Source organism: Marmota flaviventris, chromosome 17, assembly GCF_047511675.1.
Source record: "Marmota flaviventris isolate mMarFla1 chromosome 17, mMarFla1.hap1, whole genome shotgun sequence".
NCBI lineage: Eukaryota > Metazoa > Chordata > Mammalia > Rodentia > Sciuridae > Marmota > Marmota flaviventris.
In genome coordinates, this window is record NC_092514.1 from 13,806,943 (window position 1) to 13,951,121 (window position 144,179).

General features: G+C 41.0%; 2 protein-coding genes and 1 non-coding gene across 5 annotated transcripts; all 3 read right to left on the reverse strand.

The window, feature by feature from the left end:
• Positions 1-5,288: 5,288 nt before the first annotated feature.
• On the reverse strand, positions 5,289-58,176 carry LOC114080719 (multidrug and toxin extrusion protein 2-like). The gene is made up of 17 exons (XM_027922321.2): positions 58,018-58,176; positions 57,733-57,834; positions 51,606-51,674; positions 50,970-51,118; positions 50,088-50,130; positions 49,401-49,445; positions 48,097-48,194; positions 46,355-46,452; positions 33,087-33,200; positions 32,009-32,076; positions 23,408-23,516; positions 22,385-22,460; positions 16,269-16,338; positions 14,028-14,160; positions 7,878-7,972; positions 6,232-6,286; positions 5,289-5,761 (listed from the first exon to the last, which is right to left on the reverse strand). The coding sequence occupies exons 1-17, from the start codon at positions 58,174-58,176 to the stop codon at positions 5,523-5,525; spliced, it is 1,722 nt and encodes a 573-aa protein (XP_027778122.1). The 3' UTR covers positions 5,289-5,522.
• Positions 58,177-59,261: 1,085 nt separating this feature from the next.
• Positions 59,262-99,107, reverse strand: LOC114080716 (multidrug and toxin extrusion protein 1-like). 3 transcript variants are annotated; one of them, XM_071603295.1, is made up of 18 exons: positions 98,948-99,107; positions 90,995-91,096; positions 90,408-90,476; positions 88,322-88,470; positions 87,178-87,220; positions 85,445-85,489; positions 83,255-83,332; positions 81,721-81,818; positions 81,376-81,473; positions 81,153-81,266; positions 80,990-81,057; positions 78,150-78,258; positions 77,946-78,021; positions 72,971-73,040; positions 71,313-71,445; positions 65,334-65,428; positions 64,430-64,508; positions 59,262-60,457 (listed from the first exon to the last, which is right to left on the reverse strand). In XM_071603295.1, the coding sequence occupies exons 1-18, from the start codon at positions 99,080-99,082 to the stop codon at positions 60,231-60,233; spliced, it is 1,788 nt and encodes a 595-aa protein (XP_071459396.1). In that variant the 5' UTR covers positions 99,083-99,107; the 3' UTR covers positions 59,262-60,230. The 3 variants fall into 3 exon arrangements, with proteins under 3 accessions (XP_071459396.1, XP_027778116.2, XP_071459397.1); XM_027922315.2 differs by lacking the exon at positions 83,255-83,332 and having other exon boundaries at positions 59,263-60,457; XM_071603296.1 differs by lacking the exon at positions 81,153-81,266 and having other exon boundaries at positions 59,263-60,457.
• A 27,107-nt stretch (positions 99,108-126,214) lies between these two features.
• Positions 126,215-126,286, reverse strand: Trnaw-cca (transfer RNA tryptophan (anticodon CCA)). Its single transcript has one exon. It is a non-coding gene; the product is annotated as a tRNA-Trp (tRNA).
• Between the last annotated feature and the right edge of the window lie 17,893 nt (positions 126,287-144,179).

Below are 144,179 nucleotides of genomic sequence, written 5' to 3' on the forward strand. Positions count from 1 at the left end.
TTTCCAAAGGGGTTGTATAAGTTAACATTTGCCCTAGCAGTGCATAAGAGTTCCTGTATTTCTACATCTATGACAATACTTGGTATTGCCAGACTTTTTAATTTTTGGCAGGCTGGTGGTTGCCTAATGATTTGTTTTTCTTGATTGTAAAAGTAATGCATATTCACTATTAAATTTTCAGTAAAGTATACAGAAGAAAGTAAAAATGCTCTATAAAACCATCACCTAGAAGTACCCATTGTTAATGCTGTTGTATATTTTGATACTGTTTTCTTTGCATGTATTCCTGGTTCCTATGCACTATGGTTCTCAAAATGTGGGTCAAAGTGCCAAGAGGAACAGCAGTGAATTCACAGGAATATTTTAAATTTTCAGGGGAAAGAGTGGTGTTCTAAGTCTGTCAGACACAACACCAGCTATCAGCTAAACACACTTCACAGTTCCAATGTTTCGTGATTATATATTCCTTGTGAAGATACCATATCTCGGCAAAACTGGGGGTTTAGCAGTTGCTGTGATAAAAAGTGTGAAAATCAATGTAAAACGGGTAGTGAGGGTGGCATTGTCCAGTGTGATTCCAGTGTTTTGCAGTGCCCGGCACATATTCTTTAATTAACATCATTACAGTGGTTAGGAGACAATAAAATTTTTTTCTTTCAATTTATATGTACCACTTTTTAAAAAAACCAGCTACTAAGCTGTTAGGATGCAACTAATTACTAAGTTACTTAGGCTTAACTCACTGATAAACAAAACTATAATGTATTTCTTTGGACCTAGAGGAGCCATGAAAACATGGCTGAAACTCTAGTAGTCCCTTGAATCTAGAGGGCTTGAGAACCCCTGTCATATTCATACTAAAAAAAAAAAAAAAAAGAAACAAAGGGAAAAAAAAGAAAGAAAAGAAATTTGTGATTAGACTGTGATACTCTATCTTTTAAAGTATGAAGGAATCTTCATTGTTACGAATGAAAGCTTTTTAAGGGGTCAAGAGAAGATGGAGGTATTTCTTACAATTTTTCCTATTGCCAAACTCCATATTTCTATTATAACTGCTTCCTTGAAAAGGTCTTGAATACTTCATGACCTTATGCCAGATCTTTTTAGTGCATGCCAGGAGCCAATTCTTTATTTAAAAAAGTAACTTTACTGTTGTCTTTTAAAAATGATAACAGCAGTCATTATTTTTAAAATTTTTTATAATATACAACTGTACAAGTCAAAGAGAAAAGAAAATCACTCTAGACTCTCCAACTGTGAAGTAATTAACATTGCTGACATTTGGTGGTTAGTCTAGACATCTCTCATACATTCAAACTATAAGGATAGAAAGTTGGTAAGTTTTTAAAAATTGAAGTGATCTATTGTAGTTTTCTAAAAGCAATTAAGTTTAATTTTACTTAAATTCAATAAAAATGTACCAAAATGAAAATGAATTGATTTATTTCAAGTGAGGTTTCTTCATGAGAGATTATATTTTATTAAAATATCCCTCAAAATTAAAAAAAAATGAAGTCATTTTAAAAAGAAGTTTGCTGCGCCCCTCCCCTGACTCAGGCAATGGCAAGGCCCTACTGAGGTGGATGGCGCAAGGCGTCCATCCTCTGGAGGAGCGCAGTATGTTTCTGGGAATGGGCTGATTTGTTTTTGTATTCCTTTAATAAGTATAGTTGCAACTTCTCATATGACCATTAAGTATGAAGGAAAAAACATGACTTTCCAATTAATGCAACTACTTCTAAAGAATAGATCTGTTTGCTCTAAATGCAATGATTCAGCTGTGGAGTGTAAATTGTTAATGTCTAATGAAAAACTCCCTGTATTCCTGTCAAGGAAGTTTTTGAGAAATTAGATTAAAATCTAGAGAAGAAAAATTAATGTTAAGAAGACAGATTAGTGCTTAGTACTGGGCAACTTGTTCTTGTTCCTGTGCACAATGGTTTGTGCTCTTACTCTTGTTTGATTACACTTGCCATAACCATGCCACCGGTTCCAGTCAGTAAGTCAAGAAAGAATAGTCAAGGTATAGGCCAATAGTTTGGGACATTTGTAACTATTATTAAAAGTTAACTAAGCAGAAACGGCCCAAAGCAAAATGCGAACTGAAAGTACAAATGCTTGCTTATGCATAAGCCAAGATACATTCTTCTATTCTAATTGTAGCTACGTAATATTTTGTTTCTTTGAATAATGATTCCTGTTTTGTAACCACAAAGTACTGTGAGCCTGCCAAAATGAAAAGTATATATGATCAGCTTCACAAGTAAAGATTGGGATCAACACCTTCACTTTGGTGTCTGTGTTGTTTCTCCACCCCTCTTTCGCCGACTCCTCACCATCCGTTCGTCTCCTGAGACCCCCTGTTGGAGCTTGTCTCCGACAGAAGTTAGAGTCCTGCTTACACTCCAAGTTTCTGTTTCTTAAGATGCTGGGGATCAAACTCAAGGCACACATATAAAACAAGTGATTTGCCACTGAGTTACACCTGTAGCCCCATACACTACAAATTGTAACCTTAAATGGCTTCTATAGATAGGAAAACAGGAAATTAGAGCACTTAAACTTTATCCCAAGGGGGAGCCCTTGCCCACTTAAAAAATAATTATTTTTATATTGTCAAAGTTCACTGACATTTATATTCTATTCTGTAATCACAATTGATTTTTCTACTGTTACATATAATTAGAACAAATAAAACAATTGATTTTGTTTCTTACTTATATGTTGCAATATCTTCACAATCCTGAATTAGTTTAATTCAGAAATCTTGATTCATGTTCTAGAACATCTTGTGTTCTTTTTTTTTTTTTGCTTGTTTGTTTTTCAAAAAATAATCAGGGTTGTTACATCTGCCGGGTTATTGCATGCTTAAGGATATCTATCCATTGCCTTTATTTGTTATCTGAAGGAAAAAATAGTTTGGGGCTTTTGGATTCCTTCAGAAGTCTGTATACATTGCTATATTCCCTTCTAGAAAGAAATATCACAGTGTAGAAGAAACCCTGTAACCAACCTTTTTTCTCCTTCGGAGATGATTTGCTATTTCTGCCTGAAATTCAAGAAAATGCCTTATTATTGGGGAAAAGAAATGTAACCAGGTTTTATCTTAGTATTGATTTTCCCCCCTAATACAGAGTACCCATTCAGTTGTCAGACCTCATGCCATTATTTGTTCAAATTCATTTTCATCCATTCATTCTCTTCCTTTTTCCTGAAGGACAACATTATATTCATTTGAATTACTTTTTCTGCCTTCCATCTTTTTATTATCATGAAATATATACGTATAACATAAATTGACCATTTTAACCATTTTGAAGCATTAGTTCAATGGCACTAAGTATATTCACAATATTGTACAATCGTTCACCATGCAATACAGTTCCAGAACTTCATCATCCCAAAGAGAAACTGTGTCCATTAACAATAACTCCCTGCTTTTCCTCTCCCTGATAACACCTATTCTACTTTCCCTATGAACTTGACTATCCTAGGTACCTTATGTAAACGAAATCACACTGTATTTGCCCTTTTGTACAAATATCCTTGTATAAACCTGCATCTGATTTATTTTCCTTAACATAATGTTTCAAGCTTCATTCATGTTGTAACATATATCAGAATTTCATCTTTTTTTTTAAGACTGAATAATACTCATTTGTAAGTATATAACAAATTTTGTTCATCCACTTAGCTGTTGATGACCATTTGGATTATTTCAATCTTTTGGCTATTGTTGCCGCAGTGAACTTTGGTGTATAGGTTATCTGTGTACCTGGTCCCTGCTTTCAGTTCTTCTCAGCGTATACCTAAAGTGGAATTGCTGCAGCATATGATAATTCCATATTTATTAAAGATTCCACATACTATTTTCTACAGTGAGTGCACCAATTTAACCAGAATGGTTACCTTTATGTTATGTAAATTTTGCCTCAAATTTTTTTTTCGAATGTTTTGTTCTATAGCACCCTATTCTGCCTCGTGGTTGTTATATTTTATATGAACTCTTTGAAGAAGATGTTTTTGTCCCTGTAAACTCACAGTTTCTGTCTAGTTGCTTTCTCACATAATTGGCATTTCCGGGATATCCAATAATCCTAAATAGCTTGCTCACCTCCAAGAGAGGGAGACAATAAGCTAAGGCAAGTGCTGGTCACTGGGTGGCGCTCTGGTTTGGTTCTAGAATAGTCCCCAAAGGCCCAAGTATTAAAGGCTTGGTTCCTGGCTTGGCAGTTTTGGGAAGTGGTGGAACTTTTAAGAGGAGGACCTTGTGGGGTCTTTAGTTCATTGGGGTTGTGCCCTTTAGGGGAATAGTGGGGCCCAAGCTCCTTCTTCTTCCTCTTTCATATCTGGGCTATGCGGCGAGCAGCTTGATGTGCTGCCACAAGCCCAAAAGCAACGGGGTCAACCAGTCATGGACTGAAACCTCCAAAACCCTGAGCAAAAAAAGCCTTTCCTCTTTATGAGTTGATTATCCCAGCATTTGTTATTGTTTTGTACTGAGGATTGAACCCAGGGTGCTCTACCACCGAGCTACACCCCCCAGACCTTTTTATTTTTTTGAGACAGGGTTTCACTAAGTTGCCAAGGCTGACCTTGAACTTGTGATCCTCCTGCTTCAGTCTTCCCAGTGGCTGGAATTGCGGGCATGTGCCAACATGCCCAGTATTTTTTATAGTAACAGAAAGTTGACTAACCAGCAGGGCTTTGAATGAGGAGCTCTGTTGCGAGTACTTGGTGGACTTTGTGTTAGGAAATAACCAATACTGGAATTTTAAATAATTTTCTTTTTGAATTGGTCAAATTCTTTCTTTTTGGTTTGTTCAGATTCTAAAAATCTCTGGCCTAGAAGTTGAAACCGTAGCTGTCAGTACTGTGGAAGCTGAGTCATAAAAAGAACAGAGATTTAGTTGTTAATATGAAAGCTGACACAAATATCTGTTAAAAGACAAAAACTAAAAGTTACCTTTTTTATATTGACATTATTGCCCCAAATACTGTCAGCATACATTTTAAATTTTGAGGTATTTATTTTGTAAAATAAATACCTGAGATAGATACTCACTATAAATACAAAGTGTATTAACCTAAATATACAAAAAAGATCAATAATAATATTTTATATGACAATGAATCACTTTCCCGAAAGAAGGAGGATATTCAATATAAGAAAGAGTAAAGAACATTCACAGTAGGAAAAATCATTTACATATTTAGAAACCATGATAAAGTTAATAGAGAAAACTATAAACTATATAGCTCCTTGGGGCAAAGGGTATATCTCAGTGGTAGAATGCATGTGGAAGCAGGCACAAGGCCCGGTTTCAATCCCCAACACCAAAAGAAACCAACCAACAAACAAAAATTGTAGCCCCTTTCTTGATCTCCAATACGATGGTGGGATTTCTTGGAATAACCAAGATATCCTTTCTACACACCATGAAGAATGAAACCACTGTCTATATAACAAATGACATGTGATTATCATTTCAAGTTTGTAGACAGGTGATAATTCTTCTATTTTATCCACGGTCATTGAAAATTCTTACTAAAATTCCTGCTAAAAGGACAGCAATAGCCACAGCTAAAGCCATTCCACGATAGAGTATCAACTGTTTCACTGTCAAGACATCCCCAATGGTTGGCACTGCATACTGGTTGTTTTCTTCCAGTGACATGAGTTGGCTGATCTGGCTCTCTGGTCTGATGATATCAGGCAAAATCACTCCATCAGTTGTTTCTCTTTCAAGGTTTGGGAGATCTATTTGAAGAGAACAGTTGGGCATTTACTTAACTACTGAGTTAAGGAAAAGGTCATTAGTGGAGTTACATAGCACAGGTTGAGAACAGAGTGTTTAAAAAAAAAATGACCATTGAGCCTGGCATGGTGGTGTACACCTATAATCCCAGCAGCTCAGGAGGCAGAGACATAAGGATCTCAAGTTCAAAGTGAGCCTCAGCAACTTTGAGATGAGATCCTAAGTAACTTAGCAAGACCCAGTCTCAAAATAAAATATAAAAAAATGGCTGGGGATGTGGGTTAGTATATGTGAAATTACTTTACAAAGCATTTCAAAGGAAAGTCCAGAGTTGATCAGGCCAATTGTTATGGCTGAGACAAATTATATTTAGTAAGAGAGTAGAATCTCATAAACTAAACAACTCTGGCCACATTAAGTTTCAGTCTCTGTAAGGCAGAAATAGAGTATAATAGAAAATGGCCTCTACTACCTGTTGTGGTCGGTAGAGTCTCTTTAGTACCTTTTAGCCCAGCACGAATCTGTGCCTAAAAACAAAAATCACATGAGTACATGAAGTACAAATCAATTCAAGCTGGTAGTCTGATTAAAATTTCAATTTAAAGATACTGCTGAGCCTCATCAATGTTTATAGCAGCTCAGTTCACAATAGCTAAGCTATGGAACCAACCTAAGTGCCCTTCAACAGATAAATGGATAAAGAAAATGTAGTATATATACACTATGAACTCTTACTCGGCCATAAAAAGAATGACCTTCTGATTTTTGCCAGTAAATGGATGGATCTGGAGACTATCATGCTAAGGTAAAATAAGCCAATCCCAAATACCAAAGGTCAAATATTCTCTTTGATATGTGGGTGCTAACACAACAAGGGGTAAAGGGAAGAATAAAAGTTCACTGGATTAGGCAAAGGGGAATGAAGGGAAGAGAGGGGGATAGGAATAGGAAAAACAATAGAATCAATCAGACATAACTTTCCTATCTTCATATATGAATACCCCACAGTGATTCTCACCATCAAGTACATCCACAAGACTGGGATCCTAATTAGAATAAGTTATACTCCATGTATGCATAAAGTATCAAAATACACTCTATTGTCATGTACATCTGAAAAAAACAAATTAAAAAAAGAAACAAAAACAGATACTACTGAAACTACTGCTAAAGTATTACAATATCTAGTATAGTCTTTCTTGGTCCAAAAAATGCCATTTTCCCAAAGAACATAACATCAGGAAACCACAGGTTTTCTCCACATTGTTCAGCTCACCATCATAAAATAAAAAGCTGATTGTGACTACAGTTGCAAACATAATAGACTATTTACACATTGTGCCTCTTGTGTTCCTACACAAAGATAAAATGAATAAAAGATAAAGGTAAATGTGTACATCACTGTCTAAAAGTTAGTGTATGGTCCAATTTCATGTCTATATGCTCTATTCATTCAATATAATCAAACTGAGCATAGGAAAGATATACTACATCATTATTAGGCGAATCCAAAGGGATCTGAAACCCTTTGTGCAACAGCTGGTACATCTAGGCTTATCCTTGTGTCTCCTTTCTAAAAGTCCCTCCCCTAAGCCAGCCACCACCTCATCTCAAGCCTTGACACAATAAAAAGACCTCCCTGTTCAATCTACAGATACTCACGTGGGTCAACATTACAACCCTCTGCCCCCAATTACTTCCCACAGATCACTATACTCAACATCCTGCTTTGGGGTAAAAAATGGACAAAAAGTATTTTAAGAGAAGGCTAAAAAAGAGCTCATTGGTATAAATAGGAAACCATATTACTAAGTCTATTATACCAAAATAAGAATATGTCCAAGCAAATTCCCTTTGTTTTTTAAAGGTTAATCCCCTGGTTGGTAGAGTGGATCCCAATTCCGCTCTGAATTAAGAGAGAACTGTGCTGAAGTAGACCTTTCTTCTGTCCTCTCCATCCCCCCCGCCACCCCCGCCTCCCCGGCATGCCACATGCATTTCCTGACTCTGTGAGTCCTGGTACCAGTGCCATTTTTTTCATTTTCAACCTTATAGATTCCTTACCACAGCATGGGATCAACTAGATCTACATATCTAAAACCACACACAGACTCTTACCTGTTCTGCAACTCTATTCCAGTTTGTCCTCAGGATGTATATCAAGTAGAAAAGGGCTTGAAAGAAGACACAAACTATCAGTCCAGACCAGAGACCTGTGGGTATAAAATGAGTATAAGAATTGAGGTTTTCTTCAAGGCTGTTCCTGTGATCATTAAAATTCTTCCAATAATAGTCCATAATCCATAGGCCAAAATTTCAACTTAAATTAACTTCCCTAAAATTTTACATGAGCACAGGCCCTGGATTAGAAGCAAATCAACCACTGAGCTATTAATGGCAGTCAACCAATTAACAATGCAAAACGCCTCCAAAACTGTTTGCAGTTTTATGTGCTGAGCTAACAAATACTAACTGATACTAACTGGCTTTTTTTTTTTTTTTTTTTTTTTGGTACCACGTATTGTTTTAAGGGCTAGAGACACAGAATCCAACAGGCAGACAAGGTCAAGGCCCTCAAGGAGCTTACACTGTAGTGGTGGAAATAAGATAATAAACAAGGAGTAAAATGTGGTGATTTTAAGAATGGCAAGTACCGTGACAGACATTGGGCAAAGCCATGTAATAATGTCCTGCAGACAGAGCCTGAATGAGTGTCCCAGGGCTCTCTGAGATGGGGACCTGAAGAGTGAGGAGCAGGAAGAGAGATGGTTCAGGATGGGCACTGCAGGGTTCAGGGCCAAAGGAGAAGGTCAGCTTGAAAGTCAGTTAGGAAGGAGGCTGGTGGCAAGGATGTAAGTGTACAGGAGAGGAGGTCAGAGAAGCAAGCTACCATGGGAAGATCCAGGGTTTATTCTCAATCTAATGGGGACCCAAGAAACTGCACCCATATTTGTTAAAACTGTGTGTGTTGGCACAAGGAGAAACTGTTAATTGCAGAATAATGGATTTTTGTAAAGTAACAAATTGATCACATTTAGAAATTTTTTCTTTATTTTTAAATCTCTTATCTATAGAAATGTTTGAGTAGAAGTTTAACACAATGCTACATTTGAAATTGTTCAAATTATTAATTGAAGCATGGACTAGACTCCATTTCAAATTTCCTTTCAAAGGAATAGTATGTTTCAAAAATTTTTCTGGATACATATTTAAAGACATGCATAGCTCCTCAAAAGTGACTGGCATAAAATGTATTGTATTCTGAGATGTTATAAGTTCTTTATGCCTGTTGACAGATTTTCATTATGGGTTGTCATTATGTATTTGTCAAGTTCAATATCACAAGCTTTCTGACCTCCACTCTCTCCCACACTTTCCCATTCTTTCCTTATGTGTAAATTTTCAACACTATATCTGCCCTTTATCATTTTTTGGAATAAGTGTATTAATCCCTGCTCTGTGAAAAGTCTTGGGTTTGATGAGACCATATGGCTGGGTATATGGCTACCGTTCCTTGTCGCTTCATACTCCAGGGCTTTTTCCTCTACTCTAGAGAGGTGGCCAGGAATGGCTCAGAGACATCAGTACCCAGGAAGCTAGGGTTTCTATAGGTTTCTCACATCACATCTCTATATAAATTCTGCTGAGCCAGGTCTAGGCATTCCCATTCTTTTTGAGAGAAATCAATAGCCATATCCTTGAATGTCAATGGTTCCTTTACTGGTACCCTGTATTTTCTTGCTCTGTACTCCTGCAGCCAATGACTGTTAAGTTGGGTTTTTGTTGTAGTTGTTTCATTTTATTCACGATTTTCATTAGTTTTGCTGGGGAGTGCATTCATGGAGCTCTTCACACTGCCATGCATTTATTTCCTGGCTTTCAGGGTGCCCAGCTTTCTCCCTACAAATTTCTTAAATATTAACAGAAAGGAATTTATCAGCTCAATAAAAGACAACTTAGGGCTAGGGATGTGGCTCAGGGGCAGAGCTTCTTGCCTAGCATTTGCGAGACACTGGGGGTTTGATTCTCAGCACTGCATATAAATAAATGAATAAAATGAAGTCCAGCAACATCAAAAAAAAATTTAGGGGCTGGGATTGTGGCTCAGCGGTAGAGTGCTCACCTAGCACATGCAAGGCCCTGGGTTTGATCCTCAGCACCACATAGAAGTAAATAAACAAAATAAATGTATTGATACAAATAAAAAATAAATAGTAAAAAAAAATTTAAAAAGACAACTTATAGTCATGAGAGTTCAATATGAAGAACCTAATATTATTTACCTTCATAATAGATCTAAGGATAAATATTACAGTATCATTTCTAATGGCAATAAAAAAGTATTTGACAAAATTATTGAATATTTGTTGAAAACATTCAATAAAATAGACTCCATAGGTACTTCCTGAACATAATAAAACACACACACAAACATACACAAAACATGTGTACTTCAGCCCCAAATACAGAATGCTATTAGTACAGAAACATTGAAGCATGATCGCTAAAGTCACAAATAAAACAAGACGTTCCACTGTTAGCATAAAAATTGATTATACTACTAGAGGAATTACACAGGAAAAAGGAATCAGTGGAATGAAAGTTGGAGAGGAGACTATAAAATTGAAATCATTTGCTGATGATGTGATTCTATGCCTGGAAAGCCCTTGAGGATAAACTGAAAAATACTGTACACAACAAGAGGAATTCAGAAGAGTAACAAGGTCCAACATCTACATGCAGTTATTAACAGACTTCACATACACAACAACTAACAGATTTTATAATGAAGGAGGTTTATAATGAAGGAGAAGTCTGTTTTCTCTTGGTATAATAAAATTCCTGGAACTGGGTAATTTATAAAAGAAAGAGGTTTATTTTGGCTCGTGGTTCTCAAGCAAGATCCAAGCATATGCTCAGCTTCTGCTTAAATGTTAAAATCCTGAAATCTGAAACCCCCCCAAACTACAATTGCCAAGATTAAAAAAAAAAAAAAAAAGGCTGTTGGAAAGGGGTAGAAAATTAAATTTTGAGGAAGGGGTTGGCCACATTTGGAATGACAAATGTGTCATCTGTCTGTATGACATAAGCATTCCTTATCAGATTTTCCTGACTTCTGGCCATGCTTCTGTGTTGTGTGGAGGACCCAGGAGTCCTCTACATGCACTCTTGTACAGACAGACCACAAATTTGGTAGGAAAGAAGTGGTGACAGAACAGCAACAACTGTTGGGTAATTGTCTTCTATTCCAATGGTGCACATAATTATTTTTTAACAAGTCACTAATTTTGCTGGCTTCTTCAGGCAAATGTGGCAAGTCATTAAAAGCTCCTGGAATTCCATCAGCTAGAGGGAATGCCAATAATGACAAATGGCTTTTTTTTTTTTGAGATGGGGGGAGGTCTCATTATGTCATACATGTGACCTCAAACTTGTGGCCCTCCTGCCCCTTCTTTAATCCTAAGAAGCTGGAATTACAGACACATGCCACCACACGTGGTTACATGCTGTATTACATGACCAAACCCTAACCAGAATTTGGCTTTCTCACAGTATCACATAGCTCTCTCTTTTTCATGGAATGATAACCCAAACTTGATGAAAAATGCACCTGAGCAGAAGCAAACATTTCTAAAATGTTCATCAGATAATGGAACACCGAAGCTATGAGTATCAGAGAAGCACCTATTTCATGAAAACACAGGTGACTTCCAAGTATTGGATGAACTGGCAGGTGGATTTCAAAGTTAGTTTCTAAATCTTTGGTGAGACTGTATTTATTCTGTACAGACAGAGATCTATTGGTACCATCTTGAGATGAATCTCAAGAGAGAAGAATTTCCTCAAGGAAGAAATGAGGTGTCTGGGGGCTGGGGATGTGGCTCAAGTGGTAGCGCGCTCGCCTGGCATGCATGAGGCACTGGGTTCGATCCTCAGCACCACATAAAAATAAAATAAAGATTTTGTATCCACCTAAAACTAAAAAAATAAATATTAAAAAAAAAAAAAGAAATGAGGTGTCTGTAAAAAAAACAGAAGTTTTCTTGAGCTGTATACCACCCTTCCCTTCCTTTGCAAGAAGACAGGTGCTGAGAGGTAACATCTAAAGAGGGTAATAACAGGGTGTGGGAAATAATAGACGCTAAGATGAATGCTATTGCCACAGCCATGGTAAACTCCCAACTCTTTCTTTCTTGCAAGTGGGATGAACCCTTTGCAGATATGAAGGATATAGTGGCACGACTCTTCAGGTTTGGGAGCATGGGTGGTGCAGAGTCCTTGAATCTGAATGACTTACATATCAGCAGCTGGGAATAAAGCCAAGACTTCTAAGGGGGAGAGAACAGAAGCAAGCCATCTATCTCCTGGCTCCTAATGAAGACCAACATCCAAGAGCAGAAAGTGGAAAAACTGCCAAAACACAAGAGAGGAGTGAAAGCGAAGAGCAGAGAGTATGAAATTACAAGAGATAGGGACCTCGCTCGTTTCTTTTTATATCCCTAGATACTAACAGAGCTCAGGGCCTGACATACAGGTACTCAAGGAATGCTTATTGAATGAATGATGGAATAGTGAAATGCAAATGAGGGAAATACATGGGAGCAAGGAGGGCAGATCTGAAGCCCTATGACCTGAATTCAAATCCAGCCTCACCCCTTACTGTCTGTGGAACTTTTGAAAAAATTACTTAACTTCTTCAGGCTTTAGGTTTTTCATGCATAAAGTGAACTAATGGGATATCGTATATTTAAGTAACATAAAATACACAAAGAGCGTACTCATAATTTTGATGTTTTTTATGATTATTATCTCATGTTCTATAAATTTTAGCTATTACATCGTCTTATACTGAAAACAAATATACTTAAAAATATAGAAAAGTTGTTAAATTCTACTGTAGAAGTTCTTTTTTTTTTTTAGAGAGAGAGAGAGAGAGAGAAAGAGAGAGAGAATTTTTAATATTTATTTTTTAGTTCTCGGCGGTCACAACATCTTTGTTTGTATGTGGTGCTGAGGATCGAACCCGGGCCGCACGCATGCCAGGCGAGTGCGCTACCACTTGAGCCACATCCCCAGCCCCCTGTAGAAGTTCTTGCCAGAATAATAATGCAAAAGAAGAAACAAAAAGGTATGAAGATTAGAAAAGGAGTAAAATTATCTCTTTGCAGATGACACAATCATATATATATTGGACCTTCTCCTAAAAAAACTTAGATGTAATAAATGAATCCAATAGAATTGTAAAATACAAGATCAAGATACAAGAAGATACAAAAATCATCCATGCTTTGATATACTGTCAATGGGCAATCTGCAGAGAAAGTTGAGAAAATAAGTCTAATTATAGCAGCATCCAAAAGAATACAATACCTAGGAATAAATTTAGCCAAAAAAGTAAAAGAATTGTACCTTTAAAACTGCTATCATTACTATAAAAAACTGAAGACCTAAATAAATAGAAAGGTATTCATTTTCATAAATGGGAAGACTTAATATTGTTAAGGTGGCCATACTCTTCAAAGCAGTCTTACAGATTCAATTGCAATTCTGGTTCAAATGCTAATGATCTTTCATGCAGAAATGGAAAACGTAATGATCAAATTCATATGAAATAAAGCTTCAAACAGCCAAAATAATATTTAAAAAGAACAAAGTCAGAGAATTCACACTTCCTAATTTCAATCCTTACTACAAAGTTACAGCAATCGAGGCAGTGTGGTATAGTCCTAAAGACAGACATACAGGCCAAAAAACAGATATGACAGTCCAGGAAAAAAGCCCATATATGTATAGCTAAGTGATTTTCAACAAGATTGACAACCAAGGTCATTCAGTGGAGAAAGAACAGTCCTTTCAACAAAAGCTGCTCATTTTTTCTAGGTGATTCTACCTGAGTTTCAGGCCTGATCTAACTAGCTCATCATCTAGGGGGCTGTTCTGTCAAGCCAGAAGTGCACAGATGTTCCCTGTAGCTTCTCACAGGTCCTCTGTCCTTCTCTTCTGACGTACTTAGCCCAACAGAAATTGACTAGTTGTATAATTAATCATTTAATCTTGGGCTCATTTTGAGGTCAGAAGCATGTTTATTTTGTCCAATACTGCATTTCCAGTGTATTTGTACAAAGGAGGCACTGAATATAAACGGGGGGATATTTTTTCCTATTCCACAGGACATCTTTCTAATCAATTGCTTTATATTTCAAGCAGTTTATCTTAATATGACAAAGTGAGATTCAAAGTTAAGTCCCTGAGGACTGAATCACATACCTATTATCCCAAGTTTAGCAGCAAACATCAGAGACACTCCAATTGGAAAACCAAAAATGTAGTAACCAATGGCATTCAAGATAGCACCAATCTTCTGTTTTCCTATACCTCTCAGCACTCCTCCGCAGGTGCCCTAAGGGGAGGAGAACCAACACCAACTTTGCAGTCACGCAGCCGTCATCAAGTACAGAGTAGTGCATTAGTATCTCACAAGTCTGTCGTGCTCAAATAGTCTGTCTCAAAGCAGACCTCGCAGACCTTTATGTAAGAGATAAAGGAAAACACTTCGCTTCTAAAATTATGAGAACAGACTGGGGATGTAGCTCAGTGACAGAGCACTTGCCTAGCTTGCAAGGGGCCCTGGATTCCATCCTCAGCACCACAAAAATAAAGAATAAATAAAAGAAATAAATAAATTTAAGTTATGTTAACAGCAGCAGCAACAACAACAACAACAACAAAAATAAAACCACAAAAACTTTACTCAGAAAAATCATCAGGTAACATAATTTAAATTTCTTTTTATCTTGACTACTTGACTATCTTGCGAATCTGGCTACTCACAATAGCCAAATTATATAATTGCCCAGATGCCATCAATCGATGAATGGATCAAGAAAGTGTGGTATATATACCCAATGGAGTTTTACTCAGCCACAAAGAATGAAATTATGATATTTGCTGGTAAATGGGTGGAAATGGACAATATCATGCTAATTGAAATAAGCCAGACTCAGAAAAATGTTTTCTCATATGTGTCAGCTAGAGCAAAATAAGGGAAGAAAGGTGAGGAGGGGGTATGAGGAGGTGGGGGTGAGAGACATCATAAAGATACAGGGAAGATGATGGAGTGGAAGAAGATCGAGAGGGAGGGTTCAGGAATAGGAAAGGGGGACAGGAATATGGAATGAATTTAACAAAATTATGTTATATGCATATATAAATATAACACTGGGAATTTCACCTTTTTGTGTATGTAGAAAGTACCAGTCAAAAATAAATAAATAAACAAGTGAAGAAGATCAGTAGAAAAAGAATAGAGGAAGGGAGAAGGGGAGGAAAAGGCAGGGGAACAGGAGCTGAAATCAAATTCCATGCATGTATGATTTTGTCCAAATGAACCCAACTATAATGCTCTAATTTAAAAACTGAAAAACATCTGTTCTGTAAAGGAAAAAAATAAATAAAAATAAAAATATTTTGTAGTCAGGCATAGTGATGCACATCTGTAATCCCAGTGACTCAGAAGGCTGATAGAAGAATCACAAGTTTGAGGCCAGCCTCAGTAACTTAGCAAGGCCTAACCAACTTAACAAGATCCTATCTCAAAATAAAAAATTAAAAGGACTGGGGCTGTGGCTCAGCACCTGAATTTAATTCTCAGTACCCAAAATTTTTTTAAAATAATATTTTGTAAAATCATATACAAAAAAAAGGATTTATGGACTTCATTGATGGTATCTCAGCAGAAATTGGTCTAAAATTATAGCCAAAAAATATTAATGCAATTGTGAGCTTCTTTTCCATACTCTTCTTTTTTTTATTGGTTGTTCAAAACATTACAAAGCTCTTGACATATCATATTTCATATATTAGATTCAAGTGGGTTATGAACTCCCATTTTTACCCCAAATTCAGATTGCAGAATCACATCGGTTACACATCCACGTTTTTACATAATGCCATATTAGTAACTGTTGTTCCATACTCTTCTTACCACTTGCTGTGTTCAGTCACAGGCATCACATCTTCAGAGTAATATGGGAAAAATTCAAGAAATTCCATGGGGGGAAAAAGCAAGATGAAAAAAGGGCCTAGGAACCATGAAGAATAATTGTTCAAACTGAGAAGAAGCCTTCAGGGGTGATTCTGCAGTACAGCCATAGGGTCTTCAGATAACCATAGATCCAAAAAAGACCAAACTAGAGAAAGACTTTCTAGTGGTCAGAATTAATTTAAAGGCATCATGGCAGGCCTGAGAGGACTCAAGCAGGGGTCACCCCACCCCTTGGCTGGATGTCACTTAGGGCAGAGGAGGAGACGGAGAACTCAATCTCCTCCACCTTGTGAGGCTACACACTCAAGTAACTCATCTTTCCCTCAAGTGGCCCAGACTGCTTGAAGCAAGAGCTCACTCTTTTTAAAAATGAAATAGCAGACATTTATTTTTAATTTAAAAACTTAGAAACACAAAACAAATTTTGTTATGTATATTAGAGTAAAATCACTCCAAATACTCACTGCAAGTGCATCAAATAAATGAAAGGGAGCAAAAATCGGCATCACTTGGCTCACAAGGGAACTAATATCCCTGTTGGAGGAAAAGAAAGTAGTCAGTGACCTAAAAATCACAAACCTGACAATTCAATTAAAAAAAATTCTTTTTGACAAATTAAGTACATAATAAAACCTCATTAATTCAAATTTTTACTACATGGAATTTAGGTTAAAAGGGACATGGACTAAGCTGCCATTAGAGCATAATTCTTTTTTTTTTTTTTTTTGCAATTCAATTCTTATTACACATATACAGCATAATTTTTTATGTCTCTGGTTGTATACATAGTATATTCACACCAATTCGTGTCTTCATACATGTACTTTGGATAGTAATGATCATCAGGTTCCACCATCATTAATAACTCCATGCCCCCCTCCCTTCCCCTCCAACCCCTCTGCCCTATCTAGAGTTGGTCTATTCCCCCCATGCTGCCTCTCCCTATCTCACTATGAATCAGCCTCCTTATATCAGAGAAAACATTTGGCATTTGGTTTTAGAGCATAATTCTAAAAGCTCCATTTATGAGGAAGTAAATATGGGGGTTGGGAAGAAAAAGCAGGTTCCAGTCTGTGTATAGAAAGCCTCCTCTGTATAAAGGAGTCTTCCTCAAAAATGGAGTTGAAAGCAGTATTCACATAGGTAACATTTCTCTCTTCAGGGGTACCCTGGATTCTTCATTTATGAAAGATCTGCCTACAGCTTCTGCAGAGGACATCTTGGAGCTCTGGAGAAGGCACAGCAAGGACAGGGTCATTATGAATGAAATTCATGGAACAGGCCACAGTATCCTCTCCCAGAGAAAAGATTTCCTACTCTCTCCCATGAACCTTCACAGGAAGCCTAATGGTCATCCAGAGCCACCAAGTTAGGCAAAGCCTGCAGTCACTTCTCTCACTCAGAGGAGTGACCTCTTTGGAACAGACTGGTAGGACTGCAGCCACCTAAATGTGCACTCCCTCCACTGATCACAATGATATGGTTTTTCATTTAAAAAATACAAACATGGAATTAATGCCCACCAGGAACTAAGGAAAATCAATAGCATATTTTTTTAAAAAAGGAAAAATCAAAATAAGTATGATGACACAAAAGGAAGCAGGAAAAATGTAAGGAACTTGAGAAAAAATTTTAAATTGTCATTACTATTCTTAGTGACATTCAGGAGCTAACAGCAGGGAGTTAAGGAAAAGGGAGCCATTGGGCAAAAGTTAATTGGAGATGAAAAATGTGAACAATAAAATTTTACTTACAGACCAAATAATGAATGGTCATGGCTAAAGACTCAATTCCAACTTGGAAGATAAAGTTGGGGAATGTCCCAAAACACAAAGAGAGATAAGGGAAAAGAGATGTTTTGGATTAATGAGTAAGTTCTATCATTTGTCTGAAAAGAATTCCAAAAGAAGAACAGAAAAATGCACAGGAGGGAGTAAATTTAAAAAAAAAAAAGTGCACAGCCAAGGACAAAAATATCTGAAAGACTTAAAAAAAAAAAAAAAAAAGACTTCTCCTACAAGAGAATGAGAGCCATATCAGCAATGGAAAGTCTACGCTATCCCAGTGACATCATGGAAGATGGCAGAGAAGGAAGCTTAAGAATCAGCCTCTTCCCAAGCTACCACTGAACTGGTAAGAAATGTCAGAATCAGCCACTTCTGAACTCTGGAGTCCAGTCAAACACTTGCAATATAAGGAGAGTGCTTGGTGAAGAGGCTGGTGAGAGCTGGTTAAGTCTGGCATTCAACAGAGCAGCTGTGTTTTCCCATTCTCCCAGTAGAATCTGGCAAATATTATCAGACCCCATTTTTTTAGAACTCATAGCACTTTAGGTGTCCTATGGGTGCACTTATTCAAGACAAGTGGCTGAGGGTCTGGGGTTATAACTCAGCATTCTTGGGTAGCTTTCTGCTGCCAGGTTGGATAATAAGGGCCTTGTCCTCCAAAAGTCAGAGTTGAATGTTTTGATCTATCAGGTTAACTGAGGGACTAGCGTAGAGGCCCTTTGGACTGCTGTGCCTTCCCAGGCAATGCTTGTCAAAGAATTTAAAGAGGCTGGGTGCAGTGGCACATGCCTGTAATTTCAGAGACTCAGGAGGCTGAGGAAGGAGGGTCACAAATTCAAAACTAGTCTCAGCAACTTAGCTGAAACTCTTGTCTCAAGAAAAGTAAAAAGGGTTGGGGATGTAGCTCGGTGGCAAAAAAAGCATCCCTTGGTTCAATTCCCAGTATTGGGGATAAAAAAATCTTTTTAAAGAGAGCTTTCAAAAAAAATCCTCATCAGATCAAAGAATTTATAGAAATCTCTTATGAGGTCATAGAGACTGTATAAAAGCTAGTTTGGAAGGTTACCAAACAAAAGGACTGTAGCCCTCTACAAGCAAGAACAGCAATGCCTGGGGAAAAAAGACAATCTGATTGCCACAGTCACTTATTATAATATTCAAAATGTCTAGTTATCAACAACAAAACAATTGTGAAGCATACAAAGAGAAAGGAAAGAAAGGAAGAAAGAAAAGTAGAATCTGGCAAATATTATCAGACCCCATTTTTTTTTCCAAACTGTAGAAATGAACCAAAGGCGCTTTAGGTGTCTGGGGCACTTATTCAAGACAAGCAGCTGAGGGGCTGGGGTCATGGCTCAGTGGTAGAGCATTTGCCTAGTACTTGTGAGGCACTAGGCTCAATCCTCGGCATCACATAAAAAATAAAATAAAGGTATTGTGTCTATCTACGACTAAAACAAATGTTTAACAAAAGTGGCTGAATATTGGTGAGAACAGCAAGCTTTGTGATGTTGTAACTTATCCTAATGTTTCCTGCCAACAAGGACACCTTGAACATTAACTGGTAACCTTGAACATTAACAGTTTATGTTCCATGACCTGAGGAAGAACAGGCTGGCTCTTTTGAAGCCTTGTTCACAAAGCACAATTATTATATTCCAGACAGACCACATGTCTGGTGGTTTCCTAGAAAACCCTACTTGGAAGGCCGTCTTTATTTCACCTGATTCAAACCTGCCCAGGGCTAAATTCAATCTTTGAGGGATTTTACATGTTGGAAACCTGTGCAGGCAAATGTTTTAGCTGACTCTGCCTCAGGTAGAGGATAACAGTTTGGATTACAGGTGAGAAAGGAAGATTTTAACTCAAAATAAGGATGATACCCTGACAATCATTGCTAGCAAGTTCTTCATCACTGAAGTTATATAAGTATAAGCTGCAGGGTCTACAAATATATTTTGGAGGAATCCCAGCATCGGATGGGTATTTACATTAAATAGCTCTTTGGATCTCTTTAATTCTAAGATTTTTTTCAAATCTGTCTAGGTTTTTTGACATTATGTTTTAAAATTTTCTTCTGTCAATAGAGGAGAGCCTCTGTTTGGGGAATTCTAATACTTGGTTTTAAGGCCATTCACAGCCTGCAGATACTATCTATTCATTTTTCTTTCCAGTCTTTTCTATCTACATTTTATTTAGGATATTTACTATTGCTGTATATTTAAATTCCTTATTTTTTTCTTCTATGGTATCTAATGTGCTGTTGATGTCATCTAATATTCTGTTCAATTTGGTTTTATTTTGTTTTTTATATCTTTGATGTCTCACTTCAACATGCTCATATATTTCTCCCCTATCTTCTTTGTTTCATTTTGTTGTTCCTCTTCTACCTTCTTTTTAAAAAAAATTTTTTTAGTTATAGATGGACACAATACCTCTATTTTATTTATTTTTATGTGATGCTGAGGATCGAACCCAGTATGTCATATGTGTGAGGCAAGCGCTCTGCCACTGAGCCACAACCCCAGCCCTACCTTCTTGAAGATATGAATCATAGTTTTAAAAGCTGTTCTAATATCCTTGTATAGGAGTAATTCAGTTCTCTGTTTCATTTCTGGGTCATTTTCCATTGACTGATACCTCCCTTCATTACAGATTTTAGTTTCTTGCTTCTATGTTTGCCTGGTCTGGTCATTTTTTTAGATTTTTTTTTTTTTTTTTTTTAGTTGTAGATGCACACAATGCTTTTATTTTTATTTATTTATTTTTATGTGGTGCTGAGGATTAAACCCAGTACCTCAGCCACGCTGGGCCAGCGCTCTACCGCTGAGCCCCAGCCCCAGCCCTGCCTGGTCATTTTTAATTGTCTGCTAGGTGTTGTGAATTTTACTTTGTTGGGTCCATCACATCTATTCAAAGCTACCATTTTATATACCCTTGAGCTTTAACGTGGTTAAGTTTCCTAGAAACAGTCTGATACTTTCAAGGTTTGTACTTAGGCTTGGGTAGGCAAGATCGGAGCACCCTTGACACCTAGGACTAAATTTCTTTTCTAGGCAACACCTTTCTGAAAACTCTACCAGATAGATGTCCTATGTACTGGGATTGTTTCATTCAGCTGGCGGTAACACAAACTCTTCCTAATCCTTTATAAACTCCAGGGATTATTCTGCCTGCTCCTTTTGGCCCCATTTTCCCTAAGTTACCTACATACACAATTCAGCTCAAGATCTAGAAAGACCTCTGAGGATCTTGAAAGTGCTCTCTGAGGAGCTCTCTTCTCTCTGATGCTTTGTGAACTCCAATCACACTGCCCCCTTGAACTCCCAACTGTGTTTCTTCAACCCGAGGGGGACAGAGGAGCTTTGCCAGGACATGAAATGTCCGACAAAAACTCATGTGTTGGAGACTTGGTCCCCAGTGCAGAGGTGGAGCTTTTGGAAAGTAAATGGGTCACAAAGACTATGGATGCATCTGTGTATTAATCCTTTGGTAGCTGAATGAATTACTGCAAGGCAATGGAAACTAGGAAGTGGAACCAGATGAAGGAAAGCAGTTACTGGAGACTTGCCCTGAAAGGTATTTCTTATCCTCAGCCCCATTCTCTGAATGTGTGTGTGTGTGTGTGTGTGTGTGTGTCTGTCTGTCTGTAGTTCGGTTGGTTTTTCTGCTTGTCTCCCTCTCTCCCTCTTTCTTTTCCTGGCTACCATGACCTGAGCAGCATCCTTCTGCCACGATGTCCCACCCCACTCAGGCCCAAAGCAATAGAGCCAAATGACCATAGACTGAGAACTCTGAAACTGTGAGCCAAAATGAACCTTTCCTACCCTAAGTTGCTTTTCTCAGGTATTTGTCACAGCAAAGAAAAGCTGTCTGATACACCAGGGCTTCCCCTTCCTGGCTTGAAAACCCTCTTCCAGTGAGCTGAGCTGATCGCGGCTTCTCTTCATTACATTTCCCTCTCAGGAATAACTCTTCTGTGCTGTCTAATGCATAAAACACATTTTTAAAATACCTACTTTTTTGTTGTTTAAGGCATGAAGATAAAACCAGTCCCTGTTTCTCCACCTGACCACCTCCTTAGGCCTAAGATTTTATGAGAATACATTTATGCTTTTGTTTAAAACCAGTGAAGTTGGATGAAACTGGGAGAGCACAACTTGTAAAAAATAAGACTGAATTTCTTCCCAACCGGAACTTGAGGCAACTGGTACAAATTATTCAAAGTCTTCATGAAAAAAGAATTTTTTTTTCAGATGGGGATGAAACTCAGGACTACAAGAATGTACTCTACCACTGAGCCACACCTGCTGCCCATGAAGATTTTTTTTTTTTTTTTTTTTTTTTACTGAAAAGACACACCAGCATACCTAAAAAAAAAAAAAAATATTCAAGCACATTGTTACAGAAAATGCAATACAATTGAGCCTAAGACAAAGTCAGTCATTTTTGCAAATACTGCCCAGAAAGAATCAGGCATGGGTACTGTCAGCATGCCCTGGACTGTAAGGTGCCTCTCTCTGGGGATGAGGATGTTACATGTACTCTTCCTGTGTACATCTGAGCAAAACTCCACTCAGGTCTGATGAGTAAATGAACTGGGTATGGGAGGATTGGGAATGGTTTTCTTGGGCTTTCTTCATTCAAACTCATTCACATAATTCTGTTTCTCATTCCTGGCTGCATGAAGAGCTTTCCTATGAAGTAAACTGCTATTCATCTCTCATAATCAGAAAAATATAGTGAAGAAAGAAAACCTAAAAGCAATGACATTTTTATCCATGAGTACATACTTGTCACTGGTGAAAATGTAGGCAACCACATCCTTCAAAGCTGCTAGCAGAACTCCCAGTGCAAGTGCACAAACACCTGGAAAGCATGGAAGAAGCCAACAGGAAGTGACAATTCTCCAAAGTGTGATAAATCCTAGGGCTGACATCTCATGGAAGACTCTCATCAATGATTTGCAAGGCTGAAGCAGGAGGATTGCCTGAGCCCACAAGTTTGAGGTAACATAGCAAGACCCCAACTCAAAATAAATTTTTATAAGGTAAATAATGTGTCATTTTGCTGTCTATGAAAAGGATAACTAAGCTCTGGCAATTCTGACTCCTTTTTCTAAGGGAGACTGATCCTCGATAAGATTTCAACTGTGATAGTTTGAATGGCTTTGTCCTCTTCAAAATTCATGTTGAAATTTAATCTCCAATGAAAGTGTATTGGGAGTTGTGCTCTCTGGGAGGTGACTGGATCATGAGAGCTGTGACCTGATGAATGGATTAGGTCTCTTTGGACCCCTTTTCACCCTTCCGTCCCTTCTGCCATCGGAGAATGAAAATCAAGTCTCCACCTTGGAAGCAAAAAGCATCCTTCACTAGACAGCCAAACCTGCTGGAACCTTGACCTTGGACTTCCCAGTCTGCACTCTCTTACAGCAGCACAAACAGGCCAGGCCATCAGTGCATCAGAATCTTTTCCAACTGCTGAGATTTTAGGACACTGGAATAGCCAGAAGAGGTGATGGTCCAGGAACATGGAGAGTTAGTCACTTGGACTATACTATCCTCATAAAGTCTGACTGCATATGATAATTGCCTTGGAAATTATTTCAGTAGAATCAAGCAGAACATTATGTACTTGGCATGTAGTAACAGAAAATTATAATTAGAAGATTGACTTAACTCAGTAAATCGGAAAGAGCATAGTTGAGTGTATATATATATGACTCAATTCGTTAAGATATTCTGATACATTGATTTTCACTTATCACACTAAATTCCTTAAAGACACCAGGAGGTTAGAAGTGCTTTACTCACTCGCACACAACAGAACAGAGGTACAGGAGCACCGAGCCTGCTCAGCATTCCCTGCTCCCAATGCATTGCCCACTCGGACACTGGCGGCCACACCAAAGCCAAAAGGCACCTAGGAATTAACAAACATAAATCATAATTTAAAAAACCCCGAAAGTTCACACATTAGCACACTAGGGTCCATCTGGACTCAGCATTCTGGGCTCTAGAAATAACTCTATTTCATCCTGTCTGTGTGGTGAGTGATAAAGGCTCAGCCTCCTTGACACTTGATTTCCTCACTGCATCTTCACAAGTACCAGACGAGGACCTCTTGAGGAAGCCGGATATGGGTGCAAAGCCCCTCCTTTACTGGCACAACACCTTCATCATCATGACTTAATTTAAGCTAGCTATGCTCTTAAAAGTAAGATTTAACTTAATATAAATCATAAGTTATTTATAGAATGGAAAGAACCATGTGAAAAACACTTAGGACAGAGCCTGGCACACTGCAGGAACTCAACAAATGTTGATGAAATCTGACTCCATAGCCCCCCATTGATGGTGGGACAGATGAAACACTCCATGTCTGACCATCCAGACAGCTAGAATATGCCCCTTCAAAGGCCAGAACTTTATTGTAATTATCAATTATGGAAATCTAAAGCTATAAGTTTCTTTGCTTCTCACACAGACCATTCAATCTTCAGTCATTATCTTGCAACATAGTGCAGCTTTAGGCTGAATGTGTAACATGAGTTGTATAGACAGCTTTGATTTTGGCTCTCATGTCTACTTTAAGAATTTATATATCAGCTTTAACTTCTTGTTTCTGCCACAAGCAGCATCCTCCCAACAACCTTCTAATTTGTTAATGTTTTGAAAACTAGCCTAAATTAATTATATATACAATTAATTTACATATTAACTATATATAAAAATATATATATTAATTATATAGTTATATATATATATATCAGTTATGTGTATATATTATTGTTAAGATTAAGAACTTGAGAAACAATAGATTTTGCTACATAAAACCATGTAAGACCTGTGCCCAAAGTATGCACCATTGACTTTTCAGTTCAAGATGAATGTCAGGCTTACATGCTTGACTCCCTTCCCTCCCCAGACATTATTCATAGAAAATTAATTTCCGTGCTTTGTAGAGAGAAATTTATTGACAACACTGTGAATAGCAAAACAGCTTTTGGAAACTGGTACTAGTGCCATGATCCTGGGGTAGAACCGTGGGGATCCACAGCCCAGAATACAACAGAAGGCTGGATCATGCTCCTCCTTCCCAGTGGATCCCTCAGGTTTTGAAGTCCCAGGTTCATCATCAAGGCAAGGAAAGCAGTATCCAGGGAGATGCCAACGAGGCCTATCTGAGCTCCCTCATACTCTCCACACAGAAGGACTGGGATAACACAGAGAGGAACTGTGTGTGAGCTCCCTGTGGGCTCTGTGTACCCAAAATCAAGCCTTTCTCTTTTGTTTTAGGGAGTGGGTGGATATGGGGCCAGGGTAGGACAGGAAGGTGAAGGTCAGACTACTTCTGCCTCATATCCACGCATTCATAACCCCTAGCCAGACACAGCAGCATATGCCTGAAATCCCAGCAACATGGGAGGCTAAGGGAGGAGGATCACAAGGTCAAGGCCCACCTGGAAAACTTAGTGAGACCATGTCTCAAAATAAAAAATAAAAAGGCTTTAGGGACACTGCTCAGTACCACAATCAATCAATCAATTAAAAATGAAGATGTCACTTGAGAGAGATCACCTTTGCACCTAGCTTCCCACTGGTCCATCCCATTCAGGACAAAGACCTGTTGGAGAAAAATCTCCAGGTCACAGAATGGGAATTCAATGCCAGCCATTTATTTTATGAATCCATTGTATTCGCTCATTCATAAGTATAAATGGGTCATTAAGATCACCAGAGCTTTGAGGGAAATTGAAACACACATTCCTCCAAAAAGATCAGGATAAATAAAAGGCTACTTGACCTCAGAGGAAACAAAATTGATAACTTAAGGAGCAGAAAAGAATATTTAAAAGTTCAATTTAATATCCTCAGATATTTAAAGGTAGACTGTAGATTTAAGTCATGAAGAAAAAGAAATAAATTCTGGAATGACAGCTGTGTAGCGTGATAGAAAAAAGTCTAGAAATCAGTGTATACAAATGAAAACAAGGAACCAAAGGGTCCTGAGGTGTTTAAGGAAGAAAAATGGATTCACAGGTAACGGTTTGTTTAAACCCCATATGATATTAGTAAGATGATGAAGGCATGTGCTGCTCCTATCAGTAAGAGAAAAAGGCTATTAGAAATGCCAGAGAAATAAATAAAAAGCTGTACAAGAAAAGTCCTGTCCTTCAGGCTGGGGTTGTGGCTCAGTGGTAGTGCGCTTGCCTGGCATGTGTGAGGCCCTGGGTTGGATTCTCAGCACTGCATACAAGTCAATCAATCAATTAATTAATTAAAGGTCCCTCAACAACTAATAAGAACATTTTTAAAACTTCAAAATAAAGTCCTATCTTAAATAGTAAACAAACTAAAATATGACATGATTTTAACCAACTGATAAAAACAAGAAAAAAATCATCAATTTAATTTTTTGCTCATAAAGTTCTCTTTACACAGTTTTGGTAACTATTTGGACAGCATTTCCTTCTCATGTGTTGCAAGAACCATCACTTGGACATGCGAATTATCATATTTATAAGAATCATATTGTTATTAATGTTGGTTTTTTCAGATGACCCCTAAAATATTAAAACATACAAGTATAATATAAGACATAATTCAAAGATTATAACCATCACAAAATAAAAACAAGAATATAGTAGCACAACATTGTGATTGAGACCATGAACTCTGGAGCCAGGTCCCTGGGTTCAAATCCCAGCCAATTACTTCCTTGAACTAGGGTCCCTCTTCCTCATCTATAAATATAAGGATTCCATGAGTTACTATCTGTAATTTAGATTAGTACCCATCTCATAACTTGTGGCTGGTTGTTAAGTAGCTTGTGAAATTTGGAAGGCAAATGAGAAGAGATATAGAAAGAAACACAATTACAAAATATTCCTCATCTTACAATTCAGGGAGTCAAGATGCAGCATCTATAAAGTTGATAGATCAAGAAAAAGAAGCCTATGTTTATTATTAAAGTCATAAAAGTAACCACTAAGAGAACTAGAAGAAAAACCATAATGTAGAGGGAGATGCTGTGGAAAATGAGCTATATTCCTCATCTTTCTCAACAGAGTCTATAGTTATTGGATAAAGTGCAAATTGGTGCAGCCAATTTGGAAAGCAGTATGGAGATTTCTTGGAAAGCTGGGAATGGAGCCACCATTTGACCCAGCTATTCCCCTTCTCGGTCTATTCCCTAAAGACCTAAAAAGAGCATGCTACAGGGACACTGCTACATCGATGTTCATAGCAGCACAATTCACAATAGCAAGACTGTGGAACCAACCTAGATGCCCTTCAATAGACGAATGGATAAAAAAAAAAATGTGGCATTTATACACAATGGAGTATTACTCTGCATTAAAAAATGACAAAATCATAGAATTTGCAGGGAAATGGATGACATTAGAGCAGATTATGCTAAGTGAAGCTAGCCAATCCCTAAAAAACAAATGCCAAATGTCTTCTTTGATATAAGGAGAGTAACTAAGAACAGAGTAGGGACGAAGAGCAGGAGAAGAAGATTAACATTAAACAGGGATGAGAGGTGGGAGGGAAAGGGAGAGAGAAGGGAAATTGCATGGAAATGGAAGGAGACCCTCAGGGTTATACAAAAGTACATACAAGAGGAAGTGAGGGGAAAGGGAAAAATAATACAAGGGGGAGAAATGAATGACAGTAGAGGGGGTAGAGAAAGAAGAGGGGAGGGGAGGGGAGGGGAGGGGAGGGGAGGGGGGATAGTAGAGGATAGGAAAGGCAGCAGAACACAACAGACACTAGTATGGCAATATGTAAATCAATGGATGTGTAACTGATGTGATTCTGCAATCTGTATATGGGGTAAAAATGGGAGTTCATAACCCACTTGAATCAAAATGTGAAATATGATATATCAAGAAATTTGTAATGTTTTGAACAACCAACAATAAAAAATTAAAAAAAGAAAAACCTTATTTTTAATTATTTGAAAACTTAGGTGTAAAATTAATTAATAATTTTACTTAAAACACTTCATTTGCATATGTCTATAAACTTACAATTAATTTTAGAGTCTCTAAACATAATATTTTAATAACAGTAGAAATATTTCATAGCTTCTAAACATAATATTTCTAATGACATTATAAAATGTTATTAGAGAACAAAGTTCTCTTTATAACAATAAAAGATGATCAAAAGTTAAAAAAAAAAAAAAAAAAAGAAATGTAGGTCCAAAGGTCTGGTAACAATGATCAGAAAATGGTTAAGTGGGATGGCTCAGGGGAACAGACTAAAAAGAGAGGACGTAAGTTTACTCTCACTTTTGTAAATTTCTGAACTAGGTGAATATATTATGTGTTCCTTAGTATGAATTGCTTTTATATTAATATGGTTCCAAGAAAGGGGCTGGGGATATAGCTCAGTTGGTAGAGTGCTTTCCTTGTATGCACAAGGCCCCAGGTTCAATCCCCAGCACCACAGGGGGGAAAAAAGATGGTTTTAAGAATATATATACCATGGAGTATTACGCAGCACTAAAAAATGACAAAATCATAGAATTTGCAGGGAAATGGATGGCACTAGAGCAGATTATGCTTAGTGAAGCTAGCCAATCCCTAAAAAACAAATACCAAATGTCTTCTTTGATATAATGAGAGCAACTAAGAACAGAGCAGGGAGGAAGAGCAGGAAGAAAAGATTAACATTAAACAGATACATGAGGTGGGATGGAAAGGGAGAGAAAAGGGAAATTGCATGGTAATGGAGGGAGACCCTCATTGTTATACAAAATTACATATAAGAGGTTGTGAGGGGAATGGGAAAATAAACAAGGAGAGATATGAATTACAGTGGATGGGGTAGAGAGAGAAGATGGGAGGGGAGGGGAGGGGAGGGGGGATAGTAGAGGATAGTAAAGGTAGCAGAATACAACAGTTACTAATAGGGCATTATGTAAAAATGTGGATGTGTAACCGATGTGATTCTGCAATCTGTATTTGGGGTAAAATTGGGAGTTCATAACCAACTTGAATCTAATGTATGAAATATGATATGTCAAGAGCTTTATAATGTTTTGAACAACCAATTAAAAAAAAGAATATATATAAATTAAAATCTACGGGGGAAGAAAACTACCGAGTCCTGGCTTTCATTTCCACAAAAATAATTAATCAGTTAATTAAAATAATGTGAATAATTTGTTACAGATGCAATTGACAGAAAACTGATAATCTTCTGGTTATACAGACTTCATACCTAGTTAAACATAAATATAGGCTACCTTACTGACAAAAATTAAGACAAAATTCCCATTTTCGTATATCAAGTTACTAAATATTTTTAAATAAATTGAATTGTTTTCTTCATTTTCAGATTATTCACTGCTAATATGTAGAAATGCAACAGAAGAGTGTGTATTGATCTTATATCTTACAACTTTGCTGAAATCATTTATTAACTCTAGTAGTTTAAGGTGTGTGTGTTTGTATGCAGATTCCTTGTAGTTTTCTATATAAAAGATCATGTCATTTGCAAATGGGAATAATTTTACTTTTTTTTCCTAATCTTTTTTTTTCCTTTCCAATCTGGATGTTTTTTTTTTTTTCTTGCCTCATTTTCTAAGCTAAAATCTCCAGCATAATGATCATTAGATTTTTAAAATATTTAGAATCATATCTTTAATCATCTTGCTCTGTCTCTTGTCTTATGTCCCTGAATACTGTGTCTATACCAGCCTCCTACTCTCTCCCCCTGGAATTCCTACACATATATATTGACCTACACCTTTTATACATTCTCTCTCTCTACACGCCTTTGTTTTATTCTGAGGAATGTCTCTACATCTATCAAGTTCATTATTGATTCTTTTTAGCTGTGACTAACCAGCTATTTTTCATATCCAATATTAGATTTCAATGACTTTATTTTCTAATTCTCAAAGTTCTACTTGGTTCTTTTGCAAATATTGTTTTTTTGTTTCAATTCTTTCTTTTATGTCTAATTATTTGTAACATAATAATTTTCTAGTCTTTTTCTTACTACTACATCATTATCTCAAAATCTGAACTCTAGTTTTCCTGTTTTATCTGTTAACTCTTGCTTTTGTCTTTTTTTTTATATAATTTTATTGTGAACTCACCACTAAGAAAGCTTGCTTTCCCCTGGGAATAATGAAGAATTATTACCTTCCTGTCTCTCACAAAAGGAAGTCTGTGACAAACAGAAAGTAGGTGGTGGGTGCCAGGAACTGGGGCTGGGGACAAGAGGTGGGGAGCTTGATGGTGGATGCATAGTTTCCACGCTGCGATATGAAAAGTCTGTAAATGGTCACATAATAGTGTGAGTGTAATTAACATTCTGAGATGTAACACTTAACAATTAAGATAGTATTTTATGTTAGATATATTTTACCACAATTAAAAATAAAAATGTAAAGAAACGGGAAGTGTGTGACAGATCAGATAGAAAAACAGATCTGAAGACAGAATTAGTAGATGTCTCCTGTTTATCAAACAGCTCTACTATCACCATTTAAAATCAGAAATAGCAGGGCATAGGGGCGCATGCCTGTAATCCTAGCAACTGGGGAGATAAGAGGATCATGATGTTCAAAGCCAGCCTCAGAAACTTAGCAAGGCCCTACATGACCTAGTGAGTCTCTGTCTCAAAATAAAAAATAAAAAGGGACAGGTATGTGACCTCAGTGGTTAAGTGCCCCTGGGTTCAATCCCCAGTACCAAAATACATACACACATACATATGTACAGAAGCAAAATCAAAGCCCTCCCCTGATAACCACACGTCCCAACTCTGACAACCAAGGTTAACATTTATGCAGAACTGTCTACCCAAGGAGCCTCTCTCTATTCCTTTACCTGCCTTGAAAGTCATTCATTCAAATCTGGCTGTACCTCTTCATTGCTCCATGAGGTCCCTAATGGCCTTACCCCTAAACCCAGTGGATGTTTTCCAACCTCCCACCACACTACATCCCTGTCTCCCTCAGCCGGCTCCTCCGTCTCTTTGCCGAGTTTCCTTCTGTTCCTGCCCTCTCCATGTTGGGCTGGCTCCTGACACTCTTTATTTTTATTCCCAGCTGATCACTTGAATAACCATTAAAATTTGTTTCACTTTTAAGATTAAAGAAAAACACAAGGAAACAAAAACGATCTGTAGTCCAACTGCCCAGTAGAGCCTCTTAATCTTTTAAAAACAAGAAGCAGCTGCTCACACCTGTAATCCCAGTGACTGGGCCAGTCAGCATGGGACAGGTTGCTGAAACAGAGGTTCACAAGTTCAAGCCAAGACTCAGCAACTTAACAAGACCCTGTCTCACAATAAAAAATAAAAAAGATTGGGTATTTGGCTCCTCTGGGTTCAAGCACCAGCACACACACACACACACACACAAAAAGAAACAGACAAAACAATGGGAGTTTCCCAGTTTCCCATGTCTGTATGGGGTGGGAATTTCAAAAAAGCATCAGAAGATAAGAGGCATTACCCTGCACAGCTGTGTGATTCTTCTCACTCCCTGCCTTGCATGCCACAACCAAACTCTGACCCTGGCTTTGACATTCTGCCTCCCCACAGACCTAATTCTTCCACTTCTCTTCTCCTTTACCTGGGCCATTCTAGCAGCCTCTTCTGTCCTTTCCACTCCCACCTACAATTCTTACCCTGAAGCCCGCGAAGAATGGCTTACACAGGCGAAGAATGATTGTTCCTTGACCTGGGACCACAGGCCCTGTGTGCTCCCTCCAACTTTCTCTCAATAACCCTCAATAAGCCCTCAGCAGTGCCAGGTACAGTTCCATCATGGGGCTTTGGCTCAGGCTGCACAGTTGACTCCCACCTGTGGGTTCCCCAGGCCAGCTTCTGTTATCCTTCATGTCCCAGCTTAAACAGTGACACACAGAGACCCTCCCTCACTACCTGACCTAAAAGGCATCTGCCTCTGTTTTCATGCATCTCAGACCATTTTTTGCTTTTTTATGGTGCTTATCATACATATATGATATTTGCAATGCTCATATTTGTCTGTCTTTATTTATTTATTTTCTTCTTTATCTCTGTCTCCTCTCTGAGCCACAGCTACAAGAAAACAGAAGCTGTCTCCATCTCACTCACCATCCTATTCCAGCACTAACTCCATATTGGTTGAATGTATATGCCAGGTATCATGTTAAGTATCATATGCAGTATCTCATTCAATCTTCACCTGAAAACTAGGTATTTCCCCCCATTTTGTATAGGAGGAGACTAAATGTCAGTAAGGTTCAGTAAGGAGCCCATACCACATAGTCAGGGAATGCTATGGCTAGGACTCAACTCCATGTGTCTGGTCCCCAATCCATCCATGCTGTCTCCATAATGCAATTCTCTCTCTCTCTCTCTCTCAAAGCAATGATGATGTCTCACCCCGTAAGGTCTTACCATATAGGCTGCAGAGGCCAGTTCATAAATGACAGCCTGGGCTCCAAGCTCAGTCACATTAATCAGCCCTGAAAGGTTGACACATGCAGAAGACATTCAAAACTTCAATTAAAACAAGCATTTTCCTTAGAAAACTAGGACACATTTTAATTTGAGAGAAGCCAACCATGCCCCAGAAGCATCATTTGAAGGTAGAATTCACTGTCCGATTGTTCCGAGAAGAACCCCAGACATCTTTTCCTCGAGAAGTTGCCAAGATTTCTGGCAGCTAAGATTGCCACATTCATTTTACAAGCCCCTGCTCCACCAGGGAATAAAACATCGGGTTCAAAGTAGAAAAGGCTCCTAGGGTTGCAGGTCATTCCCAGGAGATGTGGGGTCACAGTGTGGGAGGGGAAGGCAGAAGGGCAAACTCTATGCATAGCTGATAGGATCACTACCGTGTATCACTGGGCACAACCTGCTCTGTTACCTTGTCCTCTATTTGATCTATCATGTTACTAGTGATCAGATGGCTAAAATGAATACCAACGGCTCAAATCATCACAATTCAGTAAACATGCAGGTCATAGCTAAAACAGAGCCAAATCAATGACTCTGCATTTATTAAGTCTTAAAATTTTGACTGGAAGTCAGGTGAGCTAGTGCACATCAGTACTCAGGAGGCCAAGGCAGGAGGATGGCTTGAGCCCAGGATTTCAAGGTCAGCCTAGGCAACAAAGAGAGACTTCAACAACAACAAAATAGCCAGATGCTTAGGAAAAGTCGAATGAAACACAAGGCAGGCCGAGTCAGGAGACCTGGGTTTGAGGTTTTGTTTTCCCACTCCATGACTCTTGGCAAACCCCTTGCCAGCCGCCTCCTTTTCCTTATTTACAAAATATAGGGTGGGTCAGTAGTGCTACAGTCCCATCCATTCCAAATCTGGTTGGTGAAAAGTTTATGCCTGTATTAAAAACCTCCACGAGAGCCTGATAAGATGGTGCAGGATGGAGAAGCAACACTTTAATTTCTAGAAAAGCTTTGGAGAGGTCACTCGCCAGGCTGGGCATAGGTGTCCACTGGACTGCTGACAGACCTGCGAGGAAGGTTCCGATCTCGAAGGTCCACCACTCGATGCACAGCATGAACATACTGGGAATAGCCAAGTGGATGTAGGCGCCCCACTCTTGGAAGCACTCCCTCGTCCAACCTGCAGATCAGGGAACAAAACAGATATTTATTGTATTCTCTGATAATAACCATTCTATTCAGATACCGGCCTTTTCCACATGGTCAGAGGCTGTAAGTAGCTTCTGAGTAGTCTCCAGCAAAACATAAAGATGTCAAAGAGGACCAGGGTTTAAGATAGCAGGCACTAAACTGTCAATGTTTAGTGAGACTAAAGTATGTTTATGCCCTATCATGTCATGAGCCATCCACGGGCTGTGTGTGTGAGCTATGTGCATTTGAGTTATATGAGGGGCGTTGCATGATGATTGGGGTGTGCAACACAGTGTGCACACCCTGTGCACTCTGCTTGTGATCCCACGCAGCACCTGAGATGGGTGTGACTTGCCAAGATGTCAATCAATCTGCTGACCACAAGACATCACCAAGCAAGACTCCAACTTTCAAAATCCTATCTCCTGCCTTAATTTGGTGAAGAACATTCCATTGAAGTTCCTTTGTGTGTCCCCCCTATAAAATAACAAGATCCCGAGTGCACGCTCTCTTTCTAGCACTGTCTTGCATGGAAGCTGACCCCTTAAAGTCGCAGAGCTGTCCTGCCCTATAGCTGAGAAACTCATGTCTGTGTTTTGTGTGATTTCTTTGCTGTTTTCTTAGGTCAAAACAGCCAGATCCTTTGAACCCAGTTCATCTCATCAGCCCAGCCAGCTGGTGGGACTATCACCCATACGTGCCATTCCTGGATATAAATGGCAAAGAAAGTTTTGTGGTACTCCATAAAAAATGTAGGCTACACATTGTGAAGACTGTGGCCATGGAGTGTGAGAGACAACAAGGAGACCATCAAGAGAGAACTAGAGAGGTAAAATTCAATAGATGCACACTGTGGTTGAGAGCAAAACACTGCATACAAATATGCACACATATATGTACATATTTATATATTTGTGTATGTGTGCGTGTGTGTGTGTGTGTGTGTGAGAGAGAGAGAGAGAGAGAGAGAATATGGATAGATCCCTCTTTTTCTGAGAGGAGGTCCTGAGCACAAGGAGCCCTCCTGTTTCAGCCTCCCAACTAACTGGGACTGGGTGCAACAAAAGTGCACCCAGTTTTTAGTAGATCTTAAGCAATAAAAGTGAAAATAGACAAAATAGAATGCCCAAATTAAAACTTTCTGTGCATGAAGGGACACAATCAGCAGGATGAAAAGGTAACCCCCAGAATGGGAGAAAATATTTTCAAATCATATACCTCATAAAGATGTCATAAAATCCATAACTCAAAAATAACTTCTGCAACCCAGCAATGAAAAAAAAAAAACCCCAATTTAAAAATGGGCAAAGGATTAGAATAGACATTTCTCCAAAGAAAATATACAAATGAGGGCTGGGGCTGTGGCTCAGAGGTAGAGTGCTTGCCTAGCATGTGTGAGGCCCTGGGTTCGATTCTCAGCACCACATACAAATAAATAAAGGTCCATCAATAACTAATAAAAATATTTTTAAAAAGAAAATATACAAATGGACAAGTACATGAAAAGATGTTCAACATCACTAGTAATTAGAGAAGTGCAAATCAAAATGAGTTATTACCTAATACTCATTAGGATGTCTATTATCAAAAAGAAAGGAAGAAAGGGAGGGAGAGTGAGAGGGAAGGAGAAAGGAAGGAATAAGGAAAGAAAGAAGGAAGGAAGGAAGGAACCAAAAACAAAGATTAGCAAAAATATACAGAAATTGGAACCCTTGTGTACTGTTGGTGGGCATGTTAAAAAGTGTAATAAACCATGGAAGAACAATATGCAGGATTCTCAAAAAATTAAGTGAATTAAATACTATAAAGTTAATTAATTGAAAAAATTAATGACCGTATGATTCAGTAATTTCACTTTGGGGTAATTTTGGTAATTTCACCCCAACGAATTGAAATTAATGTCATGAAGGGATATCTGTATACCCATGTTCCTAGCAGCATTTTCCACAATAGCCAAAAGGTGGAAGCAACCCAGATGTCCACTGACTGACTGATGAATGGATAAGGAAATGTAGTTTACACATATAATGGAATAGTATTCATCCTTTAATAGGAAGGAAATTCTGACATGTACTACAACATGATGAACCCTGTGGACATTATGCTAAATGAAATAAGCCAGTCACAAAAAAAGATCAATATCATATGATTTCATTTATATAAGGTATCGAGCGAGAGTAATCAAATTCATAGAGACAAAAAGCAGAATGGTGGTTTCCAGGACCTGGGGCACAGGAAGGGAGGAATGGGGAGTTGTTCAATGGGTACAGAGTTTCAGTTTTTCAAGATGAAAACTTTCTAGAGACGGATGGTTCTATTGTTTACCTTAGTGGTAATCTGAGGTGGGTCCTTTGGAAGGTGATTGGGTCCTCAGGGCAGAGCTCTAGTGGATTAATGGACTAATGGGTTAGTGGACACATGGTTTATCTTGGGAGAGGCTTTGTCATAAAAGCAAGCTCTCTCTGGCATTCTTGCTCTGTGCTATCCTGTGATGCCCTCCACCATATTATAATGCAGGAAGAAGGCCCGCACCAGATGCTGAGCACATGCCAGCACCATGCTCTTGAACTTGCAAGCCTCTGGAACTATTCATTATGAATCATCCAGTCTATAGTATGCAATTAGAGCAAAAGGAAATGGACCAAAACATATGGTGTTGATGGTTTCACAACAGTGTGAATGGACTTAATTCCACTGATCTGCACACTTAAAAATGGCTAAGTGGTCAATTTTGTTATATATATTTTACCATAACTAAAAATATAAGCAAAAAGAAAACTGCTAAATCAGAAGCCAACAAACTTACAAAATTTTCTGTTAAGGGTCATGTGGCAAAGACACGTCACATCACGGGCCAGATGGTCCCTGTCACAACTATTCAACTCTGCTCTAGAAGCACAAGAGCAGCCACAGGCAATGCATAAAAGATCAGCTGTGGCTATGTTCCAATAAAACTGCATTTATGAAAATAGGTTACAGGCTAGATTTGGTTCATGGGTTTGCCAACCTCTGTACTAAGTAAAAAAAAGTTTAGGTTAAGAAAGAAATCTGAACTATAATATTATCAGGTAAATACAAATGTGTATGCAGGTCAAAAGAATGTGGCACAGTTTTCAAAAATATACATTGAAACAAATATCAAACACAGAGAGAGTGCCTTAGGAGAAGAAAGTGGGAACTGAGACATGAAGGGAGAAATGTCCTAATGTGGGAGGGACAGAGGAATATGACATTGGTGTCCCATAAATTTGAACATGAGAAACTTAGCACTTTGCAACTGAGGTTCAGAGCAGGAGAGGGAGAGAAGGGGGAGAGGATAAGGCAGCATTAAACACACCAAGGACTTTCTGAAACATAAGATCAAAAAAAGGAAAAGCGTGAGCCTGGAACCCTACCCCATGCCCCAGATTTGAATATGGTAGTTTGATGGAAGAACAATACAATGAACTGATAGAAAAGGAGCCGCATAGATTGCTGGTGGCTATGGATGGTGAGAAGGGTAGGGGGGTCAAGGCATTGGCCCTAGTGATCAAAGAGAGTCAGGAGCCAGGAAAACACAGTTCCCTATCTGCAAATAAAGACAAGGCAGCTCGCCAGCGCTGGTGTCATGGGCACAAACAAGCTGACTGACTGTCCTAAGCTATGAACAGTGTGAAGAGACTTAATTCCACTTAATTCCACAGAAAGGGTCACCACATATAGAAGAACCTGAAGTACAGTCATAGTGAGGACACCCTGAGCCAAGAGACTGCTCAGGCATAGCCCATTAGACCTGGGCAGGCACAGCCCTTCCACCAATGATCAGGACATTGCGTATGACTCACAAGGAAGACAGCCCCTTGGAAGATAAGTTCACAAAAAACATCATGAGGAAATCGGACAAAATCACAGTTTGAGATGGCAGGCCTCAACCAGACACTGGGCAGTAAGATCAAGTACTGTATCTCAACACATATAAGGAGTCATTATGTGTCGGAAAGGATCTGCCAATTGAATTATAACATTTTAACACATCCATTGAAAAATAAAGTCCATTTTAGAGATATTAAGATATAAAATATATGAGTCTGAGAGTCAGTAAGTTACAAGTATAAGAAGTATGTTCCATGGCCCAAGATATAAACAAATAAGAAATCTCATGCCAGGAAAAAGTGACACAAAACCAACAAAGAAGAGATTTCATACCTAATGAAGTAGAAATACAACCGGAAATCAATTTTAAAATAAGCATTCTTCACATGTTCAGAGGCAAAAGATTTTTAAAATAAGGGACAGGTAGATATGAAAACGAACCAAGTAAAAATAAATATGAGAATTAAAAACATAATTTGTCCAAATTAAAAACAATAAATGAATCTAAATTAGGTAAGACACAGGACATAAGCATTAGTTAACTATAACATTGAATATAAGGCTGGGGAGAAGGGGAAAAAAAGGTTTGACATCTAGGAAGAGAACAGAGATGAAAAATGCATATTTTAATATGTTATAGTGAGCATTGTGGTTGTCTGCCCAACCACCACGCCTCCTTTTCTTGGAAACTCCTGATTTTCTTTCGGGGCATGAACTTCCTTGGACACCAATACTGAGACACCTACCTTTGGATTTCCAGTTATATGAGCCAGTTAAGTAAACCTTTAATGGTTAAGCTCAGTTGAACTTTTTTTTCCTTTTATTACCTATTATTGAATGCATCCTGATATAATATGCATATGAGAAGTTTAAGAACAATCACAACCCCCAATGTAATCATTGATTGAATTAAGAACCATCAGTGGATACTAAGACCATTGGATGAAAAGTTATTGGAGAACCAATTAGTCAAATGATCTCCACCACCCTACAGATTATATTCTAGTTACAAAGGACAAAATGCATATTTCCAGTGGAGAACTCTGGCTGTTACTGCCTCAGCCAAATGATCAAACCCAGGATTACTTGAAATTATATGCCTCCAGGGTGCTGTAACAAGAACTCATCATTCCCTATGTGGTGTACTTGCCATAAAACTTCAACCTGAATCTACTCATGAGGACTTAAAGTACTTGCCTAGCAAGGTCCTGGGTCCCATCCCCAGGTTGAGTGGAAGGGGGGAAGAAAGAGAAAAGACAGTAAAGAAACAAACTTATAGTTTGTTATATTCACACTTATGTATTTATTTGTAGTGTGAAAATATTTGATTCATTTTATAATCATTATACATTTTGTATGTGTTGTATTTTAAAACTATTTTTAATTATGTACTGCATTTTAAAAACTGTTTTTAAGGTAGCTTAAAGCATTTTTAAGACTGATATAGTAGACTTAAGATTTTAATTGAATGTTTAAAAGTGATACATTTGAAGTCAATGTTTAAATATTTAGGGAAATCTAAATTGTTAATTCTCGAGTTTTTATTTTTAGCTGTGCAAGTGCTGTGTGAATTTTACAAGAATGCTAATTATTTAAAGAATGTTAAATGGTTAGTAACAAGTCAAATACACCAACCACTCCAAAAGCTCACTAAAACCAAAGGATCTATTAATCTGGCATAATTAACTGGATTTGCAGAGCATCCTTAAAATATGTATTTGTTTTTCAAAAACTATTTCCATATGACTTTTCTTCCTGTGCCACTGAAACCAAGAACTGGGAGAGGGTAAAAAAAGACATAAATTGATCAAGAAGATGAAAACCACCTTTGAACAGTAATTTAATTCATCCCTTCTTATTTAATTATTGGTAATTGGCCATCTCTGAAGAAGCCATTAATCTGTCTCACAGCTGGATGGTTTACTTACAACATAAAATAATTGAAATGGTGCCCAAAAAAAGCTGATTTGTAGAGATTCAGAGTAGGTTAGTGGTTATCCTGGGCTGAGGTGGGGAAATGGTTTGGCTGCATAATTTTAAGAAGTAGTTGTTTTGTGTGATAGATGTCCTGAAACTGGATTCTGACAATGGCTGTACAACCCTGCAAATTTGCAAAAATTTCACTTTACATGAGTGAAGTTTATATATGTAAATTTTGCTTCAGTGTAGCTGTTAAAAAATAAACAGATAATTTTCCTAATTTTGATTGTGAAACATAAATAATCTGAAACAACAACAGAATATGGATGAAGGCTCCTCATGTTCAAATGTGGAGGCTGAGCACAGTGAAGCTGAGAAATTTCCTAAGCTTTCACTTATCCACATCTGCTTTTTTTATTAATTAATTAATTAGTTTTAATTATGTATATATGACAGCAGAATGCATTTTGATTCATTGAACCCCACTGCAGCACAACTTTTAATTTCTCTGGTTGTACACAATGTAGTGTCACACCATATGTACAGTCATACATGTACCTAGGGTAATGATGTCCATCTCATTCCACCATCTTTCCTGCCCCCATGCTCCCTCCCCACCCCTTTCTCCCAAATCTGCTTTTAAAAGAGATAAGAAGGCTGTGATACAGCTCAGTGGTGGGGGTGCTCACTTGGTATGCATGAGACCCTGGGCTCGATCTCTAGCACTGAAAAACCTGAGGTTTAAGGACCCAAGCTTGTTCTTATTTTATAACAGATTAGCTTTGTTTTAAATGAGGGTGTACAAAACTATTCTTGCTGCAAGAACACTCGGATTAGTACCCCTCGGCTGGGTGCAATAGCACTTAACTATCATTCTAGCTACTTAGGAGAATGAAGTAGTAGGACCACAAGTTCAAGAATAATCAAAGCAATCCCATCTTAAAATAAAATAAAAAGGGCTAGGGGTGTTGTTTATTGGTAGAGTGCTTGCCTAGCATGCATGAGACCCTGAGTTCAATCCACAGCACCACAAAAGAGAAATTAGCATATTTCAGAGTATAGTAGACCACCCTTATGCACAGGGAATACATTCCAAGGTCCCAAGGAGGTACCTGAAACTGCAGATAGTACCAATCAATATACCATGCTTTCTCCTATACATACCTAGGATAAAATTTAATTTATAAATTAGGTGCAGTGAGATTAATAATAATAACTAATAATTATGACAATGTATTGTAATAAAAGTTGTGTGAGTGTTGTCTCTTTCTCCCTTGAATATCTTATTATACTGTACTCACCCCTCTTGTTGAGGATACCTGAAACCACAAAGCAAAGCTGTATAATCCTTAATTGAGAAGTATTACTTTCATTGGTAACATGATAAAAAGAACATCCTTCTCATAGATGCTTAAAATCTGGCAAGATAAATTAGTATCTGAGGTGAATGTGTACAAATTAAGGAGTCAAAACCGTTAGCATTTCCTCAATGCTCCTTAGTTTTCAAATGTGACACAAGGCCACTATTTTTCTACGAAAATCCATTTCCTCATCTTTTACAGAAACAAAGACATCAAGTTTTAGAGACCACTTATACATTTCTTGCAATTTGGGATGCCCTTAAGGTTAAGCATGGGCCAAAGGGATAAAATCAAAATTGGCTTAGGCAAAGTTCAGGGAATGTACTTAGAGTATGTGGGTGTCCTATTTCTTCTTCCTTCCCACCAAATGAAATGTGATAGTAATGCTGGTGCCATCTTAGTCCATGACCTTGGGAATGGAAAGTGTGGGTGAAACAACATATAATGATAATATACTATATTTCAAAATAACTATAAAACAAAATAAAATGAACCTCAAATCAAGATTTCCACTAATCTATACAGTGCCCCTCACAGGTGCACAAACCCCTGGTGTGCAATGTGGCCAGAATGTGCACCTTTGTGATTGGTAAAGGAAGCAGCCCTGTGCTGGGTGCAGGGTGTGGCCATGGAATAAGGCTGGCTCCCTACTCCCACTCCAACTAGGAACCTCTGTGTGCTCAGCCGAGGACCTTGAAATTGTGGAGACACATAACAACCCTAGACAAATACCTCTGGATTTCTTGGAGGTACGAGAAAAATTAACACAAATCTTCTTTAAGAAATTGTTTGGGTTTTTTTTTCTGATATTTTAGGCAGAATTTAGTTCTAACACAAACTCTATGTGTAATGTTTAATATCTTTCAAAAAATGGCAGATAAAAAACAGAATTTTAACATCTGTTAAAACTGGTGGTGCAAATTATGGATGTTTGTTATATTATTCTTTATACTTCTCTATGGGGTGTGTGTGGGGGTGTGTGTGTGGGGAGTGTGCATGTCTGTGCCCGTGCGTGCACATGTGAATGTGCATGCACTGGCATAGAATACAGGACCTTGCACATGCAAGGCAAAGAGTCTACTGCTGAGCTACACTCCCAGCCCTACATGGCTTTTAAATATCAGTAATTTATGACTTTAATGATGCATCCTTGGGACCAAAGACGCAAGACATAGAATAAAATCAGATGCCATTTAAATTTGTGTCCCATCTGAACACTTTTCATAAGAAGACGTACAAATGGCCAACAGGTTCATGAGAAAATGCTCAGCATCACTCATTATTAGGAAAATGTAAATTAAAACCATGAGAATACCTTTTATTTAAAAAAATGAAAGACAACAAGCATTGGCAAGAGTGCAGAGAAAAGGGGACAAATATTTGTATGCTGTTGGCGGAAATGTTAATGCAGTCATTATGGAAAACAAGAGGGAGGTTCCTAAAAAAACTAAAATTAAACTAGCATATGATCCAGCAATTTTACTACTGAGAATATATCCAATGAAATTTAAATCAATATGTCAAAAGAATATCTGTACCCCGTGTTCACTGTAATTTATTGACAATAGCCAAGATATGGAATCATATCTTCATGTCTTCATGTCTTCAACCTACACATCCATCAATGGACCAATGAATAAAGCAATGTGTGTGTGTGTGTGTGTGTGTGTGTGTACTCAGAATAGCACACTATTCTTCCTTAAAAAGGAATAAAAGTCTGTCATTTGGAACAACATGAATAAAGGACATTATGCTAAGTAAAAAAGCCAGACAGAAAAACAAACACCACATGATCTCATTTATATGTGGAATCTCAAAAAACTAAATTCAGAGAAGTAGATTGCAAAATGATGGCTACCAAGGTTGGGAAGCGGGAGGGAGAGAGGAGGAAGTTATTGGTTTGGAGACCACAAAGTTTCAGATTTCAGGAGGAATAAGCTTTGGGATCTACTGCAGAGCAGGGTGACTAGTCAATAACAATGCATTGTATCTTTCAAAATAACTAAGAAGTAGTTAATGATAATCTACTATGTTTCAAAATAACTAAAAGTAAATTTTAAATGTCTTACCACAAAAATGTAAGGTGATAAGATTTGTTAATCAGCTTGATTTAATCACTTCACATTGCATACATACACCATAGTCTCAAAGTGTACTCCATAAATGTAATGTAAGTATTATTTGTCAATTAAAAATAATGTAACAAATTTTTTAAAAAATAATTAATTGGTATCCAGATGGACAGGAAGGATGTTTAAAGACCACACATGCCAATTGAGCAACAAGGATAAAGGGGGGAAAATAAGAACTGCATAAGGGTGCAGGGCACCCAATGGAATGGCATGAAGGAAGGTGTCCTTAGAGCCAAACAGGGAGCTGGAGCAGTGATAAGAAAGGGAACTCCCTAGAACAGGTAAGACTGTGGTCAGATTCAGAATGGTCTAGTATTGTAAAGGTGATGCTCAAATCACTTGAAACTCTAGAATAAGGGTTAAAAGACAAATAGCTACAGTCATTTGTTAATGAATAATACAATATGAAAAGATACAATAGTAACTTGGAAACATGAGTGGGAGTGGTAAAATGGAAGAGAGGTGTGATTGAAGTTGTTATCAGTTCAAAACAGGCTGTTATAACTAAAATGTTTCATGTTAATCTCATGGTAACAACCAAGCAAAAACCTATAGTAGATAAACAAAACAAAAAAAAAAAAAAATGAGAGAAAGGAATCATCGAAGCACAAAAGAAGACAGCCAGAGAGCAAAAAAGGAACAATGGTCTACAAAAAGCCAAAAAATAATTAACAGAATGGCAACCATAGGTTCTCAACCTACCAAGAATTACTTTAAATGTAAATGGATTAAAATCTCCAATAAAAAGACACAGAGTGACTATGCTCTATGATCCAACTATATGTTGATAACAAGAAACTCATTTCACCTTTAGAAACACCAAGAGATTGAAACTGACAGGAAGAAAAAGTTGTGCCACCTGTGTGAAAAAAAAAAAAGATGAGGTAGTAATACTTATATCAAACAAAGTAGTTTTAAGTAATAAACTATATAAAGAGACTAGGTCACTACATAAAGGTATCAATTCATCAAGAGGATATAACAATTATAAGTATATATGAACTCAACACTGGAGTACCTAAATATAAAAAGCAAATATTAACATACAAAAAGGGAGAAATTGATGGCAATACAAGAATAAATAGAAGGGCACTTCAGGACCGTACTCCCAACAATGGGTAGATCATTCACCCAGAAAATCAATAATGAAGCCACTGGACTTGAACTACACTTTAGATCAAACAGACCTAATACATAAAGAACATTCCATCCCACAACCAAAGAATATAAATTTTGCTTAAGCACACATGGAATATTATCCAGGATAGACCACATGTTAAACTACAAAACAAATTTAAGAAGCTTGAAATCATATCAGTGTCTTTTCTGACCACAATGGTAGCAAACTAGAAATCAATAATAGGAGAAACTAGAAAAATTAAAAAATTGTAGAAATTAAATGACACACTCCTGAACAACCAAAGAAACCCAAAAGGGAATCAAAATTATCTTGAAACAAATGAAAATGAAAATACAATGTACAAAAACATGATGCTGCAAAAGCAATTCTAAGAGGAAAGTTTATTGATGTGAAGTCCTACACAAAGACCTCAAATAAACACCCTAAGCTTTACATCTCAAGGAACTAGAAAAAAAGAACAAACTATACCCAAAGTTAGTAAAAGGAATAACAAAGATGAGAACAGAAATGAACGAAACACAACACACACACACACACACACACACACAAACACAATAGAAAAGATCAATGAAACTAAGACTTTGTTTTTTGAAAAGAAACAGAACCGACAAGCTTTAGCTAGACTAAGAAAACACAAGACTCAAATAAATAAAATCAGAAATGAAAGAGGAGACACATACCACTGAAATATAAAGAGATCTCTAAGAACAATTATTTGAAAGTTGAATAACTGAAAAGAAATGGACAAATTCCTAAAAACATAAAACCCACTAAGATGGAATCATGAAAACTCAGAATATCTGAACAGACCAATAACCTGTAAGAAGACTGAATCAGTAATTCAAAATGTACCATCAAAGCAAAGCCCAGGATCTGATGGCTTTATTGATGAATTCTATCAAACATTTAGGAGGAATTCTTCTTAAATTCTTCCAAAAACTGAAGAGGAGGGAATAGTTCCATACTTCATTTTATGAGGTTAGAATAATCCTGATACCAAATTCAAATAAATACATTACTATAAAAATACAGGTGAATATCCCTGGTGAATATAGATAAAAAAATTCTTAACAAAATACTAGCAAACCAAATTCAACAGCACATTAACAGGTGCTCACCCATAATGAAGTGGGGTTTATCCCTGGATATGATAAATACAAGTGACACCACATTATTACCCCAATAGATCCAGAAAAGATTTGATAAAACTCAATATCCTTTCATTATAAAAACTCAATAGATTAAGTGTAGAAGGAATATGTATTAACACAATAAAGCCTACACATGAAAAGCAAAATCATATTCAGATGTGAAAAGTTGAGAGCTTTTCCTCTAAAGTCGAGCACAAGACAGGTGCTCACCCTTGCCACTTTTATTCAATATAGTACTAAAAATAACAACCAAAGCAATGAGGCAAGAAGAATAAAAGGCAATGAATGAAAACTAAAAGGAAATGAAATCAGGATCTCAAAGAGCTATCTGACCTCCCATGTCCACTGCAGTATTTTTCACAATAACCAAGACATGGAAACCACCTAAGTGTCCATCAAGAGATGAAGAGATAAAGAAAATGTAGTGCACACACACAGGAATATTATTTAAAAATTTAGCATCTGTGACTATACAGATGAATCCAGGGGACATTATTTTAAGTGAAATAAGCCAGACACAGAAAAATAAATATTGCATGATCTCATTTATGTGTGGAACCTGAAAAAGTTGAACTAACAGAAACAGCAGGAGGGGAGTTACCAAGGGTTAGGTGGTAGGGGAAAGGGAATCATGTTGTTCAAAAGGTTGAAACATTCAGTTATAAAATGAATAAGTTCTGGAGACTACAGGTACAACATGGTGAGTACAGTTAATAATGATCTACTGTGCAGTTGAAGTTTTCCCAGAGAATAGATCTTGCATATTCTTGTCACACACAGAAGGGTAGCTGTATGAGGTGATGAAGATACACCAGCAATCATCTCACAAAATACATGTATATCAAAACATTATGTTGTACACCTTAAATGTGTACACTTTGTTAATTGCAGCTTAATAAAGATGAGAAAATAGAAAAACAGAAATAAAAACAAATCTAACATTATGCTTACCGATGCATTGCTAAATGCCCAAGGGAATTTAGCTAAGTCACAAATGGTTCTGATTATTTCATAGAGATTAGTCTACTCACTTGAGTTAATAAGACAAAAATCAAATTTCACTTTCATACAACAGGATAATTTGCAAGAAAAAACTAGGATTTTGTATTAGTAATTTTAATCCATTCTATATTAATTCTTTTGGGGGGGCATACCAGGGATTAAACCCAGGAACACTCGACCACTGAGCCACATCCCCAGCCCTATTTTGTATTTTATTTAGAGACAGGGTCTCACTGAGTTACTTAGCACCTTGCTTTCACTAAGGCTACCTTTAAACTCTCGATCCTCCTGCCTCAGCCTCCCAAGCCACTGGGATGATAGGCGTGCACCACCATGCCCGACTTAAATATTAGTTCTCAAAACTCAATAGCTATAAATAGTCTTCTATGAACAAAGCCACCTAAAAAAAATCACACATCACCCTGAAACTTTTATATTTTCAATAACTTAAAACATTTATGTAATATTTTAGATTTCCCAAAAGATAAAAACCGGAACTCCTTGTGGGAAAAAAAAATTGGAAACCAGAATTACATCTACCTGAATATCAAGCGACATAAGGTAAGAAAGCAATGTCACCATACCTCCCCAGGTGTCGATGTAGATTTTTTTCCACCACACATAGAGGAAAAGAAGAGCAGACAGGAAGAACTGGGAGGTGGTGTTGGCCCAAGCAGATCCTCTGAAGGAGAAAAAGCCATCATTACCACTGAGTGTATCTTTCCAAGTATACACCACCAGGTGGCCCCTGACCAGTTTTGTTCTCTGGTGACAGTTACTAGATAAGCCTGGAGTTCTTGGGCTATCTTCTTTGGATGTTTTAAACACTAAATTCATTTATGATAGACTCGTTTTCTTTGCAGCAAGATTTGAGTTTTGTGGAATGACCCAATGTTACTAGCCATCAATTGGAAAATAAAAGGAGATAAAGACTTACCGCCATTCCTTGTGGTAACAGCCTTGATTTAAAAAACTGTCATATAATTTCTAAGATATAAGTAATCAGAAAGGATATATCAACCAGCGACTGTGTTCAAAACACTGATCCAGGTCATAGAATTTTATTTCCCAGGATAATAAGCTTGTTTTCCCATTAGAAGCCAACCTTGGGGCATCTTCAATAGGTGACATTTTATCACCGACTGTGATAAATAAAAATGCCCTGTGCTAGCACAGGAACTCTGCCGCCTTGTCTATTTTTGAATTTCATTCAAAGTGTCACCTTTAATCATTGTTAACCTATTCCTATATTTCTTCTTCCCTTTCCCAATCCTCAAACTGCATTGACTATGTCTCTTTCGGAACTCCTAGGAGACAGTCTCTGAGGTTCACCTCATAGGAGAAGCTGTCTGGGTGGCCAATCCACTGTCCTCACGCTTGCCTGCTGGACTCCGACTCCCCCACAGTCAATGCCTCATTCAGCTTTTGAGCATAAGGAAGTTATCACATATGGGTTTTCACTACTGTGTTCTTGTGTTCCAGTCCTCTGCTATTCTTTAACTGATAGCTTTTAGCAGTAATAAGTAGTTCCCATCGCTGTTCAGTACCCACATTATTAGCATCTGTGCACTCACCTACCCATACAGAACTGAAAAGAGTCTCATAAAAAACACCCCCATAGTAGTTGATGCACTTCATACTTTCTAGTCTATTGCACTTTATTCTGTTTAATTCTTAATATTTCCCTTTTTAAAAAGTACTGGCCATGATCCACTAAAATCATTTTTCTTTATAAAGGAACACACTACCCTGAAGTACCTCAAAAATATTGGGGCTTGGTCTGCACATGGTGGCATGACCACTCAATAGACACAAGTGCCAAGGCTGATTCTGGGCTAGAGGTGGGCCACCAGGATGCCTACCAAGGGAAGCTCAAACTGACCACCTTTTTCTTTGTGGAGCCCTCATTTCCTCAAGCTTGGTAAGATGGAATTCGGCTCAATCTCTTAACACTCAGAAATACTGAGAGAATCCCTGTAGGCACCTGTCTCCCTCTGCCTCAGCCTTTAAAGTAGCAACTCCCTCCAAGCTAACACGATTTCCACACACAGGTATCAGTTTACACATCTATTCCTCCAAGACCCCTCCCTATCTCTCCACCTAAATAATCTCTACCACTCCCCCTTCCAACTTCCAGAGCTGACTGCTCCTCCTTGGGGATCTCACATAGCAAGCTCTTACCTGTCATACAGGTATGAACAATGACCACTAGGTGCTTGCTTACCTGACCATATTCCCACTAATGACTGCTTCACTCCCTGTATCTCCAGCCCCTAGGAGGGGAGCCAGCACACAGTCTTTGCTGAATGAATAAGTTGCAACTTACACCACTCCAAGGTCCAGGGCATACATCAGGAGGGCATTCATGCCCACGTTGACAATATTCGCTGCAATCCCAGTAATAACTTGGGGCATGATGATGCCCTGAAATCCCCAAACAGAAAATCATTTTTTTCAAAAGCTAGTTAGCGAGGCTGTTAAGTAAACAATCAGAGTTAAACAGGTGCCAATTTTAAATGATGGTAAAGTCACACAAGACTGGAATGGCCAGAGGCAGAAACAAGCAGAAGTGTCTCCTCTATTAGTGCAGCTTCTGGCCAAGCCAATGGAAGTTTTTAAATGCTTCTAAAAGCCCTGGTAGGTCAGTTTTCATATCAGAGGCAGAGAGAGAAAAGAGGGAATATTCACACGAAGAGCAAACAGGCCCCCGCAAGACATGTAAAAGAGAGAGCATCTGGGAGACGCTGGGGCCAAGCTGCTGGACTGCTCCCCAGGCGAGTATTAAGTTCTCAGGTGCAAAGCACCCAGCAATGCCTGCTGCATAGCAGGTGTGCAGAAAATGTTCATCCCTTTGTTTTATGGTGCCAGTTGCTCATTTCTTTGTTTACTCCATGCTAGTACTCAGATAAGCATTTTCTTTAGGTAAAACTTCCTTAAATCCCTACTACCTCTGTATTTAAACAGAGTAGACTGCTATCAAAGCAGCAAGGATTCTGGCTTCAGACAATTTTGCCTCTATGTTTATTTATTTATTTATTTTTGTGTGGTGCTGGGGATTGAAAGTACGGTCATATACATGCTAGGCAACAGCTCTACCACTGAGCCACCTCCCACTCCTGCCAGACCTTGACTTTATGATTAATGGCAAGCAGGTTGCTTGCCTATGGATAGACTTGGAGGAGACAATGAGGGGGAACTCAGCCTCTGTCCCTACCCACCCACCTCCCACCCTTGGCCTTCTGTTTTGCTCCCCTCTTCTGTCTCTGGTGTACCCAAAGCATGGTGGACTCCATGTACTCTCAGGAAGGCAGCCATAATAAATCCAGGTCCTCACCCTCTAACTCAGAAGCTTAGGGCCAGATCCCACATCAGATGCAAAGCCAGCACCAGCCCCTAGAAGAGTGGGTGGCTGTGGGAGCTACAGAAAGAAATAAGAAATGACCCAGAGGAACTAGACAGATTGACATAGGTATCTCTCTTGGGCTAGATGATACAAGGACCCACATCTCTCTGATAGAAAACTCCAGGAGATATGGAAAACAATATAGGAAAAATATGAATTACTTTTATTGAAGATATTTAATATACATTTCCAGTACTATAGAGTGAAAATATGAGAAGAATCAATACCTGACTTTGTAAATATCTTGTCTGCAGTTGGAACAGGAATGCTGCCTACAAGATTAAATAAAAAAACAAATACAATCACTATTCAGTACCCACATTATTTACTTCATTTATTGTTTTTGCAGTGCTAGGGATTAAAGCCAGGGCCTCATGTATGCTTGGCTCTACCACTGAGCCATATCCCCAGTTCCAGATTTGGTTTCTAATAAGATATTTCCTCCTGATTATGTGATCTCAAACTCAGAAAATTAGAACTACTCTAATTAAATGCTAGGACACCCAATGCTATTTAGAATTTTCCAGAGTAGATGAAAGTTTACTTCCTAAAGAGCAGGAACGTAAATTGTAACTGGCTGAAGAAGAAGCTACAACCTTGACATTCTGCGTGGCTCCCCAGGGAGCTCAGGAAACATTCTTGAATAATATGAGATCAAAAGTAACCATGGAATAAGGAATCAAGGAGGAATTTTTTTTTCCTTCAGTTCTTGATTTAAACCTAAACTGTTGGACATTAGAGTGGCACAAGTTCTGAGAATCAGCAAGGTAGGGAAGGCAGGCCCAAGAAATAAATGTTGAACTTCTGTGTTAACAGTTCTTTGATAAATAAACAAGAGGTGGAGGAGGAAGAGGCACGTGCAGGGTGACACCCATGAGTTGCTTCAAATCAAACACAACAGCATTGAAACTTACAGGAAGAGCAGGAATGAAAATCATCACATAAATTTGGGCTATCCTGGAATAAACAACCAAAGAGTCTTCTGTTAATATTAATAATATTAATAATTAATATTAATTAATAATGATTTCTGGTCATACTGTCTTCAAATTGAATCCACAGAGTATTTTCTAAAATTTAAAACTAAAAATAATTTATATGGGAGAAATTTAATCACAACTTGGATTAGTTTTCTGCAACCTACACCAATAATAGTGCTTGAGGCCTGTTAGAAGTCTACTTTCTCAGGGGAAGCCTGAAAACTTGACAGTTTCCAGCTCCTTCTCAGCCATAAGGGAGTACTGAACAGATCAAAATGAACTCAAACTTGAGCACAATTCAGAAGCCTTCTGAAAGCATCAAGACCACCTCACAATGAGCGAGAATCCTCTAGAAAGGATGACACAATCCAGGACAACACCAGAGGCCATGCTGGAATTTATGTTAAATTGTATGTTTAAAAAAACCCAACTCCAAATATGAAAATGAAGACAACCATGTGGTATTCTACTTTTGTCAGGGGAAACATATTCTGTGCATTTGCAGGACACCAAAATAGAGGGACAACATAAAGGGAAATGGAGCCAGGGGCATGGCACCCTTATGCTGCTTCTTATCTCTGGGTCAGGCAGTCCCTGCACCCTGGGACTCTAGGGTCCACAGTCACAGCTTCCAATCCCAAAGGGTTCAAGTCCATCTAATGGACTAAAAATACCAACACAGGTACAATGGCCAATGGACACTTTTTTCTTGTTTTGCCTTGCACATGATGAGTGGGCATTCTACCTGAGTTACACCCCCAGCCTAGACAGCCACTAACTCTTAACCTAGGATTCTGAAATGGAGATACTGCTGACCTGGCCACTTCAGGGTCTTGTTTCAGGAGCAGGAGGAGGTTCTCGGTATTGATGAAGATGGCCCAGCAAGGGAAGCAACACAGCAGCAAGATGAGGATTCCTCTTTGAAGTATGATCCCAACACGTTTTAGGTTCTTGCCTCCAAAGGACTTGGAGAAAACAGAAAGAGTGCCACCGAATGCCACCGGCCAAGGCCATACTTCCAGTGGCCCCCTCAGCCCAGCAGTGTAGGCAAAGCTTCCGAGCACAGCCAGTCAGTGAGCTAGATGGCCTCTGTGGCCTTCTATACCTCATGGGACAACTGGTCCCTGCTCCCAGGTACTGAGACTATTACCCGCCTTATAAAATCCACTATTCTGATATGGCCTGGTGAGAGCTCTTACTCTCTATTTTGCAGGAGATTGTGGTCCCCACTCACAAACAGCAAATAAAGGCCACTTAGGTCACAAACTAAATTTGTTGTAATTTTGTCTTTTGACATATTGAAGCCAAGTGTGCCATATTTACCATCATTAGCAGCATTGCATTTGACACATAAAGGGCCACAAACCATAGATGGATAGTTCTCCCCAGGCAGTCTCTATTAGAAAAGGTAATTAATTGCCCAAAAAATTCTGTGGGCAAGGGGGTCCTCACCTGAGACATCAATGTGTCACAAGCAGAGGCCAAGCCAGTTCCAACCGAAATCCCTGTAACATTCACAACCTGCAAGACACAACAGGACAGTTGCAGCAGTGTCACCACCAAACAGCTCCCTTTACACCAAGGAACCACAGTGGGCTCAATTTTAGACAACAATTCATAGTTGTATACTTAAGGTTCTGCATTTCAGATCAAATGGATGTACACATGGGTCCCTGTCAACTAAACAAAAATGGAACTTCTAACCAAAGGACTATGATCACCCTGCATTGATCTGGAAAATCTAAAACCTAGAAAATGGGCTGGGACTGTGGCTCAGTGGTAGAGCACTTGCCTAGCATGTGTGAGGCACTGGGTATAATTCTCAGCACTGCATATAAACAAATAAATAAATAAAGGGTTTTTTAAAAAAATAAATAAATAAAACCTAGAAAATAAGTTTTTTTTATGCAGCACATTACCATTTCCATATTGAAAAGTTGTTAGTGCAGTAATTAAAATAAAAATCATAGAAGGGAGATCAGTAGAATAGAGCAAGTGGATGGGGAAGGGAAAAAAGAGAGGGAAAGGGAAGGTACTAGGAAGCAGATTGAGCAAATTATATTATGCTCGTGAGCAAATATGGCATAGTGAATTCCACTCTTACATATAATCATAATGCACAAATAAAAGTTTATGAAGTAAAAATAAAATAAAAGTTGTGGTTAGTGTCTAAAAGCCATGCCCATGATCTGCCAGTAAGATGTACATTTCAATATAAAAAAACAGGCCTGCCTGAGGGTGTGGCTCAGTGGCAGAGTGCTGGCCTTATATGTATGTGCAAGGCCCTAGGTTCCATTCCCAGCACCACATGCACACACAAAAATAATAAAATAATAAAAATAACAATAGCAAACATTTCAGAACATGGGCCATGTGCCAAGCAGTCCTAAACCCTTCGCATATATGATGCTATGATCACTTTTCCTAATTTTTGGATAAGCTGAGTTACAAAGTTTCTGATACTTGCTTACTCAGATGGTGTGACCTGGAGCTGGGAAGTCTGACTCAAACTCCAGGCTTTAGTCCTCCAGTGAGAAACAGGACTTTACCCAGTCCCCCCACAACCCAGTGCACAGAGAGTAACCCACAGATGAGGGGAGGAGCTTAGGTGTGTGGTACTTTAGATAGGGCAAAGAGGAGGGAGGGGAAAAGAAGGGGACGGGAGTAGGAAAGATGGTGGAATGAGATGGACATCATTACCCCAAGTACATGTATGGAGACACAAATGGTGTGACTCTACTTTGTGTACAACCAGAGACAAGAAAAATTGTGCTCTATGTGTGTAGTAAGAATTGAAATGCACTCTGCTGTTATGTATAACAAATTAGAATAAATAAATAATTTTTTTAAAAGAAGTAAACAAAGAAATGTGTGTGTGTGTGGGGGGGGTCATGCAGTGAAAGCTTGGCCCTGTTCTTTTTTTTTTTTTTTTTGGTACCAGGGATTGAGCCCAGAGGTGGCGAATAATCACTGAGCCACATCCCCAACCCTTTTTTAAATCTTTTTATTTTGAAACAGGGCCTCACTAAGTTGCTTAGGGCCTCACCAAGTTGCTGAGGCTGGCTGTGAACTTGCAATCCACCTGCCTCAGTCTCCCAAGTCGCTGGGATTACAGGTGTGTGTCACTATGCCCAGCTTTGGCTTCCTGACATACCACGTGAACTCTCCTTCTCACAGTGCTCTGACCATGAAGTCATAGACTTTATTGGGTTGTAGCCAGAAGGGCCTCACTGGAGCCAAGCAGAAGTCAGTGAATGTTCTTGAATTTCCAGCATGGTGATCTAAATAAACCTCTTTTCTTTCTAAAATTCCCAGCCTTCGGTATTTTGTTATAGCAAAAGAAAACAGACTGAAACACTAACCCCAGGAGGCCAGTAACAGGCCATACACATGGAATACCCAGTGCTTACCCGACAAGGCAAGAGCCAGGATCCAAATGAGATCCAGAGGGCTTATGACACAATGAAGACTTGGATGTGAGGCATCGATGCCACAATGCTGAATTCCTCTAAAGCCACTTCAGCCTTCCGTAAAAGGAAAAGGTGAAGTGTGCAAATTTCTGAAAAGGTTGTGGAGTTTTTTCCTTCGGTTTAGTTTTAGTTTTTGGTAAGCAGGCAAACTTTGTTGGCTTAGGATAATATTCTTCTTTCACGGCTCATGGCTCATCCCTGGTCAAGTCAGCTGGCCATAGAACTACAGTCAGAACCCCTTTGCTTCATTTGTTACCAGCTTTTACTATTTTAAACTATTATTATGCCTCTTCCCTATCATGCACAACTTTATAACAAAAGATGGGACAAAAAATTGCTACAGTGTCTCTCATGGCAAGTTGTCTAGGACACAAATGTAGTGGCAATGTATTAGAATCTATAAGAGAAATAAATGCCTCTATGCCTCAGTCTCCAGAGAAACCCTCCTTCCCTTGAATAAATGGTCCAGGTCATACCATCTGAGTAAGCAAGTATCAGAAACTTTGTAACTCAGCTTATCCAAAAGTGATCATAGCAAATAAAATATTTGCTTCACTGAGAATCACATAAGCAAGGAGCTGAGAGTAGACCTGCAGCCGGTCTGGGGCTGCCCTTGCCCCCGGCTCCAGTCTCCCTCCATCCATGTTCCTTCACTCCACTGCTTCCAGCTATTTATTTATCTTTCCATAGTGAATGTATTTATGTCAATCAGCTCAAAGTCTTTGTGGAACACGTTGGAACATAAACAAATGTTCTTTCACTTAAAAGAATTTACTGATGTAAATACTTTTGTACTACAAAAGTTTGACCTTATTTTTGACCTTATTGTTCATAAGGTCATTTTTTTTTCCTTTTGTGGTGCTGATAATTGAACCCAGGGCCTTATACATACTAGGCAAACCCTCTACCACTGAGCCACACTCCCAGCCCCAGCCAATTTTTAAAAAAATGTATCTGGTTTTCATAAATAAAGTCATTGTATACTGTCTTCCCAGAAGTTAGTTACAATTTAATAACTGATTAAAAGCAAAGAATCCCCACCCAGTTGTCAAGAGCTGACAGCAGAGCTCCCAATCTACCACCTTATCTGCAAAAATTCCTGTCTGTGGAACATACCAACCTTCCCACGGGTTGTCAGCCATCTTCAGACCTTTCTCTAAAATTGTAGATCTGTATTTAGTCTATTTTTTATATTTTTACATCAAAAACTAGGAAATCTTTTCTATCTCCTTTATCATTGGGTAGGATTTGGGGTTACACAGAAAGAGAGAAGAAAAATTTCACCAAATACATACAACATTTTAGTTTAGTGTTTTCCCCCATGTACATTTTAAAATCATTTTAATAAGACAAATGAAAGAACAGGAATCATAGAATTCTATATAAATATACAATAATGCTTTAAATCCTCACCTTTTATGGAAATCATAAAAGGATGGGATTGAAGGTGAGAAGAAAAGACAAAGCAGGAGATGCCCAGATAAGAGTAATTCTCAGGGCAGGACACCTGAGCTATGTGTTTCTCTGAAATATTTGGTTGAACCAAATCTGTATGAGGAACCAAGCTGAGCAAAAATGAATGTAAGTTCTCAGATGGATCAGCAAGAGAGAGACTTAGAGACAGAGACAGTCAGCACAGTGCATCCAGGGCCAAGACCCAGAAACCACAGAATATGGGAACATGAGAGAGGGTCTCTAGTCTTGGGAGGTCAGCCCAGAGTCTGGCAGATGGAGGGGAGTAGGAAGGACAGAGAAGGGTCCAGAAGAGGGGAATGTAAAACAGAAGGAAGACAGGAATTCTAAGGAGTGATGGAAATAAAGTTAGGAGGGCTCTCTTCTAATGCAAGTTGTGGGTATTAAAAAAATAAAAGAGGGGTGATGGCGGTGTAGGGGGTGCAGTTCAGTGGTGGAGCATTTGCATAGCATGTGTGAGGTCCTGAGTTCCATCCCAGGACCACAAAAAAAATTTTTTTTAAATAAGAAAGGCAGTACTTAGCAACTCCAGGGAGTAGATTCAAACTCTCTGTGTTCCAAAAGTCCCTGTGTCTTCCAGTTGATCCATCCTGCAAGCAGTGCTGTGCTGGAAGCCCAAGTCAAGGGTGGAGGTACCAATTTGGGAGACACCAATAAACAGGGGGCATTGAAAAAGGAAGGGAGAGGGGAGAGGAGAGGAAGTATAGTGCAACTATCAGAGAGGCCACAGGTGAGCCAAGGTGGACCAGGATGAAATACAGATGGCAGGTTCCTGGGGGGCTAGGGGAGAAGAGTACAAGGTGAGTCCTCTGTCCTGACAAAGGGGTGGGAAGGAGTCCCTGACAACTGTCAGAGCAAGTTAAATGGAGAAGTGGGAGAACAGAGGCTGGACTGTAATGGGAAAGAAGGAAATGAAGACAGAGTGTCAGCTTTCTGGCAAAGAACATAGGTAATAAAGGTCAGAGAGCAGGCTGGGCCAGAGGAAGATGGATGGACAGGGATGTATTTATTGAAAAAAAGAGGATCTTGATAGGTTTATCCTAATGGGGTGGTAATATATAAAGCTTAAGAGGTTGGAGGAGAAAGGAAGGTTCCAGAACACAATGAAAGGTGGGTCTTGAAGGGGAGGGGGTGACAAAAAGGTGTGGGGGGTTGTGAAATGGGAGGTTGAGAGGTCAAGTGCTGCCTGTTTGGCAAAGTGTGCAGGGCAGGGGGCCAGGTGAAACCAGAGGAATGAGAGAAGATGAAGGGACCCTGGCAAGGACAACTTCATGAGGTCAAGGGTAAGTAGGATGGGCATGGAGACTTGGTGGCTACACAGTCCAAGGGCTAAAAAAGAGACTGAAAAAGTAAAGTTGAAAGTTCCTACTGTGGTCCACACTGAGGGATGAAAATGTGCAGAAAGGGGCACCCCAAGATGACTCGGAGGTCCTGGAGACAGTGAAATCGATGCAGGGAGGTCAAGGCACACTTCCAGCAGAGAGAAGAGAGAGCATTCAGGGGCTGAGATCACTGATGGCCATGAGATATCATGAACAGGGAAAAGTGTAGGATGCACTGCCCAGAAATGAGCTCTGGAGGAGGTACAGGTTGGGAAGCATAGACAGGAAAAAAGCAGACCTCAATCCTGGCCTCCGATCATCACCCCATTAATACACATTCACATCCCATGGGTGACCAGGAGCACAGAGCGGGCCAGGGCTCTGATGCCCTGTGCCATTCAGGGGCCAAGCTCATCTTTCCTGAAGAGGACACAGGGACATATATAAAAACCCATCTTCCTTCTTGACTTTCTGAAGGGCCAATCTAAACATTCAAAGAAATCAGAAATGTTCGCACAACAGATCAGTTCACCAAATACAGTAAAAAATCCCGTAAATAAAATGTGATTCCACGTAGCCAGGGTTCCTCCAGTGAGACTGAATGAGAAACGTCTATCACCCTCCACAATCTCACTGTGCATTCATTCCCATCTCCTAGGGAGGACCGAAGGGGGGAAAAAAAGGAAGGATGGGTATTCACCTTCTTTGAAAACCTGGATTAAATACAAGAGAAGCTGTTTTCCACTCTCACTAACAGACCCAGGAAGACATCTAAAGAGGTGTAATTTCAAGCCAGGGAGGAAGGGACACATTTCCCAGGGGTGAGACGGTGTGATCCAATGAACTGTGAAAATAGCTTTGGTTTGATTTCATAAATTAAAAAAAAAAAAAAAAAGAATTCGGTTCTTTTCATTTTAGTAGATATGCCCAATTTATCTACTTGTTACATTCCTCACAAGACCTGGTGCCTCTATAATTAGAGATCTGCTCAGAAAGCTTTGTCTAGGTAGCTGACACGATCTACTTCCAATCTATAGATCAGGTAACAGTATCTGTAAGCAAGACCCAGATCCTCTAAAAAAGACACGGAGGACATGACACAATTTAAATTCTGAAGCTTGGTGCTGGGGCTGGGGCTGGGGTGGGGGGGCAGCGGGGAGGGTAGAAGCTCCGCGGGAGAGCATCGGCCCAGTATGCACAACCCCCGCACCACCAAAAAAATTTAAAAAAATAAATAAAACAAAACAAATAAATAAAAATGCTGAGACTTTGCTGCTATCAGCTAAAAAAAAAAAAAAAGATGTAAACACCCACCGAGACAGCAAGTGTAACAGCATCCAGCTCGACTTTGCCCAGATGTCCGCAGAATATGGAACTGACGATGCTAATGAGAAAGATCATCAACTGTGCAAGGAACTGCCCGGGGAACAGAAAGGAAAGTGGAGTTTTACACCCACCCTCCCTCCCCGGGCTTCGCGCAGCCAGGTGGGAACGCTCTGGACGGCGCTAAAGTAGCCCCAAGGAGCGCCCAAGCCTCGCGACTGCGACTGCGGCTGCGGCGGCCGTCGGGCGGGCGCAGCGGGGGGCCGCCGCACTCACCACGGGGCCCGCGAGCGCCGCCAGCTCCGCCGCCTCCCGCCGCAGGTCCGAGGGCAACGCGCCCCGCAAGCCCCGTAGGCAGCCGCGCCGCCAGAGGACGCCGGGCGGTTGGAGGGCTTGGTCCGCGGGGGACTCGGTGGCGGCAGCGGGGACCTCCATGCCGGCTCTGGATGGGGCTCCAAGCCGGCTCACGGAATGCGAGCGCGCGAGGCCGAGGCTGCCCGGCCCTACACCTACACCGCCCGGCACGGCCCTTCCCTTCCCTGCTCCGCCCCGCCCCGCCCAGCCCAGCCGGCCGATGGTCCACTGCCGCGGAGACCAGCAACCAACCCCCCACCACGCCCAGTGCGCCCAGTCCAACCGTCATCACCCAGAACCCCGGGGTGGAGGGAGGGGGTGCTTGCCCAGGAGGGCAGCTCTAGGATGATGAGTTTCTATAAGGCGTCAAGACAGATTGCAAAAGGTGTGTGGAGGGAGAGTGGACTTTGTAATTCCCTCATCCTCCACACCCACAGAACACTTTCGGGGGACACCTTTCTCCAGGCCGCAGCTGAAGGGATGTTCAGGCATTCCCCCATCCTCATCCACCTCCACCCTACTGTTCCCCAGTGTCTTGGCTCTGCAGGGGCAAGGTACTGAACCTGCGGCCAGTGTGGCTTCTAGTCAGTGTAGCCATGGCACCTGCAGCTAGAGGAACCTGTTATGGGGCCAAGGAAAAGGGCAGGGGTGTGAGACACCTCTAGAGCTCCAGGGGTATCAGGTTGGGGAGCACAAGGAGAGAGTTGAGGGCTTTCTAATAAAGAGCTGGGGGAGGGTCGGCCCTGTGGATGCCTCAGGCCCCCCAGGCTCCACCTGGAAGGCCACATACACTGCACATCTTCTTCACCTTGGTGGCTGGAGAACGAGGATCAATTTAGGGACCCAGGAAGAATGAAGTCCTGAAGGCAGAGATCCCTTTTGATAATTCCAACCAAAGCAGGCAAGTTGGAGGGCTGGGGGTGTAGCCATGTGGTAGAGCACATGCAAGTGCAAGATCCTGGGTTCATCCCCAGCAATGCAAAGTGGGGGAAAAAAAAATCAGCAGCTGGGTGGTTTTTATTAACAGTAGCGAACTTTTCTGATTTTGTTCATTATCTGTTCTTTCAGGGCACAGGCCAAGCCTAGTCATGTATCCATTCAAGCACTGTCCTTACTTAGTATGTAGAGGTTTGCTGAATTAGCAGTGTGTACTTAACACTGTGAAGGCTGTAAGAAGTAGGGTTACTACTTAATCTAAGGCCTTTATTAAAACTTTGTCCTCTGACACCACCACCACTAGGAATTATAATTAACAGCTCTAAAGACTTGCCTCAATTATGCACCCAACAGTGCCTGAGATCTGGGCCCCCAACTGAAGATTAACAATTTGCCATCTGCCATTGAATAATAATCTAAGACACAAAGAAAGATGTACTGTAATTTTTAAATAATTCACACAGTAAGAATCCTAAAGCACTTTTTATATGGAGTTGTATCTTAGAAAACAGTGGGCAGAAGAAACATGGAAGCCTCAGGTGAATATGGTACACCGTGGTCCTTAGTTAAGACCGTGAATTTTTCTCAAGCATCATCTTTCAGACATCGTCTTGAACCAAAATAAACCGTTTATCTTCTTAGTCTCTCTGCTTCATTAGAAAAATATATCTTTGAATTCTCCATTCTTAAAATCCACAAACACAATTAAATTACATGATTTGAAAATGAACTGCCGCTGCTAAGCCTATGAATTATTTGTATGTAAGCTCAAAAGTACAGGTAGTCCCTGACTTAACACTGGTTCCATTTATGATGCTTCAAAAATGATACACATTCAGTAGAAACTGTACTTTGGAGTTTTTCCCAGGTTAGCGATAAAGCAGTATGATCCTCTCTGAGATGCTGGGCTGTAGCAGCAAGTTGCAGCTCCCACAGCCCCACAATCACGTGCCACCGTGTGCTGTGATACTCACACTGAATGGTAGGATAGGTGGATTCAATGCACTGTCAACTTACATACACGTGGGGTTGGGGATTGAACCTAGACCCTCAAGCTAAGCGTGAGTTCTATTACTGAGCTGCAACCCCAGCCCCAGCTTGTGACAGTTTCAATTTACAATGGGTTTGTCAGGAGGCAGCCCCGTTGTAAGTTGAGGAACATCTGTATCCCTTGACCTGACCATCTCTCTCTTGGCACATCACTGAATTCTGACATATACTCTCACTAAAATCCCCAATAGCAAGATTAAAATGACGCCCACGAGCAGGAGTCCTCGCCGTAGAACCAACTGTTGCACAGACAATTTATCATTGTTCTTTGGATGGACAGGTGAAGGTTGTTCTTGGGGCATCTGCTGGTCCAATTGAGTCTCATCTTTTTTTCCAACATCTCTCATTAAAATTTCTCCATGGTTTTCAGGACCCACTGTGGGAGAAAAAGGAACTTAGCTTCAAAGGGATTTTTTTTTCTTTTTTGTTTGTATAAAAGGTGATGTGTACCTGGGTAATAGCTGGGAGAAAGTTAATTCAGGAAGCAGTTACTACCCAGAATAAATAAAAGAAATCATATTTTAGCTGCTGGGCAAGAATGTTTAGAGGCAAGTTCCTGTGTGTGTGGGCAAGATGGAGGGTATGGAAGCTGCTGCCCCTTTAAATGACTATTAATAGTTCTTCAAGTTGGTGTCTTTTTGTTTGTTTGGGGGAATTTTCAAGGTTCCAACACCCATCTAATAAGCATTTCAAAAAGAGAGCAAAGCAAATGAGGGGGAAATAAACTAAGAGAAAAAATTGAGGCTGTTCACAGAACTAAAGATGGGAATCTTCATATCTAAGGACCTATGAGGTACCAGGGTAAGGACTCACACTTTGACTTACTCTCATGATGCTGCAGAATAAGAATATCCTAAAAACTTCCCAAGAGAAAAGTAAAATCTAATGGCACAAGAGTAAGACTGGTATGCAACTTATCTTTTACTCATTTCTTTATTTTTGCAGTACTGAGGGTTGCATAAAATGTGCTAGGAAGTTGAACCCAAGGCTTTGCACATGTGAAGAAAGTCCTGAGCTGCACCTCCCAGCCCTTTTGTTTTTTTATTTTGAAACAGGGTCTTTCTAACTTGTCTAGGTAGGTCTTGAACTTGTTATCCTCCTGTCTCAGCCCTCTGAATAGCTGGGATTATAGGCCTGTGCCTACATGCCTGGCTGGCATCCAACTTCTTAATAAACGTAAGTAGATAAAGGTTAAATATTCCTTTTCTGAGATGATTAGAACCAGAAGTGTTTCAGATTTCAGATTAGGGATGCTCACCCTGTATTGGAATGTTACATCCCCTCAGAGTTCTGAAAGAAAATAATTTTGAATACAATAATACCAGCTCACATCTACAAAATGCTTACTCTGTGTCGGGTAGTTCTCAGCATTCACTTGACCCTCACAATAATAGTGTAAGTTAAGTACAATTATGATCCCAACTTTATAATTTGAGGAAGATTTCATTGATGGTAGAAAACTCAGACCAACTCTCAAGATAATTATAAAGTCTGGATAAAACAAGAAGATCATCTTGAAGGCATCAGAGAGCTAACAGTGTAATAAAGAGATACCGGGGCAAGATCATGAGGAGGCTGTAAACCCAGAGGCACAAGCCTGGCCTTTGGGGCTGCTTTTGCACTGTGAGTTTTCCATCTGGAACATGTGGCTCAGAGGCTGAGGCAATACAGAGCAACAGTGGGCTGTGGTAAGCCTCTCTATGCTTGGACTTGAACTCCTCACCAAAGCGCTGCAATTAAGGACAAAACAGAAGTAAGCCAGCCTCACACTGGCTGCCTCTCATGTTCAGGTCAGCTGGGTAGTCCAGAAACCTCAATCTGTCAAAGTGCCCTGGATTGCTTATGAAATCCAGCATCTGACAAAAGCAAAATAAAATCCTATCTGGAACCAGAAAACTTTAACAGTGGCTGCTCCTTTTCAAGTTGCCCTTTGCCCTCTATTTGCCCTTTGCAGGGTCACTTTACTTCCCTATGCCAAGGTACCTAGTATTCTGAATTCTGAAGAGAGACTGTACCTAAATAAGTAAGATGTTACCTGCTCAATAATGTTTATTTAGATTTCCGGAACCCTGAACATCTGGTGACTTTCAAATAACATCAGATTGTATAACACCACTCCTCAGTCTTTAGTTCTGTCCATCAACTAACACAAATATGTACTCTGTCATGAGGTTTAACTTGAAGAAAAGTAATATGTTTGGATAAAGAACTATAGGAACTAACCTCAGTATGTTGAGGTACATTGTGATGTTCCTGCCAGAGACGAAGGAAAAAGAAGACACAGGCCTGGGTGAGAAAGACCCCACTCAGCACAGAACCTTCTTGCCCTGCTCCTCCTTTGCACTCAAGTTCCCCAAGATGAAGCTTTGAAGACAATCACTCTCTCCATCTTCCAGGATGCCAGCCCTTGAATAAAACTGATTTCCTTCCAGTAAACTCTTATCTCCTGAGTATTGGCTTTTGAGTGGTGAGCATCCAGACCTGAGCCCCGGTAACAGTTTTAGACCTCAAATGACTTCCAAAACGATGTCCAAATATAAAGTCTGTGACATAATCAAAGATAAGCAGACACACAGACTAGACAATATGCATGAGAACTGAGGAAAAAGAAGCCAAAAACCAGAACTGATCCCTGGCAGACATTTAGCCATCAGAAAGTCCAAAGGGTTAAATTATAAAGGAGTGTTGGAGCTCAGGACATACCACCCCCAAAACGTGACTGTAGAAGATCAGAATATGCCACCCCACGTTTCAAGCTATTTTAAACTGCAGAAGGGGAATACCTCTGAAAGGCTATCCTTTAATAAAAGAAGGGAGGATTAGACGAACTCTAGATAGGGCAAAGGGGAGGGAGGGAAGGGAGGAGGTATAGGGGTAGGAAAGACGGTGGAATGAGATGGACACCATTACCCTAAGTAGCTGCATGAGGACACGAATGGTGTGAATATACTTTGTATACAACCAGCGATATGAAAAAAATGTGCTCTATATGTATAATATGAACTGTAATGCATTCTTCTGTCATATATAACAAATTAGAATAAAAAAGAAAAGAAACTAGAAAAAAAAAAAGAAAACTTACATTAGTAAAAGTGTCTATGTCAGGAAGAGGGCTGCTCCTGAACAACTTTATCATCTGAGAAACTGTCTATATAAGAAGACCATCTTTATTTACCATGCATTTATTCCTCTCACCTTCTCTTGTGTAGCCAACCCACCCCAGAAGCCTCACACCCCTACCCCTTTCTGTTGTTCAGGAAGCAATATTAACTATACCCATCGGACCCTTCTTTGAGTCTCATTTTGTGGGATTCCCAAGCCTGTGCATGTAATTAAATATATTTTTTTTCTCCTGTTAATCTGCCCTGTGTCAATTCCATTCTTGGCCTAGCTGTAGAACCTAGGTGTGCAGAGGGAAACCACAGTTACCTCCTTTACAGTAACAAAGGACTAAAATGACTACCTGCCTAAGAAACTGGGAATGTAGAAGAATTACAAAGATGGACAGCAGGGTAAAATAGACATTATTATTGCTGTGGGTATATACGTGATTGCATGACCAATGTAATTCTGCAAATACACTCAGAAAAATGAGAAATTGTATCCCATCTGATTCAAATGTATGCTATGTCAAGATCATGTACTGTCATGTGTAACTAATTAAAACAAATTTTAAAAAATAATTTAAAAAATGGTTAACAGAATATAATAAACCAAAAAAGAGAGAGGGAAAAAAAAAGAATTACAAAAATGACAGGGAAAAAAATACATTTGTAGAATGTTCATCAGAAGCAATTGTCCAAACAATAACTTACTTAAAGCAGGTGTCTCTAATAGACACTAGAAACCTCACTAAAATAAACACAAATGTCAGTTTCTAAGATATGACCCATGCATAGGATCTCCAAGTATTAGAAATATCTGTAGCTCAAACACAAAGAAATGTTAAATGTTTGAAGTGATGGATAAGCCAATTACCCCCAAACTGATCATTACACATTTGTACACATGTATTGAGATGTCACGCTGTGACCCACAAATATGTACAATTATTATGTCAATTAAAAATATATTTTAAAAGAGAAAAAACTGCGTATAGAATAGTTACAGAAATACCACAGATTAGCAAAGGAACTGAGGGCCCTTTAATCACTATAGCCGTATGTTAATGTATGGAATTGAAGCCAACAAACTTTAATTTACCCCAAAGTGGGTGTTAACTGACTCTATCATTTATTTCTGAAACATTAGTACCCTATATCAATGAGAGTACACAGCAGTAAATTGAGCAAATGACCCCTCCAGTCCTACCTAGACAGGCCTAAGAGCTGACAGCATTATATCATACCTGGGTAAACTGGATCTTGAGGGACAGCAGAATTCTCATCTGGGGCCACATTGACCTTCAAATTGGCATGTACTTGAGCCTAGAAAAATGAAATTCAGAGTTCACTAGTTGTTAGATCGTGTAGGTTTGATACCCAGTTTAGGAAAAGCCAAGCCCTGTTCCTCAATGGACATGTAAAGTTGAATCTTCTCTAGGTCATGGCTATAGAATCCGCTTTCATAAGAACTGAAATGGAGTCAGTGAGAGGGGGAAGGTTGAATGGACACGGTGCAGGGTGAGATGAAGGACCAAGATCATTTAGAACCTGCCCTTTTTCTTCACCTTCTTACTTCATCTCCTTTTTTTAACCTCCTATTTCCAGATCTCACATTGACCCTGGAAAGGTGAAGAGAAGGAGGCCCACAGGATCTTAGCAAAATATTTTGAGAAAACAGTACATAGTGTTAGGATGAACTTGGACGCTTTCTCTCAGTTTCCAATTCTATCCTGAAATTGGCCAAAGGTGAGATTCTAGCAGGAGGTACAAAAATAAATAAATAAGTAAAAGGAGGCTTGTATGTTTCTATTCATTGACTCCACAACGAGAAAACAGATAAAGCCAGGGTCATGGAGTCCTTCGCATCTGAAAATCCAGTTATAACCTAAAAATAGCATCAAAGAGAAAAGAACCTCCCAAAGCAAAAGAGAGCACCCCACCAGATCCTGCTTGTTTTCTAGAGAAGGAACTTTTTAAAAAATTTTTTTAGTTTTTTAGATGGACACAATATCTTTATTTTGTTTTTTTTTATTTGCTGAGAATCGAACCCAGTGCCTCACTGCATGCTAGGCAAGCGCGCTACCACTTGAGCCACATCCCCAGCCCCTAGGGAAGAACTTTTGCTGGGACATCCATGAGCATAGTTACCTGTTGACAGGCTTGTTTCCAGTTGAGCCGAGCAATAAAGACTATAAAGCACACAGCTTGAGCGACAGTACAGATGATGATCCCTGCCCATAGACCTGGATGTGGAAATATTTAACAGAGGTGGTTAGCTCAGTGGAAAATGGCCACCCCTGAGAGGATGTATGCATCTCCTGTTACTTCTGCAGACCATGCTGGGAATCTGCTTCCATGGCTGAGATGGGGTCTACAGTGGACCGTAGGGCTCTACTTGCTCTATTCTTGGGTTTCCAGAAGGCCAGCACCCCCTGAGACCACATTCTGTGATTGTCACAGCAAAGTTTCAGAGGTTATCACTGGCCATTTTTATTATAATGATTGGATATTAATAGTAGTGCCAGTGACAAGAAAATTAAATTTCCCAGGACAAAACTCCTTCTGCTCTATGTTCCTCAAAAAGAGATGAACATTTAAAAAAAAAAAAAAAAAAAGCAGAAATCATCATGGTCAATAAATGAATTAAAATATTTCATTTTTAATTTGGCTGCTTCTAGTAGAAGCCTTTGATTTGGGATATTAGTTAGTTTGCATGTCGGTCACCTGGAGAGATGTATTAAAAAGGAAAAAAATGTAAGAAAAACCTAAGAATTATTTGTTCATAGTATTAGTCCTGGTAATTCTTGTGCTCCATCAAATGAATCCGAGGAAGGATCAACGGCAACAGGAACAAGACTATTGGGATTTCTTGCTCCAGCAGAAGGGAGACACAGCATTAGAGACTGTCGAGCTAGCTCTTCAAACAAAGGGAGCTAAGTGTTCATTCCTGTGCAAGGATGGCAAGGGTGGGCTAGAGTCTAGGAATTTTAATTGGCTTTGGGCATATTTTCTAAGGTCTTTGTGTGTGTGTGTATGTGTGTGTGGGGGTCCTTCAACCTTGAGTGAGGGGCCTTCAGTCTGGAGCAAATGTTACATCTTTCCCTAAATAATCACTTCTGCCTTGTGATAAGGATGAATTGCTGGAACTGTGGAGAAAACACATGCAGATGGAGAAAAACATAAATCATGCAAGTAACAAGTTCAGGGTCCTTGAAATTTGCTATTTCAATGATGCCTCAACAGTTTTATTATTTGTTCTTGGAGAGTCATGGCAAAGGTATCCTGACTTTAGTGACGCATCTGGTTTTTGGAGACCTATAAGACGGTTTGAGAGTGAGTGGGGAGGGAAAGAGACATACTGGGCTCCCTGGAATTCATTTGTTCCTGTGGGGTTCTGATTATCTCATCCCCTCCCCTCTCAAAGTTTTTACCACTTAACCTTAGGGATGCTACTTTCCATGGGGGATCCCTGACTGTACCTCAGTATTTAGGCTTCTGAAAGGGAAAGAAAGCTTTTTATTGGGGGGGGGGGGGCATGCTGGGGATTGAGTCCAGAGCCCTGTGCATGCTAAACATATGTTCTACCATTGAGTTACACCCCCAGCTGAGAAACCATTTTAGAAATCAATGTTTGTATTCAAAAAGGTGCTTGTAACACCTGGATCCCATTTTACATTGGTGTTAAAACATTTTAACAGTTAAAAAATAAAATGATTTTCATAGCAAAATTCACCACACATTAAGAAGTAATGATATTCTCTACCCCAGAGTTTCCTACTTGACCTCTACAGATTTTTCTGGAAGCTTGCAGGGGAGGGTTATGCACCCAGAGATGATTAGAAACAAAGAGGAGATGTTGAGTGGAAATGAATGATAGAGAAAGCCTGTTAGGTCTCAAAGTATTATACAGATTCTACCTAATGAACCTACACAGGGCCAGGCACAGTAGCACACATCTGTAATTCTAGCTGCTCAGGAGGCTGAGGCAGGAGGATGGCCAGTCTGAGACCAGACTGAGCAACTTAGCAATATGCAGTCTCAAAATAAACATTTTTGTAAAAAGGGAATGGGTTGTAGCTCAGAGGTAGAACACTCCTGGGTTCAATCTCTGGTAACAAATAAATAAATGAATGAATAAATAAATTTAAAACCCTATATAGGGCATTGAGGAGATGCAAATAATGAGAGGCTTTGTCAATAATGAACTAATGATAGAATCAAAAGCTCTAAGGTAGTCCATGGGAGGACGAATGTATAGACAGACAATTGCCAGACTGGACATAAAAATAGAACTCTGACCCACATGCAGCAATCAGCCCAGGAAACCAACCTTTTATCCACAATAAGCAACCCAGGAAGGCAGCGTGCTAGAAACCAGACTTGCTGGAAGCCACATTGGCATCTCTAGTGATAAATCAGAAAGCCAAACCATAACTTCCACAACAATCAATGCCAAATGGCCAGGCTTGGCTCATAACTGACAGCTTCCCTAATTTGGGTCCCCACTTCCACCTTCAGACAAATATATACCCTGAGCCAATCATGTAGTGGCCCCACGTCTAGTCAGCCACCTCTAGCTCCCCCAGGCCAAGAGCCTCCAATCAGGGCCACCTGAGCCATCTTCTTACTCACTATAAATAAAGCTCTCCCACTACCAGTGGCTGACTTCCCTGAGTGGCAGGTTCAGAACACAAAGCCTTTACTTTTCTCCTTTGCTTGTTCTCGGTTTATTTCCACAGCTGTTCATATCCATGTAAGGATTAAGGGGGCTAGACTGGGTTCCCAGGTTCGGGTGGGGAGACTCCATGCAAGGTTTACAGCTCCTCTACTCCTCTTCACCAATCACATTCCCATCACATTTGTCAGGAGTGGCCAGTCGCTCTTCATTCACAATAGTGAAGTTAGTGACCACCTACTATTCCTGTAATGGAATAGTAAAAGCAAGTCCCTCCTTCCTGTTCCAAATCCAGAGTTCCTAGTACACAGAAATTACAAGTTCACCTTATCTTTAACAGAGAATAACTAGCTAGCTCCAGTCATAATTTGAAAATTATGAACTTGATTTCTAGTAATTTCACAATACATATTAAAAGATTTCTGTTTGACTCAACTAGGAACCCCACACAGGATTTTGGTTTTGTTTTGGTTTGGGGGAGGGGAGGGTACCAGGGATTGAACCCACTTAACCACTGAGCCACATCCCCAGCCTTTTTTTTTTTTTTTAATGAGATAGGGTTTGCTAAATTGCTGAGGCTGGCTTTGAACTCACAATCCTCCTGCCTCAGCCTCCCTCACCACTGAGATGACAGGTGTGCACCACTGCACCCAGCCAAACAGGATAATTATTAGAATATCCTGGGAAGGACGTAGGAATTTTCATATTAGAAAGACCTCCAAGGGAATTCTGAGGCTGTTACAATGTGTTAGGTTGCTCAGAAGAATCTGTAGCATTTTGATATTCATCTGGGCATTTTGTACAGTTATACTGCGCACCCTACTGGGAGCAATATGACATTCTGAACCAATACATGCTATACTTCCATCTAAATGGTAGGTGGGAAGAATTGACTACAGTCCTTTCACAATGTCCCCTTTATAAATTCTCAAATCCCTCTACTTTGCACACAGTAGGTATGTTTTTACTAAATGAATGAAGTGGGACAAGTACAGCCCTTAGGATATAGAGGGATCTATATTTTAAAGTAAATTCCTCCTCTTCCAGAAAAGTTGAACTGAAAAAAGTAGAGAGTAGAATGACGGTTACCAGAGGCTGGGGTGGCCCCGGGGGGGATGGGGTGGGAGAGTATGGGGAATTGTTGGTCAAAGGGTACAAGGTTTCTTGGGCCAAAGTGTGTGGCTCTGTGGTAAAGTGTTTGCCTAGTATGCTTGAAGCCCTGGATTTGATTCCAAGAAACACAAAAGGACACAATATTGTAGACTGACAAGAAGAATGAGTTTTGAGATCTACTGCACAGCAGGGTGACTATAGTCAATCATACCATACTGCATATGAGTGAATTTCAGATGTCTCACCATGAAAAATAAGCAAGATGACAGGTATGTTAATTACTTTGATCTAATCATTCCACATTGTATGCACATGAAAATACCACATTGTGCCCCACATATGTATACAATTGTGATTCCTTTTTAAAATTATAATTAGTGCATATTAATTGTACAAAATAATGGGTTTATTTGTAGCATTTTCATACATATATGTATGCTTTTTCAATTAAAATAATTTTTATAAAATGATACAATATAAAAAGAATATAAGTTATCTTTAGTATTTTATACTTATTGAATGTTTCAATGATAATATTTTAGATAGTGTTAAATAAAATATCAGTAAAAAAAAAATAGGTTCTTCTGTTTAATTTCCATTAACATTTTCATCAGTGAAGTCAAAGCCTGAATAATGCCAGAAACTCAGCTAAATAATTTTCTGCACCAATGAGTTCTGAAAATTCCGTTCTTTGACCATCTTCTGTATTTTTAATTAAAACATCATTGAACTTGAGAAAAATGTGCAACACAATGAAGCACATTGGACTTGAAGTTCTCTGTGGGTATCAGATGACTTCTCACCACCTCTGAGCCCGCCAAATACTAATAGATTAAAACAATCCATGCTTAAGTCAGTTACCACTTCACCCCAAAGACAGTGTTCAGGTTTTAATATCATCATGTATTCACTGCCAATACATTCCCAATTATTATTTTAGAAACCAAAGCTAGGCAGTCATATATTTCCCTACTTTAAAAAAAAAATAGCTCTGGTAATTTCAGAGCATGTGGATTCAGTTCTTTCCTCCAAATTCAGTAAGAGGATATTATGGTTTAGATAGGAGGTATCCCCCAAAAGCTCATGTGTGAGACAAAACAAGAACTTTTAGAGGTGAACTGATTGGGTTACAAAAGCCTTAGCCTTATCAATGCATTAATCCACTTGAATGGATTAACTGGGTGGTAACTGTAGGCATGTAGGGAGTGGCTAGAGGTGGAGGATCACTGGGTGTGTGCCTTTGGGGTTTATATTTTGCCCTTGTTAAGTGGAGTTTGTCTCTGTTTCCTGATATCATGCCCTGAACTGCTTCCCTCTACCACACCATTCTATCATGATGTTCTACCTCACCTGTGGCTCAGAGCAATGGAGCTGGCCATCTATACACGGAGACCTCTGAAACTGAAAAGCCCCCAAATAAGCTTTTCCTCCTTTAATTGTTCTTGTCAGGTCTTTTGGTCATAGTGGGAAAAAAAAAAAAAAAGACTAAAAAAAGGGACAAAGAGATGTCTTGCCCCACCTTCCTTCTGCACTGTCCACATTGATCCCCCCTCCCATACCCTATGGGAATACCCACAAGATATGGATAAGATATACCAAAGATTATGGCAGGTGGGAGGCAGAGGCTACAGAAGAAGGTAGGATGATAAGGAGAGCGCTGGCCAGTTGCCATGCCCCTTGGTGAGCACAGAAGGGTGCTATTCTATGTCCTACTGGGTCCAGGTGCCATGTTGCTGACCGGCCACTTTCCTACTTCACCCCAATCTCTCCAGGATGGCCACAGGAGGATGACCTTCCTATTGCAGTTTCACTGTCAGGGTCTTGCCGACGCAAGGGGCTATCACTAAAAGAACAGAACAGATCTACAAAAGGGACGTTTCCAAATGCTTCTTCTGTGGTCCTTGTTGTCACTCCTCCGAAGAAGTGAAAACTGGACAGGTAAATCAGGGAGAGGAGTAGAAAGGACATTTTGTTGTGCTGGGTATCGCAATGGGGACCATCACCTGCATGGGCAAGAGGGGCATGACCAGGCAGCCTTGGGCTCCTGGCTGAGGCTGGGGCTGGGGCTGGAGCTGGAGGCTACTGTGTGTCCAGCCCTTGCTTTCTCTAACCAAGGGTAGAACTGAAGTGGAAAACTCCAGAATTCCAGAGTCAAGTTTCAGTGTTCTTTGAGGGTCATTTCCTGGTCGGTAACTGCTCTGCCTGCCCAGATCTGAAGGATTAAAACAAACCATACTTAAATCAGTTATACTTCACCCAAAGACAACCTTCAAGTTTTGATATAATCATTTATTGACTACCAGTATATTCCCAATCATTATTTTTTAAATAAAGCTTACCAATCACTCCAAGCTTGGCCGCAAACATCAGTGCGATCCCAATGGGTAGACCAATCACGTAATACCCAATGGCGTTAACAATGGCTCCCACCTTCTGACTTCCAGTTCCCCGCAGAATGCCACCACTCGTACACTGTGGGCAGGTAACATCTCATCAGTGTGAACACTACTGGTGCTTTTGAAAGACTCCCCACCTCCCAAGCATGGACCAGATATTTCATGCCGCTCAGAATTAAAAATCCCTGAACATGTGACAATATCCTGCAGAAGTAACCATGGCAATAGTACTTCCTACCCTAACTCCTCTTCTCAGTTGAAATTTACCATCATCAACAAATGGGACTTACTCAAACTAAAAAGTTTTTTCTCAGCAAGAGAAACAATAAGAGAGTTAAATAGGGAGCCTACAATCCTGGGAACAAATCTTTACTCCTCACACTTCAGATAGAGCCCTAATATCCAGAGTATACAAAGAACTCAAAAAATTAAACAATAAGATAACAAATAACCCAATCAACAAATGGGCCAAGGACCTGAACAGACACTTCTCAGAGGAGGACATACAATCAATCAACAAGTACATGAAAAAATGCTCACCATCTCTAGCAGTCAGAGAAATGCAAATCAAAACCACCCTAAGATACCATCTCACTCCAGTAAGATTGGCAGCCATTATGAAGTCAAACAACAAGTGCTGGCAAGGATGTGGGGAAAAGGGTACACTTGTACATTGCTGGTGGGGCTGCAAATTGGTGCGGCCAATTTGGAAAGCAGTATGGAGATTCCTGGGAAAGCTGGGAATGGAACCACCATTTGACCCAGCTATTGCCCTTCTCGGACTATTCCCTGAAGACCTTAAAAGAGCGTACTATAGGGATACTGCTACATCGATGTTCATAGCAGCACAATTCACAATAGCTAGACTGTGGAACCAACTTAGATGTCCTTCAATAGATGAATGGATAAAAAAAAAATGTGGCATTTATACACAATGAAGTATTACTCAGCACTAAAAAATGACAAAATCATGGAATTTGCAGGGAAATGGATGGCATTAGAGCAGATTATGCTAAGTGAAGCTAGTCGATCCCTAAAAAACAAATGCCAAATGTCTTCTTTGATATAAGGAGAGCAACTAAAAACAGAGCAGGGAGGAAGAGCATGAGAAGAAGATTAATATTAAACTGGGACGAGAGGTGGGAGGGAAAGGGAGAGAGAAGGGAAATTGCATGGAAATGGAAGGAGATCCTCATTGTTATACAAAATTACATATAAGAGGATGTGAGGGGAAAGGGAAAAAAATCAAGGGAGAGAAATTAATTACAGTAGATGGGGTAGAGAGAGAAGATGCGAGGGGAGGGGAGGGGGGATAGTAGAGGATAGGAAAGGCAGCAGAATACAACAGTCACTAGTATGGCAGTATGTAAAAACGTGGATGTGTAACCGATGTGATTCTGCAATCTGTATACAGGGTAAAAATGGGAGTTCATAACCCACTTGAATCAAATGTATGAAATATGATATGTCAAGAGCTTTGTAATGTTTTGAACAACCAATAAAAAAAAAAGAAAAGAAAAAAAAACCCTTCAAAAAAAATTTACCATCATCAGAAGAAACATAATGTAGATCATGAAAGTTCTTAAGGGCATAACACTCACAGAAAGTCCTTCAAAGAGGTGGGACACAGCATAAATTGGGACCACCTGAGCCACCAGAGCAACGATGTCTCTGTTCAGAAAATAAAGCACATGGTGATTAGTGGAACACAAATATGTGGGAAAGGAGAACTATGCAGTTCCCAGGTGGTGGGACTTTGCTCCTGTCTCAGTTCAGCAGCACAGTTCTTGCAGACATGGCCCATGCGTCCTAGCCAATAGCTTCTATGCAGGGACAATGATACAGGTGCTTGGCCCAAAGAAGAAACGAACTGCATGTTGTAGGACATGATTTTTTTCCTCCCCAATGCTAGAGATCCAACTCAGGATCTTGCACATGCTAGGCAAGTGTTTTACCACTAAGCTATACGCCTAGCTCTATCTTATAACTTTTAGGGGAAAAAATTATACATATATGTATATCATTGCTAAATAAAAGTCCTTTGAAAGCAGGTAAATGTAATTGAATGTAATTGACCAAATGGACCACATAAACCAATTCAATGACTTGGTACTCCACTGCCTGCAAAAACTGAAGCTTACATTTTACTGTCATCCTTCTAAAATAATTCCTTAGACCAGGCACTATGGCGCACCCCTGTGTTCCCAGCTACTCAGGAGGCTGAGGCAGGAGGATCCTAAGTTCAAAGCCAGCCTGGGCAACTCAGCAAAACCCTAATGCAAAAAAAGAAAAAGAAAAGAAAAGAAAGAAAGAAAGAGCTGGGTATGTTGGTGCACAACCGTAATCCTTGTGACTTGGTGGGTTCTGAGGCAGGAGGATTACAAGTTCGAGGCCAGCTTCAGCAATAGAGTGAGGCTCTAAGCAACTTAGCAAGATCTTGTCTCAAAATTAAAAGTAAAAAGGGCTAGGGATGTAGCTCAGTAGTAAAGCCCCATCCCTGAATTTTGGTCACCCAACACCAAAATAAATTTTAAAAGTAAATAAATAAAATTTAAAAAAAGTGTGTGCTAAGGATGTGTCTCAGAGGCAGAACACTTCTGGGTTCAATCCCACAGTGGATAAAGCATTGCAGAGTTAAGAGTTAAGGTGCTCTCTATGGGGAGCTGAAGGTATAGTTCAGTGGTACAGCACCTACCCAGCGTGTATGAGGCTATGAGTTTGATCCCCAGCATCACCAAAAAATGAACAAAAAAGTGCGTTCTATGGAACTAAGGTTAGTAAGTTTCACAGCCATAGATCCTACAAGTGGGCTCTAATTTCTAATGCTAGACTAGATGATTCCCCCGCCCTCAGGGAAGGAGGACTCATTTGGGATTTAACCCAAGTGCTCTTTACCACTGAGTTACATCCCTTTTTATTTTATTTTATTTATTTATTTATTTATTTTTTAAATTTTTGAGACATTGTTTCGGCTAAGTTGCTGAGACTGGTCCCGAACTTGTGATCCTCCTGAGTCACTGGAATGACAGGCATGTGCCACCGTGCCGCACCCCTAGAGAGACAGATTTAAAAGCCCACATGTGATAGGAAGCAAGAAAAATTCTATCACTGACCTTAGGGAGGCAAGAAATTCATCATACCCTTCAGTGGACTGGTCACAAATAAGCCCATATTATTGCACGACAATAAATATTTGTTAAATGAATGAATAAATGAACAAGATGATCACTTCCTCAGAAAGGACAGGAACATAGTTCATTTACTAAAATTTAATGTCTGAATAGGGAAAATTTGCAAATGATTAAAGAAATCAAACAACAGGAAAAGGAAGGTGAGAAGCCTTATGGCCACAGTCTTCCAGTCCACCCCATTACTACCCTGTCCTCCCAGGTAACAATTTTTTCTACTTTCTGTATTTGTCCAGTTTTAATGAAAATATAAGCAAATACAAATGGATACTCTTGATTTCTGTACACTATCACTTCACAAAAAGCATTCTGTACATGATCTGCATCTTGCCATTTCCACCTCTCATCTTCACCTTTCCTATTCTACCAAAATATATTATTTTCAATGTGTTGTTCAATTCTTGCCTACTAATACTTTATTTTGGATTTTTATTTCTTTTTCTTTTGGGTGCTGGGGATTGAATCCAGGGTGCTGTGCAACCTAAGCTTGCATGCTGGGCACACCCAAAGGAGCACACCCCTGGCTCTTTATTTTGGATTTTTAAATCCATATTAATAAGTGAGAATGGTTTGATTTTCTTTTTCTTTTTTTTAATGTGCAAATTTTGTCAGATTCTGGAGCCACTGTTATGTTTGCTTCATAAACAGAATGCTGAAATTCCATTTTTCTGTGCTGAGGAATAGTTTAAACATGACTGGAATTTTATCTACATTTTAAAGATTGGATAAAATTCTCCTTTGGGACCCTCTGGAACTACTGCTTTTTTGACATTTTGAGTTACTGTCTCTTATTTCTCATAAGGAAATCACTATGTTTAGACTTTCAATCCCTTTTTTGGGTAATTTTTTAATGTGTATATTTTTCTAGTTGTTGATGGACCTTTAATTTATTTTATATGTGGTGCTGAAAATCGAACCCAGTGCCTCATACATGCTAGGCAAGTGCTCTACACTGAGCCACAGCCCCTGCTCTTCTTGAGTAAATTTTGATCAATTATTTTCTTAGAGAATTGTCTATTTCTTCCAGTTCTTAAAAATTCTCTTGCAAAAATAAAAACGTGCAAACTGATTTCTCTCATGGATTTTTTTTTTAAAAAAAAAGATGATGATTTGCAGTAATTCACTCCTTTCTTACTACTTTGTGTAGAGGGACTTTCTCCTTCTCTCCCCTGAGATTAAACAGGCCCTGCTTCATTTATATCATGGATTTTGCTCATTTCAGTTGCTTCTTGGCTCCTTAGTGACAGCAACACATTCTGAGAAACACTATTGTTAGCTGATGTCGCCATTGTGCGAACATCTCAGAATGAACAAACTTACACAAACCTGATGGTGAACCCTACTACACACCTTGGTTAAATAGTGTGTGTGTGTGTGTGTGTGTGTGTGTGTGTGCAGTATAGCCTATTACTCCTATGGCTCCTAGGGCCATGATAAAGACAACAGCATGAGAAAAGAATGCAATCAAGAGAAGCAGGTCCTAGGTGGTGCATGGGGCTCTGCAGACATAATACTGCTTCATGGGAAACCTTTATAAGGAGGAGTGCACTCTAAAATAATGATTAAAAGTGCAGTGTGATAAATACATAAACCAATAATATAAAGTCAGTTATTATAATTATCAAGTATTATGTAATATATACATGTTCATGTTATGCTTTTATACAAGTGGCAGAGCATCACCACAAACATGTGAGTGGTGACAGCTGTGGCATCGAGAGGCCACAGAACAGGAATTTTCAGCTCTTTTATAATCTGACGGGTCATATATTCAGTCCATCATTGACCGAAATGTCATTATGTTGCACATGATGTATTTTGATATTTGCGTTACCTGTGTCTCCTAATCTCAAAGATACAGTTTTTAAGTCTTTTTAGTTTGTTTGTTTGTTTTATCCTTTTCCCTGCTCTGTGTGGTTTTCAGAAGTGGACAGAATGCAATCCCCCACATTTCCAACGGAACCATCAGTCTAGCCTATATTTCCAGTAAATTCTGATTCCCTTTGAGAAAAATGAGAACTATTTATGATTGCCTTCCTTACTCATCCCAAAACGGAAAATCCGTAATACAATGGCAGAGGATGAAAAAAAAAAACCTATGGAATATAGAAGATAAATATCTGAAGAGTAAACTGAAAGTTTGTTCTGCCCACTCCAATGGCTTTTTGAAACCATGAAGCAAAAGCCAATTTGCAATTTGGAATTGCTAACAAGGGATCCCAAATAAGAAGTATTCCCATGGTATTTCTGTATAGTTAGAATGTACCAGCTAGCCTCATCAATGAAGAAAGGAAAAATCTGCAAAGCAGAAAGGTATTTATCGCACTCCAGAATTCTTCAGCAATCAATCTAATACTGTGATTCCTTTTATCCCCAGCCCTATTTTGTATTTTATTTAGAGACAGGGTCTTACTGAGTTGCTCAGTGCCTTGCCGTTGCTGAGGCTGGCTTTGAACTCATGAACCTCCTGCCGCACCCGGCCAATACTGTGATTTCTGAGACAGCTTATGAGTGAAATTTTAACTTCAATCTGATTTGGCAAAAATATTATGCATACTCTATAAACCAGGCAGTTTGGCAGATATAAGATGATTCGTGTCATTGGAGCCAAGATAATTGTTGAGTAGCCCTAATCAGAAATATTACACTAGAAGTGTTCCAGATTATTTTTCAGATTTTAAAATATTTGCATATACGTAATGAGGCATCTTGATACTGGACTTAAATTTAAACACAAAATTCATTGATGTTTCATAGATACCTCATACACATAGGCTAAAAGTAATTTTTTTTTGTACCCTTAACTACTAAGCTACATTCTCAGCCCTTTTTATTTTTTGATTTTGGGACAGGGTCTCACTAAGTTGCTTAGGGCCTTACAAATTTGCTGAGGCTGGCCTTGAACTTGTGATCCCCCTGCCACAGCTTCCGGAGTCACTGGGATTATAGGCATGTGCTACCACACCCGGCCTGAAGATAATTTTATGCAATATTTTAGAGTGCCTAGATTTTGCCTGCTAGCTGTCACGTGAGGTGAGGTGTAGAATTTTCCACTTGTGGCATCATGCTGGTGCTCCAAAGGTTTCAGACTCTGGAATACATCTGATTTGAATTTTGGAATGCTATAATCATCTGAAAATGTATTCAATAGTAACAAAAAACATTTAAAAAAAAAAAAGACATGACCATCAGAAGGGTAATATCACTACCAATAGCCATCAAACTGACATTCTAGAATATAAAAAGATTCCCACATCTAATTAGTAGAGTTTCTGATCTTGCAAAAGACTCAGACCCATCCTGAGATGCATCTATCCCAGGCTCCCACCCCTCACGACAGCAACTCTTTCGCACAGATTTTACCTTTCAAGAAAATCCTGGCACTCACCGGTCAGTAGTGAAAATGTATCCCACGAGGTCCTTGCAGCTTAACAGCAAGACACAAAATGTTATAGCAAAGAGCTCTGGAGGTGAGAGGGAAAAAACAGCACAGTGAACAAGGAGGCCCGAAGGACACAGGGGCACCTGGGTTTCATGTACAGAGGCTACAGGCACTATGAGGCTCATGCACGGGGCCAATGGGTCTAAGCACCTGTGACCAGCAGGGAAACCACAGAGGATTTCTTTGCCTGCTCAATGTTGCCAGCACCCAAAGCATTTCCTACCCGGACGTTGGCAGCCACACTGAAGCCCGCAGGGATCTAAAATGAAAAGGAAGCCTACAACAACAAAACTGCAAAATGAGAACAAGAAACAGAGAAGCAACTTGGTGCCTCATGTCTCCAAGGCAAAACTTGGTCCTATAAGTTCTGTAACCTAATTTGCAAATGGCCTTGGTCCTGCTGGGATGCCCAGGGCTTATGTGGAACCTGGATCCTCAAGATAACAATGCTCATCACACTCTGGACTTTTCTGTGAGTTTCTGAACCTCTGCCAGAGGAGGATCCCACAATCACAATCCTCCTCTGGGTATGAGGGAAGGGGATGAGCTACCCAGAGCCCATGCTAGTGTCTATTCTGAAAGATCATCAAGAGATTAAGTTTAGAAGACAGAAACTTGGTACCAAAGGAAGTATAAGGAAACCGAATTGGCACTGTAGTTAACGAATCAGGATTCTGAAGTCAGACAGCCTGCGTTCAAATCTCTGTGACCCTGAGCAAGTTACTTCACCTCTCTAGACCTATGCTTTGCGATCTCAATTTACTTCTACTTTCTGGACCTTCATTATTTTATCTGTAAAAAGGTTTCAGTCATGGAGCCTACTGGACAGGGATACTGTGGGTCTTTACTGAGTCCATACCTGCTTACTGCTTAAGACAGTGTCTCACAGTTAGTAATTGCAATACAATTTACCATGACTATTATCTATAAATTTTCCACTTGGCAAATATTAATAAAGAAAAAAGATTCATCACTCTATAAAAGTTGCTATATAGTCAGGATAACTAAGGATGGGGTTAAAGAAAATCTAATACACAGATTGAGGAAGGATTGAGAGATGTAAAAGAAATGGAAGACTTAGTCCCCACCTACAAGCTCATGAAAGGGACAGAGATCTTGCAACAAATGATTTCTTCACCATAAAGGAAGATACAGGGACATGAGAGGGAGAAATCTGGCAGGAACCACCTTAACTAAGCAACCCAAATTAACATCACCAATGATAGAACCATCAGTATCATGTGCCTCCTGATACAAGGCCCTGAGAAGAAGCACATGGCATTGCTTCTATAATATTCCTGCCAAAAATAGATATTAGTCTGAATCTATTTATGAGAAAATAGGTAGAACACACAGTCAAGGAAGACAGAGAAAGTCTAAGGATTTGTTCCAGATTAAAGAACTCTAAAGAGACATGTCACCCTAATGTCAAAGGAAATAAACAGTTATAGAGGAGATTATTGGGACAATTGGTGGCATTTAATTATGGACCTTGCAGATAAATAAACTGGCAGGTAGGTAGACAGACAGGCAGAGCCAGCAAACGGAGCAAAATGTGAGCAGTTGTTGAATCTGCAGAAAGGGGTCCTTCTTTTTGAAGAGAGAGAAGTAGAAATGTAAATTCTTACAAGCCTGTTGGAAGGTATATGCAACACATACAAAGGACTTGAAATTGTACATTAAATGTCACTTGGTACAAATTTAAAGAAACAATCGAGCAAGTACACAGAGACGTTCATCCTAGGATGTTCATTGAGGTGTCCATTTTATACATAGCCAAATGGAGGAGAGAATGTAACCCTAATGCCACAAAAAAACTCAAAGCATCTTTGCTGATTTTAGTCTCTTTCCACATTACAAATGCCCCTTTCCATCCTGTGCACGCGCGCGCATGCGCGCGCGCGTGTATATGTGTGTGTGTGTGTGTGTGTGTGTGTGTGGTATGCCAGCGATGGAACCCAGGAACTAGCACATGCTAGGCAAGCACCCTACCAATGGAGCTACACCCCCAAAACCTGTCTTTAATTTTATATTTCTAAAGTGATAACTTGCTTTAGAAGAGAGTCCTTCAGAATATGCAATGGATGTTTTCCGTAAATCAAAGTCACAGAAAATCCTCAAATGAGTGGAGTTCCTCAAATGAATGGAAATCCTGCTTCCCATTCTTAGGAGGACCCATTATGATTTAGGAGGCTTCAGAACCAAGCAGTTGGGCATGGTAAGTAACTTAGCCTTTATGGCCACATACCCTGTTTCATCTCACCTGACCCCTCAAGGCATTTATGTTGTGACAACTGAAAAGATTCTAAATGTGTGAAAATACAATCAAACCTGTCCAACTTGAATTGTGATAGAGACAGAAAGCTAGAAGATTGTTATGATTTGGATATGAGGTGTCTCCCCAAAGCTCCTGTGTTAATGCTAGAGGTTATGGGAGCTGTAACCCAATCAGTGGATTAATCCATTTGATGGATTAAGAACTTGAAAAGACTACCACACTGGGTGGTAACTGTAAGCAGCTGGACCATGGCTAGAGAAGGAGGGTCACTGGGAGCATGCCCTTAAGGATTATATCTTGTCCCCTGGCTCCCCCTTCTCTTTCTGGTCCCATGAGGCAGCCTTCCTTCATCACGCCCTCTACCATGATGCTTTTGGGCCCAGAGCAATGGAATCGGCTGTCCGTGGACTGAACCCCTGAAACCATGAACCCAAAATAAACTTTTCCTCCTCTAAGTTCTTCTTGTCAGGTTTTTGGTCACAGCAATGAAAAGCGAACACATAGATCATTTGGAGTTTCTGCCTAACTCCGGCTTCAGCTCACCGGGAAGATCCAGCCATACCATAAGGACCCTCCTGGGCTTTCGGATAACATTCATCAATCATTTCACAAATTACTTACGTCACAAATGCTGTGCCCATCAAAGAACGCCACTTGCAGAATACCAAGCAAGGGGAACACCTAGCATGTCCACATGGTGGCACTCACTTACCATGTACACGATGATGGCTAGCTCATACACGATGGACTGAGCTCCCAGCTCCACCATGCCAAGGATACCTGGTGAATCAAGAAAGCTGACACCTTGCTTTTGGACCGATCTCCCCAATCCCCTGCACCCTACCCCCATTTTCACAAATCATCCTTATACAGACCACACAGGAAGCTCCCAATCTCGTAGGCCCACCACTCGATGCACAGCATGAGCATGCTTGGGATAGCCAGGCGCAGGAAGGAGGCCCAGTCCTGCAGGCACTCGAGGGACCACCCTGCAGGCACACACACACACACACACATTTCCAGCATTATCTGGCCATTGGGCTGAACTCAGCCCAAGGCAAAGGCTCATCCACATTAGAAGACAAAAGGCAGTCGTACCTCCCCATGTAGCTTGATGCAGTTTTCTCCCAAGGATGTAGAGAAAGAGGAGGAGAGCCAGGGTGAACTGAGCAATCATATTGGCCAATGCAGAACCCCTGGAAAAGACAGTCCTTGTAAGGGCAGGCACCTGTGCTTCACCTTGTCCAAGCCTTCCTCAGTGAGGAGGGAAGCCATGCCCCTTGTTGTACTCTCTTCAGCAGGTTCCAAGATTATCTTCCCAGGACAGTACATCCCTCCATCCCCAATAGGGTTTTCCAGAGTAGCAGAAGGAGGCTACACAAGGAACAGCAAGTGCCCACCCTTCTTCCCCTTGGAGAAGTCCCAAGGGGAGGCTGGACTCACATCACCCCAAGATGCAGTTGATGGAGAAACAGGTAGTTGGCAAGGGCATTGACAAGGTTAGCGGCAACTCCCGTCAGGATCTGGGGCAGAACAATTCCCTGGAACAAGGAGATGACACAGGCCACACTTACCAGACACTCTCCAGCTAGCCTGCTCAGCTGGGTGTTTATCTCTGGTGTAGCAGGAGGGGTTAACTGGGGTGCAGTATTAGGTCCCTGCTGCTCCTACCTCCCACTCTCCCAGTCCCTCCTCTTGCTTCTCTTTCTAAAGCATGAAGTGAAGAGCTCTAACCACAGAGAGACGTACGGGCAAGAAATGTGGAGAAAGCAGAGAGAAGAGAAATGGCTCATCTCCAAAGGTTCCAGGATGCAGGAGCTGACAGGTTTTAAAAAGGCACTTCTACACTGGACGGTGTGTGAAAGTGCAATACTCTCTCAACCAAAATGGGAATTCAGAAAAATCGACCAAAGAAGATCTTGTGAAACTAGTGTTTCTTTCTGGAGGTGTGTAGAACAGACTATATCATAGCTGACTCTGAGAAACAGGGGCAGGAAAAATGTCCAGTCTATTTGGGTATTTCAAATGCAGACTTAGGGGCTAGGGTGTAGCTCAGTGGGGGAGCACTTGCCTAGCATGTTTGAAGCCCTGGGTTCAGTTCCTAGGGGGAAAGTAGCAAATCAAATGAAGACTTAGCACATGGACATAAAATAACATTTTATGGATGGCAAAATCTGTCCTGCCACATAAGGATAGAAGAACAGAATACGTAGGCTGCAAAGACAAGAGGGAACACTATTGCTCCCAAAGTCTCATTGCTCCCATAAACATGTCTTTCTTCTTTTTTTTTTCTTTGAATGACTGCTGCTTTCTTACACACTGAGAAATTTTCTTCTCAAAATCAAAGTCTGTAAGAAATGTTGCTGTTTGAAATGATCTCAGTAAAAAGAAAACATCCCACTCTTCCTTTTGACTTTAACACAAAAGCATCTTTCGGGGCTGAGGGTGAAGCCCAGGGGTAGAGCACTCCCTAGCATGTACAAGACCCTGGGTTCCACCCCCTGCACCATAAAAGGAAAAAGAAAGTAGCTTCAATTTCCACCCCATGTGCAGAACTTCACATGAGTCCCTGGATGTAGTGGATTACATCCACCTGCCTCCTACATCCACCATAGCTTTACAGTTTCAGAAGGAAGAGGACCTGGGTCCATGTTACAGTGTAGACTTGATGCTGGTCCTTCACTCAGAGCCCTATTCTGTTCTAAGCCCACCAATCACCGCTTCATTTAAATTTCACCTGAACCCCAGCCTTCTTCAAACTCATTCTAACTCCTCTTCTTCATCTGATGAGACTCTCCATGACTCCTCTGATTTTTCTCTCAATAATGATTGGAAAAACCTAACAGGTTCATCTCTGATGGCTCAGGCAGAAGGGGCCAGGACAAGAGTCTTCTTTGACAACCACTTACATAAACCACTTATTTATCAAAAAGCCCCTGGTTAGTTTTTTAGCCGGGGAGCTTACGATCAGATTTACATTTGAGTCTGAAGATAAAATCAGCATTGTGGTGTTGGATGGACTCAGAGAAAGGCTGGCAGCAGGAACACTTAGATTCTACAGAAATGACAGAGAACAAATGGCAAGAAATGAATTAGGCGGTGGCATCGAGGAGGGGGAGGGGCAGGTAGCACCTATGGGACCAGGTGACTGAGCAGACAGATGTAGGAGGAAGAAAAAAGAAGAAGTTACAGCCAGGCGTGGTGGCACACGCCTGTAATGCCAGCGGCTTGGGAGGCTGGGGCAGGAGGATTGCGAGTTCAAAGCCAACCTCAGCAAAAGCAAGGCCTAAGCAACTCAGTGAGACCCTGTCTCTAAATAAAATACAAAATAGAGCTGGGGATGTGGCTCAGTGGTCCAGTGCCTCTGAGTTCAATCCCTGGCACGGAAAAAAAAAAAAAGAAGTTGTTAAAGGTGTGACAGAGCCTATGAAAGACAGATTACAAGGAGAGAAAGTGGTGGAGGCCATGGATTGAGATGGTATCCAGGCAGGGGAGGAGCAGGCTTGTGGGCAGGATGAAGAGGTCTTATATGCTACATGCATGAGTCTCCCAAAGACAGCTGGAAATATCACCTGGAGGTCAGAGACAGATGTGGAAGTTAAGTGCACACAAATACTCAAAGAGGTAGCTCCCTCAGAGAAAGTCACAGGAGACCCAGGGAGGTCACTTTCCTACCTGAACATTTAAGGATTTCCTAGGCTCCTCTGTTCTCTTCCTCCCCTATGCCCCCTCTTGCAGATTACGAAGTCTCTCCATCACAGCCAGTTGCTTCTTTTTGTTCTACACTCAACTACTGACCAGGCTTCTCACTAGGGAGGGCCCCTGAGAAAGAAACTTTGGGGTAAAGTGCCACTCCCTCCTCTCCGATGGTCCCTCCAGTCCACCTGCCCTCTCATTCTATTGAGCTCACCACGATCGCATGTCCTGCTGCTCCCACAAGGCAATGCTTCCTTCCTCACGGACCTTCATCATCCCACTACCTCCATAACTACCTCATCTCTGCTCTGCTAATTAGCTTGTTTCCTACAAACTAAAGCCCTCATCAGAGAACATGAGGATCTGCTCCAGCAGCCCCTGGGCCAGCGCACCCTTCTAACGCCATCACCCACAGTGTCCCCCAACACTGCAGCCCCACTATCTGGGGTACCCTTCCCTTGCTTTCTCCTTAGAAACTGCTCATGCTCACCATAACTCTGTTCACACCTCTGACCCTCCTCAGCTCAGGGCTCCTACTTCTAGATCCCACATATTTCTGAAAAATGGTGTTTTCCTACCCACTGTCCTCACTTGACCAAATTAGGGCCTGAGGTTAAGGCCACCAAGAATGCTGACTTCTGGGTTGGGGATGGAACTCAGTAGTAGAGCATTTGCCCAGCATGCACAAGGCCCTGGGTTCCAGCCCCTCAGTCTAAAGATAGTTTGAGTATATAATTCTAACATTTAAAGATTGGAAGAGTCTTTATTTTTTTTTTTAATGCAGTAATGTTCAATTGAGATCATGAAGAAGGTAGGCAACTTACTCTTTTCCTTCTCCTTTCCCTCATTCTTCATGTTCCTCATGCTAGGAAAGCCTGCCTGTGTGATGGGGATCCACATCCCAGCCCCCATTTACCTGGATTGTTCTAGAAGCAAGTCCATGGTCATACATCAAACACTGGCATCATGAATCCACAACTACCAAATCAGGCGACCATTCTGGGACCTTTGGCCACTTCTGTTAGCCACATATGAAAAGTCCTGACTAACATTAGATGTCATTAAAATTGAAGCTTATATGTCCCCACTGGGAAAACTGGGGGCTTTCAGACAGAATCAAGCAGAGAAGCTGGCTCTCTGGAACCAGGCAGGTCATTTGACCCTCATTTCTCTCCAGAGAGCAGACAGGACTGCACTCTTCCTTCCAAGGAGCCAGTTTAAAATGTAAGAGCCAAAGAACACAGAGGGTCCAACCCTATTTTGCCAATGACAATATTTCCCAGTGGGAACTGGATGTGAATTTTCCAGAGCCAAAAATAATGTTTTATTTCCTTGATATCACTTAGCACCCCTCTCCACATCAAAGTCCTGAGCGCACAACCTTGAAAATGTCCCCCACTCTGGGGTCTCTGAGTATGCACAGGGCCCCCATCCCATTAGCCTCCCAAAGGAAAAGAACTGTCCACATTACCTGGTTGAGCAAGTATTTAACTTGTAATATATAAAGAAAGGTTGCCTGCAAGAGAACCAGAGGTGGATGTTAACGTTGTGGTCTGGCCACACATCAGTGAGCGGGGAGCCACGGCTGGCTTGTGCTGTAACCAAGACCCAGCTGCCCTCTGCCCCCACAGGGACCCACCAAGCCTCCCTCTAAGCACAGGGTCAGGAGCAGGGCATTTGTGTGGCCAAGGAGTTTCCACACATCTCTCTTATGGATTCATATGATCCAAGCAAACCCCCATCTGAAAACAGGAAATGCAGTTTTCTTGGTACATGGCAAAGATATTCTGGGGATATTGGGAGGTAACTTGGAGGGCCCCCTCCTTGTAGACAAGGCTGTTGTCCCACTCAGTGGAACGATGAAAAAAAATCACATTTTTAAGGATTTTAGGGTAGAACTGGAGGTGCACCTCAGTGGTAAAGCATCTGACTAACATTTTAGGTCCTGGTTCAATGCCCAGCAACTCCCGCCCCACCCCCAACTCCTGCCCCTCCCCCCAAAAAAAGTGACATAAAAATAAAATAAAGGGCTGGGGATATAGCTCAGTTGGTAGAGTGCTTGCCTTGCCTGCACAAGGCCATGGGTTCAACCCCTAGCACCACAAAAAAAAAAAAAGAAAGAAAGAAAGAAAAAAGAAAAAGAAAAGAAAGAAACAATCAATCAATCGGGCTGGGATTGTAGCTCAGTGGTGGAGTGCTTGCCTGCATGTGTGAGGCACTGGGTTTGATTCTCAGCACCACATATAAATAAACAAAATAAAGGTCCATCAACAACTAAAAAAATCTTAAAAAAAATAAAAATAAATAAAATAAAAGCAGATAAACTAAAGAGCACAGAGTTAGTTATGAGGACCAATGGATACTATTACAGGCTGAACTGTGTCCCCCAAATTCACACTGAAGCCCTATTCCCCATGTGACTATATTTGGAGGTCTTTAAAGAGATGATTGAGGGTATAATAGTGATGCCCTAATCCAACAGGATCAGTGACCTTATAAGAAGGCACTAGGAGCTCTGTACACAAGAGGATGACTAAGTGACTTGGCAGCAAAAGAAGGGCCATCTAAAAGCCAAGGAGAGAGACCACAACCTTGCTGATACCATTACCTTGGACTTGAAGCTCCCAGAACGGTGAGAAAATACATTTTTGTTGTTTAAGTCCCCCAGTCTGTGATATTATGTTGTGACAGCCCCAGCAAATGAATCCATCCACACTCTCCAACTTAAATGACCTTAGCTTTGATTGTTCATTGACCACAGACAAATGGGTGTCAAACATTAACACCTACCTAAGAGCTTGGTGGGATCACACTCTGTCTCCTGAGTGTGTCTCCACAAAAGGTCTAAAGGTCAAAGTGATGCTCTCAGAGGTTATGAGGTGGGTAAGACCTCTGGGGGTGGGGGGAAGAAAGTCTGAATTCTTCTCTCTGGATGATCCCACAAGGCCCTGAAGCTATTGGAATTCAAGAAGGTGGCCTCCTGGAATGGAGTCCCCCCCCCCAACCCTGGTGTTTCTTTGAGATGAAGTTAACATTGGCTGCGTCCTTAATGGGTGGGATTAAAAGCACACTTCTGCAAAGGAGCCTACGTCTCCCATGAGACTCACAAGACTGACTGAGCCAACACATGGGGTTCACAGATGTCCCAGCTACTGTTCACCCCTGGACCTCAAGGATGGAGCTTTTGAGCCCTTGAAAACTTACAGGAAGAGCTGGAATGAAGATCATCACATAGGTCTGTGTAAGCCTATATCATGAAAAATAAGAAACAATAAGAGAGGCCTGTATTTCAGGAGAGGCAGAATAGAATAACTCAAGCTACTTTTTGCATCCTTGGTTCTTCCTAAATAAATGGACTCAAACCACTGCAGAGAATGGGAAAATTGATACATAGATCTTGTCATCTTATAACCCAAATTACCTTTCTTGCTTCTTTCAAGCCTAAGTCTAGGATAGGTGTGTTATGGTTTGGGTGTGAGCTGGCCCCCCAAAGCTCCTGTGTTGCTGTTCAGAGGTGAAATGACTAGATGATGAGAGTTGTAACCTAATCAGGAGATCCATCCACTTGATGGATTTATGATTTGAAAGGAATCCTGTACTGGATAGCAACTGTAGGAGGTGTGGTGTGGCTGGAGGAAATAAATCTCCCGAGGGGTGCCCTGGGGGATTATATCTGGTCCACCTGGCTCCTCCTTCTCAGCCACCATGATCTGAGCAGTCATTATCCTTTAAACCTGTGGGTCTCAAACATGGCAGCTCATTGGCATCACCTAGGAAGCTTTTTTATTTAATATTTATTTTTTAGTTGTAGTTGGACACATACCTTTATTTTACTTATTATTATTTTTTTTTAATGTGGTGCTGAAGATCGAACCCAGGGCCTCGCACATGCTAGGCAAGCGCTCTACCGCTGAGGCACAACCCCAGCCCCACCTGGGAAGCTTTGAAAGCTACTGAGGCCCCGACCTCACCCTGGACCAATTAAGAGTCCTGGAGCTGGGGACCAGATGCCTGGGTTGAGGGTTAAAGTACCCAGGTGATTTTAATACCACCCTCAGTCACAAGTCACAGATCATTGACTACCATGCCTCACGGAGGATGTTTGTAAAGCGAATTCCAATCAAAACTCTTTACCCTGGAAGTCGCCAGGAGAGAAGGGGGTCTAGATCTTAGAAGCCAGGTGTGGAAGGAACTAAGGTGGGAGGGGTCAGCCAAGGAGGGCTGGATGCTCATCTTGATATTCAGCCTTGTCCCTGCCTTTTGTAATTCCCAGAGGGTGAGCCTGCCTGGATAGATAGTCCTTCTGCTGGGGAGGATGCCCATGCCACCACGACATATCTCATCTTACCTGGACACATCCGGGTCCTGCCTGAAGAGCAGCAAGATGTGCTGAGTGTTGAGGAAAAGTGCCCAGCAGGGAAAGCAGCAGAGGAGCAGAATGAGCATGCCCCTCTGTAGGATGACCCCCACATATTTCAAGTTCTGGCTCCCGTATGTCTAGAGTATGCACATCCAAAACAAACCCATTAGCACAGAAATGGCACATCTTCGCTGTCCCCGAAAAGCCTCCTATCATACCTCATAAACAAACATGCCAGCAGAGACTCTGTCGTATTCTTTAGGGATAAGGTGACCATGGTGAGAAAAATGGGTAATTTTAGAATGTCACTGCCCATGAGAACCACCCCGGGGGATATTTTTAAACTGATGACAGGATCCCACTAAAGTTACTCTAGATTTAACTGGTCCAAGGTAGGATACCAAGTAATAATAATGTTTAAAAGCTCTCCGTGTGATTCTAATGTGCAGTCAGAGTTGCATAACCTGGAAACTTGTTAAAAATGCAAATTCTCGGGCTCCATTCCAGACCTACTAAAGTGGAAACTCTGGGGTCAGGGCCAGTGGTATGAGGAGCCAGTTCCTACTGACTTACAGAAGCCAAGTTGTGCGCGTCTCTTCCAGTTTCATGTTCAGTGCCATCTCCGTGGCAGCTTCAGATTAGTCAGAGGGAATGTTTACACAAATACACATGGTCCTCAGTTTAGGAATGGATCAATCTAATTTTTCAACTTTAAGATGGTACAAAGGGGATATGGGGTCAGTCCGTGGAAACCATGCTTTGAATTTTGATTTTGGATCCTTCCCTAGGTTTGTAATATGAGGTATGATCCTCTCTCTTGGTGCTGGGCAGTGGCCGCTGGCCACAGCTCCCGGTCAGCCCCACAATCATGAGGGGAAACAACTGAATACAGTGTGTTGTGTGGATAAGCTAGGATATTTGGTAGGTTAGCGTGCTAAATGCATTTTCTTTTTTTTTTTTTTTTTTTAATTTTTTATTGTTGGCTGTTCAAAACATTACATAGTTCTTGATATATCATATTTCACAATTTGATTCAAGTGGGTTATGAACTCCCATTTTTACCCCATATACAGATTGCAGAATCACATCAGTTACACATCCATTGATTTACATATTGCCATACTAGTGTCTGTTGTATTCTGCTGCCTTTCCTATCCTCTACTATCCCCCCTCCCCTCCCCTCCCCTCCCCTCTTCTCTCTCTGCCCCCTCTACTGACATTCGTTTGTCCCCCTTGTATTATTTTTCCCTTTCCCCTCACTTCCTCTTGTATGTACTTTTGTATAACTCTGAGGGTCTCCTTCCGTTTCCATGCTTTTTCCCTTCTCTCTCCCTTTCCCTCCCACCTCTCATCCCTGTTTAATGATAATCTTCTTCTCATGCTCTTCGACCCTACTCTGTTCTTAGTTACTCTCCTTATATCAAAGAAGACATTTGGCATTTGTTTTTTAGGGATTGGCTAGCTTCACTTAGCATAATCTGCTCTAATGCCATCCATTTCCCTGTAAATTCTATGATTTTGTCATTTTTTAATGCAGGCTAAATGCATTTTCAACTTCAAATGTTTCCAATTTGATGGGTTTATTGGGACATAATAGCACAATAAATTTAAAATATCTATATATGAGTCAGAACGTTCCCCTCTACCTCCTCCCTCTTTCCCAAAGAGAATGTGAATATTAACCTACACCCCTAGATAGGGCCCAGCAACCTGTGTCTTGACAAACCCTTGAGGTGATTCTGATGCAGGCCCAGGTTTGAAAACTACAGGACCATTAACTCAAACGTGTACATGATAGAAGGGACTTTTGCAAAATATTCACTGTTTGGTCAAAACAAATAAGGTAGTTATACAGTGAACACTAGTTCACAATGTGGAAAGGAACCCAGCCACATTTCAAACAGAGCAGGCAAGGAGAACTGGAGTCAATTGAGTGAGAATGCCACAGGTATCTACTGTCGCAAATTTTCTCATCTGTGGGCACACATGACTCTCCTTCTTGCTGATGGGGTTCTGCCATCTATATTTAAGAGAAGATGTTGGGGGCACTGAGAAAATGTGACCACTTCCATACCTGGGAGATGAGGGTGTCACATGCAGAAGATAAGCCATGTCCCACTGAAATGCCAGTGACATTGATAACCTGGAAATAAACCAAGGATAAGACCAGACATTGTTAAAGAGGAAAGAAAGGTAAATTTTCTATCTTGATGATCAAAGCCAGCCAAGCTCCTCCTTCAGCATTAACAAGCCAATCTAATCACCTTGTTAACTCCCCAGAACCCCTGCTCCAATCTATTGGGCCAGATTAAAGGACATACACACAAGATCAGAGAGGGATGAAAAATCTAGGTCAGAGGTCGTTACCCAGTGTTTTTGTATTTTAAGTCTTAGATATTTTGCTCTCTAACTTCAGGGAGTCATGAACCCTTCTTATGGGAACGGAATGGGGCACTAGCCATTTTGGATCAGTCCCTTGCTCAAAACTGTTGGTTGAGCCCCCCCACCCCCCACAATCCAGAAATCCACAATCTGCAATACTCTAAAATCTGAAGCTTCCGGACTGACAGGATGCTCAAAAAGTGGTCATGTGTTATCGCAGCAGGAGAAAATGAACACTGAGGGTTTTCATAAACCTCTGCTAGGAAGTCTTGTACGTACTGCAATTGCAAGTGTGACTGCATCCAGTTCCAGCTTGCCCAGATGGCCGCAAAACACAGAGCTTATGAAACTGATCAGGAACATCATCAGCTGGGCCAAGAACTGGGAACAGAGGGGAAGAGGAGGAGAGATGAATGCCAGCCATCACAGTCCAAGGTGGCTTGGTGCCCTCCCCCAACCAGCTCCAGTGGGAGGTAAAGGCACCCAACTTTTAGAGAACCACTGCTAGCTTCCATAGTCCAATGTATGATTTCTGAGGGCCTTTTTGAAATAGCCAAATGTTTATTTGCAATCACTGGGTCAAAAACCCATTAAATTTTTTTTTTATTTCTAAAAATTTTAATTGAAGCCGAACTTGCTAGTACATGCCTGTGATACTAGTGACTCGGAAGGCGGAGGCAGGAGGATTCCAAGTATGAGGCCAACCTGGATAACTCAGCAAGATCCTTTCACAAAACAAGAAATAAAAAAGGGCTGGGGATGTAGCTCAGTGGTGCATTATTTACCCACACCCCTAGATAGGGCCCAGCACCCTGTGTTTTGACAAACCCTTGAGATGATTCTCATGCAGGCCCTGGGGTTCAATTCCAAGTACCAGAAAAAAAATGTTTTTAATTGACACATAATAATGATACATGCTTATGGGGTACAGTATGATATTTAATATAGTATTACATTACCATGTAATGATTAGATCAGGGTAAGTGGTGCACCCATTACCTTCAACCCTTATCATTCCTTTGTGTTGGGAACATTCAAAATTCTCTACACTAGTCATTTTGAAATATGCATTTAATTGTTGTCAACTGTAGTTACCCTACTGTGCTATAAAACGTTAGAAGTTTACCTCCTATCCAACAGCACCCCTGTACCAACATCCTCTTTCCATTCCCCCAGAATCACATTTTTAAGAACATCCCAGTCTTTTTGGTGTTATTTTTCACTTCAGTTGCTCATGCACAGATCACATTAAATTTCTTCAGAAGTTTTTAGAGGTTGCTTTCTTGGATAACCTCTTTGTTCCTTGTTATTCCAGATTCCTAAATGAGAATTCTCCTGAAGAGAATATAGCTTTCAATGGCAAGAACTCACTCCAGTCAGCATGACATTCCACAATCAGCAGGGCCTAAGGTAGGAGTGAGATCATTCACTATACTGGTTGCACCCGAGTGTCTCTGTCTCTGTCTCTGTCTCTCTATGTCTATGTCTATGCCTCTCTCTCCCTCTCTCTCTCTCTCTCTCTCTTTCTCTCTCTGCACTGGGGATTGAACCCACAGGCACTTTACCTGTGTTTTTCATTTTTATTTTGAGACAGGGTCTCACCAAGTTGCTTAGAGTCCCTCTAAGTTGCTGAGGCTGGCCTTGAACTTGCAATTCTCCTGCCTCAGCATCCTGAGTCTCTGGGATCATGGGCACATGCCACTGAGACCCAGCTACCTATAATTCTGTAATTCTACAAGGCTCAGATATGAAAGCAAATTCAGTTTCGGGACTATTAAGCTATTCTTCCTCAAAATTCCAGTGACTATTAAGAATCGCACAATGCTTGGTCACTTATATCTTGAGGTTAATTTAAAACCAGTTCATGCTAGACCCAAGCAGTCCAGTATCAGATTATTCATGTCTTATGTCTCTCCAAGAGGGAGGTTCATTTGAACCCCCTCCCTAGGAGAAGAGAACAGGCATCTAAGGATTTGCTTGCCTGCCTCACAGAAGCCCTTCCAAAAACTGATGCCAGGGATGGTGACACTGTTGGTTCAGCTCCAGTGCTACCTCTTATAGCCTTTCAAGGGCTTCCAGTGACACAGCTTTTATTTCTGGTCTCCACACAAACTGTGCCAGCCCTTTAGCCATCCCAAAATTGCTGTATTAGTACCTGATCAGGTCCAGAGCTGTAACAAGGTGACTACTCTCCTTTCATCCCTAGAAACCACATCTAGAGAGACCATTTCCAACTCCAGTGATTCGCCAGACCTTCAAAATATGAATGGCCATCTTCTAACTGTGTGTGTGTGTGTGTGTGTGCGCGCGCGTGCGCGCACGCGCACCCAAGTCTTAGGAACATATCTTTCTTGCATCAGCTCCCAAACCCTCTCTCACTACACCAGAAATCAAATATGAATTTAATTTCCAACAGGGCCTCTTTCTACTGAGCAGAAGGAAGACTTTGGTATTGCACAAGAGAGACAAAATAAGACAGGAGGGAAATGGAAATGGAGGAGTGCTGATGGGGACCAAGAAGTGGGGACCAAGGGTTTGGCTCTGGGATAGGGGGCTTACCTAGCACAAGTCCTAAATTCAATCTCCAGCACCACAGAACAAAGAAAGGAAAAGACGTGAATAATCTGATTCTGTAGAATCTAAAGCTTGAGCCAATGGATTTCCATAGCCTCTTGCCAGGACATAGTGACATGATTTAGGTGTTGTCATTTCCCTTACAGATGTTTTCTGTGGTTTCATTCAGTGGCGGCTGGTGGCTCTTTAAATTATGAATTCAGATAACTTCAAAGGTCTTAGGTCACCCAGAATCATTTCCCAATCTTTTCAGATGGCTGTTCGTGAGGTGTTGGGTGCCCAGAAACCATAGTAAACTGTCAGGTTCACAGAATGTTTTCTGTTTTCTCCTTTCCCACAGAACTTCATGTTTCCACCGCACCGTTCCCTGCCTCCTTACAGGTGACACATAAGCTATTTTTAATGTCTTCATGTGGAAAAAGGCTCATTCTCGCCTATCAACAGGCCTCTGGAGTGTAGCCGAGATTTTGCTATTATAAACCATACTGCTCCGAACATCTTTTCAGCTGGGTGGGGATGAGGCATTTTCTTAGGGTGAGCGCCCAGTCCAAGGGTAGGAATAGTTCAGATGTCTCTTATACAAAAGTCAAAGAAAGTTGAGCACAGTTCAACTGATCCAGTGAGACACACCTTCAATGTCAATGCCAGCTAAAACTGTTCCTTTGTGAAGGCAGCTGCAATTTTGCTGGGGTTATGGTAACAACCCTGTTCTCATTACCCAGGTCAGACAGCCAAACCCAGCCAGCCCATCCTGAGCCTCAGTCCCAGGAGGGACAGAGTTCTGGAACTTAGATTTACTAACTACTCCTCAGATTCTGGTTTCAAGCCCTTTGGGTGACTCCTAGTCACAGAATGTGGTTTATGTACACAAAAGTCACCCAGGGAGCAAGGTGATAAAAATGCTTGTGTTCTGGCTGATTTTGACAAACTGATTTAGGAGATAAGGGGGGCTGACAAATCTGCATTTTAACATATCCTCCACCCTACCCCCATATATAGCCTATACATAGGTGCTCAAGGATAACACTTCGAGAATGTTCTAGACTCTTGGGGGAAAAAAAAAAGCATGTTGCTATGCCAGGGAATTCACCAATCCTGGACAAAGTTTTGTTGCCCTAAGATATCTCAATGCTGCCTGAAAAACGGTGAACTGAACTGGCAGTGGCTCAGATGGAGCCAAATGGACAATAGAAATTGTGAAGAGTAGGGGCTGAATGTGTGTAGCTCAGTTACAGACCTCGTGCTTAGCATGTTCCAGGCCCTGGGCTCAATCTCAGTGAACTGTACAAGTCCCCCAGAAGGACTTTTCTTACCCCTTCCCAGTGGGCCTGAAAGTCCACTCTTAGAGCAAAAGGTCAGCACAGAAAAGAATCTGCAAAGTCACCCCAGACAGCCTCCTTATACATGAGGAAGCTTCAGTCCAAAGTCACCTGACCGAATGCAGAATGTCTTTTCAGGAAAACGTCTCTGGAACTCAAAGTGCCTGGGTGTGCATTAACCAAACACCATTGCTTCATTCCTACCCAATGGAACCCATGGTAGAAAAGGAAAAGATGTTGCAGATGCAGGAACTCAGCTAAGTGGGATTTGCATGGTGAGCTGTAGGGACACAGCAAGTAGTCAGGAAAGGTCCCTGGAGGCAATGAGTTAACATTTGAATGAAGAATTTTTAGGCAGAGGGACCGAGTGTAGGTAGTGGGAGGGGGTGCTGAGGCTTCCTAGGAGAAAGGCAATGGAAGACAGTGAAAAAGCTAAGGCAGGAGGGTTCCATAGAGATCAGAGCTCAGAGGGACTTACAGGATCAAGTTCAGGGGTTTGAGCTGGGGCTCAGAGCTCAGATATGCATTTGAAAGGGATTTCAGAGCTCCATGTGGAATATTTGGGGCACCATGAGCTAGAAACACTGCTTGGAGCTATAGTGGTCCACTGAGAGAGTAGGAACGTGAAGTAGATCTCTCTGAGGGCCATTCAGAGTGCTAAAACCAGAAGTCTTCAGGAGGATGGGTTGGAAGGGGAACTGGAAAGGAGAGAGGGAAGGTCCTGGGCCCCTCTGGGGTTCTGTCTGTTTAGCTCCCACCAACACTCAATACTTCCCCACATCCTTTCACTCATCCTTTGACCTGTCTGGAAGAGGAACCATCTTCCCCTTCCTGGTTTTCCTCTCCTTTGGCCTGGATTGTCTCCTGTCCCTTGCAACCTTCCCCGCTGAATCTGACATATGTCACTAATCACTCCCTGTCAAGTATTTCCCTATACCCCCATGACAATTCACACTTTCAGCCTGCAATTTTTTGTTTTTTTGTCTTGACTCCAGTTACATCTGATGTCACCCCTCTGCCCGAGCTATCCCTGTATCTTCTGCCCTGAAGCCCTAGAAGTTTCCAGAGCTCTTTCCCAGAAGTTTGGACCTAGGCATCCTACCTCTCTTACATCACAGTCCATGCCCACAGGGAAATCCATCTTTGGGGTTATTTTTTGAGGACTCTAACAATTCATCTTGGTTGGAAGATGCTAATCACAAAAGGAGAGCATAGTTGAAATGGCCTGAGGCTAGGTATTTGCAGACTACCACTTTCCATCCCTGGGCAAATACCTGCATTCCTAAATTTTTCAGCAGGATAAAATGAAGAGCATCTTTTGAGAGGTGAACCTGCTCATCTCCCACTCTCTCCTTGGCCTTCTGGATTATTCTCTCTTCAGATCAATAGGAGAGTATCATGGTGAATCCTAATGCTCCCAAGTGTCAGGAAACATGAGAGGTCTGGAAGGGAGATGGTGAATAAGAAAGAGGAAACACAGAGAGAGAGAGAGAGAGAGAGGCGTGCCACACACTGGCCATTCTACCTATTTTATGGTAGAGTCTTGGAGAAGACAGTATTGGACATTGACCACAGGGGAAAAAGGTTTTGATCTCCTATCCCTTGCCCCTTAGAAAATAGGAAACTTAACAGCAGATGGGAATAGAGATGGAGAGGCTTCAAGACGGGATCCATATACTGGTACCAGCGGTCTCCAATCTCATTTTTGCAAAGCATTCATGGGCATGTACACAAGAGACTGGAAGGGGAAATCCCAAATTATCTCTTGACAGTGTGATCTTAGAGTATTTTTCTTCTGTTGGTCCTGGGGTTTTTTTTCCCCCCCTGCAATGAGTATGTATTGTATTTGTAATAAACACAATCATGCACATGTATAGGTGTACATGCACACAGACAGAAAGGGGAGCCCCCCTTCAGATCAGTCTAATGCTCATCCCTGGAGATCCAAGGATGTCTCCTACACCCAGGGCATTGAAACAGATTGAATTTGGGGGATGCCTTCTGGAATGGAGTTCAACTTCCTCATGATGAGAATGGAAGCCATGGGTCTGCCTCCCCATGGCCTAACCAGGGTGGCCAAAGAAGCTGAGGATGGAGACTGCCCCCTGCCCTGGCCTGTCTAGCACAGGCTAACTAAATCTGCATATGTGTATTTCCTTCCTTTCCTCCCATTCTGCCCCCTCTTGAGGCCAACTAATTCTACGTATGTATACTACCTGGCTTTGGTTTCTATAAATTTTAAGGGCTTTAATGGAACCTGAAGGGAGAAGGAATCTAGCTGCTTCTCCCCAATTTGATCAAACTGCAAAAAGTTCACTTTTCTTTTTTTCCATCCTGTGCATATTTTTTACACAGGGGGGTGGCCCAATCCAACCGGCTGGGCTCATCCTCACTTTATGGATGGATAAGTGGAAACTAGAAATGCTCAAATTCACAAATCCATTTCCTAACATACTTTGGAAGAGATGGAAGCAGGTGTAACAGGGATCCTCTTTTGAAGTTGCCCTGATTTCCTCCTCCCTTTGCCCTTCTATCCCTCCATAATCCTTTTAGAGAAAAGAAAGCCCACCTAGATGGTTACAATGTTAACCAATGTTAACTGCTAAATCCCCATCCCCTGCCCCCTTGCAGTACCGAGATTGAAGCCAAGGGCTCTCTAACACTAGGCTACATCCCTGTATCCCTGTATTTTTTATTTTGAGACAGAGTCATGCTAAATTGCCTCAAACTTGCCATCCTCCTGCCTCAGGCTCTCAGATTACAGGCCTGCACCACCACGTTCTCTAAATATTTCTTTAGAATTCTAGAACGCTGAACATCTGATGACCTTTGTAGTGCTCCTTCTGTTTGGATCTATGTATCAACTAACAGGGAGCATGTAAATTCAAAAGGAAAAGAATGGTAGCAGCTCACTGGCCCCCAGGATTGGAAATCTGCTGCAATGTTCCAAAAAAGAAAAAAGAGCACACAGACGAAGAGGACCCCGATCAGCACCTAGCTTTTCTGCCCTGCTTCTCCTTTCTCCTCCCTATAAAAACCCTTTGTGACCCCTGAGAACTCCTAGATGGATCTTTGAGGGGATAGCTTCTCTATTTTCTCAAGAATGCCAGCCCTTGAGTAAGCCTGAATCCATTCTACCAACTCTCAGCTCTCTAATATTGGCCTTCCAGGGGCAGGTAACCTGGACCATTAATTCCCTCAACACAGGGAAGTAAAGCCCAGGACTGGAGATTCCAAAGTAGGAGTTCTTTCCTATCTACCAGGAGCATCACAGCCTCCTACACACTGGGTGGATTTTTATTTCATAGCTTTATCCTCCTCATGATTCTTACTGCCTGCACTCCACAATGCTGTCACTATATCCCACAAACCACGGCAAGTACCATTGCTGGAAGCCACATCTTTCCATCTTAGCCAGAGCAGGTGCAGAATGTCTATGCCTTAATCAAAAGTGTATTCTCTATAAACATACACTGACAGCTTCTGGTCTAATTGAAGTGGCTATCCTACCCCACAACTGGAACTGGCAGAACATGAACAGGATTACATGTTTTGTGGTTCTTAAGATTTAAAACACACGCGCGCGCACACACATTACCTTTAAAAGGCAAGGCAGAAAGAGGAGTAAGCAAAAAGCAAAATAAAACAAACGAACAAACCAAAAAAACCCACAGATAAGAACTTCAACTCCAAACAGAACCATGTTAAAAACTTTTTTCTATTTTTAACACAATTACTGGTGGGGAAGGGAAGCTGGTGCAGGATGCCTTTACAGAGGTTGATTCCGATTTCCAAATATTTTCAGAAGCCTAAATGCAACAGGGACAATTCGCCTTCCTCTTCCATGCCTCAGGATAATTATCTGGATACCGGAACTAACGGACTTAGCCGCTAGTTGCAAAGAAGCCAAGTTTTGGGTACTTTGAAGTTCTAGTAACTTTTGCTTAGTTCTCTGAAAATCCGCGCTCACTGAAGGCACCCAGTGGTGGTGGTGGGCGGGGGGATGACAGTTTCTTTAGGGGCACAGGTTCCCGCTTCCCAGGAGATACTAACGCAGGAGGCGGGAGCCGCCGGCCTTGCGGTGCCTGCTGCTCGCCCAGGAGCCAGCTGTGCCCAGTGGGACGGTGCAGAGCAGTTGGCAACCAGGACACACGCCGAGACGCGGAGGCGCACAGGCGCCCTCCCGGATCTCCGCACCCTGGGAAGGTAGCGCCCACCCGTTCCCCCTCCTGCGGCAAGTTCCCTCGGTCCCCACCTCTCCCAAGTCTTACGCGGCAACATGGGTCACGGGGCCCCCAACCTGCCTGGACTAGCCTGCAACTGGGGCCACCTGACTCACCGCGGGGCCCGCCAGGATCAGGAGGGCCCGCAGCTCCTCTCGGAAGTCGGAAAACAGCAGGCAGCGCAGCCCGCGGCGATCAGAGGTGGTCTCCGGGCCTACCCGCTCGGGCGCGGGTTCCAGGGGAGCCTCCATGTTCCTGGCGCGGTGCTGCCGGGGAGCGCCGACACTGGCCGCAGGACCGCACTGGGCCCGCCCCAACTCCAGTCCCCGCCCTTGACCACCGCCCCCAGCCCTCCCAGCGCCTTACTGAGCGCGCGGCCAGCCAGCCGCGACCTTGGACCCGCACCTTACACCCCAAAACCGGGGTCGTAGGCCCCCAGTCCTAGGAAGGCTGTGAACTCCGGCACTTTTTGGAGATCCGAGTTTGAAAAGCTCTCCAACTAACGGAAAGCGCTCCGGGGATGGGAGGGCAGATCCTCAGAGGCTCGGACATTGGGACTCGCTGTGGCCCTGCGTCTCTCCTGGGGGTTTCAGAGTCTGAAGTTTGTAGAGTGGAAGATCGGGCTGGCGGACAGCCAGTTGTCCGGGTTGGGCGCTTTGGGTGGTTGCTGTGCGGCTTGCTCTCAGCGCATACCATTTCCCATTTGGATTCTACATACTTCTTTTCTACCACCAGTAGTTCTCTTAAGGAACTTAGAAACTATCAGGATAAAGCTGCAAGTTGACATTTTCCAGTTTGAGTTCGCTGGTCTTAGATGCTTATCCATCTGGCAGACGTAGGAGTAAGAGAGGCTGCTGCCTTAGAAAACATAGGCAACTTGCCTCGTAGAACCTCAGTTTCCTCAAAATGATATGTACCTGCCAGTTAGGAGAAATGATTGGGATCGTGTGGGTGGAGGGCCTGATCCAGTACCACGTGATCCCAGCCTGGCACTCAGTCGCTGCCTAACAAACCTTAGCTACCAAGTCCAGGATGATTTCTGTTAACAGGCAAAATTCCTTCTGTTCTAAGTGATTCATCTTAAGCAGTGAAACTAGGAAAACAGAAATATGTTGGCTCAGGGAACCAGAAAGTTTGGATTCAGGGATTTAAAAACAAGATCAGTAGTATTTTCCCTTTAGCCACCTCTCTTCCTCTCCCTTGCTCTCCACACCAACTGTGATTCACTCTTTAGTTTCTTTCTTCCTGAACCGGTGCCTTTCCCTTCTCGGCAGGTGATGGTGGCCTCTAGTGCCCACATTCCTAACTTACCCACCCTGTGGGCCAGAAAGTAAGACCCTTCCTGCTTTTCTTCTAGCTCCAAAGTAACAAACACAAAACTTGGAGAAAACTTAATCAACCCTGCTTAGATTTCTTACCCACTTCTGGAACAATCGCTGTGGCCAGGAAAATAGGATCTAATGTTTGGCAGCAACTGAAACATGCACTGAACTCTGTACCAAAGGGTTGAATGCTATTCACAACTAGTTAAGCATCCCACCAGAATTGCATGGAGTAGAGAAGTTTCCCAAAAGCTATGAGACCTCATAGATAAAAATGTTAGGATATAGACTAGATCTTTGGTCACTGCTATTGTATTTTTGTTTGCTCTTCTGGTTTTATATTTTATTACTGCTGTGGTGCTCAGACCTTGACCAGGTACCTCCACAGCTGCTTCTCAGTTTCAGGTCCTCCTGCTTCATGACTCTGAGGCACATGACACACATCTTTTTGGTGTAGATCCTGGGGTTTAAATTTCTTGCCCTTGTAGAATTTCCTGAGGTTTTCTTTCTGAGTCTGGTTAATGATGGAGAGAATATAAGCAATGTGTTTGTGGACTGCTCTCATCTTGGAGAGCTTGGACTCAATGCTGCCTGTCACTTTGGGGATGTGCAGCTGGGACAATTCTGCCTTCAAGTCATCCAGCTGTTTCAACAGCTCCTCTTCCTCCTTGCTGAGAAGATCCTGAGCCTTCATCTTGCCCATGGCTGCACAAGCCTCTGCTGCTGCCTGCTACCCTCTGCACAAAACAACCACTGCTATTGTTCAATAGCATCAGATTTTGGATCTGGAATTACCCGCCCCCCCAAAGACTCATGTATTGAGGGCTTGATCCCTCATGCAGTGGAGGAACTTGTGGGAAGTGATTGCATTGTGAGGAATCTAACCTCATCAATGGATTAAACCATTGAGGCATTCATAGCTGAATGGACATATTGGGAGGTAACACAAACTGTGGGAGGTGGGACCTAGTTGAAAGGAATGGGTCCTTGGGGGCATGCCCTTGCAGACAGTACTTGTTCCTGGTCCTCTCTCCCCACCCTCCTTCTCCTTCCTAGCCAGCATAGGGTGAATAGCTTTGTTCAGCCAGGCCTTTCCACCATGATGTTCTACCTCACCCCAGGCCCAAAGCAATGAAGCCATCCACTCATGGGATGAAATCATAAGCCAAAATAAGTCTTTTCCTTTGTAAATTGGTTTTTCTCGGGTATTTTATCACAGTGATGAAAGCTGACTAACACAAATCATCTCTGGGAAATCCTGGCCAATGTAATAAGTCATGAAACAGAAATGTAATGTATAAATATAGCAAAAGAAGAAGCAAAAGCCTTACTTACAGACAATCCAAAGACACCCAATAGGGGGGAAAAGGCTAATAGAATTAATAAAGGAGATTGGGGATGTAGTTCAGTGGCATTTGCTTAGCATGCCAAGACTCTTGGATCAATCCCTAGCACTGGCAAAATAAATAAATAAATAATAATAACACCAACAACATTAACAAAGGTGTTTAATAAAGCTACTTACAAGTTCTTCAACAAATATTATAAAAACAAATATTATCAGCCTTTTATTTGTTGGCAATAACACTTATGTAAAAACATTTTTAAAGGGAATCTCTTTTACAACAAAAATTCCCGGCCCTCAAGCCTTAAATGTGGGCTGTACACAGTGACTTCCTTCCAAAGAGTATGGTACGGAAAGGGAGTAAATAGCAACTTCACAACAGAGAAAACTGACAGACATAACTTCAGCCAGATGATCAAAGTTAATATCAACAGTTATGCATAATATTAATACCATGTCCCCAGCTTAGTTTCCTAGGGCTGCTGCAACAAATCACCACAGACAGTGCTTGAATCAACAGAATTTTATTCTCACACACTTCTGGAGACCAGAAATCTGAGATCAAGGAGTTGGCAGACTGGGCTCCTTCTTGGAGGCTCAGGGAGAGAGTTTGTTCCATGCTTCCCTGGGGGGCTGGTGCTTGCCTGCAACTCTTGCAATTCCTTATTTTGCAGCAGCATAATTCCAATTGCTGCCTCTGGCATGATGTGCTATCTTTTCTGTATTTGTCTCTGCATCTGTTTTCTCATCACAGCAGGACATCAGTCATTGAATCAAGAGCCCACCCTAATCCATATGACCTCATCTTAACTTGATTACATCTGAAAAGACCCACTTCTAATAAAGTCACATTCTGAGGTTCCAGATAGAGATAAATTGGGGGAAGGGGACAATAATCAACCAAGTACAGTATTCTTGGTAGGATATATAGAAAATAATACTTGGCTTATATGGTCTTCTTCCCCAAAATTCATAACTCCAATCTAATCAACAGAAAAATATCAGACAAATCCCAACTAAGAAACAGCCTACAAAATGAACAGAATTCAGGACTGGGGTTGTGGCTCAGTGGTAGAGTGCTCATCTAGCACATGTGAGGCCCTGGGTTCAATCCTCAGCACCTCATAAAAATAAATAAATAAAATAAAGGTATTGTGTCCATCTAAAAAAAAATTTTTTTTTAAGTGACCAGCATTCCTCAATTGGTCAAGGCATCAAAAACAAGGACATTTGAAAAACTGTCGCAGCAAAAGGGAGTCTAAAGAAATAAAATAATAAAATGTAGGATGGTATCTTAGAAGAAATCTTAAAACAGAAAAAGGATTTTAATAAGAATTAAGGAAATTCAAATTAAATATGGGCTTTAGTTAGTATTAATGTGTCAGTATCAATTCAAATCCTGAAAGTTATTCTTTCAATACAACCAGAGAACGTCTTCCAATTGCTGGAACAAACAGTTAAAAAAAAAATTAGCTAGAAAATCCTATTCTTGGCAGCAGGTAAAATTAATATAGAAATGGGTTTTTTGGAACACTTTCATGTTTTTACTTGCAGAGGGCTGAGAACCATGCTTATAGCTTTTCTTTCACTCCCTCCCCTCCCTTCTTTTCTATTTTTGTTGTTTGTTGGTTGGTTTGGTTTGATTTGGTTTTGTTGCAGTGCTGGGGGTAGAATCCAGTCCTCACACATGCTGGGCAAGCTCTCAACCACTGAGCCTCATCCCCTGCGTACTTGTAGCTTATGAATGTCATCTGGGGACTACATTTAAGAGCAAATAAAATGCATGTGAAACTGTGTGACCCGTCTCTGTGTTTGGTGTTCTCAGATTTTCATTTCATTAGGATTGAAAGAATGAAAGCTGAGTGGAATCAGGCCACAACACAGGCAGACACCCAAAATAAGGTCTTCAGATAATTTTAAGAAGAAACGTACATGGTACTTATTTATAAATTTTCGAGAAGACTTGAATTAGGAGTGCATGATGTTCTTGAAGACAGCCAGTCTTTTCAATTAATATATTGGGTTTTAGTCCACTTCAATTTATCATATCCTTTTAAAATTTAATAAAATGATTCTAAGAGGGTATATTCAATGATTCAAAGAGTATAAACAAGTAGGAGTAGGAAAAAAACTTCAAAAAGGAAAGTGATAAAGAGGACAATAACTCTATTGGGTAATAAATTGTTTTTAAAACAATGTGCAATTAGCACAAGAGTAGAACAATTAGAACAAAGGAATGATACACATCCAATAAACAGATTTTATCCACAGGCCTCACTTCTAATTAGAATCTAAATTGTGTTGAAGAACCTTTGAAATCAATGAAGAAAGAAAGGATTCATTCATAAAAGTTTGTAAAAAAAAAAAAAGAAGACTATTTGACTTGGAAAATATTGGGGTGTTGATTGACAATACATTGTATCTGCAGATTTATTCAGAAAGTCTGCACTTCATTAAAATACTAAGTCAACTGGATTTGCCTATAGTCCTAGGTACTTGGGAGGCTGAAGCAGAAGGATGACTAGATCCCAGGAGTTGGAGTTCAGCCTGGGCCATCTAGCAAGACCTTGTCTCTACAAAACAAGTAAATAGATTAAAATAAAATAAAAATTTTAAAACCAAGTCTTCTAGTTAATCATACTCTTGTCCCAAGCTATATCCTACTCCCTTAGATGGGTAATTGATTGACTTTGCTGATGATATTTGATAAATCATCATTATTACATTCATATGTGACTCTTACTAAGAAACATTTTAAAATTCATGTTTGAAATGAATTTTATCAGGTTTTTTTTATATGATCACAGTTTTCTTTTCATTTAGTATGTCAATTTAAGTTCAGTTTAGATTCCTAGGATTTAAGCATCACCAATTCCTGGAAGAGACTTCCCTTGATCACAGTGACACGTGATGTTGGATTTCTGGCTAACACTTATTCAGGATTTAGGACAAACATTTTGGATTAATGGCTCATATTTTATTAGACATAGAAGAATCTGTGCTCACAGGCAAGCCTCTTTGAATATGTACTCACTCTATTTTTTCAGCTCAGGTTAGTGAAGTCATATATAACCTCGTAGATTCAGTCATAAAGATTTCTGTTTTTAATGAGAGGTAAATAGGGAGCCTACATCCTGGGAACAAATATTTACCCCTCACACTTCAGATAGAGCTCTAATCTCCAGAGTATACAAAGAACTCAAAAAATTAAACAATAAGAAAACAAATAACCCAATCAACAAATGGGCCAAGGATCTGAACAGACACTTCTCAGAGGAGGACATACAATCAATCAACAAATACACGAAAAAATGCTCACCATCTCTAGCAATCAGAGAAATGCAAATTAAAACCACTCTAAGATACCATTTCAGGGCTGGTGATGTGGCTCAAGCGGTAGCGCGCTCGCCTGGCATGTGTGCGGCCCGGGTTCGATCCTCAGCACCACATACAAAACAAAGATGTTGTATCCGCCGATAACTAAAAAATAAATATTAAAATTCTCTCTCTCTCTCTCTCTCTCTCCCCTCTCTCTTTAAAAAAAAAAAAAAAAAAAAAAAAGATACCATCTCACTCCAGTAAGATTGGCAGCCATTATGAAGTCAAACAACAACAAGTGCTGGCGAGGATGTGGGGAAAAGGGTACACTTGTACATTGCTGGTGGGACTGCAAATTGGTTCAGCCAATTTGGAAAGCAGTATGGAGATTCCTTGGAAAGCTGGGAATGGAACTACCATTTGACCCAGCTATTCCCCTTCTCGGACTATACCCAAAAGACCTAAAAAGAGCATACAACAGGGACACAGCTACATCAATGTTCATAGCAGCACAATTCACAATAGCTAGACTGTGGAACCAACATAGATGCCCTTCACTAGATGAATGGATAAAAAAAATGTGGCATTTATACACAATGGAATATTACTCAGCACTAAAAAAACAACAAAATCACAGCATTTGCAGGGAAATGAATGGTATTAGAGCAGATTATGCTAAGTGAAGCTAGCCAATCCCTAAAAAACAAATGCAGAATGTCTTCTTTGATATAAGGGGGGCGACTCAAAACAGAATAGGGAGGAAGAGCATGAGAAGAAGATTACCATTAAATAGGGAGGAGAGGTGTGTGGGAATGGGAGAGAGAAGGGGAATTGCACGGAAGGTGGTAGGAGACCCTCATTGTTATGCAAAATTACATATAAGATGGTGTGAGGGGAAAGAAAAAAGAGAAAGAGAGAAACGTGTCACAGTAGATTGGGTAGAAAGGGGGAGGGGAGGGGAGGGGGGATAGAAGGGCAGCACAATATGATAGACACTAGTATGGCCCTATGTATAAACATGGCTGTATAACCAATGTGATCCTGCAATCTGTATAGTGGAAAAATAAGATTAAGATTACGTACCCCATTTGAATCAAATGTATGATATGTCAAGATCATTGTAATGTTTTTTGAGCAACTAATAAAAAATTTTTTTAAAAAAGATTTCTGTTTTTATACTCACTATTTATTCAAAGACCATAAGAATGATTTATTCCTTGAATGATGGAAGGTTGTCAAAGCTCATCTGATGATTTTTAGGAGAGGTTTATTTTGGTTCAAATTAAGAAGGGAAAAAAAGCAAATTTTCTGTTTCTTCTGGAGTTTTTGGTTGCTATACTTTGGATATGGCTGGAGCATGTCCCCCAGATGTTCATGTGTTGGAGTTTGGGTTCTCAGTGGACCCAAATCTGTGGCAGTTTTGAGGTAATGAAATCTTTAAAAGATGGGGCCTAGTGGAGGTCATGGGGCATTGCCCTGGGAAGGAATTAATGGTTAGTTTCTGCAAAAGAAGGTGGTTTTAAAAAGCAAGCCTGACCCCTGAATCCCTCAGGCATCATATCTCACTGTACATTCTCCCCCTCTTACGTGCGCTTCCAACAGGATGCTATATCGTGATATACCCAGAAAGTTCTTACCAGAGCAGAATGGTGCAGACATCATACTCTTGAATCCCCAGAACGGTGAGCTTAGTATACCTCTTTTCTTGGTAAAGTGCCCAGTTTCTGTTATTTTGTCACAGAAATGGAAATGGAAACTAGACTAACATGCTGGTCTGTTCAGGGTTTTGTGAAGGCCTTTGTTTGTCTGTTTGTTTTGGTGCCTTTTTTTTTTTTTTTTTTTGATTAATGTTTATAGACTGCTATAATAAACTACCACAAACTTAGACCTTGAAACAACATACACTTACTCTCTTGAGGGACCCAAAAGGTCAAAGTCAGAAAGAAGAAATGTGATGACAGAGCAGAGATTTGAATGTATTAATTCATTTTCTGTGGATTTCTGGAGGTCATAGGGGAGAATCTGTTTCCCTTCCTTTTCTAGCTTCTAGAAGGACCAGTATTCCTTGGCTTGCGGCCTCTTCCTCCATCTTCAAAATGTATCGCTTCTTCCTAGGATCTGGATATAGTTTGAGGGTATCCCCCAAGGGTTCATATGTTGGGGGCCTGTCCTTAGTGTGATGGTGTGAGAAGCAGTGGAACTTAAAGAGGTAGAGCTCTGCCTCATACACGCCCACCAGCCAATGAAAGAGAGAGAACATTATAGAGAAGCTATGAACAGACCATAGTAAAAGGCAATTTTCTATTGCTGGTAAAAGTGAAAGTTTTTTTTTTTTTATGCACATATCAAAAGAACCAACTTTTTCTCCCCCTTTGGGCAGTAAGTGTCCAGGATTGAACCCAGGGCCTCATATATGATAAACAAGTACTTTACCCCTACATCCCCAGCCCAAGAGAACCAACTTTTTCAGTTTTACTAACTTTACCCACAGGTAGTAAAGGAAACTAAAACCCTCAAAACTAACCAGTTGGTTGAGCGGCAGGTATCAAAGGGCTGTTCTCCATTCTAGGGAGAGAAAAACACTTTTTTGTATTTTGTGACTTGAGCTCCTACTGGTATCCAAACAATAAAAACAAAACTGAGGATCCCAGGAGGTATCAGGATCCCCAAGATAAATAAACAAGCAAAAGAACCAGAATTCCTGTTGTCCACTCTCAATAGCAACCACTAAATGGTCCTGACATGGTCAAAACCCCACTGATGGGAAAATAAATCTCTGTATACAAGTCAGAACCAAAACCAGAAACCGACTTGGCCAAGAACCAGATCTAATCTAGAAAGTAAACCAGAATCAGAGCCAGCAAATACATAGTCAAAAAAACAGAATCGCTGAATATCGAGCTGAATTGCTTTATGAAATTCATCTCTGTCTAGGCAGAGAGACCCTGAAGGGCAGTTTTCTTGGCTCTGGTAAGTAAGTACCTCTAGCTGCTCTCTTGGTGGACATTTCAATCATCAGCTATGGAGGGAAGAGCCAGATAGATGCATTTTAGAGAAGAGGAGAATGTTATTTACATAACAGATTGTGAGATCAATTTCAGAGAAAGGATTGCCAAATAAGGAACTATTATACGTTTTTGGAGGGAAAGTGAGACAAACAAGATTAATAAGGTTCAAAATTCTATCTGTTCAGACCAGGGTTGTGGCTCAGTGGTAGAGCACTCGCCTAGAACATGTGAGGCACTAAGTTCAATCCTCAGCACCACATACATATAAATAAAAATCAAGGTATTGTATCCACCTATAACTAAAAAAAAATTAATGATCTGTCCATGATATGACAGAAAAAACCAGCAAAATTTTTGTATGAAAATCATATTCATATAGATTTTAACACATCTTTGGATTAAAAAGTTAAGGAGAAGGAGCTTAGGTCAGGGAGTCAACAATTTCTAGAAACAATTCAAGTTTCACTGCTTTAGGTCTCCAGAACTCACACAGTGACCCTGGGTTTTGGTTTGGTTTAGTTTGTTTTATCTCAGGGTCCAAAGTGTTGTTTGTAGTCTTCTACCTGTGGAATGTGGCATGTGATTTTAATCACCACCCAAGAGTCAGATTTATTTCACAAAGGAGAGTACAGCCACAGCCCTGGATGACCATACCCTGGGCCTTCCCTCCCACTGAGTTCTTATCTTTGGCCCAGTACCTACTTCTTGCTGAGGAAGGGATCCTAAATGATACAAAAAAAAAAAAAAAACCTGCCTCCCCCTCCCTTCATGAACACTTGACTGATATTCTCTTTATTCTTGGAACTTAAATATTCCCCTAAATTTTGACCAAGAGGTTTTCCTTCACTTCTTCCCTGAATCTGCTGAGCCTTTTATCTGCACTCTGCTGAGCGAAATCATCTTCTCTGACTAGGAAACAAACATTGATAGAATAACTTGCCAAAGTCCTTTCAAACTCAATGTACCGCTGGGCCAAGTTTCCTATTATGTTAGTCATTAATTATGTTATATTATTGGAGATGGCGCTCTCGCAAATACCTGAGATAATCATATTATAAAGTGAAAAGATTGGTTTTGGCTCAGTTTGGGAGGTTCTAGCCCGTGGTCAATTGGCCCCACGCTTTTGGGACTGTGATGAGGGAGCACATCATGGTGGAGCATGTGGCAGAATCTTTCCCTCCCTTCATGGCTAGGATATGAAAGATAAAAAGGAAGATGCTACGGTCCCACCATCCACTTCAAGGGCACACTCTTAATGACTGGAAGACATCCCACTAGGCCCCACCTCTTAGTTTCTACTATCTCCTTAATAGCAGGAAGCTGGGGATCAAGCTTCCAACATATGGGCCTTCCGGGCATCCTTACCCAAACTGTAACACCTATGTTGTTCACAATGTCACCATAAACTTTTGTTTTATAAGGGTGAACAAGCTGTTTAGCTACTTTGGGTGCTATTTTATATTTAAAATATATATATATATTTATTCATTTTAATTTTATTTATTTTTATGTGGTGCTGAGGATCAAACCCAGGGCCTCATGTGGAGGAGGCCAGCGCTCTACCACTGAGCTACAACCCCAGCCTGCTATATTATATTTTTAATAAACTGCACTTTAAGCATCTATCATGCACTGAAATGGCTTTCTGCAATATATATTGTGATACTGTGGTACTCCTGTGTGTTAGGGTTTAAGTAGAGGGGAATTTGAATTTCAATCTTATCTCCTTCCTTCTCTTTGGAGATTAATAACCATGTGACATACATTCCTAAAAACATGATTGCCTCCCAAGGGAAGCATAAATAATTCAAAGTGGCAAAATCAACACAAATCTAGTTCATGGGCAGGTAAGTCTAGCAACCTGGATGTCCCAAGCTGACAACCAGCTTGATTATAGTGAGAAAGTCAATATCTTTGCCCTGAACGTCTTGATGTCTTCAAATGGTCTTGTGGACTGGGTTGGAGAATGTGTGTTGGTGATTGGTTCATGTTCCACCCCTTGAATCTGAGGATGAAGCAGGGGGCTGCCAGAGGGAAGGGGATGGGAGGGAGGAATACTTTTAAAAAATCATTATGGACTTCTTAATTCTAGTTCATGCCAGGAACTTAGAAATCACCACTTAATCTTTAAGGGAAAAGTTGAACAAACTAAAAATTCAACAAATCTTTTTTTAATGTATCAGACATGTGAGGTCACAGGACCAAACACTGACCCCCTGAAAGATGAGGCAGACTGGCAGACACAGAGAATCACAACTTACCAGAGGAAAAACCCACAAACAGAAAAATTTATGGGAACCAGCATCAGGGAGGGAAACCAGAGCTGTATCTCACAAGTAGCTAGAGGCTTAGTTTAGAGACCTCCACAGGGACACAGGCATGCCCCTGCCCCATACTTTCATGAGTTTTACCTCCAAGAGCCTCACTCGGTTCTCATGGTGATTATTCTAGATAGGGAAGAGGGGTGGGAGGGAAAGGGAGGGAGAAGGGGAATAGCAAAGATGGGGGAATGTGATGGTCATCATTATACAAAATATATGTATGAAGATCTGAAGTTGGTGTCAACATACCTTATATACAAACAGAGATATGAAAAAATGTGGTATATATGTATTAAGAATTGTAATGCAAAAAAAAAGAGTACATGTATAATGGCATAATTTGGCATGAACATACTTTATATAGAGAGTTACGAAAACTTGTGCTGTAAATGGGTAATAATGAGTGTAATGCATTCCACTATTGTCTTGTATGTAAAAGACACATAAATAAATAGATAAATAAAAAGAAAAATTCCTGTGTGTTCCTGGCAGATGGAGGGGAAGATGAACAATCTTGATAATTCCAAGGCAATTCTGTTCTACACAAAGCCTGACTTCAGGAAATGTGGCAAGAATTTTGGAATGAACCGACTAGAAACTTTTTAAGACCATGATTAATATACTAAAGACCTTGAGGAACAAAGTAGACAACATATAAGAACAGACGGGCACTGTAAGCGGACAGGTGGAAATTCTAAGAAAGGGTAGTCGGGGAAGGGGAAAATGCTAGTGATTTAAAAACAGACAAATCAACAACACTAGAACAGAGATGTGGAATTCCTCTCCAGTCATCAATAGTCTAAATGGGGTGAGGAATCTCTGAGCTTGAGACTGTGACACTAGAAACTGACAAAAAAGAAAAGAAAAAAAAAAGCAAATAAGGCCAGAAAGAAAACAATAGAATAATATCTAAGACCAGTAGAAGAGCTACAAAAAATGTAACATGCCTGTAATGGGAACACCAAACAGAAAGGAACAGAAGCAATATTTGATACAATAATGACTAAGAATTTCCTCCAGATTAATGTGAGACATTGAACTACAGATCCAGGAAGCTCAGAAAATACCAAGCAATTGGAAATTAATCTTTCCTATGGAGAGGAAAAGTAAGAATGATATCTGACTTCTCAGAAACCATGCAAGCAAGAAGAAAATAGATTTTAAAGAGAAATATTTAAATGTTGAGGGGGAAAAAACACACCAAACTAGGATTCTATACCCTGAAAAAAATAATACTCACAAGTGAAGGAAAAATAAAAAGTCTCTCACACAAACAAAAAAAAAAATAAGGGAATTTGTTGCAAGTAAACTTGCCTTACAAGATACGTTAAAAGAAGTTCTTCAGAGAGAAGGAAATGGATATAGGTTAGAAATTCAGATCTACATTTAAAAAAAGAAGAACAATGGAGAAGATATATATATATATATATATATATATATATATATATATATATATATATACATACACACACACATATATACACATATACATATATATGTATATATGAAGGTAAAATAAAAGCTTTTTCTTAATTAATGAAACAGATAAGGGTTTATAAAAAATCTTATAGAAAAGCTTATTTTTCATTTATTAAAAAAATTGTAGCAATGCCTAGCATGCACAAGGCTGGGGGTTAGACCACAGCATGCAAAAAAAATAAATAAATAGCAACAATGTATTTGATCATGTAGCCAATAAGTATGCTAATGTGTAAGTGAAATGACACAAAGGATAGGATAGAGGAATTAGGATTATTTTGTTTTTATAAAGTACTTGAACTACCTGTGAAGTGATTATTATTTGAAAATGATAATGCATATGGCAAACTACTAGGGCAACTAAAAAATTAAGGAGAAAGAGAATATAAGAAGAATAGCTGATTTATTAAGAAAGGAGAGAAAACGGGATTATATAATGAACATGTTGTTAAAGCCGTAAACTGCAGAATAGGGAATGGGATATAAAAATAGGAACAAAGAGCAAAGGTAACAAATATAGTAGATATTAAACCAACTATCAGTCGTCACTCTGAATGTGATTAAAGTGATTAAAGGGATTGTCAGAGTAGATTAAAAAACAAGAACCAACTATCGGTTGTCTAAAAGAAGCCCACTTTATTTTATTTTATTTTTTTTTTGAAATAGATTATGATTTTTTTTAATATTTTTATTTTTATTTTTTTTTTAATTTTTTATTGTTGGCTGTTCAAAACATTACATAGTTCTTGATATATCATATTTCACACTTTGATTCAAGTGGGTTATGAGCTCCCATTTTTACCCCATATACAGATTGCAGAATTACATCAGTTACACATCCATTGATTTACATATTGCCATACTAGTGTCTGTTGTGTTCTGCTGCCTTTCCTATCCTCTACTATCCCCCCTCCCCTCCCCTCCCCTCCCCTCTTCTCTCTCTGCCCCCTCTACTGGCTTTCATTTGTCCCCCTTGTATTATTTTTCCCTTTCCCCTCACTTCCTCTTGTATGTACTTTTGTATAACTCTGAGGGTCTCCTTCCATTTCCATGCAATTTCCCTTCTCTCTCCCTTTCCCTCCCACCTCTCATCCCTGTTTAATGTTAATCTTCTTCTCATGCTCTTCGACCCTACTCTGTTCTTAGTTACTCTCCTTATATCAAAGAAGACATTTGGCATTTGTTTTTTAGGGATTGGCTAGCTTCACTTAGCATAATCTGCTCTAATGCCATCCATTTCCCTGTAAATTCTATGATTTTGTCATTTTTTAATGCAGAGTAATACTCCATTGTGTATAAATGCCACATTTTTTTTATCCATTCATCTATTGAAGGACATCTAGGTTGGTTCCACAGTCTTGCTATTGTGAATTGTGCTGCTATGAACATCGATGTAGCAGTGTCCCTGTAGCATGCTCTTTTTAGGTCTTTAGGGAATAGACCAAGAAGGGGAATAGCTGGGTCAAATGGTGGCTCCATTCCCAGCTTTCCAAGAAATCTCCATACTGCTTTCCAAATTGGAAGAAGCGCACTTTAAATGTAAAGACATACCAATTAAAGAGACGGAGAATGATCTGTCATGCTAACAGTAATCAAAAGAAAGGAGGAGAGCTATATTAATTTCAGACAAAGTAGACTTCAGAACAAGGAAAGTTATCAGAGATAACTGGAGGGCTGGGCTGTGGCTCAGTGGTAGAACTTTGCCTAGCATGCGTGGGGCTCTGGTTTCCATTCCCCATGGAGGGAAGTGGGGTATGAATGCATACCTAATGGTAAAGGAGCCAATGCTCCAAGAAGATATGGTGGTCCTGAGAATGTGTGCATCTAACAAAATCTATGAGACAGAAACTGATAGAACTGTGCTATTCTGCCTGCCTTAATGCTTCATGTCATTTCCATGCATCTCCGATGGTCAGGAAGCTTATCATGCTAAGCGAAATCTGAAACCTCCTTCTGCCAGTCTTAGCTCTTAGTGGTACATACTAAGTCGTCTCTGTTTCCCCGTGATAGCTCTGGAATGCTCTGAAGTAGGAATCTTCATATTTCTTTCCATCCAAAAGGAAATTTCTATAAGTTTTCTTCTTGGGGTACATAATTTTTCAGTGATCCCTCTTATACTGAAACTCCCACACTCTGAAAAAAATGAAAGTGTTCAGAACTGGTCATGTTTCCCTGTGTGTGGTCTACTCTGAGATACCAAGATTATTCTCATTAGGAAGGTAGGAAGAATAGGAAATGTGGAAAATTTTTAGCAATCCCTTCAATGAATTTTGTTTAAAAAAAAAAAAGAATTGTTGGAATTGGGGGTATAGCTAGTGGTAGAACACATGCATGAGGCCCTGGGTTCTATATGTAGTTTAACATATATAAATAACATCACACGGATTATATAGTTGGATGAATTTTTCAGAGTTAACATACCTGCAAAAACCAGTACCCAGATTAAAAACATCATCACCCCCAAAGGCTTCCTTGTGACCTGTCTGTCATTAACCTCCCCCAATGCAACCAACATCCTGACTTTTATTTTTTTTTAAAGAGAGAGAGAATTTTTTAATATTTATTTTCTAGTTTTTGGTGGACACAACATCTTTGTTTGTATGTGGTGCTGAGGATCGAACCCGGGCCACACGCATGCCAGGCGAGCACACTACCGCTTGAGCCACATCCCCAGCCCAACATCCTGACTTTTAGCAGCATTGAAAAGAGTTGAACGGTACCCACTCTCCACCCCCCCAACAGATATGTCTGTATCTTAACTCCTGGACCTTGTGAATGCAACCTTATTTGGAAACATCACCTTTGCAGATGGAATTAAGTTTAAGGGGTCTTGAGATGAGATTATCATGAATTAACCAAGTGAGTCTTAAATCCAGTGTCTGGTGTTCCTAAAGGAGACAGAAGTGAAGACACAGACCCAGAGGAGAAGGCCACGTGAAGACAGAAGCAAAGACTGGAGTGATGGGGCCACAAGCCAAGGAATTCGTGGAGCCACTGGAAAAGGTAAGGAAGGATCCTCCCTTAGAGCCTTTGGAGGGAATGTGGCCTTGTGGACACTTTGTTTGCAGAGCCCTGGATTCCAGAAATGTGAAAGAATAAATTTGTGTTATCAAGATGGCAATCATTTGTTAAAGTGACCTCCGAAAATAACACAGATGGCTCTGCTATACCTAATTCTCTATTTTATGTAAGTGGAAATACGCACTACTCGTGTTTTGTGTGTGTGGCATCTGACATCCAGCATTATCCCAGTGGTGAGATTCACCCACACTGCTGTGTAGTTATAGTTTATTAATTCTCACTACTGCATTGTCATCCACCTTATGGATAATGCCACAACAATTCATTCACTTTTCTGCAAAGCAACATTTGGCCTCTTTCCAGTTTGTATCTATTATGAATAGTGCCTCATGAGCACTCTGGTCCACATCTTTTAGTGAATGCACGTACACATGTCTGTTGACTATGTATGAAGAAGTACATCCCTGGGGTCCCAACGTTTTTTGATCAATTTTTCCAAAGTGTTAGTACCCATTTATGACCTACCAGGAAATTGTACGAAGTTTCCATTTGTGTACTTCTTGACCAACATGCATGGTATTTTTTCATTTTAGCTTTCCAGGTTGTGTGTATGTGTGTGAAAGAGGCGGGGGGGTATTATATTGTAATTTTAATTTGCATTTCCCTGAGGGCTAATGATGAGTCATCTTTTCATGGATGTATTTTGTCACTTGAATATCCTTTTTTTTTTTAAATCCAAATCCAAATCTTTTGTTTATATGTCTGTTGGATTGGCCAGATAATGCCTATGGGGAAGAGCAAAAGACCCCATCTCAAGTATACCTATTGGGGATATTTTGAATAGGTTCTTCAGAGAACATGCAGACCTCTGCAGACACAGGAATGGCTCTGAAAAGCTGTTCTTCATTAAAAAAAATGTTTTACATCTATCCACATTAGTAAAAATAACCAGCAATACCCGTGGAGTTCTCTGAGATTTCCATAGTGCCTAGCTCACCATTGCTCTATTTGATCCTGTCTCCAGGATTATTAATAATAATGACATCCATAATATTACGATACCATTACCCATTTTTACGTAATAGCATTTCCCTTTTGTAATAGCATTAACTTTGCCTTATTCCATGGCTGTGCCAAGAGCTCTCAGCCATTAACTCCACGCTCATAATGTCTGACAGGGAATTATTACTCTCTTTCTGTAGATGGGGTAGTTTAGATTCAAAGGGTTAAATAACTTGCCCAAGGCTAAATGGCAAAATGGCAGAGAGGTGACTGGAAATTACTTCTGCCTGATTCTAGAGGCAGAGAGGAAATAAAAAAATCATAATTTAATATCAGATACTTAAGAGACAGGAATACCCAACTCTGTGCAGTTGCTCTCTGCATGCCCCATAAATGCACCGTGAGCACCTGCTGCCCTCAGGAACAAAACATTCAGAATGAATAAATTCTATATTTTCAAGATGGGAGAGGTCATAGATGAAGAATATCATCTCTGAATCTCCAGAAGCAGCTTCATCCCTCGTTTTAATGAGACTCTATCTCAAAAATAAAAATAAAAATTCAGCCTGTTCCTTCTGTTAGAACGCACATTGCTATGGTCTTGATGTGGTTTGTAACCCAAAGATTCATGTATTGGAAATTTGGTCCTCAGTGTGGTGATATAAGAAGTGAGGTGACCTAGTAGGAGGTCATTGAGGGCACTAACCTCAGAAGGGATTAAGGCAGTTTTTGTGGGACCCTGAGTTACTTCAGGAGAAAGCAGGTTGTTATAAAACCTGAGCCTGATCCCTGAATGGTTCTCTGGCTTCCTGTCTGGCCATATGATCTCCCCTTACATTCATACTCCTAACATTATGGTGGCTGCCAGGAGATAATGGAACCAAGAGAGACCTCACCATAGCCAGGGAGACGCTGTTTGGATTTTTCAGCTTCCAAAACTGTGAGCTGTAGACTTCTTTTCTTTTTAAGTTCCCAGCCTCAGGTATTTCATTATAGTAATATATATATATATATATATATATATATATATATATATATATATAAAATAAACATATATATTATCCCATTGCAAAACATCTAAGAAGAGGCACTGGGTAAGATCTTCAAAAGGCAGAGGACTCAGGCTACATTCAATGATAAATCATTCCTATTTTTTAATTAAAAAACAATTAGATGGTTTTCAGATATTATTTTTTCCTCCCATTCAAATTTTACTTCCAAGGCTTGCTAAAAATGGAATTTAAAGAGGTGTAATGCTTCCAGTGTGCAAAATAAGGCAATCAAATAGCATGTAGACAGGTATAACACTTATAAACAGTTTAACATAATATATAACATTCAAAACTAAAATATTACCTGATGATTGCCCTGTGATTCCTATCCATAAAATATTGATGTTATTTGGTAACAATTTTGAAAAAAAAAATTTCTATTCATCCCTTTTCCATCTTTGCTCTGCTGTGGATAATTAGCTCAGCTTTTTCATTCTCCATTCTCTCCATAGCAAGTTTTGATGGCATTTTCAAACTGGAGTAGATGTATTCCAACATGGGAAGGTTCTCCAGGTGACGAGAATCATTAAAATAATTCTTAAAAGAAACTGATGTACCTGGATCCTCAAAATTCTTGTTAAAACTGCCCTGCCTCAGAAAGAACCTTCAGTTGAGCCTTCTTTTTGGTTTCTTTTGCATTCACTTATTGTCACCAAAAAAGCCACCTTCTCAACCACATGGCATCTCACTAGAGAATATTACCCAGGGTGTAAAGACTTCTCAAGCACCAAAGAAAAGGGGCAATTTGACAATGTGAAAACCTTGCAGTATAATTGTGCTGTTTGTATCAACACGGTACTAATAATTCATCCCAAAGAAAAATTGCTAACACAAGCTGTGATGGTACACATCTATAATCCCAGCAGCTCAGGAGGCTGAGGCAGGAGGATCACGAGTTCAAGGCCAGCCTCAGCAATTTAGGAAGGCCCTAAGCAACTTAGCAAGACCCTATCTCAAAATAAAAAGGGCTGGGGATGTCAGTAGTTGAGTGCCCCTGAGTTCTATCCCTGATTTTGAAGGTCTCAGGAAGGAGCACATTATAATTTCCAGTTTGTATTTGTATTTTTGTGGCAAGAAGCATGATAGCGTGGTAAATAAGTGACTTGAAGCAAATTTTCTGACTGTTAAAGAAGAGTTTCTTCTTATATTTTTTAAATGGATGGCAGTATCAAATTATTGTGGTGTTTACACTTCATTGGATATATTTAAAAGAGTGATGTAACCGTTTTATTTTAAAATGTTACTACTTGCAGGGCTGGGGATGTGGCTCAAGCGGTAGCGCGCTCGCCTGGCATGCGTGCAGCCCAGGTTCAATCCTCAGCACCACATACAAACAAAGATGTTGTGTCCGCCGAAAAACTAAAAAATAAATATTTTGAAAAAAATTAAAAAAATAAATAAAATGTTACTACTTGCAATGTGCCAGCCCTTGAAACTATTTTTAATTATGGTGACCATTTTATATGCTCACTTGGCTACACAGTTTTCTAAAAAATCTTTTAGGTGTAACTCAAGCAAGAAAGTTTACTAGCACCATTAGAGAAAAAAAGATGTTCCAGGTGGCCTCCTGCTTTTTCCTGGCTTTACCACTTGTGCCCTCTGCTGGTAATCTGAATTTTTTTTTTAAGCTGGTAAAACTCTTTTCCTTTGTTGTCTTTTTGTAATTGTGGTCAAAATCTCAGACCCAGGAAGTCCTGACAAGACCAAAGCTGCCTGTAATGGCTTCAGTGGATGAATTTGGTGACAATCTGAAAAATCTGTCCACAGTACCAAACACAAAATCTCAGGGACAAAAAATCTGGGTGACAGCAGAACACTTAATCTAAGTTTTAGGGAGATTTTTGTTTGGTTGGCTGTTTTTCGTTTAGTTTTGTTTTGGGGTTGGGAGTCTCACAATGTTGCCCAGGTTGCTTTTAAATTCCTAGGTTCAAATGATCCTCCTGCCCTCAATCTCCTGAGAGACTACAGGTATATGCCCCGGAGTCTGGCTCTTAATCCACGTTCTGAATTTATGCTCTCTTCCTTCACTGACTGATCAAATGAGCTGTGTCTTAGCCTTGGAAATATCAGTGACTTAAGAAGAGTAATAATAATCACAACACCAGTGTCTGTGTTTACTACATGCCTCACACTGTTCAAAATGCTTTACATAATTCATTCCCTGAATTCTCTCATTTGCCTAGTGAGGGAGGAACTATTATTATTTCTGTTAATATACGAGGAAAATTGGCACTCAGAAGTTAAATATATTGTCCAAGATCACACAATTAATAACAGGTGTAGTTAGAATTTAGAACCAGGACATACAACCACAGGTCAGCACACTATTCTTTATTGTCCCTTGCAGAAAAATGAAAAAGCACAGGCAAAAAGACCTGCCCCTCCCCCCAAAAAATGTCATCTTGCCACCCAGAGATAACCACTCTAACATTGGACATGTTCCTCTTCAGTCCTATGTGTGCTTGGGAGTCTGTATCATTCTATTTGTTTTATACAAATGCTACCTTCTAGTTTTGTAATGTGCTTTGGACATTTAAAAAAGGTATCTAGTTTCCTCTCGGTCACTTGTTGTTCCTATTCTCAGCCACTGTCAGTTCTGTGTATTTCCAGGAACATGTGGTAGCTCCATTTCATTCTGACATCTACCTTCTAGAATTTTCTCTCCCATGAGTGGCTCAAGTATATGAGGTTGTGGAGACCCCTCCACCCAGGTCTGGCCAGGGAAAGTCCTCCAGGGCTGTAGTCACTCCTCAAGGAAGGGTGCCCTTCCTGAGAGGCAGGGCTAAGGCTGCTAGTCAAGAGATGTCCATGCTGAACACCAAATAACGATGGCATGTAGGTAGGAGGAAACAGAGGCAGCTTCTGCATCTTGGCTTGTTCTGCTTCACTCTTGCAGCTTTAGCAACATATACCTAGACTATATAGCCCGTTGGAGGAGCAGATTCCAATAGGAACACTCTTAATTCTGAAGCCCAACCTCATCCAGCTCTTTGGAGGTGAGGATGAGAGGATGTGGTCATGAGTCCCTCTTGACAGTCCTACTGGGTGCTTCAAGGCAGGAATCCTGTGGTGCATGGCCTCATGGGATAGATCCTTTAAGGGAACACCCTTCAGGGACAGTCCAGGCTGGTGAAGCGCCCTGGGGCTAGCCAGGGGAGGGTGCTTTGCCATACTGCGGTCTGCAGACCTGAGAGCTGGCAGGAGTTACCAGCACCTGGAGACAAAAGATCCTGTGGAGAGAGTCACTTATGAGTCTGTGATGGCCACAGTTTGCAGAGACCCTATAGGGAGACAGTGGGGAATTCCCTTTGAACAACTAAATATAGGAATGGACAGATCAGATATAAAAATAGAACACTGATCCACAGTCTGGAGCAAGCAGTCTAAGAAACCAACCCCTCATCCAGGATCCAGCCCAGAAAGCCAGCCTCATAGGAAGTCATATGACTTGTAGGAAGTCTGGTGGCAATCCTGGAAGAACAGCAATGACAATAACCTGTAGCAATCAAACCTGAAATGTCCAGGAATTGGTTAACAAGAAACAGCTGCCTTTTTTTTTTTTTTTTTTTTTTTTGTACCAGGGATTGAACACAGGGGCACTCAACCACTGAGCCATATCCCAGACCTTTTTTATATTTTATTTTGAGACAGGGTCTCGTTAAGTTGCTAAGACTGGCTTTGGACTTGTGATCCTCTTGCCTCAGCTTCCCGAGCCACTGGGATTACAGGCTTATGCCAGCCCATTCGGCTAATTTATATCCCTGCTCCCAACTTGGGGCCACCCAGAGGAAGCCAAATATGTTCGCCCTAACTAATCAAATAGGATGCCCCACTTCTGGTCAACAGCATCCAATTAGGGAACATCAAAAACCATCTCTTACTCCACCATAAAGCTTTCCCAATCCTCTCTCCACTGTCAAGTTTCTGCCAAACCCAAGTGCTGGAGGCTGACTGCTTGCAACAACAAGTTCTATGCTTTTCTCATTTGGGTGGTCTTCATTTATTTCCACACACGCCCTCATTGGCACTCCACACTGGTCAAATCAGAAAACAGAGAGGGCAAGAGTGACACTGACAGGTTCACAGAGGAGTCTTGTGGGCAGGTCACACCCTGGGTCAAATGTGCAGGAGAACTGTATCTGGGGATGTCACAAATGGGAGGACCCCTGAGAGGTGTCACATAATGAAGGTCAAGGTCAGGGATGTAGGTCACATGCCTGACATGTAAAGTCACCCAGGGCCCTTTAGTGGAGCCCCTCTCTGTTCTGCCTCATCCTTCCTGACTGTGGCCAGTTCCTACACAAGCCCCGTGGACACATCACACCCTTAGATACTAATGACAGAGATTTTGTTCTAGAAACGTACTCTCTCTATCTCATTCAGGTTTTCTGTATCCCTTATGCACTTTGTGTCTGTTCAAAACTTTTCCCTTAAAAACAATCCATGCCAGTTGGACTTAGTGGTGTCCCAGCTATTTGGGAGGTTGAGACAGGAGGATCCAGTTCTGGAGTTCAAGAGCAGCTGGGAAATGGGGTGAGACCCTATTCAACTACCCCCGCACTCAAAAAAAAAAAAAGAAAAAAGCTATGCTCAAGTGTATGCTGGAAGATCTTTTCAGATCTTCAAGGAGAACAGTATCCATTCATACTGTGACAAAAATCTCAAAGCTACATTAAAAATATCCTATGAAAGATTTTGTTCCCATTTCTACTTTTTCTCTATCATACTCCTAATGGTTAATTTTACACAAAACTATTCTGTACATTAATTTTGTACCTCAGACTGATTTCTCTTTTTCTTTTTTTTTTTTTTTAATTTACAGGTGATTCTTTTAGGGTTTCCAATGATGTGATCATATCATCTGCAAGGAGTGGTAGTTCTATCTCCATCTTTGCAATATCTATACCCCTGCTGTTTTTCTATTGTCTTATGATTGGGATATGGCTTGAGCATGTCCCTTAAGGGTTCAGGTGTTGGAAGGGAGGTCCTCAGTGCGGTGATATTGAGAGGTGGTGAAACTTTTAAGAAGTAGGACCTCGTAGAAGGTCACTGGGTCACTGCATGCTGCCCTTGGAAGAAATTGATGTAATTCTTCCGTGATCTTGGTTAGTTCTGAAGAGGTTATTATAAAAAGAGCAAGACTGATCCTTGCCTGTCCCTCTGACTTCCTGGGTCACCATGTGATCTCTTCCTCTCACACACATCCCTCCTCTGATATGATAGGACCAGGGGTGTCCTTGTCAGAGCCAATGCCACGCTATTTGGATTTTCCACCTCCAAAACTGTGAGCTAATCCAGGCACAGTGGCGCACGCCTGTAATCCCAGTGGCTCAGGAGGCCAAGGCAGGAGGATCTCGAGTTCAAAGCAGCCTCAGCAATGGCAAGGCACTAAGCAACTCAGTGAGACCCTGTCTCCAAATAAAATACAAAATAGGGCTGGGGATGTGGCTCAGTGGTCAAGTGCCCCTGAGTTCAGTCCCGGGTACAAAAAACAAACAAACAAAAAAACTATGAGCTAAATACACTTCTTTCCATTAAAAGTATCCAGCCTCCGATATTTGTTATAGTATTGGAAATGGGACTAATACAAGTATCTAAGTATTTGATTTTGTCTCTGATCTATGAAGTAATTTAGGAGTGTTATCCCCCTCCAAGAGGCTTGAGGTATAGCTAGTGGTAGAGTGCTTGCCTAGCATGAGCAAGGGCCTGGGTTCAATCCTTAGCACTGACAAAAAAAAAAAAGGTTTTTTTTTTTTTTTTTTAAATCTTAATGTAAGAGACTAAGTTCAGCAGTCTATTGATTTTTAGTTTGATCAGAGAAACTGGCCTGACTTACATTTTGAAATTCATGTTGAGATTTACCTTGTATCTACTGTATGATCAAGTTTTCATAAAATATTCCAAGAATGTTGTTCCCTAATTGTTGTTCATGAAGTTCTATACATGTCCTTTTAATCAACCCTGTCCATTTGCTTGTTCATTTTTTTTTTCCTTTTTTGGTAATGGAAAGTGAATGAGGGCCTCTCACATGTTATCCACACACTCTACCTCTGAGCTCACCCACAGCCCTTACTCAGATTTTGATCTCTTTAACTGACTGTTTAGTCTGCAAATCAATCAGTTACTAATACTATCCCTCTTTTCCCCCCTCTTTCCAGTTCTGGGGATTGAACCCAGGGCATTTTGCATGGACACTGTACCACTGAACTACACCCCCCTCGTATTCCACCTCCTATTACCCTACATTTTAACATACTTAATGGGGTCTCAGATCAATATAGTCTGTTCTTCCTTTCAAATAATATAACCACCTTACAAGGTGCTACTCCCAAAATATGTTTACTTTGATTTGCAAGTCATTGTTGTCCAGTATTTCAGTTCTATTTTATAACTACGTAAATTTTTAATATTATTATTATTATTATTATTATTCATATGTGGTTAAGGTTTGTTACCTATGTCCTTATGGTCACCATGTTATTGTTTACCAGTTCTTCTTGCATCTCAGACCTTCTGTCTGGGATCATTTTGCTTCTTCCTGAAGCATATCCATTTGATAGTTCCTTGTTATGTAGCAATAGATAACTAATACAGAATGAATTTAAAAACTTCTACAGTTTGTAAGTTCATAAGGAAAAAAAATTGAACCATAAAATGGACAGGGATAATTAAAAGGACATGTATAGAACAGTATGAACAACAATTAGGGAACTGATATTTTGTATTAGTTATCTATTGCTTTGTAACAAATGACTTCCCCTAAACACAATATTGTAAATCATCAAATATTTGTTATTCTCACCCGGTCCCTTCCTCCCTTCTTTCCTTCCTTGACTTCTCTTCCCTCCCTTCCTCCCTTCCTCCCTCCCTCCCTCTCTTCCTTCCATTCAACAGGGTCTCACCATTTTTCCCAGGCTGCTTTCAAATTCCTGGGCTCAACTCTCCAGAGTAGCTGGGACTACAGTGTGTACCACCACACCAGCCATTCACACAGTTTCTGAGGGTCAGAAATGTGGGTGTGGTTTATCTGGTTGCTTCTGGTCCGTGGTCTCTCTGGTTCATAGTCAAGTTGTTGACTAGAGATGCAATTATCTGAAAGCTTCATAGGGGCTTATTCATGTGGTCATTGACTGGGGGCTTTAGCTTCTCACAAAGAGAACTTCCAGTAGGACTTAAGTGTTATAATAGCTTGTCAGCCAGCAACCCAGGCAGAAAGCAAGCAGGAAGCAACAGTATTCTTTATGAAATGGTGTCCGAATCAGACATCATAATTTCTTTTATATATGTAATATATATATATATATATATATGTATTTTATATACATATATTTTATATTTTTATATTTTATATACATATGTTTAGTTGCAGATGGACACAATACCTTTGTTTTAGTTATTTATTTTTATGTGGTGCTGAGGATCAAACCCAAGTGCCTCACAGGAGCTAAGCAAGCGCTTTACCACTGAGTTACAACCCAGCCCACACACCATAATTTCTGATTCTTCTTGCATACAAGCCATTAAGTACAACTCACATTCAAGGCAAAGAGAATTAAAAATTTGTGGACCTACTTTGAACCACCACAATATTATATTTAATTAGTACTTTTTCAGTTGTATCTAATCTGCTATTTAATATACCTGTTCTGTTTCTAATTCCAAATATTAAATCTTTTATTACTAAAATTTTTAATTACTTAAAATGCACCTTGAGGGCTGGGGTTGTGGCTTAGCTGTAGAGTGCTTGCCTAGCATGGGCAAGGCCCTGTGTTCAATCCTCAGCACCACATAAAAATAAATAAATAAATAAAGATATTGTGTCCAACTACAGCTAAAAAAATAAATATTAAAAAAATGCACCTTGACATTTTATTGTCTATTGTTCTGCAGTCAAGCTTTTGTTCTGCCTTTTTTTTCCCCAGGATGAAATATATCCTTTTAGTATTTTGTTTCTGATATCGCCATATCTGAAGTCCTTAGTTCTGATATTGTTGTCTACTGTTTTTGCTATTCCTCATTTATAAGGTCTTCCCTCTTAATTTGTTTCCTTTTAAAACTTCTTGTGAATGAACTTTTGGAATTTGTAGTGGGAAACTTGGAAGGCCTAATGTGAGGGTATATTTCTTTCTGTAAAAATTTATCTCCACCTGTGCTAGCATACTATGGGTCCTACTAATCTGGGAAATTATAATTTGTTGACCATATAATATATTATATATATTATATAATACATATATTATATACATATTATATATTATATGTATATTATAATTTGTTGACCAATTATAATTTGTTGGGTCATAAAGGTGGACTGAATTTAAAGCTGCAAGTTATGTTTGATAAGAATAAACATCACGAACTCTTAACCAAACTTAATAAATGTTAACATTTTTGGTTATACATACACATACACACAGATGTAAGTATGTACACATAATGTAGTTTTAAGGGAAGAATTTGCCTTCATCCCTTCTTCCTCATTATCCTAGAGTTGGTGTGTATAATTTCCATCCATATTTTTAATATAAATACATATTAAGTACTATCTAAATGTATAGGTTGAGCATTCCTAATCCAAAAATCTGAAATACTCCCTAACCCAAAACTTTTTGATGCCTGCCACAGTGGAAAATTTCACACCTGATTTCACAGAAGGGATGGAAATCAAAACACAGGTGATTAAGAATGCTGTATAAAATTATTTTCAGGCTGTATGTGAGATATATATGAATAAATGGATTTTTCATGTTCAGACTTCGGTCCCATCTCCAAGATATACTGTTATGTAAATGCAAATATTAAGAAAAAATATGAAATCTGAAACATTTCTGGTCCTAAGTATTTTGGATGAAGGATACTCAATCTGTATTAACATACATGGTTTATTTTTATGTTTAAAATATCTATGCACCTTGCTTTTTTTCTCTACATCAACTTACCCATGGGTCCTGACAAACCTACTAACAAACAATGTTGAAGTGAATATCCAGACATGTCGGCTGTGGCCTTCTGAGAATGGGGTCACAATCCAGGTGGGAGAGAAATGACCACCCGAGGGACTTTGACTGAGAGATCAGAGTCCCTTCAAGTGGAGCAGAAAAAAAGAAGTTCAAAGCAAACAGGGAGGAAACGTATAAACACAGTAGCACTAGGGTGGACAGTCCACTTCTGGGGCCTAGACCTTCTCCAAGACTGGCCCAAGTGGCTTAGGGGGGAGGAGATAAGTGGGTGGTGGCCTTGCAAGATGAGGGCGAGGCCCGCGTGGGAGCAGGGCTGGGTCAGCTAGCCCTCCCTCAAGAGTCTCTCTGCGGCTTGTGGCAGCGCCTCCTGTCGGTGACCAGAAGGAAACACTGACTTTCTCAGTCTGGTATTTATATTCTAAACAAAAAGAAAAAGAAGCGAGACTTTTCGGCGTAGAAGGGACGACTGATCTTGCCCAGCCTAATTTGTGCTTTATGACACTAACCCCAATCGTCCCATTCTGCAGCTCTTTAGCGAGGAAAAAAAGCCAATCTTGACCCCGACGTGACTTGAACACGCAACCTTCTGATCTGGAGTCAGACGCGCTACCATTGCGCCACGAGGTCACAGTGAGCTGGGGACTCAGCGTCGTTAAAGGCCTCGCTCTTCCGGCTCGGCTCCCGGGTTGTGAAGGTTCGGGATGGAACGCGCATTGCCTCCCGGACTCCTGGGCCAGGTCAGGAAGAGCGGAGCTCAGGAGCGTCGCCTTCCGAGGGATGGAAACTGGACGCCTCGGAGGCAGCGGGGTCTGAACTGCGGCGCCGCAGCAAAGCCGTCACCTGGCGGCCGACATTCGGCTCCGCCTCCTCGGCGTCTCCGAGTGACAAGCGAAGGGACGCCGGGGGCGGGGGAGGAACTCGGGGACGCTTTGGGCACGAAGGGAACCCCGGGCCCAGGGGACTCCGGGAACGCGCAGTAGCTGGGGCTTTGGCGGGGCGACGTCCGGGCCTGAGGCAGAAGGGAGGCGGCCTGGGGGCGGGGGCAGTCATGAGTGGTCACTCGCCGCGTCCCCGTTTTCTAAAATGGCGACGGCCACTGTCGTGCGGGTCAAAGGACCCTGCGGCGAGGCCGCCAAGACCCGACGACGTTCAGAGGCCCGGATGCGGGGCTTCCGGCGGCCCGGGCCACCTCCTCCGTTGTCCCCTTAGGAGGAAAGAAACGCTGGGACAGCAGAAGACGACGCTCATAGCTGGCAGACAGCTGGGACCAAGAAGATGCCGGGTGTGGCGGTGCACCCCCCTAATCCCAGAGGCTGGGGAGGCCGAGACAGGAGGATTGTGAGTTCAAAGCCAGCCTCAGCAGTTTAACGAGGCTCTCAGCAACTCAGAACTTGTCTCAAAATAAAAAATATAAAAATGGTTTGGGGATGTGGCTCAGTGGTTAAGTGTCCCTGGATTCAGTCCTTGGTACCCACCCTAAAAAAGATCACACACCCACATATATACACATATATATTTCATATATACATATGTGTATATATATAAACATTTCTTTGAGGAAAGTCAGAACGTATTGGGAAGAAAATTAAAATCATGGACAATCCCACCAGAGTGTCTTCTGCTACTATTTCCATTGCTGTTTCTTCTTCCAGATTTTTACCTTCCACTTATACCAAATATGGATGACCCCAATGGATGGCTCGCATACATACAGAAAAGTTATGTTTAATTTTTCACCAAGTGCCAGCACATAACCAGCACCCAAATCAAGAAAGAGGAACATTGGCATCCCCCTTCTAGTCACTTCAAATTCGTTTTTAAGATGGGATTATATTGTACACAACATTATGTTAATTTTTTACAACATTATGTTAATATTTTTCCCTGACATAATTTTAAAGGGCTCATTGTCCACCTTGTTGGGAGTCCTAAATTTCTCCGCATTTGGACAGTACTTTCTTTTCCCTATTAAATAAGTGAGCAAATCAACTGCTAAAGTAAACAATCTATTAAATAAGAAAGATGAAGCACTGTTCTGGTCTGTTCAAGAACACGAAGCATCAGTCTTAATTCAGCAAATATAACACTCACAGGACCCTATGCCTTTTAGAGGAGGAAAGATCTGGAATGGTACAGTTTTTTTGGAAGGAAAAGAGGAAACGTGCTAACCAGTGTTCTCAGTGAAACTTGTAGGGTGGAGGGGTGTCTGCCACCTGATTTCAGAGTTTCTGGGTGTGTTCCCAGGTTGCCTCTGTCAGGCAGAGAGGAAAGGGGAAAAGGAATGGTGGCAAATTTTTGTTGTTTGTGTCCAGGTATGAGAAGAGCAGGCATTTAGGATTAGCTGAGAGTCTAGAAAAGCAGGGTCCAGAGGACTCTATCTCTGTCCTTAGGGCTGAAAGATTCAGCCCAGCCCTCTGTGTGATTACTGATTCTATCTCCAGGTAACCAAAGACCTAAGTCATCTCCTCATTGCATTTGATGGCCCAGAGTGAATTGGACTCTTGTGGGTGCAGGGAGTAGGGGGAGTGTATTGGAATCATATCTGGGCTGGTTACTCTCAGACTTCTCCCCGCTCTTCCCTTTGAAGGCCTCCAGCATCCACCACACAGCAAAATCACTGAAGAAGAGCCAGTGCCTCTCCCACAAAGTCAGGAGTTCAAAATCTCCTGGAAGGGATGCCCAACATCCAGGGAAAGATCACTGATGCTCTAATTTTAAACTCCTGCTCAGGTTGTAGATACACTTGTAATGTCTTGGCCTCTATTCTCAAATATGGAACCAAAAACTATTTTGTGTTTTATGATGTGGACATGCCATTAAACTGTAGTACGATGATGTCATCAAATGAATAATTATTAGATCAAGTGTCTTGCCAAAGTGTCCCTTTCAAGGGTAGAATTCTGCTTACCAGGACTAGAGGGAAGTGAGACAGGCTTCTTCCCTCATGGTTCACTGGCTGAAATTTGTTAGGTAAGGATTGTGTGAATGTGAAAGATGACATCTTCATGAGCTTTGGGTAGGATGAATAGTTCAGCCTTTTAGAAAACAGGAGCACAGTGGAAAGTTTTTGTTGCTAACAAATACAGCAGTTGCCCAGGTCTGAGATGATACAAAGCAGAGACAGAGAGGCCAATATTTGTGTTTTTCTATGTGATGGGGCAGCCCACTCATAATGTGCCGGATGACATCATCCCATCATCCGTCTTGAGTTTTCACGACTACACCCCTGTATTCCAGGCTCCTTGTGCAATCATACAGTCACGCATTGAGGTAAGTGTGTGGGTTTATACCAACAACATGAAGAACTGGAGAAAAGCCTGTTTTTTTCCCTCCCATGCTGGGGATGGAGCCCAGGGCCTTGCCCCTGCTAGGTAGGTACTTTATCTCTGAGCTGTATCCCCAGCGTTGCTATTGCAGGCTGAATCCCCTGGAAACATCTGCTGGAACAGCTAGTATATTTAGGGATCATAGCATGCAAGAGGATGAGTAGACGGGGAACTGTCAGGCTGTGAGGCACAACTGGTCCAGTCTCTGCTGGCTGGTAGGAGCTTGTTAGAGGAATCCAGTGTTCCATAGAAGTGACTCACCTTGTGTCACCACCACCTTGCTCACAAGAGGGTCACTCCTGGATACTGGTGACCTTACTTAACAGCTGGAGACTGTCCACTTACTGCCCTCCTGTGGTTGGACAGCAAATTCTTCCTTGGAGGAAGATCTGAGCAGTATTTCCGGAGTCTCCCACAGCATGCAATATCCATTCCATTTTCCGATTGTCCCCTTTCTTTGTTTTTCACCCATCCTTAGTGTCCTCCTGGAAGCACCCACTTGAAGTCTCACCTGTGAGTACGTCAAACCCCCACAGGTTCCTGGAAGTCAAGTCTTGAGATCAGTTTCTCCTGCCCTCCCTTCTCCCTGCTAACCTCCTTATGGGTGGAAATGTAGCCCAAAGGAAATAAAAGGAACTCCTGTTTACATTGTGACAGAAAAAAAAAAAAAATCTTTCTTCTAAGTTCCAACAGAGGACAACTTCCACTTTCAGAAGGGAAAAGACCTTTGAAACTGGTGGAACATTTTTTATTTTTTGCTGCTCAGAGGGAAGCCAACATCCCCCAACACACACACACACACACACACACACACACAGCATGTGCTCTACCACTGAGCAACACTCCAACCCCAAACATATTTAATTTTTATCACAAATGGAAAGTTGATGTGGATTTTGTGGCAGCCCCAGGCAGAGAGTCTCCACCAAGTTACACCTCCTTATAAACCGACAAAAAGCCCACTCAGAAACCCATAGGGAGATGGAAGCTGAGTTTGGCTGCTCTAAAGAGGTTTAAAAAATGCAGATTTGAGGACTTTGTGAACTTTAGGCATTTATATTTTCATGATGTTTTTATTGGATGCCAGAAATATTCATTCCTGGGGTTGTGTTCTGCTCTTAAAAAAAAAAAATGGGGAAATCCAAAAATGTCGCTCCATTTTCCTTCTCAGTCCGTCCGCCTTTTAAAGCTCCTGTGACCTATTGGGCTTTGTTTTTTTCTGAGTTCATGGTTCAATTTAAACCCACATAAATTTATCTGTGCTGTATTTTGGATCTGGACTATTTTCCAAAGGCACCTGTGTTACGGGCGTGGTCCCCAACTGTGGGCACTCCTGGGAAGTAGTGGAGCCTTCAGGAGGTACAGCCTTGTGGAAGGAAGTTAGGTCACCGGGGACAAAGTTGAAGGAGCTATTGGGACCCTTCCTATTCTCTTCCTCTGTCTCTCTTTGCTCTCAGGTTTCCATGAGGTAAACAGGCCTCCTCTGCCACATACTTCCACTGTGATGTAGCAAGCCACCACAGGCCCAAGGCAACGGGTCCAAGTGACAATTGTTTCCAAGGAAACAATTATTTGTTTCCTGAAGGCTCTGAAACCAAAATCCAAAACTAAACTTTCCTCCTTTCACCTTGATTATGTCAGGTATTTGTTACAGCAACGGAAAGCTAAGAGGCTATCTGATTAGAAGATTGTCATGTATGTTCCACGGTCTTGCGACACTGGCGCAGCCTGGATGCCTTTTACACTGGAGAAATGGAATGTGGGAAACAGAATTCTGTGTTGCAGAAACAGCTGTGGGTACAGCCAGCAGGGGCAAGGGTCCTATTCAGCCAGTCCTTATATGACAATGTGACTCCATTTGTCTTTGCCCCATCCATGTGATTATTTTGGCTGAACTTTGTCTCTGGAGATGTTTTTCAGACTGGAGATCTGGGCTCAGCACTTCATTAAGCCCAGAAGGCCATACTTCCTAATGCCCGCACATTACAGCTGATGGTGTGGTTGAATGGGTGGGGGCTACATGCAGAGGGGTTCAAATCTGTCCTTCCTCCTACTAGCTATGTGACTTTGGATAGGTCACCCAATGTTTTTTTTTTTTTTTTCTTACAATTTTCTCAACTCTAACTTGTTGTGATGATTAAGGAAATGCATGAGTTGCAGAGAGAACAATTATTTGTTTCCTAATCAGTGTGACTATCAGGCACTCACAGATATGTCCAATTTTAGGACTTCAAGCTGCCTTAGGATATAGGAGTAGGGTGTGTACTTTAACCTACATTCTCTCCAAGCATGACTAAATTTGCTGTTAATGCTTACAGTGGAATCACATAAGCCCGAGACAACCATGGTGGAGGTGGTCCCTTTTCTAGGTTACTTTCGTATACTGTTGGTTTTCTTCTCCCCTTCCTTATATTTCTTTCTCTAACACATATTTGTTTTTTCTCTGATTAGGTCATATGAGGTCCAGACTAACTACTTTAATTGCCTGCCCTTAATATCAAGATCATGTAGATTCCTTGGAGTAGTTGGTGGATGTGTAAATTGGGGAATCATCTCTACAAAATGATTCATGAATCTACTGCATGGCCTAGAAACTCAGATCTTTGTCATTTGTTAATTCCCTTTTACTGATAACATACCATGCCCCTGGCATTATATTTTACATACATTACTTTATTTAATCTTCACAACCAATCTATTCTTGAGTTCTCTCAATGTAGTTTTAACTTCTTTGATGGTCTTTATTTGTCTCCATTCTGTATGGAATAACTTCCTTTGAAGAGCCTTTTGCTGTCCCCCTCCTCCCTCCATATGGTTTTTTGCTTTGGGCTTCCATTCACACCTTTTTTTTTTTTTTTTTTTTGGTGGGGGATGGTACCAGGGATTAAACTCAGAGGCATTCGACCACTGAGCCACATCCCCAGCCCTATTTTGTATTTTCTTATTTGGAGACAGGATCTCACTGAGTTGCTTAGTACCTTGCCATTGCTGAGGCTGGCTTTGAACTTGCAATCCTCCTGCCTCTGCTGCTGAGATTACAGGTGTTCACCACCGCTCCCAGCTCCATTCACATCTTGACAATATTCAAGGACTCTTGCATCTTTATGGGGATATTTTTGAACAATTTTAAATCTCTTGTTCTGACAACTAATATCTTCTTTTTCTGGGAGGAAGTGTTCCTAAGAATAAAATAGTAATAATAAATTATTATGCTGGGGATTGATCCCAGGGTCTGGCACAAGCTAGACAGGTGCTCCACCACTGAGCTACCTCACCAGCCCAAAAACTATTCTTATTACCAGTAATAATAGGAATAGTATAGATTCCCCAAAGTACTTGAAGTAATAATAATACTATTACAAGTGATAATAGTAATCGTATAGGCTCTCCAAAACACTTCATGAAAATCTGACCCAGTATTTAGGAATCCATGACCCTCCCAACTACAGCCTGTCCAGCAGTGGTAGGGGGTACCTGGAATTGAACTCAGGGGTACTCGACCACTGAGCCGCAGCAGATCATGTAGATTCCTTGTGGTAGTTGATAGATGTGTAAATTGGGGCATCTTCTCTACAAAATGATTCATGAATCTATTGCATGGCCTGGAAACCACAGCAGTTCTTTAAGGGAAAAAGGTTCACTCTCTACATACACCTCTAGGATCTGGAGATTCTTCTGAGCCCTATTTTGAGTTTTTTTTTATTGATTAAAAAAAAATAAATGACAGCAGAATGCATTACAATTCTTATTACACGTATACAGCACAATTTTTCATATCTCTGGTTGTATATAAAGTATGTTGACACCAATTCGTGTCTTCATAGTTGTACTTTGGATAATGATGTCCATCACATTCCACCATCCTTGCTAATCCCCTGCCCCCTCCCTTTCCCTCCCACTCCTCTGCCCTATCTAGAATTCGTTTATCCTCCCATGCTCTCCCTCCCTACCCCACTATGTGTCAGCCTCCTTATATCAGAGAAAACAGTCAGCATTTGTTTTTTTTTGGGATTGGCTAACTTCACTTACCATTATCTTCTCCAACGCCATCCATTTACCTACAAATTCACTGATTTTATTCTCTTTTAATGCTGAGTAAAATTCCATTGTGCATATATGCCACATTTTTTTATCCATTCATCCACTGAAGGGCATCTAGGTTGGTTCCACAGTTTAGCTATTGTGAATTGTGCTGCTATAAACACTGATGTGGCTGTGTCCCTATAGTATGCTGTTTTTAAGTCTTTGGGGAGAGGGACAGCTGGGTCAAATATTTTGAGGTTTTAATGTCTCTTTGCTTGAAGTCAAGAAGGCTGCCTCTCTGGTCTGTCCAAAGGGTCTGGGAACGCTGGTATTCCAAGACCTGTCTAGTTCCGCCTTCTCCCTTTCCATTGTTTTCCTCTGCAGAGCATGGCCCTTATTTATTTTGGTTCTTGTATTCCCAGTTCTATTTCTCTAACAGATGTTTCCAGAGGTTCCATGATTTCAGACTATATGTTCCAGAAGCTTTGGAGATGCTCAGCTACATAAAGACCTTTATCAAGGCCGTTTGCCCCTGAACTGGACGGAGGCTTTGCATGAAATGAGGCACTGCTACATGGCATCTGTCCTTCCCGCAGTATGTCAGCTCCTTGAGGCTGCCATACCACTGTGGCTACTTGGGCCAAGGGGTACATAGCTGTGAAAAGAGAAAAACGCTGGGGAGCTACCCTGATGGGTAGCCAGGTTCTCAAGAGTCGGCCTGTGCTGGAGGGAAGACGCGGTCCTGGCCATATAAGTGATGAGGCCAAGTCTACGCCTCGGACCCAGGTGACCTAGCACAGGTGGTTGGGGTTGGTCCTCTCAGAAACAGAGGCAGTGGCTGAGCCTCCTCTAGGTGGACTCTGTACAATTCCGGCCTTAGCCCCGCCCCGCACCTAACCAGACAATCCCGGCTGAGGCTCCTAGGGAGTCACAAGGGGGTGTCTTTAGTGCTGGCACCGCCCCACGTGCTGGTCTAGAAATCCCTTTGTCCCTAGGAGCGACTGATCTTTCCAGCTCTGGCCTCCCTCTCTCGTCCTGTAACACCTATCCTTCCTCCATTCCGGAATCAGATGACTTACGACTTACAGGAGAGAATATTAGAGTCGAGGGAGTGATCTGTCCATCATTACGCCACCCGTCGGAGGAGGAAAAGCTCCTCAAACCTGGTGGAGGAGCCGCGAGCTGCCTCCCACAGCCTGGGGCTTCCAAGAGGTCCAGCACACAGCTTAGAGTCCCGGAATCCCTGCACCCAGTGGGTCACTCCTGTATTCCCCTAGCTCTCCTGACTGCGTCCCTGCCAGACCCCTGCCCTCCCAACGCTTGGGTTTTGCTGGTGGCAAAAAAAAACAGCCGCCAAAGTCACAGCCTGCTCCCCCAAACCTCAGCTGTATTTCAAGGGAATGTATGAAGGGTAATATTGAGGGCCAATTCCTTCAAACGCTGGTCTTAAGAACTAGAACATCAGTTTCTGGGATACTTTCCGCGTGTAGGTGATCATTATCCTTGCTTTTGTAATGATCAACTACTGCCTTTAAAAAAAAAAAAATTTATTGCTTTGAAATATCAAACAATACATTGAATTTTTAAATAAGCCTTCAATCTTACACATAAATGGTTTCATGCTTTATGATTTCCGGGCCTTGTTTCTATAGCTCAAGGTTAGATTTGGGAGATTCTTTTTTCTTTTTTTGCTGTTTTACATGTGCCAGTATTTCTCCATTTTTTCTGATGAACACTTTGTTGGTTTCTATTTTGGGGTAAGTACAAGCCGTGCTTCTCTAAACACAATTGGTCCAGATCTCCTCTGGCACATGTGCAAGGACTGAGATTGCTGGGTCAGCGGGCATGCCTACACAGTAGATCACATGTAAGTGCCTTCCAACACATTTGCTTCAATCTGAATGTAAGACAGCCTTCTTCACTCTCTTGCAGATGTTTATTGACGTCTTACCCAGTCGGGGGCGCTGAGCACTTTCTTCTTTCTCCTGAGTCACACAGTTTTCTACATCTGTTTCCTAATCTAGGAAATGATAGCACTATTCGATTCGTACCTGTCCCATTTTACACCCTTTTTCCCCTCTCAGGTCAGAGCCCAAAGACATACCCACCCCAATATGTGCAACTTGTCAAGACTCCTTGAAGAGTTGAGTTTTGCTTGTGTCACTAGGGATGCCACCCTCTCTTGGAATAATGGAGGCTGTTTTGAGCTGTCTCCTCCACGTCTTCTCTCCCACCTTCCCCACATCTTTACTCAGTCTTTATTGCTTAGTTCATGGATCTGCATTCGTTTCTCATTTTTTTCCTTGTTGCCTTCATTGAATTTTGAAGAAAAGAAGTGGAAATGTCAAATTTATGCTTACCACCTGCAAGCCAGAATACCTTGGAAAACATTTTTTTTTTAAATGTGGCTTGTCAGTCTAATCCTAAGCCTACTAAGGGTAGGCTTCCAAATGCAGCTCTGTGTTATTTTTAAAAAAGCTTTCCCAAGTGTAAAGCCAAGTTTAACAACCCCTTAACTAGGGCTGGGTTGTGGCTCAGCGGTAGAGCACTTGCCTAGCAAGTGCTAGGCTCCAGGTTTGATCCTTAGCACCACATGAAAATAAATAAAATAAAGATATTGTGTCCAACTACAACTAAAAAATAAATTAAAAAACAAACAAAAAACCACCCCTTAACTAGAAACCCTGTTTTGTGCTGGAAAGTGAACCTAGAGACTCTAGAGGGCGCTGCATTCCTTGGTTTGTGGACCCTTCCTCACATCATTCGAATGGCTTGCTTCTGTGGTGACCTCTTCTAACGTGTTTTCTGGGATGATGCAGGAAAATCTCAAGATCCTAACTTAATCGCATCTGCAAATTCCCTTTTGCCATATAAAATAACATTCTCAAATTCTGGGGATTACACTTTGAATTTTGGGGGGATCATTATTCAACTGATCACAATGAGTTAGGAAACTTATTTACATTCTCAAGGTCTTCTCCAGCCATTTTTGTATGCAGGTGAGTCTTGCTTCATCTTTCAGAATTCCTTAGGGGATGTATTTCTCATTCTGTATCTGAAGTCTGGTTTGTAATCTATTTTCAGCGACTCAAATAATTTTGCTCTTATGTTAAATCATCCTTTTATAGATAATATATTTTCTTGAGTGAAATGTTCACTGAATAATCAGAAGTCTCCTACTTGGCTCTTTTTTTCACTGCAGGTGGGAATAAAGTAATAAAAAACACCTTCACTATTCTGATTCATATTTTCTGTCACCAATTCTGATACATTTCTGGTTTTCCAACAGGGATTCTGTGGGTGGCAAGATGATGCTGGCCATGTGAAATATGAGCATTTGTGTCATGTGAGTCTAGATTCATTTATTGAATTTTTATCACATTAGGGCCAGTATTAGGTCTTAATTTCACCATTTAATTTAATTTATGCCTTTAAAGAGCCCAGTTAGGGCACACCCATATAAAACCTCTGCCTCCAAACACACTATCACTCCGAGGTACTGGGGATTAGGGGTTTCAATATATGAATTTGAGGGAAACACAATTCAGCCCATAACATGTAGAAAACTTGTTTTTTAGTAAATATATAACCAGTGTTGAGACTTGAACACAAATCCATCTTCTAACTCATGCTTATAACTTGTTTATCTTCTTGCTATCTTTTTGGCACCTGAAATTCTACTTAAGATTATTCATTTCTTCTCATTTATTCACTTCCTGTCTCATGAAAAGGAATCCCCTGTGACTTGAGCATGCTCCTGTAGAATCCTGCCTAAAATGGATTATAACTCAAGCTTGATACCAGCAGCAGTGGGGGATAACAATTCATAAACTTTCCAGAGTGGCTCTGTGACCTAAAACTTAATTAAAATTGTCTGTCAGTATCTGGGTGGGTTGGTTCCAGGATCCTGTCCCCAGGATACTAAAATCTGCTAGTCTCCAGACACCTCCACAATTCTCCTGTACCCACAGAGATGTGCCTGCCTAATTGCATATAACTCATGAACTCCTCCCGTCTACTTTAAATCATCTCTAGATTACTTACACACTCTCATATAATGTAAAGGTTATGTAAATAATATGACACTGCATTGTTTAGGGAATAATGACAAGGAAAATAATCTGTAAAATAACTTTTTCCCTGAACATTTTCTATCTGCAGTTGGTTAACTTCTCACACGCAAAACTGGAGAACATGGAGGACTCACTGTATAGTTGCGTTGGAGGAGCCTTGAGGAAATGGTCCAGATTAAGACTGCGGCAGGGTGAAATTCACACACTGAAAGCTTCACATATTCAAAGCATCCAATCAGCTCTGTGTTCTCACCAAGAACCACGACACCTCAGCTTCTCTGAAAGACACCAACTCAAGAACAAAACTATACAGCAACATTCGCCTGGTCTCAGAAAGTTAACCCCATGCCAAATTATGCCGGGAAGATGGGAGGAGAAGGTCACAGGCGTGCAGTGGTTTGCCACCAAAATGCATTAGATTGAGAAATGTGGAGAAAGTACCTCCAAAGGATCTGCCAAGGAAGTTGTGTGTGGATGGCAGAGATGAGGGGGAGAGGATAGAGACAGGACATCATCCGTCTCAATGAAGGTTATAGTTTAATTTTATTTTTATACTCTTTAAAAATTTGATTACAATGTAAAAGAAATAAAGAGTAAAAAGTATCCAACTGCATAGGTTGTTGAGTAATGATGCTGATTTATACTTAAAAAGCACTCAAGTTCATACATTTTTCTAGTTATTTTTCCTTAACTTCATTTTAATCTGATTGGAATAGAAATGGGAGGGGGGAAGCATGTATAAATGCATACATGGAAAAGTACTATGTCAAGAAATTTGTAATGTTTTGAACAACCCACAATAAAAAATTAAAAAAAAAAAAAAAAAGAAAAGTACTGAGAGCTTTGAAAATGTAGAAAAATATATTCTTACTTGATAATTCAGCTCTGCAGTGATTCCCCACCCCTGCAGTGTTTCCCATTAGCCATCCCTTCACTCTCGTATTTGTTTTATGGTTTTGATCTAACCATTCTAAGTTTTGTTCTACCCATACCATATGCTGTCCAGACATTGTATTTGGAGGGAGTTGGGCTGCTTGGTGTCCTCGAGCTCATTTTTCTCTCCCTGGGGGTGATGAACCACCAGTCGGTTTGGAGGATGTGGAGGATGAAGCATTGGGCCAAAGATGATTATTCTCCCACCTTGAAGTCTAACAGACTGTGTCTTGCTAGGTTTGAGAGTTGCTCGGGACCCATTAGCCCACTCTTCCTTCTGGTTTCTCCCTTTCAGAATGGGAATACTGTGCCTAAGCTTGTTCCACCATGGTAGTTTAGAAACACATAAAAACCAAACACATTTGTTTGATTTCAGGAGCTCACAGGTGGAGAGGAAAAGGAGATTGTATGGACACAGGCAGCAGTTTCTGCTAGTGCTCCACACTGGGAAGATACAAGCCTCTTCTTGGTGTGTTCAACTCAGTTTAATAAAGCACACCTTGGGGACACCTCTGACAAGTATGGGGGCCCTGAGATGTGTGGCTCTTGAACCCCACCCTCAGAGAACTCCAGAATGATTCTGTGGCCTCCTCCTTACTCCAGAACTCAGTCTGCACTCCACCCAATGATCCCCACCTTCCTCCAGAAGCCATGTGCTCTAAGCCCATTCCTGACCCTCCTGGGCTCAGGCAGCTTTCAGTTCTCTGCTGACTCTAACCCGAGTTGCAGACACATTTGCAACCTTGGTGACTCTGTTGGAAGCTCATGGTCACTGCCTGGCTTCTGCCTCTCAGCTCAGCGTTGCCACCACTGCTCCCATGCTTTGCCTATACCAACCTTGCTAGTCTCCAGGCACCTCCAATAAGTCCCCTTTCTTCCTTGACCCTAGCCTCAGCTGAAGTCCTGACACCTCATCCCCCAGCACCCATGTCCAGGAGCTTTTGCTCACTGGGAATTTCTGGAGCCTAGGATTTTATGTAGAACCCCCTGAGATTTCCACAACTAAGCACAAGTAGCATCCTCATTCCCAAATCCAAAAATCCCAAATACTCCAAAGTCCAGTACAATTTGAATACTGGTAAGATTCCACAGTGGAAAATCCCACACCTGCTTTCATGTGTTAGGTTGCATTCAAATGCAAGTGCACTAAAATTATTATATAAACTTACTTTCAGGCTGTGTATATAAGATGTATGTGAAACAGATGGATTTTTGTGTTTGGACTTGGGTGCTATCCCCCAAGACATTTCGTTATATATAGGCAGATATTCCCAAATCTGAAAACATCTGAAATCCAAATACTTCTGGCCCCAAGTATTTTGGATAAAGACCAGTCAGCCTGTACTGATATGAGGGGGAAGCTTTGTGACTGTCATATCATGTGACTTCTGCTCAGTGTGTGACCAGGTCCAACTCAGCTTTCGATGGTCAGAGGAGAATCCAAAAGGAGCTGGCCTTTAGGGTTCTGGTTTGGTTCATCCCACTGATTTCTCTGTGTTCTCGAACAACTGTTTCCTTCTCTTTTGATTTCATGAGTTAGTCCGTTTTTCATATGCTGTGATCAAAATACTTGACAAGAACGATTCAGAGGAGGAGAAATTTATTTTGGCTCAGGGCTTCAAAGATCTCAGTCCAAGGTCAGCCAACTCCATTACTCGGAGCTCAACATGAGGCAGGACATCATAATGGAAAGGTATGGCAGAGGAAAGCTGGGAAGCAGAGGGGGAGGAAGGTGCCAGGAATCAAATATAGTCCAAGGCCACACCCTTAGTGACCTACTGCCTCCAGCCATGCCCCACCTGCCTATTGTTTTGACATAGAGACTCTCCATGATTCTTCCAGATTCTGTGGTCCTCTGGTCAACATCTTTGTTGAGGAGGCCAGCTGATCAGGAGGTCCCTGTTAATTTTCAGGAAGACTCAATCTTACTCATTGCTAACTCCTGGAGACAACGTAGCCCCATGAAGATAGCAAAATCCCCGAAGCACTTCTAGTAGCACCATGTTAATGAGGTTGATGAGAATCCAGTTTCTCATGGCTGCCACTCCCACTTCTTCTTTCACCTCCTCTGAAGTGGACACCCATATCCCCTGTGCAAAAGGATTTCCTAGAAGGAAGGAAGGAAAGAGACAGGGAGGCAAGGAGGGAGGAAGGGAGACAGGCAGGGAGGGAGGGAGACTGACAGAGAGGGTGGGAGGAAAGAAGGAAGGGAGGGAAGGAGGGAAGAAGGGAGGGAGGGAGGAAGGGAGAGAGGGAGGGAGGAAGGGGAAAGGGAAAATGATTTCCTGCCTGAGATGCGGCGAATATTTTTTGGCTTATGGCCTTCATCTGTCAACCCACCTGACTGTATTCTCATTTCCTTCAGCAACACCCATCCAGTGGGAGACTGCTCTAGTTTGGATCTAGAAAGTCTCCCAAAGACCTATGTGTTAAAGGCTTGGTTCCCAGTTTGGTACTATTGGGACACAATGGAACTTGTGAGGTGGGGCCTCGTTGGAGGTCTTCGGGTCATTGCAGGTATGTCCTTGAAAGGGTTGGTGGGATGCGGATTTTTTTTTTTCTTTCTGTCTTTTGCTTCCCGACGGTGAGGTGAGTGGTTTTGCTCTACCATGTACTTCTGCCATGATGTGCTATTACTGCCCCAAAGTAGTAGGGTCCACTGAACATGAAGTCAATCCTCTAAAACTGTGAGCCAAAATAAACCTTTTCACTCTATAAGTTGACATCTCAGGTGTTTGTTTTAGTAACAGAAAGCTAACACGGGGTTTGTACAACCCTCTTCCTCCAACTCAGGCCAACTCTGAAGGGCCTTCCCAGCATCAGAGGAATCCTTGGATTGGGGTTCGGGCCTTCATTGTCATGCTGCCAATTCCTCCCTGTTGTTATTTGTATCTTAAATGTCCCACAAAGGCCCACGTGTTGGAGGTTTGGCCTCTAGCTGATGTGCTCTTGGCAGGTGATAGAATCTTTTGGAGCAAGATCCTGGTAGAAGAAATGAGGCCATTGGGTGTATTTCCTTGAAAAGGGCATTGGGACCCTGGTCTCTTCTTCTTTCTCTCTGCTTTCCTGCCACCATGAAGTAAACAACTTTGCTCTGCCATGTGCTCCCCATGTGTTCTCCATCACATTGTGCTTCCTTCCTCACAGGCCCAAAAGCAATGGAGTCAGTTGACCATAATCTGAAACTATGAGCCAAATGAACCTTTCTTCATTTTAGATTGTTTATCTCGGGTATTTTGCCACAGTCACACACAAAGCTGAATAACACATTGCCTTTTCCGTATCTCCTGCTTCCATCCTTTCCCTTCAACGGGTGATGACCCCAGAATGCCCCTTAATAAACCTGCACACCAACTAACCTCCGTCTCAGAAAGTGTTTCTGGGAAACCCGATCTGTGACTGATGGTGCTAGTAGTTTGAGAAGGAAAAGACTAAGATAGGATTTTTGGCTTTGGATCACTGATTGCCTGGCTGGTAGAGAGACCCATCACTGGAAATAGATGGAGTCTGTACACGCCCTGGCACATGTACAGTTGTTAAGAAGTCACTGGTGATAGATGCACAATTGGAAAAGTCGGGAGAGTGGGATGAGGGTGACCCTAACTAAACTGAGAATAATTAACCGACAATTTAAAACTAAGTGAGAAAGCTAGGGGATCTCCTTGATAGCATGTAAAGTGACTAGAAGACAGAGAAGGCCGAGGACCAGGACCAGGACTTAATCATGAATAAAAGAGCCCAAAGAAGGATTCCTCCTCCAGACAGGTCTGCCACACCAAGCTTGTGTGCCAATTGAGAAACAATACAACTGTGACACGTGGATGGAACTGGATGGACCTCAAAACCTCGAATCATCAGATTTCTCTGAACCCTCGGAGCTTGCAGAACTGGATCCCCATTCTTTCTTGCAGAGACCACTCCCTCTCGAAAGCACCCATCTCAGATCTTCCCTCACTTTGCAACCCAGCCAGGGGGCCAGTAATTAGGATTAAGTCACAATAGCACCCAACTGGGCGTGTGCTAGTCTGAAATGGGACTATGACTCAAAGGAGCTACAAGACCTACTCCACAGGGACCAATAGGAACTGGGAAAGATTTGTACAACAGGATCCGAGGGCCCATGTCAAGGGCTGGGAGAACAAAGTTGAACAAAAACAGGGTGCAAACACTTTTCTGGAGATAAGATTATCCATCCTGAAGGACCCCCAGGCTATGGTGCCCACATGTCGCTACCTTGGTACCTAGAAGCATTAAAGAAGTGATCCCCCAATCTGAAGGAGGTAAAAAGGCCCCAGTGGCCAAGTCAGGTGGTGGAAGAAGGAGTTAAAAGTCTCAGTGACATGGGCGTGTTCCTGTGAACAACACCACATGAGGCTGGAAAACCCCAGACGCTGTTGCTCCCCAGAGGTCTCAGAAGATTTGCCACTTACCAACACCGCCAGGAGTTTGCCGGGGAGAGATCCCAGCACCGCAGGCCTGTCAGGTTATTCCACTTAGATCCCACCTGAGAGAAATGAGAATGTGCCCACAAAAACCTTGTCCATGAACATTCTTAATGTCACTGTTCATAATATCCAAAGGTTAAAAACCACCCAAATGTCCATCAGCTGACAAAATGAACCAAATGGGATCTATCCACACAAGAAATGTCAATCAGACATAGAAAGGAATGAAGTGCTGACACACAGGACAATATGAACGATCCTTGAAAAGGTTATGCCAAGGAAAGGAGGCTGTCAATCACAGAGGATCACGTGTACATGACTCCAAAAGTCCATCAGCGGCAAATCCATAGAGACACGTTTTAGTCTGCTTTTTTTTTTTCACTGCTGTGACTAAAAGATCTGACCAGTACATTTTGAGGGAAGAAAAGTTTATTTGAAGGCTCCCGGTTTCAGAGGTCTTGGTCCACAGGAGGCTGGCTCCATTCCTTGGGGCTTGAGGTGAGGCTGAACATCATGGTGGAAGAGTGTGGTGGAGGGAAGCAGCTCACATGATGATCAGGAAGCAGAGAGACTCCACTTGCCAGATACAAATATATACCCCAAAGCCACGCCCCCAATGCCCCAGCCACACCCTCCCCGCCTTCAATCTCATCAGGTGATTAATTCACTGATTTGGTTAAGGCTCTCACAACCCAATCATTTCTGAACCCTCTCTCATTGTCTTACATGGGAGATTTGAGGATCACCTCACATCCAAACCTTAACAAGACAGAAAGTAGATATGCCGTGCTTAGGGATGTGGTGGGAGTGGGCTTTGGGGAGACAACTAAAGGTTTACAGCTTTTCTATTCAAGGCAATACAAATGTTCTAAACTTGCTTGTGATGGTGTTGCACTTCTCTCTGTGAATGTATTAAAAACTGTTGACTGTGTACTTTATGTTGATGAATTGTGTAGTATATGACTTACATCTTAATAAAACTGTGACATGATCTAGAACCCCCCAGGGTCCTGCTGAACCAGGTCACCCTCTGTCTGCCACACTTAAAGTACTCTATCTTCCACCCTGAGATCAATCTCCTTCTCAAAAGCCCACTAGCCTAGGACCTCTCTCCCTGACTCATGGAGATCAGTTCACTTTGCATCCTTCTCTCTCTCTCAGCAGCTCAGATTCAACAAGGGCTCATTTGGTCCTTAACTGAATCTTATTTCTATTGCCCTCGTCTCAGTGTTTTTTCTAAAGGCACAGGTTGGGTGGCATGCCTTTGGACTGCTTCCTGTTAAATGTTCCAGTAAAAGTCTCAGCCAACTGAGTCCCACCTTGGGGGCTGGGTATGAGGGTACAAGGGTGGGATGAAGCATCAAGAGATGAAATGGGGCTTTCCTTCCTCCTCCACTTCTGAAACTTCTTTTCTTCTTCCACCTCAGCTCACACACTGCTATGGTATGTCCCCCAAATTCCATACATTGGAATCGTGATCCCCAGGGCAGCAGTGTTGAGAGGGGATGAATGCATCATGAATGTGTCAATGTCATCATTGCAAGAATGGGTTTGTTATAAAAGTGACTTTGTCCCATCTCACCCTAGCACGTACTCTCATCCTCTCATATTTTCTCTCCTTCTGTGCTCTTCTGCCATGGGATGACGCAGCAAGAAGGCCCTTGCCAGATGCTGAACATTTTGTCTTGCATTTCTCAGCCTCCAGAGCTGTGAGTCAAAT

Coding starts and splice junctions, on each gene's coding strand:
- LOC114080719 (XM_027922321.2), bottom strand. CDS start 58,176: ATGGAGGTCCCCGCTGCCGCCACCGAGTCCCCCGCGGACCAAGCCCTC. Junction 51,119..51,605: donor GTGACACATTGATGTCTCAG/GTGAGGACCCCC, acceptor GTTTTCTCCAAG/TCCTTTGGAGGCAAGAACCT. Junction 5,762..6,231: donor GACTCTACCGACCACAACAG/GTAGTAGAGGCC, acceptor CTCTTCAAATAG/ATCTCCCAAACCTTGAAAGA.
- LOC114080716 (XM_071603295.1), bottom strand. CDS start 99,082: ATGGAGGCTCCCCTGGAACCCGCGCCCGAGCGGGTAGGCCCGGAGACC. Junction 81,474..81,720: donor CAACTGCATCTTGGGGTGAT/GTGAGTCCAGCC, acceptor TGTCTTTTCCAG/GGGTTCTGCATTGGCCAATA. Junction 65,429..71,312: donor GGCCAAGCTTGGAGTGATTG/GTAAGCTTTATT, acceptor TTCCACATCCAG/GTCTATGGGCAGGGATCATC.